We start from the raw sequence: 143,297 nt of genomic DNA, 5'->3' as shown, positions 1-143,297 counted from the left end.
ACAGAAAGAGCGCGCCCCTTCAACCTGTTCACTATACCAGGGGCGGCGAGCGCTTTCCATGGAGGCCAAACACTTTCGTGTGCTAGTTAAAGAACCTCAAGGAGTGTAAAATAAAGTGGAGCCCTCCGCAAGGGTGCTTTTTTTCGTCATCCGCGGCGGCTCACTGGTTAGAGTGCTCGGTTACTGAGCCGGAGTTCCCGGCTTCGGATTCGTCCGCGGTGTCCGCGCTTCGATGTAGGCGAAACTCTAAAGGCGCCCTAGTGCTGTGCGATGTCAGTGCACGTTAAATATCCCCAGCTGGTCCAAATCATTCCACAGCCCTCCACAACGGACCTCTTTCTCTCTTTTTTCTCTCACTCTCTGGCTGCGCTTCGATGGAGGAGAAACGCTAAAGGCGCCTTTGGGCTGTTCGATGTCAGTGCACGGTAAAGATCCCCAGGTGTTCGAAATTATTCCGCAGCCCTCCAGAACGGACCTCTTTCTCTCTTTCTTCTTTCATTCCCTGGCTGTGCTTCGATGGAGGAGAAACGCTATAGGCGCCCTTGTGCTGTTCGACGTCAGTGCACGTTAAAGGTCCCCAGGTGTTCGAAATTATTCTGGAGCCCTCCACTACGGACCTCTTTCTCTCTTTCTTCTTTCACTCCCTGGCTGCGCTTCGATGGAGGAGAAACGCTAAAGGCGTCTTTGGGCTGTTCGATGTCAGTGCACTGTAAAGGTCCCCAGGTGTTTGAAATTATTCCGGAGCCCTCCACAACGGACCTCTTTCTCTCTTTCTTCTTTCATTCCCTTGCTGCGCTTCGATGGAGGAGAAACGCTATAGGCGCCCTTGTGCTGTTCGACGTCAGTGCACGTTAAAGATCCCCAGGTGTTCAAAATTATTCTGGAGCCCTCCACTACGGACCTCTTTCTCTCTTTCTTCTTTCACTCCCTGGCTGCGCTTCGATGGAGGAGAAACGCTAAAGGCGTCTTTGGGCTGTTTGATGTCAGTGCACTGTAAAGGTCCCCATGTGTTCGAAATTATTCTGGAGCCCTCCACAACGGACCTCTTTCTCTCTTTCTTCTTTCATTCCCTGGCTGCGCTTCGATGGAGGAGAAACGCTATAGGCGCCCTTGTGCTGTTCGACGTCAGTGCACGTAAAGATCCCCAGGTGTTCAAAATTATTCTGGAGCCCTCCACTACGGATCTCTTTCTCTCTTTCTTCTTTCACTTCCTTCCCTCATGGCGTCTGTAGCAGACGCCACTTTACCTCCTCGCTTTTGTCGAGCTTCGCGTCTGGTGGCAGATAGATTCTCCTTTCCAGTTTAAACTAATTGGTGTAGTCCTGAAAGGATATAAATTCGTATGTCGTAGTCGTGAAAGGATATAAATCTATATATCGTGAAATTTCGGGACTCAACCCGGCTCACTGTTCGGCTGACATAAACACGAGCTATACTGTGAGCCAACTGGTTTTCCCTGTTCCCTTAGTGTACCGGCACCCATAATAATTGCACCTCACTTTGGTTCTATCTCGATGTCTTAGGATTCGTTTTGTCTCCTTGGAAATCCTACTCCGCGCGAAATTGTTTACAGCGACCTTGGAGTCCTTTAGCTGCCTCCTCCGCAGTCCCTGAGTTCTTCGTTTTGACCGAACCGGCAGTTAATGTTTTACCCAAGTCGTTGACGCCCATGGCCACAAAGGTGTCGCCTCTTTCGTATTGCGCCGCATCTGCATAGGTTGTGTATTCCGAGCCTTCTAGCTTGGCTTTAAGGGCCTTTGGTTTTGCTCTTCTCTTGCCTTTGTGATAAGCAGGGTGCATGTTTTTTTGGAATAGGTTTAAAAGTCACTAACATTCTCACTTCGGTTAGTAACTTTGCCCGCGCGTTTCTGTCCGGGATTCTGTCATGTAGTCTTACGTTGCTCAGGATCTTCCACCCCACGGGTGTGGTTGCGAACCTCCTTATTTGTGCAAATCTATGTACCTCGCATAGTTCCGTAATGATGTTGTAGACCCTCAGTTTAAGAAGTCTTTCCGCCGGGGTGCATTGGGGCAGTCCCATGCCTGCTTTACCTTCCGTCCTTATGATCCCCTCTATTTTAGATAGCCGGATACGATACCATTCTATGGAGCTGCAAAAAGGCGCCGCCACCTACATACTTAGCACAAGTCCCTCCTCTATAGCGGTGGGAGGCTATAATGGCCAGCTCAGATCCGTTCACGCAATCCTGGCCACTGAGTGGGCTCACAAGGTGGCCAAGAGCCAGGCCCACTGAAGTTTAGTGCTAACAAAAAATGTTTTCCCGTCCAATACAACCCCTCATGGCGCAGTTCGGGACAGTTACTGCACCATTTCCTTTCCACAAAAACTGTTTTCAGTTTCATCTCTTCCCCTTCATCCGTTCACTCTCCCCGCCGTTGAGGTGTCCAGCAACAAGCAAGAGTGAGAAAGTTACTGCCCCTTATTTTTTTCCATATTGAATTTTTAATCTCCACAAATTATTCGGAGCATAACTGGTGTGATGTGGCAATGATGTGGTTCTTGGGGGAACCCTTCAAGAATTCATACCCATGAAAGAAAAAATAGTTTTAAAAATGGTTTTCGAGGAAAGTAAATGCACAGTAATTGTCTCACATCTCTGTGGACATTCGAGCCTCGTTTTTCCTGCATCGAAACGTCGCCGCCGCGACCGGGCTCCAACTCGGGAACGCCGGCTCAGTAGCCGAGCGCTCTAGCCAGTTTCTTAAAACTAGTTTTCAGAAAAGGAAAGGCATCGCTTTCCAAGGACGCCTCAACCACGCCCTAAAGGAACCGATACGAAGGGAGTGAAATAAGAGAGAAAGAGTAAGCAATAAAGAAAAGGCTGGAGTAGTGAGCTGAAGAAAGTAAAGATCAGCGTTTATCGAACCGTAGCAATCAAACCTCTAACTTGCCCTAATAGATGCTGTCACTTCGCGTTCGTAGCTTACAGTTCGCTGCAAGAAGTATCGTGGTGGAGTAAAGGTATTTCATTCATTGACGTTCAGATCGCGTCAGTAAGGTCCAAGTTTGTACTCAGTTTAAAATCAGGCAGCCAACTTTCACCGTAATGCACAACGCCATGCTCGACAAGGCCGTCACAACGCCAGTGTAATTCCACTGAAGGACAGAAGTCTGTCTCACTGACATCTAATTAGCGATGTTTGCGAGAGCCGCAGTCACACTTGATCAGCAAACGCTTATTTCGCCTCTCTATCTGAACCTACGCCACTGCGAGCTGCGTCGGCTGTTCTTGCTCTTATCTTTGTAAAGTTGACATAACATCTTTGAACCTTTACTACAGTTTAGTTATAACGCGTATATATATTTATTCTTTCTTTTCCAGTCTTGAAGCGGAAACCTATCCTCCGCTGAAATCCCCACATTGAATCGAAGCAGAAGAGCACTCCGCTAAACGTGCCATGACGACTGCAAAGCCATCTGTGTCAGAAAAACGCACGCTATTAACCCTGCCCTGCCCCAGAAGTGAAGCGGCACCAGTGTGTCAGCTGGTTCGTCGTGTCGCCGAGTATAACAAGATTCTCTGGAACGTAGGCCTTGAGATAAGAGAGGAAAATGGCCTGGGGGAATTGGGCATCGCTATTGCCCCGAAGGCCCTGCTCATGAACCCTTGGGAAGTCCCAAGGATTGACTGTGAAACCCTCGCCAGGATTCTGCTGCGCAACGTCCTCGCCCATCATCGCTACATTGCGGCTGTAGAGATAACTTTCTTTGTAGCGAGGAGCCCTGTCCTCCTCAGCATTCTTCAAGACAAGTACAGCGTCAGGAAGCTGACCATCTCAGATGTAACGTGCTGTGAAGCGAAAGTCTTTGAAGCCCTGGAGAAGCTTGCCATCCCCACAGACCAAAATTATGCAGACGAAGGGGAAAATACTTCTGCTTCTCTGTCAGACTGCCACTGTTTGTAATCCCTAAGGAGCAGGGCAGCATCACCCTTACTTCGCTGGATGTCGCCGATCTTGAATTAAGCACCGACTGCGCACGACAGTTGATAGACATACTCTTGCAGAATAACACCATAAGTGACTTAACCGTCGGCTCCTGCGTGTTCACTTATGTCTGCGTCGACCTCCTTCATGGCTTCGTCCTCTACCTGCAGAAACACCGCTCGCCGCTCAAGAAGCTGACAGTGCGAACACCCGAGGTTAGCAAGCGTGCACTGGAGACTCTGGTCAAGGCCCTTTGCCCCGAGGACGACGCTAGAAGAGTTAGTCATCGATATAGATATCTACGATGTCGAAGAGAAAGCCCTCTTTGCCGAAGTAATCGCCCGGAACCGCAATCTGCGTAAGCCAAGTGTTACGTGGCCGAGAAACTGCGTCGTGTCCGTCAACAGCTGCGGCTTCAAACTTCTCGCCGGAGACGCAGAAACAATGATCGAGCCGTGGCTGTTTGCCCTGCCAGAAAACGCTACACTTTTGGCGCTGCACGTAGACCTCTTGGGTTTCTCAGAAGAGGAGTGCTGCGCGTTCTTTCGCGCCCTGGCACTCAACAAAGCCCTCCAAAACATCAACATAAGCCATCTTCAAGCCAGATATGCCATCAAAGAGATATGCCAAATAATTCGTGGTTCCCGCTTGCCGAAGGCCATTCACATTGAAGATCACCCCCTGAGCATCGGTAGCCTTCCCATGCTTCCCGAATTCCCGAAGTGACGCCCCTCACGGTCAGCTCTTTGCACCTCGAAAATTCGGAGATCTTGCGCAGAACCTTCGAAATCCTCGTCTCCTCCAATCACGTCACTTCACTTAGCGTGTGCGTGCAGGGCTGCTTCCTTCATAAAATCCAAGCTGCCATGGCGGCCTATATAATGGAAGCACGCACACTGAAGGACTTAGAAGTGCACTCCTACGTCAATGAACCCGAACTCGAAGACCAGCAGCATGACCCTGACGCCGGAAAGCTTCTCGTGAACGCGCTGGCATTCAACCTCAGCCTCACCCGAATCACAGTCAGAGAGCTGCCTCTAAGCGAAGACAACTGTGAGGTCCTCGCGAACGGCTTTGCCAACAGCCAAAATCTATCCGAGCTCTCGATCGCGGTGCTCAGCCGCGAGAGCTACAATTCCTTTTTGCAGACGCTGGTGTCGGGCATCGAAAGCAATTACCGCCTGCTCCGCGTTGGTCTTCCAATTTGCAAAGGCCGTAACACAGAGCTCGTTGTCATTCGCAGCATCACGAGGCGCAACGCCAGCCTCGTCACCAGAGCAGCCCGCTTCGTGATTGGTGACCACGATCCTTTCAACGCACGCGCGGTCGAGCTCGTCTCGGGACATGAAAGGGTCCTCAGCATCCTTCAAGAAAATGCTGCCGTCGATGCCAGGGAAGCGGCGACGATGTTCAATTGCGCCTTGGGGCTTCGATGTTTGACGGGTCTCGACGACTACATGAGACTGGCTGGCGTGGTCAAGCGACGGGTTCAGTGCATCGGCGGACGCGATAGCTCAGTGCAACTGGACGAGCTCAGCTACGAGTGCTGGATTCACATCCGCAAATTCCTGACTGTGGCCAACGTTTTGGGAGCTGACTGCTTGTGAAGCTGTGATCAGACATATTTTGGAGGTAAGCTTGCAACGTTGTACTTTACCTCGTTATTATAAAGCTAATAACGACTATTTTAATTAGTGAACATTTGTCTCGATTACATGTGCACCACACTTAACACTCAGGGTTATGCATGAAATGAAGGCCTCGAATAGGGTTATGCCAACGCATGGGTGGTTGTGTGCACTAGACTAACCCTTCCCTCAACAGATTTAAAAATACAGCGTCTGGTGTTTAAAGCAAGGGAAAAACAATTGCTGGTCCTTATCGAACCGGTGAACCGTATCAATTGCAGTTTGAAACGGCTGCACACAGACACACTAGTACGGTGGGCTCATCGGACCTTTAATTCCATGTCACTAATGCTGAAGACAAAGAAAAGGCAAAGTGAACACTTCGTATAAGGCTTGGGTAATCATCGACGGCCCTTCCTGGTTTCTTCGATTATGTAAAAGCACTGCTTGTTAAAATTGTGATACCACACTGATGTTCCCCCATTCTCTCGAACAATTTACCTTAGCACACCTCATAGTCGCCTTCAAGGATATTTTGTGCGACATTTTGTAATTTGGTTAATTTAAATATATCAGCGTAATGTAAATTAAATTTCGGTAAGTGTTATGTATGGCAGCTTACGCTTTGCATTACACGCTGAAGTGTAGGACTATACGGATAATGCAAACAGCTTACATCATCAAGGAAATCGAAGGCAGGATGCCGCAGTATTGAGGGTACTGTATAGCTGCTGACGAAAATACAATAGTGGCGTTATTTTTTTTCTTCGGACATCAGACAAGATCGCAATTTAATCAGCTTTTCTCATCACGAACAAAAGCCAAATTTAACCTCTCAAACTGCTCCAATTAGTTTTAAAAGCATAATTAGTTGCTTGTTTTTCCACTCGTTGCTAAGGCTGCGCCCAACCAGATCGTGCCCTCTCTGCTGAGATACAGGTACAGAAGGTCCAGGTACATAACTACGCACCGAGGCCCTAGCTCGAAAATATGCCTGCCGAGCAGGGCACACTGACTATACCCTCTCTCAGCCACCTCGCCCGGACATCCCTCACAAGGCACCCTTCTAACGCCCGCTCCGCTCAGCCCATCTTAGCATCCCCTTTAAGGAAACGCACACGCGGCCTCATTCCCCCGCGAAGTTTCCCCTTCCCTTATGACTGCTCCAATTAATCCACACCGGCTGGAGAGGCGGAAATTCGCCACCTGCTGTGGACCAGTAGACACAGTCAACAGGGCACTAGATGTCAATCCGGCATCTGTCTTCCCAGCATGCGTCGGGCGTCCATGGTGGATGAAGTGAAAAGGCGCCAGCTTACCCTCAAGGCTCCACTAAGGAACTATTAGGTAGCAAGTACACGGGAGCAGCGGCCGGCGCCGGAGACCGCAGCGCCGCCACTCGGCTGCGAGCCCGCTCCCTCCGCGGCTGGTCGTTTACTTTCGGCGAAGATGCTACACGACATGCGTGCAGCCAGCATAGCCTCCTGACAGGCAGCACTCATTAATCTGTGCTTGTATAATATGGTAGATAAGCGCAACATTAAGGAGTATAGACACCTTATTTTGGTGTCATGTTTTCTTCTCTATATTGATGAGGGAGGCACTACTACGCATGAATCACCATGTGATATTCGATTACGCCCGCTAAAAAGTTTATAGTCGACTTTTTTCCGTTGTCCTATTTCGGTTTGAACAGCCGAATGATGGCTGTGACGTCAGAGTGTATATTTGTGTCTCGTGCGCCATGAAAAAACGTCCTTAAAATCTTTGCTTCATCGCTTTAATTCACTGCAGTGCTTTTTTGTGTCTCACATGACTAGCGTAGTACAATTTGATGTCACAGTCCTCATTCGATTGTTGAAGTCGAAGCGGCACGCAGAAGAAATGAGAGTATAAATTATTTGGCTGTCGTACGTGATTACCAGGTGGTAATCCGTGTATAATAATCCTTAAGCATCTTTTAAAATAATAAAATGCGCAACGAAAATTTAAGTATCTCTACTGAGGATTTAAACTTCTTCGTAGACAAAGTCAGCTGCGTACGTCAGAAAGTTCTAGTGCCATTGGGCTTATCTCCATCAACACTATCACCAGCGCAGATTTATGAGTCACGAGGAAGAAGATTCGTTGTCTGGTGGTCTTTTGGGAAGGCAGGCGCCCTTAGCCATTCAACGACGAAGCATTGCTACTGACAAGATGTCAGAAAGCGAAGAAGAACCTATGTACGCCGAGCCGCAGCCGTGCGTACTGACGCCGGCTGACAAGACCCGCTGGACCGAGAGCGAAGCGTACACGGAGTATGTCGGCTTCGTCCTCGCCCTCAACGAGCGTGTCAAGGGCAAGAAGCTGACCGATACCTTTATCGTATCAGATTTCACTTCGGATCTGCTGTCGGTGCTGGGTTCAAGAAACGCCTCCAGTCAGCCAATTAGCAGTGGCTTAGCTCGAATATGCCAAGATATACGTAGCGTGAGCTACGCTGAGCCCCTGACCATTAATTGCCGCTGAGTAGCAATTTCGCTATCCTTATTCATGATTAAATAGTTTTTAGGCGCAAAAATTGACAAGACGCATAGGGTAGGTGACAGGACGAAGCGCCAACTTCCAACTGATTTTATTGCATGCGTGTACTGTCACATATCCTATGTGTCTTGTCCTTTTTTGCGCCTAAAAACTATTTAAATATGAACCAAAACCAACTAGCCCAGCAGCAAGTGCTCTTAGACCATATTTTTAGTACAGTGCGCTCTTCCTTTTGTGTGTCATCTCCACGTTTCATTGATGATTGTATCACATGTGTCGTCGCCAACAGCTGTCGTGCAAGGACAGTCGCCTTTTGCATCAAGAACGGCTTGGTCCCCGTTGAAGTAAGTGCGCTATTTCGCCCTGTGCTTCCTTCATGGGGTCACGTAAAGCGAATTAGCAAGATCCTCAGGTCGAAGTTTTGGCGCCAGAATCGCCTTTTTTATGACCTTCTGCGTGCAGCCTGCTTCGCACAAAGTCCTGCATGTGTAGCTGAGACCGCTTTTCGATCCATCACCAAGTTGGCCTCAAGGATGACTGAGCAACAGTGGACGTGCATGCTCAACTGTTTGCTGAGTGAAGTAAGAAAGGACAAGAAGATGAAAGGTGGAGAAGGATTGGTGATAATGGGTGATGTACATCTGCCAGAGAAGATGAAATCTGTTTTGGAAAAAGGACCGAAGTACGCAGTGGAGCCAAAAGTGCCGTCTCAAAATCTATTAGCCATCAACCGACAAATTGCAAGAAAAGCCACAGCAGACGTGCGAGAAAAATGCCTGCTGGAAGGCGTTGAATCCCTTCTAATGTCGGGTATTCCGGACACCACAAGAAACAAGGGAATGTCGACGGAAGCCATTGTGTCGTACTGCAGAAGAAATCAACTGCGTCTACTACAAGCTGATAAGGAGGGTGGATTTGTAGTTATCTCGGACGATGACTACTCAGCGAGAGCAACTCAAGCGGTTAGAAAGAATTTCGTTCCAATATCTAAAAAATCTACAAAAGTGAAATCAGCCGCGATGGCCTTGTGTGATGATCTGGGGTTGAGCACCCTTACCAACCAGATTAGAGATAGCAAAAAGAGCGCGCTCAAAGTTTTCTTTTCTGTCAAAACTCACAATCAAAGCATGCCGTTTAGAACTATCGTAACCGAAAAAGGCACGTGGCAGAAAAATCTTAGCATGTATTTGACTAAGCACCTGTCCAAGCTGCATGTAAATGATCCTTTTTTGACAAAACGGTCAAATGATATTTGTGAATTTTTTGAACCCAACCCTGATGTTGGGAGTGCTTTTTCAGTGGATGTTGTAGATGTGTTCTATTCAGTCCCTCATGACCCCTTGTTCTCCGCTGTTAGGGAATGTATGGAGGAAAATGACCCGATTTCTTTTCAGAACTCAGTAGCACAAAAATGACGTGGCGAAAGGACGCAGTGCTGCTAACGCTCTGGCCGAACACGTGCAAGAGACTGGACATGTCATCAATTGGGACGGGGCACGTGTGCTTGCCAGAGAACGAATCACTTCTAGACGCCTGTATCTAGAGTCCTTGATGATACAAACCACTCCCGGTACACTAAATCGGACGCAAGGAAATCTGCCTGCTGACTACGCAAGATCATTACGACGCATTTTTGAATAAGATATAAACGCATGCTTTTGCCTGGTTTCACCCATTGTGAACAAGGAAGCCGTAGGGCTTCCGAAACGTCAATACGTTTCTTTAAAAATTTTGACTTGGTTAGTGACCCTATGTTTTTATTATTAAGCCGGTATTTCAATAGATGACTTTTTAACCTTATTACAGTTTTACCTGGAATCTACATTTATCACTTTTGACCAGCAGTTTTTTCTGCAGAAATCAGGCATATGCATTGGGTGCTGTGTGGCACCGGTGCTATGCCACATCTTTTTATCTCATACTGACCAAGCTCTGGAGCAAGTTTTACCCATTGACAAGGTTTTTAAAGTATTTAGGTATGTTGATGATTTTATGATTGTTTTAACTAAAGAAGGTCTTTACAACCTTAAGAAAACGGTGGACAGTGTTTTATCTGCCTTTAGAGAGCATGGAAAAGGTCTGGAGTTCACACACGAACTACCTGCTCATGATTCATTACAGTTTTTAGACTTGAAAATTGAGTTCTGTGGTGATCGGGTCTGTTGGTCTTACTTTCCGCGTGCAAAGAAGCAGCTGCTACCTTTTGACTCCTGCCATTCCAAACTTGTTAAACGCGGGATTGCTTCGCTTTGCCTTGAATCCGCTCTCAAAAAGTCATGCCCTCACAAAATGCGGGACAGTTTTTATAACCAATTGGCTAGACTTTTTGCAGCCGGCCAGAGGTCCCTCGAGAAGAGGTAAGACCAGTGGTGGTGTCATACGTGCATCGTGTGGCCCATAATTTTAAAAAAAGTTGCCAGCCGCCATGCAGTACGGCTCGCCTTTTCGGCACCGAGAAAGCTAGGTGGCCTTTGCTCCCGTACTGATAAAGAGAACAGCAAGGAACGAGGCTGCGGAACAAAGCACAGGAGACCGTTCGTAAAATGTGCTGAAGGGGTGGTCTACGATATCCCCCTGTCTTGCGGGCACTCCTACATAGGCCAGACTGGCAGGTGCCTGAATGAGCGAACGAGGGAACATGAGAGAAACGTAGAGCAGAAAAAGGAAGGCACACATCTAACTAAGCACATTAGTAAGTGCCCGTCCCGCAGCAATTGTGAGCCTTGCTTCACTGATGTGCGCATTCTGGGCAAAAAGCTGGAATACTAATACTAGGGAGTTGATAGAAGCGTTTTTTATCAAAAAGAAAGGCGACCTGTGCGTAAGTGACACATCGATAGTATTGTACGACTTTGAAAAGAAATTCCTGGAGCGTGCCTAATCAAGTCGTTCTTGAGCTTTAGGTGACCCATCTGCACATGTGACGACAAGCTATTTAAGTACGTTTCACGCATGCAATAAAATCAGTTGGACGTTGGCGCTTCGTCCTGTCACCTACCCTATGTGTCGTCCTTTTTTGCGCCTAAAAACTATTTAATTATGAACCAAAACCAACTAGCCCAGCAGCAAGTGCTCTTAGACCTTATTCATGGCTATACCACGCGGGCAAACGCTCTGCTATATGTACACTCCCACTGACACCTCTGCGCATGCGCACAAAATGAGAGGCGCCATCAAGCGGCTCCGGCGCAGCGTCAGAGGGCTACTGTGCAACGGAGGCGCACAGCTCTCCAGGAACCACGCGAAACTGCTTAACCTCGGCCAGTGTAGCTCACGCTACAAAATTCAAAGCCGGAAACACAAATGCCATCTTCAGAACCTCCTTGTTAAAAAAAACTGTAATGAGCAGAAAAAACAATTAGACAAAATACAAATATGACATTCAAGAAAACAGTGCCTTCATGTACTATTTCGTGGCTTTTTTAAGTGATTCTGCCTTTGTAAACGCCATCGACGGAACAACTTATAGAGATCGTATCGAAACAAAGTGGCAACAAACGAGAAGTGGCAGCTTGTTCTACACTGCCAGCGGCACCATTTCTTCCACGCACCCTCGCAACGCGTCAAGAGCAGTGATGGCCGAGCAATTCCGCCAGAACGCGACTTTCTTAGAGATGTAGCGCACTTAGTGCTTCCACATTGGTTGCGCCGCGGTCAGCCCTGCAACGAGCTCATAAATGTCGTAGCATTTCAGGGATATTAAGCGGATTGATTTGGGCAGCAATTTTTTCCTTATAGAAAATAAACAATGATCGGATAATTTGAGCTCTTAGTTTTAGCAGGTGCTTAGGATTCCTCATGAAGCTTTTCATAAGTATTTTAACAGTTCATAAAAGGGGCGTTCCTAAACCAAGCCATTCTAAGCGTGATTTCACTACAGCACCAGACAGAGCTGACGGCCGCTAGGGAAGACTAGCGGTGGCGCTCACCACGGCAGATATTTCACAAGTGCCTCTCTCTGAACCCGACCCCGAATCTCTCGTAATGCCGCCTGTTTTCTAGGCGCTCTCGCTGGCAAACGCGTATGTGAAGCTCTTGCTGCTGCATTCTGGTGGTTATGTTCAGTTCATCAACAGAGCGATATAGCACCCAGGAGACATACCAGCGTAGAAGTATACCGGTTTAACGTACAGCCCCCGTCAAAAGTATACAGCCCAAAGCGTTTGCTTGCGAGGCCTGCAGCGTGCTTAATTATACATCCGCAGCGGCCGTAACATCTCGAAAGAGGAATTTCTTCATGCTCTCAATCCTCCCAAGCTTTGGACTGCTAAATGTTCTAGGGAGCCGCGTTAAGCAGCTTAGAAGCAAACTTCTTGGTATGTACATTTTTGACGAAGGCTGTATGCCTGCTGCGCACGCGCAGTAGTCCTATCCGGCCACGCATTTGCAACCGTGCATGCGAAGTTATCAGTTATAGAATGCTCAGTAATTTGTGCAGCAGACACAATTTACGTCAGAACTGAAAGATCGGATCAATGCAAATGAAGTTAGGACACACACATCCCTGTGTGCCAACAGGTGAAGTCAATGTGATCACGGGAATTTCCAGATACGCAATCTAATGGTAAACACGTTACGGAGGTTTCTGCTTTTATGGTGGTGTCTACTGTCCCAGGGGGTACAATGCTACTTAGCAACCATGCACGCAGTAAACATTACACCAATCTTGTTACATGCTACATTACATGACACAGCAACAAGCTGATCCCATGGTGTGCCTCAGAACCTGCATTTCTTATCCTGGTGGCACTCGGATGCTGTGTCCCCCCCCCCCCCCCGCCCAAAGCGAAGGGAAGAGGGGGTCAGGAATCCCTGCCCCCTCCCCCCACCCCGATTTACGCCACGTCTGCAGGATCAGCAGTGCTCTGGTCAGTGGCTTGAAGATTTACACATCGATGTGCCGCGCCTAAATTAAAACCCTCCTAGATGAAAGAGTCATTTTCGAGCAAGCGAACATGGCAGTCTGGATTCGCAATTAAAAAAAATGTGAAAGAAAGGGTTGTACCATTCGCTGAAAAATATCTGTGAATGGTTTCAAGCATAGGCATTGCCATGAAACATAAGAGAAAGAGCAAGGTTGCTTCACGATCTTTTCGAGACTGTATCTTTGTGGCAATCGTCGGACCCTTGTGAACGAAGTCCAAAATCTGAATCACTTGAATACTTCCTCCTTTGCTTCCGCAGGTTTTCTTCTCGGAGAAGAACTTATTTGGCGATCCCCTCGCTCGATCAGGGCTTCATCCTTGTATTCATGTTCTCCTCTCCTTTGGTGGAAACGTCCTGCAGGAGTCACGTTCTGAAAGCAGTGTGCGTATCTGTACATTATTAAATCATTGCGTAATGTAGGTTCATATTGTTCGTTATGCATTTCTATATTGAACTATTTTTGAGTCCAAAAAAGTTTACCGATGCTTACCTAACAGAAGTGAGTAAACATATACCTCCTGTTTCAGTTTATCATGATCATCAGCATGAATACGCCCACTTCAGCAGGGCAAAGGTGTGGCACTCCATGTCTCTCCAATTAACCCTGTTATATGCCAGCTTTGCCCACCGTATTCCCACAAATGTTTTAATATCGTCCGCCCAACTAACTTTCTGCCGCCCCCTGCTACAATTGCCTTCTCTTGGCATCCACTCCGTTAACCTTAAGGACCAGCGGTTATCTTGCCTTCGCATTACATGCCTTGTCAAAGCCCATTTCTTCCTTTTGATTAGTATGTCATTAACCCGCGTTTGTTCCCTCGCCCACTCCGCCCGCTTCCGGTTTCTTATCGTCACACCAACATATTTCTTTCCATAGTTCATTTACCGTGCAAATTTTCCACCGGCGGTATGTGCCATTCCAACAGAGGCCAACAACAACAATGAAGAATAGGAAAGAGGCTGAGTGGGTGTGCGAGCGGCGCTAAGCGACGAGTGCCAGAGAAAGTGCATAAGACTCTAGTGCCCCCCTCCCTGCCGTCATCTGCTCAAAATTCGCTGCCGTATGTAGCCGTACCATCTGGACTCAAGGAACACAAGCATGAGCGTGCCAGTCATGAGCGACATGTGTCAGGGAGGGTCGTCACATTCTTCCACGCCTTGTATGGAAGTGGGTGTCACTGAAAGCCTGGGTGCGCTACAGACTGTCTTCGACGGAAATTACGAGGACTGCGATGAAGGGCGTGGTCTTGTCCCGAAAGCAGTCATCTTCTGCACGCAGACTCGTTAGGAGGGGTTGTCTGGAGCTGACAGCAAGAAGGAGGTTGCGTTGTGGGTTCTGCAGAAGCGCTGCTGTATGGTCCGGGATGAAAGGAGTAATCGCACCGAAGGATGCTCTGGTAACATGGTGCGCCTGGGCGGAAAGATGTCCTTGCATTTCGACGGGGCCGTCACGCCAATAGTCCTGGCATCCGCCATCGCCTTCGTGGTGAGTTCATTCTGGCATGGAAAGCGCACCACTATTACCAACTCGCGTTAACACATGTGGACGCTACGCTAGATTATGACGCAGTGGAATTAAGTGCTTCACCGCCTTGATATCCTGATAAGAGTACACACGGTTTTTAGTGCAGTGTTCTCACTTTTTCATCTTTGACTTTGATTAACTATTTCGCCTTTAGTTTCTGGCCTATCAATGCGACCTAATGTGTACAGGTATACCATGAACCCTTCTGTGTGTCATGTTGTTCGCAACCTTAGACTTGCCGCTCCCCTAGCTGCGTCACCAATACCGTGTTGAAATTTCTGTAATTTATATCGTTCTCATCTCCTGAAAAAAAAGACTGCAAAAGAGAGAAAAAATACACCACAAAGAAGGCTTCTCTGAAGATATCGAAGAAGCCTTGAGTAAAGATACCGAATTGTTTGCCCTAGTCAACACACTGACGTGGCTAGAAGATAGCGCAGCCTAGCAGCAAAGAATTTTTTTCTTGCATATCTTGTCCGCAAATATAATCTGGTTCAATCTTAGGTTTGCTGTGGTTCACTTTTACTCATTCACGTCTTAAAAGGCGCCTGTGTTTCACAGAATAAGAGCCACGTACGACGACGATTTGTAATGCTAGCATGCAAGCTAAATATTCTGTGGTTTAGGTGACACTTAGGTATGGTGAGTTTCTGCCTTCAGTTGTTCTCATTGAACTCTACGCAGTCCGTCACTTTCTTTTAGGATTTGCACTCAGAACATCGGTTTCGTTTGACGCCCTGCATGTATCCTCATTGGGAACTTCAGTTCCCTGGAACAGCGCTGCACATCTGCCACGCCTATTGCGACTTCTACAGGGCCTGCCTCTTCTGGTGTTCCTGGGCGTGATGATGCGCCACCGGCAGTCCGCCTTACCGCTGCTCACCGACCTTAAGGTGCCAGCGCTGATTGTGATCGAGTCTTTAATCTTCGCTGGCACCGAAGTTGTGCTGCACCTATGTCCCGAGGCGCTACACAAAGGGAGGCACAGTGCATCCTTCGCCGTCTTGGTCCTGACCAGGCTGCTCTACACGGTGTGGCTGGCCGTCTCGTTCAGGGCGAGTGGTCCCCTGCTGGCCTCGGGATTAGCGGTGATAGTTGCAAAACTGGCTCGCATTGCACTTCTAGACCTAACTTGCATGCAAAGGCTTGAGGAAACACTCGAGCTCTGCCTTGGGGATATGACGCGATAGCGTTAATGAGCCCCTTCAGTGGCTTGGTGTCTTCTTTGCGTATCGCTTCGCAGACGTGGTCATTATGTGCTTTAGATTTATATAAAGCAGGAAGTCCTCATATATCTCTCCTGGCACATAGTTGCAGGAGTTAAGTGACGCGCAACCTGACATGGCCTGGTAGCTGTTTCACACACAGCCATCTCTCACGACCAGTCATTAATGTAGCTGCCACCTGACAAGTCGAGCACGTTGTGATGACATCACAATGTCTCGTGACCTATGTGGCAAGTGGGGCATCTGCTTTTTCGCTCACAACGCCGACAACGTTGCCGCCGGGTTTAATGCAGAGCGGAAGCCTTGACTTAAGCGCTTTAAAATAATCTCATTCAAGCGTGCAACGTGTCATATAGCTGCACGGCTACAATTGGATGGCTATTTACAGCAGCTTAGAACTTTTTGCGAGTTGTAAATAATTTTCGCTTTTACGGGTGGTTCCGAACTCTCAACAGCATAAAACGACAGCTTCTAGTTAGGGCTAATAGCTCGTCTTGCATCTCTCTAAATGGTATTGTTAGCTCACGCATCCAAAATTCCTATCTAAAAGACAACACGAACCCAAGAGCGATCTTAAATAATTTGCTTCCAAGCTATTTTGAGCATAAAAAAGAAAATGAAAGAATGTGAGCTTGAAAAGCGGACTTGAAAAAGCTTGAAAAGGTCCGTTCGACGTCCAGCAACAAGGAAATTAATCGTTACGCAGAGCATGACTGTGCAATGTGTTGTTATCGGTTTTTTATGAAGCTCCCCTTTTGCCCTTTGGGGAGGCTGCTTAAATGAAAGTTTTAGGGTGCCTGATTGCGCACGCCCCCTCGGAAGTGCGGTGTCGTTCTGTGAAGTGGTCAACGCTGCCTCCCAAGCGGCGATGGCCATTGGGCTCCGCACGCTTCATCGCTGCGGGTGGGAGAGACGTGTGCGCGGCGTTCTTGGTCAAAACGCTCAGGGCTGTGTGGCCCTGTTCACGAAACGCTCGCCACATGGCTGAGGATTGTCTGTTTTTCCGAGAGAAGCCAAACGTCTACTGCTCCCTCTGGCAAAAAATCTATCGAGACACAGCCCAAGGCCAGTTGATGTGTTTTGTGCGAGTAATACCATTTCTGCGAGGTTCACAGTTCATTGGCGCGTACATAGCCACTGAGTTTATCGCTTAGTTGTTCTTGGTTTTTGTGTATGTGTGCGTGCACAGCTAGTTTAATTTCTGGATAAGCAATGCTCCGCTTTGAGGTGCCTGTGTTGACGCAAATACAACTTATAGGATGCTTATGTTATGTTTTACACTGCCGATGGTTAATTATATTTTTCTTATCTTAGGCCAAAGGGCCAACCATGCACAACAAACGTTATCATCATCTTCTCAGCTCGGCATGCCTTTCTTCGCCTCGAACTCGACATGCAGTTGCGCTCTGCCCATGTGCTGCCTACGCGTCGGGCTCCATGATGGCGGGCGCCGCAAGGGAACTCGCTAACGGGGTAACGACGCGGTTGTCTCCACCCTAAGCGACGGCGCTCCAGGAGACACGACGTCGACAGATCGGAATCCCGCCTCCTGGGCTCTATTCTGGAACCACCGCCATGTACTTTACAAGCCTCTCTCTACCAAATGGGTTGAGAACGTAGGATAGGAAAGAACAAGGGTAGGCTTATCACAGGGACAGGGCGAAATGCGAAGAAGGATCGCAGACTAAGACCGAAGGAAATGGAGACGGACGAATAGCCCCGTATAGTCTATCCACTGTACCCTCTTTCAAATAAGAAAAGGGTTTCATTTCTATGTACGGCCCTGTTGTTCCTTCAAATGCAGACGAATACTGGCGGTTCTACGGTCTCCTTTTGGTCAGTTGTGCCTTCATGTAAGAATGCAGTATAGAACTGAAATGATAATTAATTGCCAACTGGCCCAAAACGTTGCTTTTGTACTTGTCCTGTTACCTGGAAGCTATCCTGGTGAGATTATCTTTACAGAGACTGTTGTGATATCGCGTTTGCCCTGGGACCTGGCTTTGGAAGTAGCTGAATTTTAAATTATTAAGGAAGGGTTGAACAAAATGTGTGAGCCAATCTGTTTGGAATATCCTGCTGCTTTCTTTTATGCTTAAGTTTTACGGACAGTCAAATCTCTCAGCAAAACTACTAAGTTTTGCTGAGAGATATAAACTTTGCGGTCCTCTGAATAAGTGGTGCTCTTTTTGGCATTACCTAATGAAGCCTTGCTGTGCTGGTTGCTTCTTCAGATGATGCGAGACCGTTTTGCTATGGCGGTGTTCTTGTACGCGTACGACGGCTGCAGCAAGTACCTCGTTTGTCTGCCCAGCACGCTGTCGTACCTGTACGGCTCGGAGTCCTGTACACTTCCCACGTGGTGCCGGACGCCGTCGGGTCGGTCGAAGGAAGACATCTTCGAGGCGTGCGCATATCTCTAAGAGATGTTGGCCATGTCAGAGCACGCCGAGCTTATCCAGGTATATTATATATATGCACCACTGTGGTCGGAGAATGTTTTCTTGCGCAATGCATGCTAGGTTACCGGGTTAGCGAATCTCTGCGCTAACAGCTTAAGCTGCAGACAGTAAAAATTCGGGCTTACGCTAATCTCCTCTTAAGCACAAAGTGAAACTAACGGAGTTTAAGCGAGGATTGAATTCTTTGACGCGCCTACCGACGACCAAATTTTCACTTTCAGTGCTAAGAAATAAAAAATGTCACGGTAGTTCTTGCGCTTGAGTAAAACCGAGGTGGCAGGGAACAATTGCTTTTAACTCAAGGAGCATCGGGGGATGCGGATGCTGACATACTGAGCTTCACACACTGCACGCACTGTGTACATATTTGCTTACAAGCTGAGGGTTAATGGTTGCTCTTTTGCGGTATTTGACACGCACACCATGCTTTAAAGGCTGCGTGGTTGTGCTAAGCACAACGATCATTGTTGTTTACACCTTTATAGATCCTAATCGGGAGGCATGATGCTTGTCCAGGCAGGTATAAGACCCACATACCCAGTCATTTTGTCTACCTTAGAGAATCAAGTCATTTGCACAATAACGTTCCTGTAACCAATGAACAGAAGAAAGGTGACAGTTCAAAAATATCACGTTGTATGGTGTTGCAAATGGGTTGCAAGCCCCAAGGGTAGCGTTGGCCTGGCGGCCTGGGGCAAAGCTGGAAACATCCGAAGGTCCCGGCAAAGGATGAGTCGACTGGCAACAGAACAACTTGTTTATTCTGGCATCGCAAAAGAGCAGCCGGTCAGGGCGACCACGTTACTCGAAGCAAGGAATCGAAGTCTCTCTCTTGCGTCCGGCGCAGCTGTCTTTTTTTATACCCTCGGAGTCGAGGGCAAGAGGGAACGGCTTGGGAAGAGGCGCCCGATACGGCGTCGCTTCAACATGTCCAGACGTGACGGGCGCGTCCGCCAGGCCGGCGCCGGTCAGACCTCCTCGCCTCCCAGTTGGGGAGCTCCTCTCCCCGGCTGCCGCGCTTTGACAAGCGTGGGCACCAGCATGCACACACACACACACGCACGCACGACGACACGTGGCACTGAAACATGCCTGGACGCGCTTGGCGGGAGGCGTTGCGGCCGCGATGAACGAAGCCGCGGCGTCCGTTGCATCCGCGCCGGCTATACCGCGCGTCGTAGGCGAGACGTAACAGACCGCCCCGCCGGGAAAAGGAGATCCCGATGGTCAGGGGACTGCATCCGCTGTCCAGAGGGATGTCGCTCGATGATGCTCGTAATCGAAACCGATCGTCCCTCGACGTTGCTTGAGCGCAGCGCACAGAGAAGGCCTCGTTCTCGGGTTCAGGATCACATAGGACACTGCAAAGTCACTTCGGGAGAGTTGCCATTTTTGTGCTCGTTCCCAGCAAGCGTTAGAACTACGCCGAAACGCAACCGCTCAGTCAGCAAGCACGAGACAACCCTCACTAAGCTCTGCCAGGCTCTTTCCCCTTTTATACTACTGCCTAGTTCCTTACAGTAGTCAAGCAGCACTCAGAACGCGTCCACAAATTGGAAAATTGCACTAGAAAGCACATAATCACTTTGAAACACTAAACAAAAGCAATATGTTAAAAATCCTCCCTCAGGAAGAAAACATCAGTAACAAACAACTTTGAGGCGGATTCCTACGTTAGGGGCTTCGACTTAAGCCATCGGCGTTACCGTTGAGACTCCCCTTTTTGTAACGCACCTCAAAGGAATATTGTTGCAAAGCGAGGCTCCAGCGCAGGAGGCGGCCATTTTTGGGAGAGATGTTCTGCAGCCATTGCAGAGGGCAGTGATCCGTCTCAATGATAAACCTCGAGCCGGCTAGGTAGCATGACAATTTCTGAACGGCCCACACGAGACACGCACACTCTTTCTCGGTGGCGCTGTACGCCTGCTCACGACAGGTCAGCTTACGACTAGCATACAGGACGGGGTGTTCGACTTCTCCATTTTCCCGTTGGCACAGTACAACGCCCATGCCTCGCTCACTAGCATCGCACTGAACAACGAACCCTTTTGTGTAGTCTGGCGATCGTAGCACAGGCTGGCTTGTTAGGGCGCTCTTTAGGGCGCTAAAAGCTCTTTCCTTTGTCTCGATCCAGACGACTGTTTGGGGCTCTGTTTTTCTTAGAGCATCCGTCAGGGGAGCCGCGATATCGGAGTACCTGGGGATGTACCTCTGATAGTACCCGGCGACACCTAAGAACGACCGAATATCGGTCTTCGTGCGCGGTTGCGGGAAGTCTCGCACAGCGGCCACCTTTATTTCAGAGGGGCGGCGACGACCCTGTCCAATCACGTGACCGAGGTATACAACCTCGGCCTGTGCTAATTGACACTTGGGAGCTTTGACTGTCAAGCCCGCTTCGCGCAGGCGGGTTAGCACTGCCCGCAAGTGTGCCATATGCTCAGACCAGGATGCGGAGAATATCGCTACGTCGTCTAAATACGGTAAAGCGAATTCTTCCTGTCCTCGCAACACTTTGTCCATGAGGCTTGAAAAGCAGTATGGCGCGTTCTTCAAACCAAAACTCAAAACTTTAGGACGGAATGTTCCCATTGGTGAAATGAACGCCGCATACCTACTAGCCTCTTCTGTAAGTGGAACCTGCCAATAACCCCTGACAAGATCTAGGGTGGAAATAAACTGAGCGCTACTAACTTTCTCAAGGCGCTCCTCGATGTTAGGGATCGGATAAATTTGATCCTTAGTAATGGAATTAAGCCTGCGGTAGTCGACGCAAGGACGAGGTTCCTTGCCCGGTACCTCAACTAAAATCAAAGGGGAGGTATAATCACTCTCACCCGCCTCAATAACACCGAGCTGTAGCATTTTCTTTACCTCAGCCTCCATAATATCGCGCTGGCGGGGTGACACCCGGTACGCCTTGGATCGTACTGGCTCTGGGGAGGTAAGTTCTATATCATGAGTAAGGACAGAAGTCCTACCAGGCCTCTCAGAGAACTGACCTTGAAACTCTTGCAAGAGTTGGTGTAGTTCGGTTTTCTGCTCAGGCGACAGCGGTGCTTTACTGAGTAAGTCACTAATGACCTGATCAGTGTCTTCCCTGTTCGTCACTGAGCCTAGTCCCGGAAGCTCGACCGGAAGCTCTTCTAACTTTCCCTTGTCGGGCATTTCCTCTCCAGTACCTGGTGCCTTCAACGCTACAGGCTCAATTTTATTCAGTTCGGACGTGCTCTGAATATCAGCTTGCTGGGCCTCCGACCCTTTTTCATTGTTCGACAACGTCGGCCCCGCAACTACCGCCTTTGCAGCGAGCTCCCGAACTCTCGATCTGGTTAAGGCCTGAACGCTAGCCTCACCAAACAAAAGCCCCTTCTCGCGCAGGAGGTGATCGGACCTGTTCGAAAATAGGTACGGGTACTGGGGGGGCAGCATAGATGACACTACGGCCTCCGTCTCAAGTGCTCCGAAAGGTCCTTCAATAAGCACCTTTGCTATGGGCAGACACACGCTATGAGCTTCCACGGCTTGCTTGATCCATGCGCACTCGCCCGTGAACATATCGGGTTCTACGTAAGAGGGGTGAACTACATCCATTGTAGCTGCGGAATCACGAAGCACTCGGCACTCTTTCCCGTTCACGAGGAAGTCTCGCATGTAAGGCTCGAGAAGCTTCATGTTCTCGTCAGTGCTACATAATGACAAACACACGACTTCTCTTTTTGTTTCTGGACACTGCGCCGAAAAGTGACCCGGCTTCTGGCACGTATAACACACGCGCGCTTGCCTCGCCTCGAACCGCTTTCTGCGTTCGGCTTCGGCTGCCGCCGTCTCCTTACGTTCGGTCGGACTGCTTTCACTCGCATCCGCACTACGTGTGTCCCCCCTTGCTCTCATGGGTGTGAACTTCGGCCTCTCAGACTTGGAGCCAAATTCACCCTTTTGACCGTCCTTAGCTCCGCGAGCCCGACGCGTCACAAACTCCTCGGCTAGCTCGGCGGCTTTAGCCACTGTACTAACGTCTGGCCTATCCAAGACCCAGTACCGCACGTTCTCAGGTAACCGACTGTAAAGCTGTTCCAGCCCGAAACACTGCAGAATTTTCTCGTGGTCACCAAACGCTTTCTCTTCTTTGAGCCACTCCTGCATGTTTGACATAAGCCTGTAGGCAAACTCTGTATATGACTCATTTCTGCCTTTTTCATTTTCCCGAAACTTCTGACGGAACGCCTCCGCTGACAGCCTGTACTTTTTTAGCAGACTCGATTTCACTTGGTCGAAATCCTCTGCCTCCTCTCTCTTCAAGCGAGCGACTACGTCGGCCGCCTCGCCGGGTAACAAAGTGAGCAAGCGCTGTGGCCACGTTTCCCGAGAGAACTCCTGGTTCTCGCACGTTCGCTCAAAGTTAACCAGGAACAAACCAATGTCCTCTCCAAGCTTAAACGGCCGCATCAGGTCAGTCATTTTGAACGATACCCGTTCTCCTGCACCGTGTGCCTGACTTCCATTACGAGCGCGTTCCATCTCTACCTCGAGACGCTTCATTTCCAAAGCGCGCTCTTCTTTCTCTTTTTGCTCTTTACGTTCGCGCTCCTCTTTCTCTTTTTGTTCTTTACGTTCGCGCTCCTCTTTCTCTTTTTGTTCTTTACGTTCGCGCTCGTCTTTTTCTTTTTGTTCCCTCTCCTCAATGGTCTCAAGGCATTCCGACAGCTCGTCATCCTCAGCCTCCAACTCAAGAATCGCCCTTAGCAGTTCTGGTTTTCTGAGTTTGTCTGAGACATCAAGACCCAACTCTCTTGCAAGCTCCAGCAATTTCGGTTTGCGCAACGACTTCAAATCCATGGCTGCTCCGAATGCTGCTTTCTCTACTGCCTACTATTGTCTTGCCGCAAACTAACCCGGCAGCAACGACAACCACAATTACCAGCTCTGTTTCTGACACTAACAAAAGCCTGGCAAAACTCAGAAGAATAAAGTCCCGCACTCACCAAACCTCGCAGCCAAGAATTCAGCGCAGTCGTTCCGCTGCAGGCAACCAGTCATCACACAGGGCTCGTTGCACTGCTCCCGGATGGTCGTTGTGCTGCTCAGCATACAGTTGAACGCATATCTTCGCTGCTGGCCTCCGTTGTCGGGATCTCACCGCTGGCAACCAGTTGTTGCAAATGGGTTGCAAGCCCCAAGGGTAGCGTTGGCCTGGCGGCCTGGGGCAAAGCTGGAAACATCCGAAGGTCCCGGCAAAGGATGAGTCGACTGGCAACAGAACAACTTGTTTATTCTGGCATCGCAAAAGAGCAGCCGGTCAGGGCGACCACGTTACTCGAAGGAAGGAATCGAAGTCTCTCTCTTGCGTCCGGCGCAGCTGTCTTTTTTATACCCTCGGAGTCGAGGGCAAGAGGGAACGGCTTGGGAAGAGGCGCCCGATACGGCGTCGCTTCAACATGTCCAGACGTGACGGGCGCGTCCGCCAGGCCGGCGCCGGTCAGACCTCCTCGCCTCCCAGTTGGGGAGCTCCTCTCCCCGGCTGCCGCGCTTTGACAAGCGTGGGCACCAGCATGCACACACACACACACGCACGCACGACGACACGTGGCACTGAAACATGCCTGGACGCGCTTGGCGGGAGGCGTTGCGGCCGCGATGAACGAAGCCGCGGCGTCCGTTGCATCCGCGCCGGCTATACCGCGCGTCGTAGGCGAGACGTAACAATGGTCATTGCACCAAGGATCGACAATTTGCATCGGCTTGTGCGCCATCTCTTTTTTGCAGATCCACCACGAGAAGTACGGACCACACATGCGGAACTTCGTGCGTGACAACACTCTCGGGGCCTGCGTATAGGTCTGCGATCTGAGCTTGGCAGTGCTCGTGATCTTGCGCATGTTAAAGATGATCTGGGGCGACATCGCCGCTGTGGTCCATCTCTACAAGCGCTACACGGCAGAGCGGCGCAAAGGAGTCACTCAGAACGGCGCCTTTCACGCAGTGGCGCTAGCATTGCTTGCTACTGACACGTCACCCATGGAGCCACTCCTTGCTGGTGGGTCTTCTGTTGTAGGATTAATTTGAAAAAGGGTCATCTGACATCGAATCATATCAGATATCCAATTTTTTCGTGCTAGTTCTTTTGTGGGGAAGGGTTATTGCGAGGGCGATGCTGTATCTCCCTTAGATTCTGTATCTCGGTACAGTACACAATTTTAGCTTACTCTCCGCCGATATGCGAAACAGATACTGAGCTATTTTCTTTCCGCAAAAACCAATTTTCATTTTTTTCAACCCAATTTACAAGATCAGGTTTAAATAGATGCCCTTTGTAAAAAAAAACAAAAAAGAAGTGCTTACAATAAGGGCTGTATCATACGCCTTGAAAAGGTAGCTGCCCGAAGCGCGAACAACGGATGAAGGACAGAAGGAAGATAATTTCATAGTGATAAAATAATGCGAGCACCACTGATCACACAGGCGGAACATTTGACACTGGCGTTCACAACCTACAGTGTTGCTGACAATTTCCCAGTACACATGGAAGTGAAGAGTAACGTTCAATAATGAGAAGGTACTTCCATCTGGCACAAGGAAGCGTTCATTTGCACTGAGCAGAAACTGCTGTATCTTGAAGACAGGGATGTCTTAGCAAGAGTGGAAATAGTTTCATTGGTGGCTTACTGACAAATTCTGTTCGCAAGTTTTTTCTTTTTATTTTAGTGTGATTTTATCTCACTGTTTTCAGTATGCTGCGCTGTTGGAATTTTAGAATAGGGTATGCTGCGAGTTGGCACCCTACTTAGCGTCGTGCGAACTCCTCGAAAGCGTTCTGGTTGAAAATTGCCGTCAAGAAGAGACCAGCATTAGCATGACATATTTTCTAAGCAGCCGACATAGCTATTAAAGTGCGCCAGCGCCAAAACTGCTTCCTAACTCTCATTTCGCAGAGTCACCGCACGTTGATTGATGCCAAATTTTGATGTACGAACCATTCAGTTCGCAGTTCCGGTCACATGAGTTGGAAGTGCTGTTGTTGGTAAAATACGCTAGGCTTGATGGGCGATGCTTTCGTTCCCAATATTCCGGCCATAGGCAACAAGATATACTCATACTTCGAAACGAAGCTGCTCTGGTGATGGAGCTAAAAAACGACATTAAAAAGAGGACCACGAAGGTTTTTCGCGCAATCTCTTGATACACTGATCTAAACAGGTCTGTGGTGCGACATATTCGTTGATATCATAGCAGTCGCCCATGACACATATGAACGAGGTTCTGCTTGGTTGTGAGTGTTTTTAACTAGAAACTTCTTATAGATTTAATTATTCCATGTATACAATTTCCAGTGATGTCTTCTGAATAGGGCACTGAAGGTCTCCACATATTATTGTGAACAGATAAATGCCTGAAAAATTAATTACTAATTCTGTGAGATGTATAGTTGTGGCTGTCTAAGTCATCAAGTCTTACTCGCCCGAAGATGTCAGAAATTAAGAAATACACGTTATTCGAAAGTTATTTGCAGGTTACGCGAATAGCGGTGTATTTGCCACTGCATATGATCAGATAAATCGACCTTTATGCAACCATTAAGCGTGGTCCTTTCCCTGCCTGGATGCCACGCACCTTTAGGGTTGCGAGATTTTGAGCATTGCGGGCTATCACTATATTTATTTTATTGACTATTTGCTATTCAAAATTTGTCCGCATTTTTTGCACGTTACCTATATCTCTTTAAATGTGGGAAGGTGCGCTGCCGGTCTAATTCCTCTCGAGGTGCAGTCAGTCCTCACTGGTATTACCACCTGCGGGTCAGGATGCATTTCGATCTCGTTCTAGGTGTAGTGCCGCAATGTCATGCTTTTCGTAACCTAGTTGTACACTATGATCACTTTATATATCTGAGAGCAATTATGTCTAGTGCGCACAATCACACATGCGTGGGAATTAGCCCGATTCGAGGCCTTCATTTCATACATAACACCCAAGTGTTAAGTGTGGCGCACATGCAAGCGAGACAAATGTTTACTAATTAAAATCATGTTTATTTTTTCATACAAACCAGGTAAAGAACAACGTTGCAAGGTGATCTCCATACTAGGTCCGATCACAGCTTCACGAGCAGTCAGCGCCCACAACGTCGTCCACAATCAGAAATGTCCGAAAGTGAATCCAGCAGTGGCTCTTGAGGTCGTCGATTTGCACGGAGCTCCAGAGTCCTCTGATGCACTGCACCCGTCGCTTGACAACGCCAGCCAGTCTCATGTACTCGTCGAGTTCCGTCAAACATTGAAGCCCCAAGGCGCGCCTCAGCATTGTCGCCGCTTCACTGGCTTCGACGCCAACATTTTCTTGAACGATGCGGAGGATCCTTTCATGTCCCGACACCAGATCGCCCGCGCGTGCGTTGTAAAGATCGTGTCACCCGTCACGAAGCGGGCTGCTCTGGCGACGAGGCTGGCGTTGCGCCTCGTGATGTTCCGGATGACGACGAGCTCTGCATCACGGCCTTTGCAACTTTGAAGATCGACGCGGAGCAGGTGGTGATTGCTTTCGATGCCCGACACCAGCGTCTGCAAGAAGACAGTGTTGCTATCGCGGCTGGGCACCGCGAACAAGAGCGCGGAGAGATTTTGGCTGTTGACAAAAGCGTTCGCAAGGAACTCACAGTGGTCTTCGCTCAGACGCAGCTCTCTGAGTGTGATTCTGGTGGGGTTGACGTTGGAAGCCAGCGCTTTCGCCAGAAGCTTTTCGTTATCAGGGTCATGCTGCTGGTCTTCGACCTCAGGTACATTGACGTAGACGCACACTTCGCACTTCTAACTCCTTCAGTGTGCTTGCTTCCATTATATAGGCCGCCATGGCAGACTGGATCTTATCAAGGAAGCAGTATTGCACGCACACGCGAAGGGAACTCAAGTGATTGCAGGAGGCGAGGATTTCGAAGGTTATGCGCAAAATCTCCGAATTGTTGAGGTGGAAAGAGATGACCGTGAGGGACGTCGCCTCGGGGCATTCGGGAAGCATGGAAAGGCTACCGATGCTCAGGTGGTGATCTTCAATGTGAATGGCCTTCACCAAGCGGGAATCACGAATGATTTGGCATATCTCCCTGAGGTCAGCGCATGCTGGAAGATGGCTTATGTCGACATTTTGGAGAGCTTTGTTGAGTGCCAAGCCGAGAAAAAACGCGCAGCACTCCTCTTCTGAGAAACCAAAGAGGTCTACGGTCAGCGCCAAAGGTGTAGCGTTTTCTGGTAGCGCTAACAGCCACGGCTCGATCCTTGTGGCTGCGTCTCCGGAGAGATGGTCGAAGCCGTAGAAGATGGTGGACACGAGGCAGTTTCTCGTCCACGTAACACTTAGCGTACGCAGAGTACGGTTCCGGGCGATTACTTCGGATAAGAGGGCTTTGTCTTCGGCATCGTAGATATCTATATCAATGGCCAACTGTTCTAGCGTCGTCGTTTGTGCAATGGCCTTGACCAGAGACTCTAGTGCGTGCATGCTGGCCTCGGGTGTTCGCACATTCAGCTTCTTGAGCGGCGAGCGGTGTTTTTGCAGGTAGAGGACGAAGCCATGAAGGAGGTCGACGCAGTCATAAGTGAACACGCAGGAGCCGACGGTTAAGTCACTTATGGTGTTATTCTGCAAGAATATGTTTATCAACTGTCGTGCGCAGCTGGTGCTAAATTCCAGATCGGCGACATCCAGCGCTGTAAGGGTGACACTGCCCTGCTCCTTAGGGATTACAAACAGTGGCAGTCTGACAGAGAAGCAGAAGTATTTTTCCCCTTCGTCTGAATAATTTGGGTCCGAGGGGTTGGCAAGCTTCTCCAGGGCTTCAAAGACTTTTGTTTCACAGCACATTACATCTGAGATGGTCACCTTACGGACGCTGTACATGTCTTGAAGAAGGCTGAGGAGGAAAGAGTTGCTCGCTACAAAGAAAGTCAGCTCGACGGCCACAATGCAGTGATGATGGGCGAGGACGTCGACCTGCAAAATAATGGCGAAGTCTAGGCTTTCACAGTCAATACTTGGGTCTTCCCAAGGGTCCATGACTACGATTCCCGGGGCAATAGCGATGCCCAATTCACCCAGGCCATTTTCCACTCTTATCCCAAGGCGTACGTTCCAGAGAACCTTGTTATACTCGGCGACACGTCGAACCAGCTTACACAGTGGTGCCGCTTTACTTCTGGTGCAGCACAGGGTTAATGGCGTACGTTTTTCTAACACGGATGGCTTTGCAGTAGCCATGGCATGTTTAGCGGAAGGGACTTGTGCTTCGGTTCAATGTGGGGACTCCAGCGCACGACAAGCTTCAGCTTCAAGACTGGAAAAGAAATAAAAATTATATAAGAGTTATAAACTAAACAGTGGTGAAGGGTCATGGATGTTATGTCAAGTTTACAAAGATAACACCAGGAACAGAAAACGCAGTGGCCGAGGTTCAGCTATAGAGGCGAAATGAACGTTTGTTGAGCTAGCGTGACTGCGGCTGCCGCCGAACGTAGGTAATCAGATGCCAATGAAACACAGACTATTATCCTTCAGTGGAGTACACTCGCGTCGTGACGGCTTTGGGGAACACTGCGTTATGCATTACAGTGAAAGTTGGCTTCATAATTTTAAACTGAGCACAATCTTAGAATTACTGACGCGATCTGAACGTCAGTGAATGAAATATCCGTCCTCCACCTCGATACTTCTTGCAGAAGACTAAGCCACGAACGCGAAGTGACAGCAAATATTAGGGCAAGGTAGAGGTTTTGGTGCAACGGTTCGCTGAACGCTGTTCTTCACTTTCAGATGAATTTTCTGCAGCTCGCTATTGTAGCTCTTTTTTCCTTATTTAACTACCTTCGTCATCCATTTCTTTAGGGCATGGTTGAGGTGTCCTTGGAAAGCGATGCGTTTCCTAGTGACTAGGGCTATCAGGAACTGGGCCGGAGTTCCTGGGTTCGAACCCTGTCGCGGCTGCCGGGGTGGAGGCGAAACGAGGCTCGCATGTCCACAGGCATGTCCACAGGATATGTGAGACAATTACTGCTCATTTCCTTTCCTCAAAGGCAATTATTAAATATAATAAATTATTAAATCATAACAGTTGCGCTCCGAGTAAGCTGTGTAGTTTGCAAAATGGTTATGATAAAGGATAAATGCAGTAACTTTTCTCACTCTTGCTTGCTGCTCAACACCTCAACGGCGCCGAGGGTGAACAGATGAACGGATGAGATGAAACTGAAAATAGTTTTTTTTTGTAGAAAGGAAATGCGCAGTAACTGTCATACATCTGAGTAGACAACCGATCTGAGCCATGAGGGATTGTATTGTATAGACAGCATTTACTGTCAGCACTGAACCTTAGTGGTAATTGCTCTTGGCGGCCTTGTGAGCCCACTCAGTGGCCCGCACTTACGTCAACGAGTCTGAGCTGGCCACTATAGCTTCCCACCGCTCCAGAGAAGGAACTTGTGCTAAGCCAATAGGTGGCGGCGTATTTTTTCAGCTCCATAAAACATGATAATGTCCGGCTATCTAAAATAGAGGAGATCATAAGGCAGGCTTATAAAGCAGCCACGCGGATGCCCCACTGCACCTTTACGGAAAGACTTCTTAAACTGGGGGTCTACAACACCACCACGAGACTATGGGAGGTACATATATTTGCACAATTAAGGAGGCTCGCAACCACACCAGCGGAGTGGAAGATCTTGAGCAACCTAAGACTACATGACAGAATCCCGAATAGAAACGCGCGGGCAAAGTTACTAATCGAATTGAGAAAATTACTGACTTTTAAAACCATTCCAAAAAAACATGCACCCTGCTTATTACGAAGGCAAGAGGAGAGCAAAACCAAATGTCCTCGAAGGCAAGCTAGAAGGCTCGGAATACACAACCTTTTCAGATGCGGCGGAATACGAAGGAGGCGACTCCTTTGTCGCCGTGGGCGTGAACGACTCGGGTAAAACAATAACTGCCGGTTCGGTCAAAAGAAACAACTCAGGGACAGCGGAGATGAGATAGATGAGACGAAGTAACGTGGCCGGTATAGACAGGAAGTAAGCGCGAGCTTCGCGGACTCTCTCCTACAGTCCGGCCGTGGAAGTACAGAACACCATCCTGCTTGGCACCTTTGATACTTGCGAAAATCGCGGCATTTTTAAGGGTAACCCGCGGCAGATGCTTTCTCATGGACGCGGGTGTCCTCTGTCCTATACATTTTTCGGGAAGCCCGTGTCTACAATGTCACAGGATTCGCTACACTCTTCGCCCTCTACTGACAGCGACCGGCAAAAATCATGATTGGCAAGCTTTGACTGTGCTTGCCCTTGTCCTCTTGGCCAGCAGCTGGTGCTCCCTCTCACCGACCATATTTATGACTGTGACTGGCCTGGTTAGCGCGCAGGTGGCGTTCCTCTCCTAATGATTCGTAGCGATGGCTGCGTCCTCCTCACACACCCGTGGCGCAAGCTGTGTTAAGCGGTCGGCGCGTGTTGTGAAAAAGCGCGGGAGATAGAGCTATCGCTGCAAAAAAACAAAATTTAGAGAATATATCACCGCTTCCGCATACTCCGCCTGCGGCGCCGGCAGTGTTCTCTGAGTTAGCATTGCAGCGTGCATCCTGCCGTGTGTTGGTGATTTTCAATACCTATAAGCGGCGCCTGTACCGATTCAATATGTCGGCGTCATTGAGGTCTGCTCTCGTAGTCAGCTTATTTAAATCACGTTTGTTTTTAAATTTCACGATAAACTTGCGTTTATTTGCAGATGGAAGGTACCTCGCTTTAGTCGTGACCGTCTAAAGGAGTCTCGTTGCCTTGCGGCGGCGCTGTAGTCGCAAACAACCCCAGATACTTCTGTGGCGCAGTGGACCCAAGGGAAGCTGTCGCACCAGCCTATAAAGAGACGTGTCTCTTACTACTCGCATTCTAACGTTTCCTAACCGTTCGAGAATTCAAGATGGCGGACGGTCATGTGATCAAATTGCTGCAGCACCGTGCAAAATGTGACCCACATCACGTGACCGCACGCGCGCAGTCGTCAGGCCGCCGATATGCCGCCTTTGCTAGCGTTCCGATATATGCATATATACCTCCTGAGCGGGTGCCGAGAGCGGTGCCGAAATACAGCAGTTGAAAACCAATGTCTGCACAAACGTTTTGTTCTTTAATCAGTGACGTTGTGGTGAAAATATTAATGCGAAAGCATTACTAGGTCATGTGGACATGATCGTGTCCGCAGCAGTTGTGAGGAGCTTAGAAGTAGTGCCAAAGGGATGGATGTAATGGAAAGAGGATAATGTGAGGTTGATGTCGAATAAAGAATTGTGTCCAAAAGTTCATTAGTAAATTAAATACAGCCAAAAATGTCCAAAAAGTGAGCGGAGCCAGGGCAACTTTGGGCAGCAAGTTTGAAAACCCAAAATGGGCAATTCATGTAACTTCAATAAGTAAGACAATTAATTGTGGTAATTTAGACACGGCGTGAATTTAAATCCGTGCTCAATAGAGAAAATATGACGAGAAGGGACAAGTGAAGCAAAGAGAGGCAAATAAAAACGAGGAGGCGTCAATGCTTCCGCATTCCTGCAATGCATTTTACCGCAGTTGAAACAAAGTTAATGCTTTCGCATTAAAAATGGGTATTTTCAGGTACATGTCAAAGGGAAGTTTGGTTCAGGCACCGTGCGCCCGCCAGGCACCTGTCTGTCCAGCGCTCTGCCACGTTATTGGTTGCCACGTCATGCGCTGAACGAACAGCCAGCCTAGCCAAGAGAAGCATTTAACACGTTGCATTTAAAGGAGCAACCTTTGTTACTGTTAAAAGTTTGGGACAACGTACTTCCTAGAACAGGCTGTGAAAGTCTGAAACGTCATTTCAAAGGCACTCAATTTTTGAAACACGCAAAACATGCGCTTATAGTAGTCGCCCCCCCCCCCCCCCCCCTCTGCCTTTAGGCTGACATGTACAGTAGTGGAGCGCGACATTTAAAAACACACGTAAACACAACTTTCGGAAACGTTCTGCTCGCCTCGCACAGCACCCCTGGGAGCAGCCATTCGTTGCCAGTCGGTCACTGCTTTGAAAAAGACTGTGACAAAGTATGCAGTGTCATTTCGAAGCGATCTTTACACAACTTCACGATGAATATGTGTTGTGAACCCGGACATACCCCTAAAAACTGGTCTTTCGCCGAATCACACAACATTTTCGCGGAGTCCGACATGCAGTGACCTCCTGTATACCGTTCAAAAACCGCACAGCCTAGGAAGCTCTACACGAAAAGTCGTTCTCAAACGGCATGATAAGCGAACGAAAGCAAATCACGCATCATCGCAGATGACGGTGCAGAGGAGAGTTTCCTGTGTTTGTAGACGCACCAAGGTTTCGGCCGGCTAACACCCTGACGAGTTCTCCCAAGGTGAGAACTTCACTAAAGGCATTAAAGGTGTATAGACACCTTAATTTGGTGCCATGTTCTTTTCTCCACAATGATGCGGAAGACAATACTACGTATGAACCACCACCTGATATTCGCCTGTGACCGTTAATAATTTTTAATCGAATATTTTCTCTCGTGCTGTTTCGGTTTCAACAGCAGAACGGTGGCTGTGACCTCAGAGTGCGCTTTTGTGTCACGTGAGGCGTTGGAAAGCGTCCTTATAGTCGCTGAATAATCGTTTTAATTTACTGCAGGGTTGAAGCTAGCCTTCTTCAATACCCGGAATAACAGTGAATGTTGAAGTAGCGATTTTATTGCTGTTTTTTTATCTCTTACGTGACCTGTACGCGCACGTTGACGTCACAGTCCTCATTCGACTGTTAAAACCGAAAGAGCACGAGGCAGAAATGCGATTATCAATTATTTAGCCGTCCTAGGAGAATCCCAAGTAGTAATTCACGTATCATAATGCCTTACGCGTCATTACCAAGAAGAAAACGCACACCGAAAAGGTAGTTGTCCATCTCCTTTAAGCTTTCTCAATCCGGCCACGTCTATGAATTGAGAGAACCATTGACAAAATAGAAGGAAAGTAGTGACGCCGTCTTCCACATGCCGATGAAAAACGAAGCGCCGGAAAGGAAACAATGGGGGTATTCCCCGCATTATTCTTATTACATTGCATCGCTCCAAAAAGTACGTGAAACAGGCAGCCGGCCTTTTACAGCTTGTTTAAGACAACAATAAACGCATGAGTGAAGAAACTAACTCCGCAAAAAAAAGGGGAGGGGGGGTTATAAAAGAAGAGCGTCTTCCTGACTGCGAACGATTTAAATCCTACGTTTCCTCCGCTCCTGCTTCCAATTACACTTCGTCGGAAAACGGTACAAGTTCGTCCGTGCAAAATTCATATCAGTGCTGTGGCAGTACACAACACAGCGTTTAGCATTACTTTTTCTAGGGTGTATACGCGCGCAAAAGAAAACAGCGAACCTGAAAATGCTGCTCAACTAAGTGTCGCGCGCGCCGAGTTGCCGTCGCCATCCGGATCATTATGGATGGTCCCTCCAGAGTGAGTTAGGTTTGCACATTGCGAAGCTATCTGTGGCAATGAATACGGTAAATCTATTTAGCTCACTGGTGGAGTTAAATGTGCTTAAGGTGTACTGCTACACAGTGTCAGCGGTAGTTTACATTGGTAAGTAATATAAATTTAGGAAACTTAAACGGTAAGCAATGAAGAGAAGCCAAAGCAAACACGCCGCTGCGGTCGGTCTTTCGTGAGAGCTGACCATCAGTGAGAGACGTAAGGTCGTTTCGCACCGAAGGGAAGCCAAAACAGAAAGGCCCAGACATCTCGCCACTCGTATGAACACCAACATGCACGATGGCTAAAACTTACTACGAAGGAAAGATGCTGGCACGGCTCCATGTTTGCTTATGTTTATTCGCCCTGTTACTCTAGCGCTTGAGCGGTCGCTTCGATATTTAGGTTGCCATTATTCGTTGCCCTCGTAAGAAACGGACAGTAGGCCTTAACAACTGACGGATTAGAAAGAAGTCTCACCTGACGATGGCACTTTGTGGTCTGTTCCGTCGCAGGGCGCTTGGGAGTGTGGGAAGCCTGCTAGATTCCCGCCGTGGCGTCTGCGCGGCATCCCGCGTCGCCCTCTTTCCCTTTCTCCCGCCTCGGGCGGCGGAGAGATGGCTGGTGGCTAATCGCTGTCATTCGGCCGCAGCTCCGCCCCCGGCTTCCCAAGCGCCTTTGCCATTGGTGACTTCTGGCGGGAATTCGGGACCCGTTTGGGGTGGTCGCGCGGCGCGCGACCGTCCGAGCGGGGCCCAGAGAGAGAGAGAGAGACCCCTCCGAGACAGCGTGAGGTGCGTACGTTACTGTTCGTCCGGGCCGGCCTCTGCCGTTCGGACCAGTTCATACTCGAGCTCGCCAGCGTGGGTCCTTGATCCGCCGCGGCTCGAGCCTGTCCAGGGGTCCAACGACCTCTGACAGGCGCACCTTGCGTTGACTGCCCACTCTCTCTCGCAAACGGCCCAACGGCCGACACGAGAGAGATCACAGCACTGCCGCGGGGGCAATCTCCTGCCGCGGCGTGCTAGCGGCGCGCATTTCCCTTGTTGCCCCGAGCGCGCACCGGAGCCTTGCTCTGAGCGCGCCCCGGGACGGGGTGACTGTTGAGTGTGTGTGTGTACCGCTGGAGGACGGCGTCAATAAACGTCTCCTTTGTGAACTTGGAGGCCTGTTTCTTGCGGCGAGCCGCTCTCCTCTCTGCAGAGGTTGAACGCCGCCGCAGCGGTGCCCCAGGGTGCGTGTGGTGACGGCTGATCGGGGCCCTTGGCTCGCGCGAAGCTCGAACCCGCGGTGGGTAGTGGCCTGTGTCTACTGAGAAACCCACAACTGGCGCCCAACGTGCTAAGTCACTGGCTCTTAGCCTTTGATAGCACATTTGCCGAGCAGGTCGCCTTGACGATCACGCTTGCGCACCATGTCTGCCACCCCCATCGGGGCACTCGGCAGCTACGTGTCGGCTCCCTTAGGAGTCGTAGCGTCCTTTGATCCGTTGGCGGCTGTTTCTTCAAATAGCCAAACACCGTTGTTGGCCGCGGCCCCCATTGGGGCATACGGCGGTCAAACCTCCAACGTCGATCACGCAGCTCCCATTGGAGCTGTATCGGGAGCACCCTGCGGTGCACCCGTCAATCACATGCCTCCTGCTGTGCGTGCTTTGCACCCAGTGCGAAAGCGGTGCGTGCGACGCTGCCGCAACCGGCCGTCCTGCACAGCAGCAGCCGTGCCCCGCGAGCAGTCAATTCTGCTCTGGGAACGGTGAGGCGCTGGCCCGGCTCCCTGTGGAAACCGCGCCGCTCATCGAACTGGGCGCCTTGCCTCCTGCGTTCGTGGAGCCCGCCCAAGCCTCCTCTGAAGCCGGGGCGCAGTCGCTGCTAAGAAGTGCTGCCCAGATGATTCAGTCGCTGTCAGGGGCGGTTCAGACGCTTTTGGCCGCGCCGAAGGTGTCTCACCCCACTGTCAAGTTGCTCATGCCAACATACCGCGGGTATGATGACCTCCTCAGTGCCCGGGATTTCCTTGAGTCCCTCACCCATTACCAGAGAGCTATGGGTTTCACTGATCAGGCTGTACTTGCACACATCATCCCCGCAGCACTGACTGACACCGCAGCTAGGTCGCATCGGCTTTCCAGCCACCGGGCAGCGACTCTTGAGGAGTTCCGTGCAGCATTCTTGCGCGAATTCCTGCCCGCTGACTATGAGCGTAGGATGCGGCGAGAGTTGGAGCTCCGTACACAGGCTCCGGATGAGTCACTCCTGGAGTACGTACGTGCGATGGAGGACCTTTTCTCAATCGCCGAGTCCAGAGCCTCGAACGAGGAACGTGTGCAAAGACGATCAGGCAGGCACATCCGACTTTTTCGGCATACCTGCGCGGAGGCCGGTTCCGAGATTTTGAGGAACTGGCCGCCGAGGCAAAGCGCATTCAAGGCGACATTCTCGCCGCGCGCGCCTATCGTCCGCAACCGCCGGCAAGCGAGGCCCTCGAGCCACGCTGTGCATGGAGAGGGGCCATGACCCGACCCAATCGGCGACCACCCGTACTCGCTGCCTCTGCAGCCGTTAGCGGGCAAAACGAAGTATGGGAGTTGAGCGAACGAGTTCTCGATCCCTTCTCCAACAGGAGACGGACAGCCTGCGCTGCACCGTTTTCTGGAAAGCCTGCCCAGGGACGCCAAGTGCCCGTACGCACAGCGGAGGGGGAAACCCGAATCAGCCAGCCCTTTGGCCGTGCAACGGGCGGAACCAGGCAGGGAGAGGCGCCATTGTTCCTCGACCAAGCTCGCGGCGGTGTGCGCTGTTTCCGCTGTCAAGAGACGGGGCACATAGCGAGAGAATCCCCCGTAACCAGGTCTCCTTTGAGGCAGGGAAACGGCGGCGCGGGTCAGTCGTAAAGGGACGACCGGCCCAATCCTTGCTAATCCCCTCAGCGTACAGAGCAAGCTGCCTTGCTACTGCGCACGCGCCGTTTATTCCGGTCACCATTGCTGGCCTCGAATTTTTGGCGTTACTGGATACGGGAGCCACTGCCTCCTTGTTCGGTGAAGAGGTGTTGTCCCACTTGCAAAAGCACTTGGTGCGCTTGCGGGACTGCCGTACGACATTCAACCTTGCGAAAGGCGTAGCCCATTCGGCTGGCGCTGCGAGGCTGACTGTCAGGTGGGGAGAGCGGACGAGACGCACGCGTTTCATCCACCTCCCCGGCCTCAGTGTGCCCGTGATTCTCGGAAGGGACTTTCTCCTGAAAACCGGGATCGTGGTGGACATTGCGAATGGCGGCTATCGCGACGGACCATTTTCCCAGCTGAAGCTGTTCATCTGCCCACCGGCGTCAATAACTGCCTGCGCAGTGAAGGCGTTCGGAGAGTGCCACGCTCAGCCACCAGGGCCAAGCTCTTGTGTCGAGCGTTCCGTCGTTCACGCTCCCCTTTGGGACCGAGCGGCGCGGCACGACCAGGCACCACATCCGCTGTCCGCCTTTGCGGTAACGTTGGATAACACTCAGAAGGCTCGTTTGACAGCACTGTTGCGTCAGTACGATGAGCTCTTCACGGATCAACCTGGCTGTACTAATCTAGTGAGCCACAAGATCCACACCGGAGATGCGCTTCCTTTGAAGTGCAACCCCAGACCCGTCAGCCTTGCGAAAAGGCAGGTGGTCGATGGGTTGCTGGATGAGATGCTGTCGGCGGACATTATCCGCCGCTCGTCCAGCGCTTGGGCGTCTCCGGTTGTGTTGGTGTCTAAGAAAGATGGCGCCACCGGTTGTGTGTGGATTATCGCCGTCTGAATGCGCTGACTCGAAAGGATGCCTATCCGCTCCCGACGATCAGCTTTAATCGTAGGAAACCTGGGCAGTGCGCGGTACTTTTCCACGCTAGATGCCTCCAAAGGTTACCTACAGGTCCAGATGGCGGACGCTGACCGGTCTAAGACCGCGTTCACGTGCCACAGAGGGCTGTTTGAGTTCACTCGCATGCCCTTCGGTCTCTGCAATGGTCCTGCGACTTTTCAGAGGCTCATGGACCGCGTCCTAGGGGAAGCTAAATGGTCTCATGCCATGTGCTACCTGGACGATATCGTGAATTATTCACGAACCTTCGATGAGCACTTAGGCCACATTGCCGACGTGCTCGCGAGGGTACGGGCTGCTGGGATGACTTTGAATCCTGCGAAAGCCCAAATAGCGCGGACCCGAGTTCAGTTGGTAGGGTTCACGCTGGGCGAGGGCTCCATTGAGCCCGATGCGGACAAACTCCGAGCCATACTCGAGTTTCCCGCGCCCAAAGACGTACGCGGCCTCCGCTGTTTTCTGGGAATAGCCAATTTCTATCGGTCGTTCATCCCGTCCTGTGCCCGCGTGCAGGTACCCTTGACCAAGCTCTTGGGAAAGACTGCCGCGTGGCGATGGGGCCCCGAACAAGAGCGATCCTTTCGCCTCCTGCCTAGTGCCATTTTCGAGACAGCGCAGCTCTGGCTACCCGACCTGACCAGACAGTTCGTAGTCCAGACTGACGCGAGCGATCTGGGTTTAGGAGCAGTTCTCCTACAGGATTTCGATGGCGTGCTGCAGCCGCTGGCCTTTGCCAGCCGTTCCTTGCTGCCCTCGGAGAGGAATTGCTCCGTGACCGAGAAGGAGTGCCTCGCCATCGTGTTTGCACTGCGGAAATTCGACGTCTACCTTGACGGAACGCAATTCGTGGTGCAGACAGACCACAGTGCGCTCATTTGGCTGATGCGGCTCCGCGAGCCTGCGGGTCGGCTGGCGCGCTAGGCTCTCCTGATACAGCATTACGACTTTTCGGTGCAGTATCGAAAGGGGAGCTCGAACGTGGTAGCTGACGCGCTATCCCGTGCCCCACTCGCCAGCGGCGCCTTGACGCCAGCAGGCAGAGCGGGCGAAAAAGCGGACGAGCCGCCGGGCGGCAAGGAGGGGGAGCCCGCAAACGGGCTAACCCATTCCGCTAACCAGGCAAGCAGCGCTTCGCAAAGCGGGCGAGAGGCAAAGCTCCGCGTGAGCGCCTCGGAGACGCCGTCGCGAGCAGAAATTTTGGCTGCAAACCTGAAGGGGGACGAGACCAGGCCCCCCTCTGGGGTAACTGGAATCGTTTTCAGCCGGAAAGAGCTGCTGAAAGCCCAGCAAAACGACCCCATGTGTCGCGAGATGAGCGACGGTCTCAGCGAGACGGAGCGCCGGGACGCTACTTGTATTGTAGCGGGCGCAGGGGGTGAAAGCCAGCGTGTGTCGCGGCGAGCCGCGGGGGATTCATATTTGCTGGACCATGACGGGCTCGTGCTGAAATACATAGCCACCGGTGATGAGTCCATTGACCCGTTGAAGGTGGTTATGCCCAAAAGTCTGAGAGGCGCACTGTTGCGATTTTCTCATGACGAACCACTGGCCGGTCACCTGAGTGGCTCCAAAGTTTTTACAAAACTGAGTCAATCGGTGACGTGGCCCGGCATGAAGCGTGACATTTTCCGCTATTGCCGTTCCTGCCATGTCTGTCAAGCGGTGAAGTCAAGGGGCGGCAAGCCGCCCAGAATGATGAAACCAATTGACAGTGTGCGTCCGTGGCAGATGGCCACCTGCGATCTGATGGGGCCTTTCCCCAGGAGTAAGCAGGGGTTCATTCACCTGATGGTAGTAGCTGACCATTTTTCCAAATGGGTCGAGTTGTACCCGCTTCGGATAGTGTCAGCACGAGCGGTGCTGGATAAACTCCAGGAAGTGTTCTGTCGGTTCGGCTTTCCGGAAAGACTGATCACGGACAATGCGTCCTATTTCACCGCTCGGGTGTTCGGTAACACGTGCCGTTCCCTCGGAATTGAGCACTACACCACTTCATTCTACCATCCCCAGTCCAACTTGACCGAGCGAGTCAACCGAACGCTCAAGCGAATGCTGGCGGCCTTTGCCGGGTGTCAAAAGGAATGGGCAGACCATTTGAGCGAATTTGCGTTCGCCATTCGAACAGCTGAGAATCGCTCAACTGGTTTCTCTCCCGCCTTCCTCAATTTCGGGAGGGAGCTGGCGAATTCGATGTCAAATGTCGTGCAGAGCCAGCTCGGGGATGAGCAGACGCGGGCAGACTGCTCTGCTTATGCGTCGACGCTTCGGGACCAGCTTGGTCGGGCTCTCAACAGAGCAAGGCAGAGTTTGGCGGCAGCCAGAGCCCAACAGAAGGCTCAGTATGACCGCAAGCACCGCAGCCTGACTTTTCAGGCTGGCGATCTTGTCCTGAAGCGCAACCACGTTCTTAGTGATGCGAGCAAGGGGTTCTCAGCTTCGCTCGCTCCTAAGTGGCTTGGTCCGTACCGAGTGGTCAGTCTGGTCGCCGCTCGCGTACCTGCTGGAGGATCCCCTTACGGGAAAATCCAGCCGTGCCCACATCGCAGACCTGAAGGCCTATGCGTCACGTTCTGACGAGCTTGCGTCGGTACCCATTGGTATCACAAGCGAGCGCAAAGGCACAACTGGTGCTGCGGAACGCAACCGTACCGAGCACCGGTACAATCTGTGGCGACGGTCACCGATGTGATTGATGCCGGATGGCGGACTCTTCCGCAACCGAAGGCACGCAGCCTCAGCTAGCGGGCGAGCTTTCACGCCGGGCCCTACCCCAGGTGAAGCACGGCGGCTTCTTTTTTTTTGTTTGCCGCATGCTCAGTTCCAGCCTTGTGCAGTTATTTAGTCCTTTGTTTGTTTTAGTCAGTCTGTGGCATGTTTTTGTTTCCAGTTTATTCGTTGTTTCTTCTAACGTTCCGAGATCTGTACAATGTAATATACGTTTGCGTTGGCGTTCAGTTTTTTTTAAACCAGACTTGTAAATATGTAAACTTCAGCCTACTCGCGATTGCACTTTTCTTGTAGCGCAGAGATGGCCTTCTTTTGTACAGCGCGCCTTCTTTTCATTTACGTTCTGACCCCACGGGTGCGGCCTTCCTCGCGAACACGGGACCGGCTGGTTCGCGGAGGTGTCGGCGAAAGTCTCCCCTTCCGGCTGGGGAGTGGTTTGCTCGTTAAGGAGCCAGTGTCTCGCGGCATGGTTTTTTGTGTGGCTATGGGAAGCGTGAAGAGTGCGTCTGTGTGTCCTTTGACCCCTTCCACGGCGCCTCGGTACGATTCCGACAAGCGGGTCGTTGTCACTGAACAATGTCCGCTTCTGTGCCGGTGCGTGCCTGGGATTATGTGCGTGTTCCCAAGATCAAAGGCAACGCCGAGAGGGGGGCAGGAAGGACAGCACCTTTTCCCGTGCGGCTCTTCGGGATCGTCGAGCGTCGTCAACGTCCTCATGCTCAACTTTGATGACCTGGTGGAGGACATGGGACCGCCGTCAATAAATCGTCCACCGGGACCCTGAAGGCAGCAAAAGCGTGAGTTGGCCGCCGACAGGCCCAATGGGCCGCGCCACCGAACATTATGAGGCTGCAGGCCACCTGTTAGCTGGCCTTATGTACAGTGTACAGTGTAGTTAGATTTGTCTCTTTAAACGTATGCAAGTGTTTGTTTTCTGTTCTTATTTGTTTGTCGTTTGAGTTTATGGCTGGAACTGAAGTGTGGTAGTTTTATATGGATTAATTCTTTTTATTATTATTTTGCAGCATGCAATCGCCGATGGGTTGGAGGGCATTTAAGGAGAGGAGGATGTGGGAAGCCTGCTAGATTCCCGCCGTGGCGTCTGCGCGGCATCCCGCGTCGCCCTCTTTCCCTTTCTCCCGCCTCGGGCGGCGGAGAGACGGCTGGTGGCTAATCGCTGTCATTCGGCCGCAGCACCGCCCCCGGCTTCCCAAGGGCCTTTGCCATTGGTGACTTTTGGCGGGAATTCGGGACCCGTTTGGGGTGGTCGCGCGGCGCGCGACCGTCCGAGCGGGGCCCAGAGAGAGAGAGAGAGACCCCTCCGAGACAGCGTAAGGTGCGTACGTTACTGTTCGTCCGGGCCGGCCTCTGCCGTTCGGACCAGTTCATACTCGAGCTCGCCAGCGTGGGTCCTTGATCCGCCGCGGCTCGATCCTGTCCAGGGTTCCAACGACCTCTGACAGGTGCACCTTGCGTTGACTGCCCACTCTCTCTCGCAAACGGCCCAACGGCCGACACGAGAGAGATCACAGCACTGCCGCGGGGACAATCTCCTGCAGCGGCGTTCTAGCGGCGCGCATTTCTCTTGTTGCCCCGAGCGCGCACCGGAGCCTTGCTCTGAGCGCGCCCCGGGACGGGGTGACTGTTGAGCGTGTGTGCGTGCCGCTGGAGGACGGCGTCAATAAACGTCTCCTTTGTGAGCTTGGAGGCCTGTTTCTTGCGGCGAGCCGCTCTCCTCTCTGCAGAGGTTGAACGCCGCCGCAGCGGTGCCCCAGGGTGCGTGAGGTGACGGCTGATCGGGGCCCTTGGCTCGCGCGAAGCTCGAACCCGCGGTGGGTAGTGGCCTGTGTCTACTGAGAAACCCACAGGAGAAACAACGAGCTCGAGGAACGATGTCTCTTGAATGACGCCACTGACTGAGTCCACGGTTGCAATCTCAGCAGCACTATGCTAAAAAATCAGAAATAACCGCACAGCTGGCCGCTGACGTGGAAGGTTCGGCGCACTCTCGTGGAGTCCAGGTCTTGTGGAGAACTGCTGTTACTGAGTGGACACCTTCGCTGGAAGTACTCTAAACAACCGTAGAGGATGTACCTGGAACGTCGATGAAGAGACGCACTGTGCTTAGCCAGTTTTAGACTCTGTCCTTTATACCTGGCGATACCAGTTCACTACGCCTGGAGGGAGTGAGAAGGGGGGAGGAGAGGGGGTTGGCGGGAACTTAGGGCCCAATAAGGCGACTCCTAGGAATTGGTTGGTACTGCCCTGCGACAAAAGCACTCCAGCGAGCAGTATAGGGACCATTAGCGGAAATGAGTCAGCATTTTAGAGATTTGCTTTCCAAAAGAAAAAGATGTGGTTTCTCAGACGACCGTCAAACATTCTTTGCTGAAACGAAAAATGTCAAGCTCCCCTTCAGAGTAAACTAAGGAGTGCCGCGGCAATTGACTTCATGATGGTTCGGAGGAAGGTGTGGAAAGAGTACAAGTGCACAACAAACCATAGAGGGTATTCCTGGAGCGGCACAGTAGGGGCTAGGCAGGAAATGGGCCTTGGTTCTCGTGTTGGCAGTAGTGGGCTTCCTCGCACTAATCTTTCTTAACTTTCAAAATTTCAGGAAAGACGTCTTACGTTTTCCAACCGAAAACGCTACGTCAAAGATGGCAATCTCGCATCCTTGTTGGGAAAGGAAAGGGGGAGGTGCCCCTTTTCCTGTGGGCCATTTCATGGGAAACGTTACAGGGTCCAAAAAAGACCGTGACTGATTTTGTCGAAAAAAATTCGGTTAATTGTCGAGTATGTGAATGCCTTTTTTTATAGTCTTTTCGAGGAAAAAAATATCTCACGTAAGCGCCTTTCGAAGTTTTTGCGAACACGCGAAAGTTGCTCGCAGGTGAATATTTTTGAATCAGGCGTGAAAGCAGATTAAAGAACAAATTCATTATATTATCGCGTACGCATCGTTCTTTGATGCAACGTCATTATTTCCCCCATATAAGACATTGCTGCTTTTTCTCGGTACAATAAAGCAGCAAAAAATTGTGCATTTCCAGAATTTGTTATTATAAACGTTGTTCATATTTCAATCACAATAAAATTTTTACCGTCCACTTAATAGTAGTCGTCTGCCAAAAATATATTGATCTTTCTTTAAAGAGTATTTTTTTAGAAAATCAGTCCCAAAGTTGGCAAAAAGTGATGCTTTTCTTAGATTGAGACCAAAATTAAGCATAAAGGCCATCGAGATAAAAGACTTGAGATTACTCTTTAAACATACAGACTTATTAGCTTGCAATCCACAGTCTTTTGTTCGAATAAATTTTGTGTGCCGCAAAAAAATTTTTTTTTGAAAGTTCACTACCAGTGTCATGGGGTTTGCACTACCGAAATGCGCTTTCACCGCATCACACGTGCGCTGCACCGACCTTTTTTTTTTTTTGGTACGCATGTTTTCTTTAGGCCTTTGCCAAGCGAGGACGTTCTCAGTCAGTTGATGCCAGTAAGTATCCATCTTGAACGAGGTCCTTTCCTCGCCTTAACACTCATTTTTGGCCACAGCGTGGCCATGGAAACGAATAAAACATAGATGTGACGATTATTGTGTGGAAGGTATTTGTAAACCATTTTGAATTATTTAGCGGCCGTATGAGAATATCACATAGAGATTCATGCATAGTAGTGTCTTCCGCATAATTGTAGTCAAGGAAAACATGCCACCAAAATTGTGTGTGTATTCCTTTAAAAAAATTATACGTGTAACGTTAAGAGACCGGAAGCGGGCAGAGTGGGGGAGGGAATAAACGCGGGTTAATGATATGCTAGTCGAAATCAAGAGGAAGAAATGGGCTTGGGCAAGGCATGTAATATGAAGGCAAGATAACCGCTTGCCTTTAAGGGTAACGGAGTGGATTCCAAGAGAAAGCAAGTTTAGCAGGGCGCTACAGAAGGTTAGTTAGGCGGATGAGATAAAGAAGTTCGCAGGCATAGGGCGTGCGCAGCTGACAAGACTGGGTTAATTGGAGAGACATGGGAGAGGCCTTTGCCCTGCAGTGGGTGTAGTCAGGCTGATGATGATGATGACTCCTTTAAAGGGACACTGAGGAGAACTCTAGCATTTTTTTTGTTAGCAAAATCTGATAGTTCGACATTTCATGGTTTTCTTGCCGCTTGTCCGGGCGCGAAAGATGCATTTATTTCAAGGAAATTTGGATTCAAAGTTGAAAAAGTTTTTCCCGCTCCTCTGACTCAAACTCAGGGAACTCTTATGACGCCACGGCAACTCTTATGACGTCACAGAACGGCGTGACGTGAATCGTGACGTAAACTCAACTGCGTGATTTCTGCCGGCTAGCGGTGCGGTGTGCAACCTTCCTTTGCAAGCGTCAGAGGTTCGTGACGTCCATGAAGTAAGGATAATTCCTCCAAGGTGGTGCCTCTTGTCCTAGGAAGTCATCACGCTTGTACTTGCGAGATTGGCCTGTGGCGGCGATACCTGTATTTTGGTTCGTGCTATTTTCTACATTACAAGAGCTTTGTTTTCAGGAAGAGTGGCGTTTTTGTGATCAGGAGCTGGTATTCTATGGATACAAGCCAACTTCAATTTCTCCTCAGTGTCCCTTTAAAAACCCGGTTCGACACCTTCCCTTGACTCTCCTACGCCACAGAAGTACCTTGGGTTCTCTGCTACTAATGCGCCGCCACAAGGCAACGAGACTTTTTTAGACCAGCACGGCCGCAAGCTCCGGATGCCTTCACGGGGGCTGGTATCACAAACTGGAAGGAGGATAAGGAGAAATTTTCCAATCACGAAAAGTCAGGAGGGCATAGAAACGCTGTCTACCAGCGCAGCAGCCTGCAGTCGACGTCGGTTCGTAACCAAGTCAACACTCAAGCTCTAAGGCAGCAGGAGATAGCGAAGCGCTCTCTGAAGCTTAATTTTCAGGCATCCGAGTGCCTATTGCGCCAGGGTCTCCCATTCCGTGGTCACACAGACAAGGAAGGGAACTTCAATCAGTACCTCATGTTACGCGCACAAGATAGTGATGAATTCACAACTGGTATGAAACGGAACACGACGTACACTTCTGCACTGCTGCCAAATAAGATAATAAACCATTTTGTAGAGACCATGCAAGAAACACTGTGCAGCGTCATTCCGGCAACCGACTACGCCATAATTGTAGATTGGACGCGCGGGACGTCGCCGGTGTTGAGCAGGAAAGCACATCTGTGCAATACGTCGATGACACAATGACTGACAAACTTTTATAGCTTGCTTTAACTACGTTACCTCTTACTCATCACGTCTGTTGATTTCTTGGGGTCTGCTGCCACCTTCTTTCGGCGTCAAGTCCGAGGAATTCCAGATTGTGACTCCCGTAGTAAATCGATATAGCAACGAAATTGGTGATTGATTGGTGACTTCACTATTGTATCCAATTGGGGATTGATTGAGGACTTAACTGATAAATCCAAGATGTCGGCCAATAATGATAATTAATTGAGAACATTAAATAATAAATCCAAGATGGCGGCAGCTAACGCTCGTTACTTGTACTAGTTCCAGACGCTGGCGGCATCTTTTTTTATAGAAGTAGGATAATAATAATATTAATTGGATTTGGGGAAAGGAAATGGCGCAGTATCTGTCTCATATATCGTTGGACACCTGAACCGCGCCGTAAGGGAAGGGATAAAGGAGGGAGTCAAAGAAGAAAGGAAGGAGAGGTGCCGTAGTGGAGGGCTCCGGAATAATTTCGACCACCTGGGGATCTTTAACGTGCACTGACATCGCACAGCACACGGGCGCCTTAGCGTTTTTCCTCCATAAAAACGCAGCCGCCGCGGTCGGGTTCGAACCCGGGAACTCCGGATCAGTAGTCGAGCGCCCTAACCACTGAGCCACCGCGAAGTAGGATGGCAAATGGAATATCGCGGGATATTCCTTACCTGACCTCCTGGTCTTTGTAGTTCACCTACTGTAGGAAACTCTTCATCGTCAATGCTAATGATAATAAGATATGTACAAAGAGCGCGTGGGCCATCAACCACTCCAGTTTAACGCCGGCCAAATGTTTTCGAACACCAGACATGCGGCAATTCCTCAGTTGTTTCTCGTCCATTCGTTTAAACCGTCGTGAACAGAGGCTGTCCGACTAACGCGAGATGCCATCTACTGGGAAACAAAGGTGAGTTTATCGTGAAACTAAAAAAAAAACCCGATTTCACATAGGCTGACTCCCAGAGCAGCCTTCAGTGGCACCGCCATATTGAATCGATTCAGGCACTCCCTCTAGGTAGTGAAAATAACCAATACGCTGCAACATGCACGCAGGCTGTGATATTTTTGTAGAGAGAGCTACACTGGGCTACCAGCAGTGCATTTCGCAGTGGCTGGGACAGGCCAGTTGTGCGCATGCGCAGTTACTATGGAAACCGGAGATTTGCAGCAGGTGCGGCGTGCGCTCTACCGTCGGAGGAAAGCGCAGCGCGCGCTTCATCGCCGCACGCCGCTCTATCAGCCGAACCGCGCGTCGCATGCGCAGGATTGCGTATAAAAGACGGAGATATAATAGGCGTCTTTATCACAACGTTTGACATGGAATCACAGAAGGAGAGTCCAGGCGCTGCTAAGCGCCAGTATGGACAAGAGAAGAGAAACTCTTCCGATCCTGAGGTCGTCGCCTGGCTTACTCAACAAAGATAGAATGTCCGTGAGAAGGCGAAGAGTGCAGCGGAGACGCCCGAACAGAGAGAGTAACGGCTTGCCAAACGGAGATGCCAGACTGCCGACCGTATTAGACGGCGCATAGCCGCCGAGATGGAGCCCAATGTCTATCATTGCTAACAATACAGTGACCACAACAAGCTCAGCCAGGGAAATGTACCTCTCGCCACGTATATGCTGGCATAGCCGAGCTAAGCCACTGCCATTTTTTTTTGCAGCGATAGCTGTATCCGCCGCACCTTTACAAACGCGCCTTAACACAGATTGCACCGCGGATGTGTGAGGAGGAGCAGAGCCGTCGCTACGAATGGCGAGGGGAGAGGAACGCCAGCTGCGCGCTAACCAGGCCGGTCACAGTCATAGATACGGTAGGTGAGAAGGAGCACCAGCTGCTGGCCAAGCGGACGAGGGGAAGCGCAGCCAAAGCTACGCATACAAAGCCACAAAGTATATAACCACGATTAATGTCGGCGTTGTAAGTAGTGGGCGAAGAGTGCAGCGAATCCTGTGACATTGGGTGCGTTCCAATACTCCCAAGTAGACGGCTACTTAGACCTCTAGCCAGAGAGCCGCCATCTTGGGACGCGTTCCATTTCTCACGAAGCAATAAGACTGCTTCGCCGAAGTCCACATCGATGCAGGCTAACTTGCTGTCTAAGGATGGCGCAGCTCATGTACGCGGATGAGCGAGTCGTGCTCTAGCGGGCGTCGGACTGTGCACGGAGTATAGGAAAAGAAAAATGTGAGTCATTACATTATGTTATTTGCTGCGCAAAATGGTGTCTAATTAATCTTCGGGGACGTGCGATTCCTAGCAGTGAATCACGCAGGAGAAAATCGTTCACTTGAGAGCTCTGCTACAGCAGCGGACGCTGTAGGTCTGTTTACGTGGTCTGTTTACGTGATCCGGCATCTGACGATGCCGGATCTTAATTAGTACCTTGATTTTAGAGATTAATACTCGTCGCAGTCGTTGGGTTCTTCGACGGGCGTTAAGACGGCTGGCGTGACGGTTAACAAATGTGTTCTTCTGTTGCTGTAATTGTTGCATCAACTCTTTGGCGTACATTCTTTTTTATCTCTACACTCTCATAACAAGCACACCGGCATGTTGCGAATTGATTTTAGACTTTGCAGGATTAAAGCTCGCTGCTTTCTTTAGGTTTCTCGCCGTCTCCGAGTGCCATGTACGGCAGACAGCGGGTTTAATGGCACGCATGTGTTTTCCTGTTGCAGTGTATATTAGCCGTATCGCATTTCGCGCATATTCATTACAGTCTTTCGTATTCTTTATTATGTTTACAGCGCCGTCTGGACGAGCACTTTCGAGGAGCATGTACAGTTTAGCATCAATAATAAAAGAATAATCGCATATCTCTTTAGCGTTGTCTTCGGAGAGAGGCCCCGTCTGCTACATGTAGACTGACCGATAGGCACATCCACCAGTCCGGTTTACGCGCAATGTCATTCCAGAAAAAAATGTTAAAACTTGTTGAAAACACGTTTTTAATGATCGTTATTGCTCAGTTTGAGAAAAATTGTAGTACAACTGTTCATAAGCTTTATTTTTACCTTATTATGCCGCGAGACGGCGTGAGCAGTAGAAAAGTTCAAATACATGGGCTTCTAGACGTATGCCACTCTCACTAGACGGCTTCCTAAACGTCACACTAGACGTCTTGTTAGACGTCTAGAGTGTTGGAACGCAGCCATTGTGGACATTGGTCTTCAGAAAAAAGCAAACGACTCCCCGGACTTTTCCACATTTGGCGTGCTAGAAAGTGTAGAGCATGTTTTAGTGGCGTGCCCAGCATATGCACGAGAAAGAGTCATGCTAGCACCTACTTGAAGTCTTTGGACGCTATGCCCTTCGCGCAGGATTTCACCCTCGGCGCTTGGCCAGATAGTTCGAAAACTCTACAGGTAACGCGAGCGTTCTCACGTTCTTAAGCGACACGGGCTTTGACTGGCTTTTGTAATGTTTGAAAGTGTACCTTGTTTTTTTTTCATCTGCTTCGTCCCATCATCATCATCATCCCCCATCGTGACAGTCTTTTTTCTCCTCTTCCCGTTCCCCAGTGCAGATAGCAGACCAGTGTACATATATTTTTCAGGCCAATCTAACTGCTTTAACCTAAACCCCCCCTCTCTCTCTCCGCCGCGGAATCTCCCTCATAAATGACGTGACTGTCTCAAGTATCAAAGGTGTCACAGCAGGAGATGTTCTTTAATTACATGGTCGGGCTGGAGGAGGGATTCGGCGAGGCTCGCGCTTGCTCAATTCGCGTCTATACTGGCCACGTAACTTCGTCTAATCTCGATGATGATGAGTTCCCTGAAGTGTTTTCTTCATTTCTCTTTCTACTTGCCATTCTTATTTTCTCACGCATCATATCTGAGCGCTGGTTGTGAAAAAAACGACGCGTTACCTCGCGCGGGTGCTGCGCGAGCTATTTGGAAGCGCGCGCAACCCGAGCTGCTGTTGGCCGACCCTCAGCCGAAGGACTTCGTCCCTGCGATGCTGCAACGTGTGAGTTCCCCGTATTTCGCTGCAACATCTTCGTCTGTCCGTCGACAAAGATCGCCGGCGCGCAGGCTCAGCGCTCGGATCAACAGAAAGAGGGCACGGCTTCAATCTGTTCAATACGAGGGGCGGCGACCGCCTTTCGATGGAGGCCAAAGATAAGACTCCCGTGTGCTAGTTAAAGAACCTCAAACAGTTTAAATTAAATTAGAGCCCTCCAGAAGGGTGCTTTTTTTTCTTCATCCACGGTGGCTCAGTGGTTAAGCGCTCGGTTATTGAGCTGGAGTACCCAGCCGCGGCGGCTGCGTTTCGATGGAGGCGAAACGCTAAATGCACCCTTGTGCTGTGTGATGTCAGTGCACGTAAACATCCCCAGCTGGTCGAAATTATTCCGGAGCCCTCCACTACGGACATCATTCTCTTTCTTCTTTCACTCCCCTCCTTCATGGCGTCTGGAGCCGACGCCACGTTACCTCCTGGATTTTGTCACGCTTTCTTTCTGGTGGCAATTAGATCCCTTTATTCAGATTAAACTGATTGGAGTAGGTGTGAAAGGATATGAATGCATCTCTCGGGAAATTTGGGGACTCAACCCGGCTCACTACTCGGCTGACATAACCTTGAGCTAAACTGTGAGCCAACTCGTTTCCCCTGTTCCCCGAGTGTGCCGGAGCACCCATATTATTTCCACTTCTCTTTGGTTCCATTCTTGATGTCTTAAAATTCGTTTTGTCTCCTTGGAGATCCTTCCTTGCGGCAAATTGTTTACAGCGACCTTAGAGTCACTAATTATGGTGACTGCTTTGGTGCTGACCATTGCCATGGCGATAGCCTCATCTCCACTGTCCCTGAGTTCTTTGTTTTGACCGAACCAACCGTTAATGTTTCACCCGAGTCGTTCACGCCGACGATCACAAAGGGGTCGCCTCCTTCGTATTCCACCACATCTGCATAGGTTGTGTATTCCGAGCCTTCTAACTTGGCTTCAAGGGCCTTAGCTCTTGCTCGCCTCCTGCCTTCGTGAAAAACAGGGCGCATGTTTTTTTTTTGGAATAGGTTTAAAAGTCAGTAATTTTCCCACTTCGGTTAGGAACTTTGCCCGCGCGTTTCTATCCGGGATTCTGTCATGTGTAAGATCCCCCTTTCCAGTTTAAACTAATTGGCGTAGTTGTGAAAGGATATAAATTCATATATCGTGAAATTTGGGGACTCAACCGGCTCACTGTTCGGCTGACATAACCACGAGCTATGGGGAAATTGCGCTGAAGTATGCTGTGCCTATTGCAGCGCCATAAAACACTGCCCAGCGAGAAGACCAATCAGTTTTGGTTAGTACTATTAGTACTTTTGCGCGCCACCTTCCGGCGCTTATTGGTGTGAGCCTCTGCGCTCTGTCGAAGGCGCACGTGCCGTGCGTCAGCTATCTGGGCTACGCCGAGAGAAGCTAGGCAATGAATACTGTCAGCCAAACGCGGTTATCTAATCGCGTAGAATGTGTTCTCGCGTTTTCAGCGACCCAAGCGGCTAAAAAAAAGCAGTTTTGAGTCACCGAATGGAACAATTGCAGTGCCACCTTGGCAGGGCAGGTTCCCCATACTGTGAGCCAACTCGTTTCCCCTGTTCCCTTAGTGTACCGGCACCCATAATAGTTCCACCTCACTTTGGTTCTAGTCTCGATGTCTTAGGATTCGTTTTGTCTCCTTAGAGATAGTACCACGCGCGGAATTGTTTATCGCGACTGTGGAGTCCCTAATTATGGTAACTGCTTTGGCGTGACCATTGCCATAGTGATAGCCGCCTTCTCCGCTGTGTCTGAGTTCTTTGCTTTGACCGAACCGACCGTTAATGTTTCTCCCGAGTCGTTCACGCCGACGATCACAAAGGAGTCGCCTCTTTCGTATTCCACCGCATCTGTATAGGCTGTGCATTCCGAGCCTTCTAACTTAGCTTCAAGGGCATTTGCTCTTGCTTGCCTCCTGCCTTCGTGAAAAACAGGGTGCATGTTTTTGGAATAGGTTTAAATGTCAGTAATTTTTTCACTTCGCTTAGTAACTTTGCCCGCGCGCTTCTATCCGGAATTCTGTCATGTAGTCCTACGTTGCTCAGGATCTTCCACCCCACGGGTGTGGTTGCGAGCCTCCTTAATTGTGCAAATATATCTGCGTAGCATAGTTCCGTGATGGTGTTGTAGACCCCCAGTTTAAGAAGTCTTTGCGCAGGTGTGCAGTGGGGCAGCCCCATGAGTGTTTTATATGCCTGCCTTATGATCCCCTCTATTTTAGATAGCCGAATACGATCACATCCTATGGAGCTTCAAAAATGTGCCGCCACACACATACTTAGTACAAGTCCCTTCTCTAGAGCGGTGGGAGGATATAATGGCCAGCTCAGATCCGTTCACGCAATCCTGGCCGCTGGGTGGGCTCACAAGGTGGCCAACAGCCATGCCCACTAAAGTTTAGTGCTACCAATACAACCCCTCATGGCGCAGTTCGGGACAGTTACTGTGCCATTTCGTTTCCATAAAAACTGTTTTCAGTTTCATCTCTTCCCCTTCATCTGTTCACTCTCGCCACCCTTGAGGTGTCCAGCAACAAGCAAGAATGAGAGAGAAAGCTACTGCCCTTTATTTATCTGATAATGAATTTTTAAACTCAACAACTTATTCGGAGCGTAACTGGTGTGATGTGGCGATGATGCGGTTCTTGGAGGAACCCTTCAAATATTCATACCCATGAAAAAAAGTTAGTTTTAAATATGGTTTTTGAGGAATGTAAATGCACGGTAATTGTCTCAAATCTCTGTGCACATTCGGGCCTCGTTTTTTCTGCATCAAAACGTTGCCGCCGCGATCGGGTTCGAACACGGGAACACCGGCTCAGTAGCCGAACGCGCTAGCCAGTTTCTTAAAACTAGTTTACAGAAAAGGAAAGGCATCGCTTTCCAAGGACACCTCAACCACGCCCTAAAGGCACGGATTACGAAGGGAGTGAAATAAGAGAGAAAGAGTAAGCAATAAAGAAAAGGCAAGAGTAGTGAGCTGAAGAAAGTGAAGAGAAGCGTTCACCGAACCGTAGCACCCAAACCTCTAACTTGCTCTACTATATGGTGTCACTTCGCGTTCGTAGCTTACAGTCCGCTGCAAGAAGTATCGAGGTTGAGTAAAGCTATTTAATTCATTGGCGTTCAGATCGCGTCAGTAAGGTCCAAGTTTGTACTCAGTTTAAAATCAGGCAGCCAACTTTCGCCGTAATGCACAACACAGTGTTCGACAAGGCCGTCACAACGCGAGTGTAATTCCACTGAAGGACAAAAGTCTGTCTCACTGACGTCTGTTTAGTCATGTATGCGAGAGCCGCATTCAAACTTCCTCAGCAAACGCTAATTTCGCCTCTCTATCTGAACGTAGGCCACTGCGAGCTGCGTCTGCCGTTCTTGCTGTTATCTTTGTAAAGTTAGCATAACATCTTTGACCCTTCTCTACAGTTTAGTTATAATAGCGTTTATATATATATATATATATATATATATATATATATATATATATATATATATATATATATATATATATATATATATATATATATATATATATATACTCATTCTTTCTTCCAGTCTTGAAGTGGAAACCTGTAATGTGCTGGAATCCCCATATTGAATAGAAGCACAAGAGCGCTCCGCTAAACGTGCCATGACTACTGCAAAGCCATCCGTGTCAGACAAACGCACGCAACTAACCCTGCCCTGCACCAGAAGTGAAGCGGCACCAGTGTGTCAGCTGGATCGATGTGTCGCCGAGTATAAGAAGGTTCTCTGGAGCGTAGGCCTTGAGATAAGAGTGGAAAATGGCCTGGGTGAATTGGGCATCGCTATTGCCCCGAAGGCCGTGCTCATGGACCCTTTGGAAGACCCACGGATTGACTGTGAAACCATCGCCAGGATTCTGCTGCGCAACGTCCTCGCCCATCATCGCTGCATTGTGGCTGTAGAGATAACTTTCTTTGTATCGAGGAGCCCTGTCCTCCTCAGCATTCTTCAAGACAAGTACAGAGTCAGGAAGCTGACCATCTCAGATGTAACGTGCTGTGAAACAAAAGTCTTTGAAGCCCTGGAGAAGCTTGCCAACCCCTCGGACCAAAGTTATTCAGACGAAGGGGAAAAATACTTCTGCTTCTCTGTCAGACTGCCACTGTTTGTAATCCCTAAGGAGCAGGGCAGCATCACCCTTACTGCGCTGGATGTCGCCGATCTGGAATTTTGCACCGGCTGCGCACGACAGTTGATAAACACACTCTTGCAGAATAACACAATAAGTGACTTAACCGTCGGCTCCTGCGTGTTCACTTATGACTGCGTCGACCTCCTTTTATGGCTTCGTCCTCTACCTGCAAATACACCGCTCGCCGCTCAAGAAGCTGAATGTGCGAACACCCGAGGCCAGTCAGCTTGCACTGGAGTCTCTGGTCAGGGCCATTGCACCAAGGACGACGCTAGAAGAGTTGCTAATCGATATAGATATCTACGATGTCGAAGCGAAAGGGCTCTTTGCCGAATTAATCGCCCGGAGCCGCAATCTGCGTAAGCTAAGTGTTACGTGGCCGAGGAACTGCGTCGTGTCCGTAATCAGCTACGGCTTCAAACTTCTCGCCGGAGACGCAGCCACAAGGATCGAGCCGTGGCTGTTAGCGCTCCCAGAAAACGCTACACTTTTGACGCTGAACGTAGACCTCTTGGGTTTCTCAGCGGAGGAGTGCTGCGCGTTCTTTCGCGCCCTGGCACTCAACAAAGCCCTCCAAGACATCAACATAAGCCATCTTCCAGCATGCGCTGACCTCAAAGAGATATGCCAAATAATTCGTGGTTCCCGCTTGGCGAAGGCCATTCATAATGAAGATCACCTCCTGAGCATCACTAGCCTTCCCCTGCTTCCCGAATGCCCCGAGGTGACGTCCCTCACGGTCAGCTCTTTCCACCTCAATTCGGAGATCTTGCGCAGAACATTCGAAATCCTCCCCTCCTGCAATCACGTCACTTCACTCCGCGTGTGCGTGCAGGACTGCTTCCTTGATAAGATCCAAGCTGCCATGGCGGCCTATATAATGGAAGCACGCACACTGAAGGACTTAGAAGTGCACGTCTACGTCGATGAACCCGAACTCGAAGACCAGGAGCATGACCCTGACGCCAAAAAGCTTCTGGTGAACGCGCTGGCATCCACCCTCAGCCTCACCAGAATCGCACTCATAGGGCTGCCTCTGACCGAAGATAACTGTGAGTTCCTCGCGAACGCATTTGCCAACAGCCAAAATCTCTCCGAGCTGTCGTTCGCGGTGCTCAGCCGCGATAGCTACAAGGCCTTCTTGCAGACGCTGGTGTCGGGCATCGAAAGCAATTACCGCCTGCTCCGCGTTGGTCTTCCAAGTTGCAAAGGCCGTAACACAGAGCTCCTTGTCATTCGCAGCATCACCAGGCGCGACGTCAGCCTCGTCACCAGAGCAGCCCGCTTCGTGATGGGTGACCACGATCCTTTCAACGCACGCGCGGTCGAGCTCGTCTCGGGACATGAAAGGGTCCTCAGCATCATTCAATAAAATGCTGGCGTCGATGCCAGGGAAGCGGCGACGATGGTCAGTCGCGTCTTGGGGCTTCGATGTTTGACGGGTCTCGAAGAGTACATGAGACTGGCTGGCGTGGTCAAGCGACGGGTTCAGTGCATCGGAGGACGCGATAGCCCAGTGCAACTCGACGAGCTCAGCTACGACTGCTGGATTCACATCCGCAAATTCCTGACTGTGGCCGACGTTGTGAGAGCTGATTGCTTGTGAAGCTGTGATCGGACATATTTTTGAGATAAGCTTGCAAAGTTGTTCTTTATCTCGTTATTATGAAGTGAATAAAGACTGTTTGAATTAGTGAACATTTGTCTCACTTAGATGTGCAGCACACTTAACACTGAGGGTTATGCATGAAATGATGGCCTCGAATAGGGCTAATGCCAACCCATGGGTGGTTGTGTGCACTAGAATAACCCTTTCCTAAACAGATTTAAAAATACAGCGTCCGGTCTTTAAAGCGCGGGAAAAACAAATACTGGTCGTTATCGAACCGGTGAACCGTTTCAATTCCAGTTCGAAACGCACGCATTATGTTAGGCTACACACAGGCACACTTGTATAGTGCGCTCATCCGACCTTTAATTGGATGTCACGAAAGCTGAAGACAAAGAAAAAACAAAGTAAACACTTCGTCTAAGCCTTGCGTAATCGTCTTCGGCCCTTACTGGTATCTTCGATTGTGTAAAAGCACTGCTTATTAAAATCGTGATACCACACTGATGTTCCCCCATTCGGTCGAGACAAATTGCCTTAGCACACCTCATGATCGCCTTCAAGGATATTCTGTGCGACAGTTTGTAATTCGGTTAATTTACGTATATCAGCGTAATGTAAATTAAATTTTTTTAAGTTAATTACCTGATGTCTTGCGGCTTACGCTATACATTCCACGCTAAATGCAGGACTATGCGGATAATGTAAACAGCTCTCATCATAAAAGAAAACGAACTCAGCATACCGTAGTGTAGAGAGTATTGTATAGGTTCTGAAGACAATACAATAGTGGCGTTGTTTTTTTCTGAAATTAGAGAAGTTTGAAATTTAATTGGTTTTTCTCATCGGGAACAAAAGCCAAATGTAACCGCTCAACCGTCCCCAATTAGTTTTAAATGCCTAATTATTTGCTTGTTTTTCCACTCGTTGCTAAGGCAGCGCCCTACCAGTTCGTGCCCTCTCTGGTGAGATACAGGTACAGAATATCCAGGTGCATAACCACGTACCGACGCCCTAGGTCGAGAATATGCCTGCCGAGCAGGGCACACGGACTCTACCCTCTATCGGCCACCTCGGCCAGACACCCCCCACCAGGCTCCATTCTGACGCCTGCTCCGCTCACCCCATCTTAGCAACCCCTTTATGGAAAAGTACACGCGCCCTCATTCCCCCGCGTAGTTTCCCCTTCCCTCATAACTTATCGAGACTGGAGGAGGTGTTCCTTAGAGAAGACGAAGGCTTGGGCGGCCCTTACCCCGTCAGTCGCGTGCCGATGGGCCTCTGAAGAAGATGCAGGTCCCACTACCTGCCCGAATGAATCAACACCGGCTGGAGAGGAGGAAATTCGATACCTGCTGTGGACCAGTAGACACAGTCAACTGGGCGCTAGATGTCAATCCGGCTTCTGTCTTCCCAGCATGCGTCGGGCGTCCATGGTGGATGAAGTGAAAAGCCGCCAGCTTACCCTCAAGGCTGCACTAAGGAACTCTCTGCGCACAACTACACGGGAGCAGCGGCCGGCACCGGAGACCGCAGCGCAGCCACTCGGCTGCGAGCCCACTCCCGCCGCGGCTGCTCGCTTACTTTTGGCGAAGACGCTACACGAGATGCGTGCAGCCAGCATAGCCTCCTGGCAGGCAGCACTCATTAATCTGTACTTGTATAATATGGCAGATAAAGCAACATTAAAGGAGTATCGACACCTAATTTTGGTGTCATGTTGTCTTCTCTATATTGATGCGGAAGACACGACTACGCATGAATCACCATGTGATATTCGATTACGACCGCTAAAAATTTATTGTCGAATTTTTTTCTGCCGTGCTGTTTCGATTTCAACAGCTGAATGATGGCTGTTACGTCAGAGTGTGTATGTTTGTCTCGTGCGTCATGAAAAATCGCCTTAAAATCGTTGCTTCATCGTTTAATTCACTGCAGTGTTGAAGCCAGCCTCCTTCAAGAGCCGGAATGACAACGATTGAGGAAGCATCAGATGGCTTGATAATTGTTTTTTTTGGGGAGAGGGGAGGAAGGGGGGCAAAGAAAATGGCGCAGTATCTGTCTCACATCTCGCCGGACACCTGAGCCATGGAGTAAGGGAAGGGATAAAAGAGGGAGTGAAACAAGAAAGGAAGAAAGCGGTGTCCGAGTCTCCGGTATAATTTGGACCACCTGAGGATCTTTAACGTGCATTGACATCGCACAGCACAGGGGCGCCTTTGCGTTTCGCCTCCATCGAAACGCTGCCAGTTCGGTTGGGTTCGAACCCGTATACTCCGGATCAGCAGCCCAATGCCTTAACCACTAAGCCATCGCGGCTGATTATATCGAAATTTTTTATGTCTCACGTGACCAGTAAGTACGCTTTGATGTCACAGTCCACATTCGATTGTTGAAGTCGAAACGGCACTTAGAAGAAACGTGATTATAAATTATTTAGCTGTCGTACGAGATTACCAGGTGGTAATCGATGTATAATAATGCCTTACGCATAATTAGAAATACCAAAATGAGCACCAAAAATTTAGGTTTCTATACTCCTTTAAAGCTATTCCTAAACAAAGTCTTCTTCGTACGTCAAAAAGTTCTAGCGCCATTGGGCTTATCGCCATCAACACTATCACCAGCGCAGATTTATGAGGGACGAGGAAGACGGTTCGTGGTCTGCTGGTCGCTTGCGAAGCCAGACGCGCTCAGCCATTCAACATCGAGGCATTCCTACTGACAGGATGTCAGAAAGCGAAGAAGAACCTGTGTACGCCGAGCCGCAGCCGTGCGTGCTGACGGTGGCTGACATGACCCGCTGGACCGAGAGCGAAGTGTACATGGAGTATGTCGGCTTCGTCCTCGCCCTCAACGAGCGTGTCAAGGGCAAGAAGCTGACCGATAACTTCATCATATCGGATGTAACTTCGAATCTTCTTTCGGTGCTGGAGACGCTGGGTTCAAGAAGCGCCTCCACTCAGCCAATTAGGAGTGGCTTAGCTTGGCTATGCCAGGATATACATAGCGTGAGCTACGCTGAGCCCCTGAGCATCAATTGGCGCTGAGCAGCAATTTCGCTCTCCTTCTTCATGGCTATACCACACTGACAAACGCCCCGCTATATGTACACTCCCACTGAGACCTTTGCGCGACCGCACAAAATGTGAGGCGCCATCAAGCGGCTCCTGCGCAGCGTCAGACGGCTACTGTGCTACGGAGGCGCACAGCTGGGCTCGCGCCGGCGCCAGTGCGTCTGCCGCGGCTATGACCGGCGAGGCACGTGCGGCGGTGGCTCCGCCGCGCCGTGTGACGTCACTGCTCCTCGCGCATGCGCAGCACGGCTCTCCAGGAACCATGCGAAACTGCTCAACGTCGGCCAGTGTAGCTCACGCTACAAAATTCAAAGCCGGAAACACAAATGCCACCTTTAGAACCCTCCTTGTTAAAAAACCTATAATGAGCAATCAAAACAATTAGGCAATGCCAATATGACATTCATGAAAACAAGGCCTCCATGTACAAATTATTGTCTTTTTGACTGATTCTGGCTTTGTCAATGCCATCGACGGAGCAACTTAGAGATCGTATCGAAACAAAGTGGCAACAAACGAGAAGTGGCAACTTGTTCTACAATGCCAGCGGCACCATTCCTTCCAAGCACCCTCGCAACGTGTCAATAGCAGTGCTGGCCGAGCCATTACGCCAAAACGCGGCTTTCTTAGAGATGTAGCGCACTTAGTGCTTCCGCATTGGTTCATCCACGGTCACCCCTGCAACGAGCTCATAAATGTCGAAGCATTTCAGGGATAATAAGCGGAGTGATTTGGGCAGCAATTTTTTCCTGATAGCACATGAACAATGATCGGGTAATTTGAGCTGTTAGCTTTAGCAGAGACTTAGGATTCCGCATGTGGCTTTTCATAAGTATTTTAATAGTTCATAAATGTGGCGTTCGCACCTCAAGACATTCTAAGCGTGCTTTCACTAAAGCACCATATAAAGCTGACGGCCGCTAGGGAAGATTAGTGGTGGCGCTCACGACGACAGAAATTTGACAAGAGCTTCCCTCTGAACCCGACCCCGAATCTCTCGTAATGCGGCCTGTTTTCTAGGCCCTCTCGCTGGCAACCGCGTATGTGAAGCTCTTGCTGCTGCATTCTGGTGGTTATGTTCAGTTCATCCGCAGAGCGATGTAGCACCCAGGAGACATACCAGCGTAGAAGTATACCAGTTTAACGTACAGCCCCCGTCAAAAGTATACAGCCCAAAGGGTTTGTTTGCGAGGCCTGCAGCGTGCCTAGTTATACATCTTCAGCGACCGTAACCTCTCGAATGAGGAATGGCTTCTCTTCCTCAATCCTCCCAAGCATTGAACTGCTAAATAAGCTGGGGAGCTTCGTTAAGAAGCTTAGAAGCAAACTTCTTGGGATGTACATTTTGGACGAAGGCTGTATGCCTGTTGCGCACGCGCAGTAGTCCTATCCGGCCACGCATTTGCAACAGTGCATGCGAATTTATCAGTTAAAGAATGTTGTTATTTGTACAGCAGACACAATTTACGTCAGAAGTGAAAGATCGGATCAATGCAAGTGAAGTTAGGACACACACATCAATGTGTGCCAACAGGTGAAGACAATGTGATCACAGGAATTTCCAGATACGCAATCTAATGGTAAACACGTTACGGAGGTTTCTGCTGCTGTGGAGGTGTCTACTGTCCCATGGGGTGCAATGCTGTTTAGCAACCAAGCACGCAGTAAGCATTACATAAATCTTGTTACATGTTACATTACATGACACAGCAACAAGCTGATTCCATGTTGTGTCTCAGAACCTGCATTTCTTACCCTGGTGGCACTCGGATGCTGCGTCCCCCCCGCCCTGATCGAAGGGAAGAGGGGGGGGGTCAGGAACCCCTGCCTCCCCCCCCCCCGATTTACGCCACTGCTGCAGGGTCAGCAGTGCTCTGGTTAGGGGCTCGAAGAATGACACATCGATGTGCCGCGCCCACATATAACCCTCCTAGATAAAAGTGTTTTCCAGCAAGCGAACATGGCAGTCTGGATTCTCAATTTAAAAAAAAGGAAAAGAAAGTGGTGTACCATTAGCTCAGAAATATCCGTGAATTGTTTCAAGCGTAGGCATTGCCGTGAAACATAAGAGAAAGAGCAAGGTTACTTCACGATCTTTTCGGGTCTGTATCTTTATGCCAGTCGTCGAACTTTTGTGAACGAAGCCCAAAAGCTGAATGACTTGAACACTTCCTCCTTTGCTTCCACAGGTTTTCTTCTCGGAGAAGAACTTATTTGGTGATCCCCTCGCTCGAGCAGGGCTTCATCCTTGTATTCATGTTCTCCTGTCCTTTGGTGGAAGCGCCCTGCAGGAGTCACGTTCTTAAACCAGTGTGCGTAACTGTACATTAATAAATCATTGCGTAATGTAGGTTCATTTGTCCGTTATGTATTTCTAGATTCTATTATTTTTGAATCCAAAAAGTTAACCAAGGCCTACCCAACAGAAGTTGGTAAATATATACCTCCTCTTTGAGTTTATCATCATCATCATCATCCTGACTACGCCCACTGCAGGGCAAATGCCTCTCCCATGTCTCTCCAATTAACCCTGTCATTTGGCTGCTTTGCCCACCGTATTCCCGCAAATTTCTTAATATCATCCGCCCAACTAACTTTCTGTCGCCCTATGCTACAATTGCTTTCTCTTGGGATCCACTCCGTTACCCTTAAGGACCAGCCGTTATTTTGCCTTCGCATTACATGCCTTGCCCAGCGTACGCAGCGAAAATCCCAAAAAGAGTGCTCTGTAGATCGGGGACAATGACTGGTAACAAATATGGCGCAAGAAAACCGGGAAGCGTGCCCTCAGCATGCCGAAACAGGCTCACCGAATGAGGATAGTAATATTTGTTTTCGGGGACAATGACTGGTAACAAATATTATTAGCCTCATTCGGTGAGCCTGTTTCGGCATGCTGAGGGCACGCTGCCCGGTTTTCTTGCGCCATAGAACACTTAGCGTGCGCAGAGTGCGGTTCCGGGCGATTATTTCGGTGAAGTGGGCTTTGTCTTCGACGTCGTAAATATCTATATCGATGACCAACTCTTCTAGCGTCGTCGTCGGTGTAATGCCCTTGACCAGAGACTCCAGCGCGCGCCTTCTGGCCTCGGGTGTTCGCACTGTCAGCTTCTTGAGCGGCGAGCGTTCTTTCTCAAGGTAGCCGACGAAGCCTTGTAGGAGGTAGACGCCGCCATAAGTTAACACGCAGGCGCCGACGGTCAAGTCACTGATGGTGTTATTCTGCAAGAGTGTGTCTATCAACTGTCCTGCGCCTCCGGCGCTCATGTAAATATTGGCGACATCCAGCGTGGTAAGAGTGACGCTGCCCTGCTCTTGAGCGAATAGAGACAGTGACAGTCTGACAGAGAAGCAGAAGTATTCTTTCCGTGCGTGTGCATAATTTTGCTCCGAGGGGTTGGCAAGCTTCTGCAGGGCTTCAAGGACGTTCGCTTCACAGTACGGTACATCTGAGATGGTAAGCTTCCGGATGCCGTACTTTTCTTGAAGCAGGTTGAGGAGGAAATGGTTCCTCGCTACAAAGGATGTCAGCTCGACCACCACAATGGAGTGATGATGGGCGAGGACGTCGACCAGCCGAATCGTGGCGAGGGTTTCACAGTAAATTCGTGGGTCTTCCCAAGGGTTCATGAGCACTTTTCCCGGGGCAATAGCGGTGTCAAATTCACCGAGGCCATTTTCCTCTCTTATCTCAAGGCCTACATTCCAGAGAACCTTGTTATACACGGCGACACGTCGAACCAGCTGACACACTGGTGCCACTTCACTTCTGGTTCAGGGCAGGGTTAACGGTTTGCGTTTTTCTGACACGGATGGCTTTGAAGTGGCCATGGCGTGTTTGGCAGAGGGGACTTGTGGTTCGCTTCCGTGCGGGGATCCCAGCGCCGGACAGGCTTCCGCTTCAAGACTGGACAGGAAAGAAAAATTATATATAAGTGGTATAAACTAAACAGTGGTGAAGAGTCAAAGATGTTATGTCAAGTCTACAAAGATAAGAGCAAGAACAGCAGACGCAGCTCGCAGTGCCGTTGGTTCAGGTAGAGAGGGGAAGTAAACTTTTGCTGAGCTAGTGTGACTGCGGCTCTCGTAAACATTGCTAATCAGATGTCAATGAGACATAGTTCTGTCTTTCAGCGGAGTTACACTGGCATTGTGACGGCCATGTCGAACACTGCGTTATGTATTACGGTGAAAGATGGCAGCCTAATTTTAAACCGAGAACAATTTTGGTCCTTACTGACGCCATCTCAACGTCAATGAATGAAATACCTTTACTCCACCTCGATATTTCTTGCAGCGGACTGTAAGCCACGAACGCGAAGTGAGAGCATCTAGTAGGGCAAGGTAGAGGTTTGGGTACTACGGTTCGGTGAACGCTGCTCTTCACTTTCTAATGAATTTTCATCAGCTCACTACTCTACCTCTTTGTCTCCTATTCCACTCTCTCTGTGATCCGTTCCTTCAGGACATGGTTGAGGTGTCTTTGAAAGCGATGCCCCCTTTACTGAAAACTAGTTTTAAGAAAGTGGATAGGGCGCTCGGCTACTGAGCCAAAGTTCCCGGGTTCGAAACCGGTCGCGGCGGCCGTGTTTAGATGAAGGCAAAACGAGGCTCAAATGTCCACAGACATGTGAGAAAATTAATGAGCATTCCCTTTCATCAAAAACCAATTTTTAAAACTAGTTTTTTTCAAGCGTGGCATGAATATTGGAAGGGTTACGCCAAGAATCACATCATTGCCACATCACACCAGTTACGCTGGGAGTACGTTGTGCAGTTTAAAAATTGGTTGTGAGAAAAGATAAAGGGCAGTAACTTTCTCACTCTTGCTTATTGCTGGACACCTCAACGGCGGCGAGAGTGAACAGATAAAGGGGAATGGATGAAACTGATTATAGTTTTAGTAAAAATAAAATCGCGCAGTAACTGTCAAGTATATGAGTAGACACCCGAAATGCGATATGAAGGTTTGTTTTGGATGGGCAGACATTTATTTTCAGCAATACTTGTTGGGGAGCTAGTTGGTGCATGTTTCCAGAAAAGGGTTGTATCGCTGAAAAAGACGACACATAGCAAGCGAGACGGGACAGGCGCAACCCGTTTCGCTTGCTATGTGGGGTCGTTTTCGGCGCTACAACCCTTTTCTGGAAATTTATTGTCAGCACTAAACCTTAGTGGACATCGCTCTTGGCGACCTTGTGAGCCCACTCAATGGCCCGAAGTTGCGTCACCGGGTCTGAGCTGGCCATTATAGCCTCCCACCACTCTGGAGAAGGCACTGGTTTTAAGTCAGTAGGTGGCGGCGAAATTTTGCAGCTCCATAAAATATGATCGTATCCGCCTATTTAAAATAGAGCGGATCATACGGCAGGCATATAAAGCTGCCATGTGGCTGCCCCACTCGACCCCTCCTGAAAGACTTCTTAAACAGGGGGTCTACAACACAACCACTGGAAAGGAGGATATATGCGGCACCAGACAAAAAGCTCGACAAAAGGCAGGAGGTAACGTGGCATCGGCTCCACGCCATGAAGGAAGGGAGTGAAAGAAGAAAGAGAAAGAGGTCCATGGTGAAGGGCTCCGGAATAATTTCTACTAACTGGGGATGTTTAACGTGCACTGACATCGCGCAGCACACGGGCGCCTTTTACGTTTCTCCTCCATCGAAACGCAGCCGCCGAAGCCGGGCCGAACCCGGGAACTCCGGCTCAGTAACCGAGCGCTTAACCCCTGAACCACCGCGGATGAAGAAAAAACCACCCATCTGGAGGGCTCTACTTTAATTTAAACTCCTTGTGGTTCTTTAACTAGCACACGGGAGTCTTTGGCCTCCATCGAAAGGCGGTCGCCGCCCCTCGTATTGAACAGATTGAAGCTGCGTCTTCAAGCTGTTGAACTTGGCGCTGAGACACCACGCCGACCATCTCTGTCGACGGACAGAAGAAGGCGTTGCAGCGAAATACGGGGAACTCACATATATCAGCACCGCAGAGACGAAGTCTTTGGGTGAGGGTCGGTCGGCAGCAGCTCTGGCTCTGCACGCTTCCAAATAGCTCTCGGAGCACCCGCGGGAGATAGCGCGTCGTTTTTTTCATAATCAGCGCACAGATACGATGGGTGAAGAAAAGAAAGAAAAGTAGAGAGGAAAGAAAACCCTGCTTCCGGCACACAGCATCACAAAGATGAGAAGAAGGGATGTAGCCGGTATAGACGCGAAGCGAGCGCGAGCTTCGCGGACTGTCTGCTCCAGTCCGGCCGTGGAAGCACAGAATATCTTCCTGCTTGGCACCTTTGATACTTGCGAAAATCGCGGCATTTTTAAGGCGACCCCGCGGCAGATGCTTTCTCAAGGACGCGGGTGTCCTCTGTCCTGTACAATTTCGGGAAACCCGTGCCTATAATGTCACTAGATTCGCAACACTCTTCGCCCTCTACTCAGGGCGACCGGCAAAAAACATGCTTATCTACTTTGTGCCCTTGTCTCCGTAGCTTTGACTGTGCTTCCCCTCGTCCGCTTAGCCAGCAGCTGGTGCTCCCTCTCACCGACCGTGTCTATGACTGTGACTGGCCTGGTTAGCGCGCAGCTGGCGTTCCTCTCCCCTCGCCATTCATAGCGATGGCTGCGCTCCTCCTCACACATCCGCGACGCAAGCTGTGTTAAGCGGACGGCGCGTGTTGTGAAAAAGCGCGGGAGATAGAGCTATAGCTGCAAAAAACAATATTTAGAGAATATATCACCTCTTCCGCATACCCCGCCTGCGGCGCCGGCAGTGTTCTCTGACTTAGCATTGAAGCGTTCATGCTGCAGTGTATTGGTGATTTTCATCACCTAGAGAGGGCGCCTGTATCGATTCAATATCGCGGCATCACTAAGGGCTGCTCTCGGGGTCAACATATGTGAAATCGCGTTTGTTTCTAAATTTCACGATAAACTCGCCTTTGGTTTCCGATGGAAGCTATCTCGCTTTAGTCGTGACCGTCTAAAGGAGTCTCGTTGCCTTGCGGCGGCGCTGTAGTCGCAAACAACCCCAGATACTTCTGTGGCGCAGTGGACCCAAGGGAAGCTGTCGCAGCAGCCTTTTAAGAGACGTGTCTCTTGCTACTCACATTCGAACGTTTCTTGTGCCTCCGTGATTTTAAGGTGGCGGACGGTCATGTGACCAAAGTGCTGCAGCACCGTGCAAAATGTGACCCCCCATCATGTGACCGCACGCGCGCAGTCGTCGGGCCGCCACGGCCGCCGATTTGCCGCCCATGCTGGCGTTCCGATATATGCATATATACCGTCTGAGCGGGTGCCGAGAATGGTGCCCAATGACAGCAGTTTAAAACAAATGTCTGCACAAATGTTTTGTTCTTTTATCAGTGACATTGTGCGAAAATATTATTAATGCGAAAGCATTACTAGGTAATGTGGACATGGTCGTGTCCGCAGCAGTTGAGGAGCTTAGAAGTAGCGCCAAAGGAATGGTTGTAATGGAAAGAGGATAATGTGAGGTTGATGTCGAATAAAGAATTGTCCAAAAGTTCATTAGTAAATTAAATAGAGCCAAAAATGTCCACAAAGTGACAGGAGCCAGGGAAACGTGGTGCGGCAAGTTTGAAAACTCAAAATGGGAAATTCATGGAACTTGATTAAGTAAGACAATTAATTGTGGTAATTTGGACACTGCGTGAATTTACATCAGTGCTTAATGGAGCAAATGGGACGAAAAGGGACAATTGATGCAAATAGAGGGGAAGAGAGGCAAATAAAAATGAGGAGGCGTCAATGCTTCCGCATTCCTCCAATGAATTTTACCACAGTGACCTCAAACGTTTTCCAGTGTGCAGATCGTTGCGCTGGCTAGGTGCGTCGTGATACGTGCTCAGCTGCCTGAAGGCGTACATTTGTTATTTTTTCTGGCTGACCACATTCGTTGAAACAGAGTTAATGCTTTCGCATTAAAAATGTGTAGCTTCAGGTACATGCCAAATGGAAGTTTTGGTTCAGGCACCGTGCGCCCGCCATGCAAATGTCTGGCATGCTTTCTGCCACGTTATTGGTTGCCACGTCATGCTTTGAACGAACAACCCGCCTAGCCGAGAGAAGCATTTAACACGTTGCATTTAAAGGAGCAACCTTTGTTACTGTTAAAAGTTTGGGACAACGTACTTCCTAGAACAGGCTGCGAAAGTCTGAAACGTCATTTCAAAGGCACTCAATTTTTGAAACACGCAAAACATGCGCGTATAGTAGTCGCCCCCCCCCCCCCCTCCTCCTTTAGGCTGCGTTATACCGTAGTGGAGCGCGACCCTTGGAAACACGCGTAAACACAACTTTCGGAAACGTTCTGCTCGTCTCGCACAGCACCCCTGGGAGCAGCCAATCGTTGCCTGTCGGTCACTGCTTTGAAGAAGAGTGTGACAAAGTATGCAGTGCCAATTCGAAGCTATCTTTTTAGAACTTGGCGATAAATATGCGTCTTGAGCGCGGAAATACCCCTAACAGCTGGTCTTGCGCCGAATCACACAACAGTCTCGCGGAGTCAGACATGCAGCGACCTGCTGTATACCGTTCAAAACCGCACAGCCTCGGAAGCTATACACGAAAAGCCGTTCTCAAACGGCATGATAAGCGAACGAAAGCAAATCACGCATCATCGCAGACGCCGGTGCAGAGGAGACCCTCCTGTGTTTGTAGACGCACCGAGGTTTCGGCCGGTTAACACACTGACGAGATCTTCCAAGGTGCAAACTTCAATAAAGACATTAAAGGAGTATAGACACCTTTTTTTTGGTGGCATGTTTTTTCCCCACAATGATGCGGAAGACACTACTACGCATGAACCACCACGTGATATTCGCTTGTGACCGCTAAATAATTTATAATAGAATATTTTCTGTCGTGCTCTTTTTTTTTCAACAGCAGAACGATGGCTGTGACCTCAAAGTGCGCTTTTATGTCACGTGAGGCGTTGGAAAAACGCCCGTATAATCGCTGGTTCATCGTTTTAATTTACTGCAAGGTTGAAGCTAGCCTTCTTTAAGACCCGGAATAACAGTGAATGTTGAAGTAGCGATTTTATTGCTGTTTTTTTATCTCTTACGTGACCTGTACTCACACGTTGACGTCACAGTCCTCATTCGACTGTTGAAACCGAAAGCCAAACAGCACGAGACAGAAATTCAATTATAAATTATTTAGCGGTCGAAAGGAGAATACCAGGTGGTAGCTGACGTATCAAAATGCCTTACGCGTCATTACCAACAAGAAAACGCGCACCGAAAAGTTAGGTGTCCATACTCCTTTAAGGTTTCTCAATCCGGCCACGTCTATGAATTGAGGTAACCATTGACAAAATGGAAGGAAAGTAGTGACGCCGTCTTCCACATGCCGATGAAAAACGAAGTGCCGGAAAGGAAACAACGGGGGTATTCCCCGCATTATTCTTATTACATTGCATCGCTCCAAAAAGTACGTGAAACAGGCAGGCAGCCTTTTACAGCTTGTTTAAGACAACAAAAAACGCATGAGTAAAGAAAATAATTCCGCAAAAAGGGGGAGGGGGGGTTATAAAAGAAGAGCGTCTTCCTGACTTCGAACAATTAAAATCCCACGTTTCCTCCGCTCCTGATTCCAATTACACGTCGTCGGAAAACGGTACAAGTTCGTCCGTGCAAAATTCCGATCAGTGCTATGGGAGTAAACGACACAGCGTGTAGCATTACTCTCTTTAGGGTGTATAGGCGCGCGAAAGAAAACAACGAACCTGAAAATGCTGCTCAACTAAGTGTTGTGCGCGCCGAGTTGCCGTCGCCACCAGGTGATTATGGACGGTCCCTCCAGAGTGATTTAGATGCGCACGGTGCGAAGCTATCTGTGCCAATCAACACGTTAAATCTATTTAACTCATCGGTGGAGTTAAATATGCTTTAGGTATGCTGCTACACAGTGACAGGAGTGGTATAAGTTGATAAGTAATATAACTTTGGAAAACTCAAAACGGAAAGCAATAAAGCGGTGCCCAAGCCATCACGTTGCTGCAGTCGGTCATTCGTGAGAGCTGACCAACAGTGATAGACCTAAGGTGGGAGCGTATTTAAAGGAAGCCAAAACAGAAAGGCCCAGACATCTCGCCGCTCGTATGAACACGAACATGCACGATGGCTAAAAACTTACTACAAAGGAAAGATGCCAGCACGGTGCCATGTTTGATTACGTATATTCGCCCTTTTACTCCAGCGCTGGAGCGGTCGCTTCGATATTTATATTGCCATTATTCGTTGTCCTCGGAACAAACAGACACCACGCCTTAACAACTAAAATATTAGAAAAAAGTCTCACTAGATGATGACACTTTGCGGTCTGTTCCGCAGCAGCGCGCTTGGGTCTTGGGAGAAAGAACGAGCTCAAGGAACGTGATCTCTTGAGTGACGTCAATGACTGAGTCCACGGTGGCAGCCGCAGCAGTACTACGCTCAAAAGTCCGAAATAACCGCACAGATGACTGCTGACATTAAAATTTCGACACACTCTCATGCAGTCCAGGTCCTGTAGAGAACTGCTGTTACTGAGTGGACATCTTCGCTGGCAGGACAGAAAACTACCATAGAGGATGCACCTCGAACGTCGACAAAGAGACGCAGTGTGCTGAGGCAGTTCCAGACTGCTTCTTTTATACCTGGCGATACCAATCCACTAGCCCTGCAGGGAGTAAGAAGTGGAGAGGGGAGGGAGGTTGGCGGGAACTTAGGGACCAATAAGGCGACTCCTAGGAACCGGTTGGTACTGCCCTGCGACAAAAGCATTCCAGCGAGCAGTATAGGGACCATTCGTTGAAATCTGAGTCAGCATCTTCGGCAGGCTTGGTTTCCAAAAAAAAAAGTGCGGTTTCTCAGTAGACCCTCAAACATTCTTTGTTGAAACTAAAAGAGTCCAGCTCCCCTTCTGAGTAAACTAAGGAGTGCCATGGCACATGCCTTCAAGATGGTTGGGCGAAAGCTTTCCAAATAGTAATAGTTCAGGGGTAGAAAAAATATAAGGGATCGCCTCAGCACGACTCTAGGGGCTGGGCAGGAAATGGGCTTTTGTTCTCATGCTGACAGAAGTGTCGTTCTTGGCACTAATCTTCCTTAGCATTCAAAATTTCTGGAAAGACGTCTGCCAGGATAATCTTTTCCAGCTGAAAAACCTAGTTCAAAGAGGGCAATCCCGGATCCTTGTTCGAAAAGGGAAGGAGTAGATGTCCCTTTCCCTTTGGGTCATTTCATGAGAAACGTCCCAGGGCCCAAACGCGACCGTCACTGATGGTGTTGAAAAAAAAAATCAGGAAATTCTTGATTATATGAATACTGGTTTTCTGAAGTATTTTCGCGGAAAAAAAATTTCACGCGTAAGCGCCTTCCGAAGTTTTTGCGAACACGCGAAAGTTGCTCGCAGGCAATTATTTTTGTATCAGGTGTGAAAGCATATTAATTAACAAATACTATTTTATATTATCGCATATGCATCGTTCTTCGACGCAACATCACTAGTGCCCCTGTACAACACATTGCTGCGTTTTCTCGGTACAATAAAGAACCAAAATATGGTGCGTTTTCAGAATTTTTTATTATAAACGTCGTTCATATTCAGTCGCAATAAAATTTTTTACCGTTCACTTGGTGGTAGAGGTCTGCCAAAAATATTTTGAACTTTCAAGAGTATTTTTTAGAAAATCATTCCCAAAGTTGGCAAAAAGCGATGCTTTTTTAGATTGAGAACCAAATTAAGCATAAAGGCCCTCTAGATAAAAATACTCGGGATTACTCAGTAAACACATTCACTTATTAGATTTCAATCCACAATCTTTTGATCGTGTAAATTTTGTCTGACGCGAGAAAAAATTTTGAAATTTCACTACCAGTGTCATGGGGACGGCACTACAAAAATGCGCTTTCACTGCATCACACGTGCGCTGCACCGACCCTTTTTTTTTTTGGCATTCATGTATACATTAGGCCTTTGCCAATCAAACACGTTCTCAGTTGATACGAGTTCAAATCCTTCTTGAACGAGGTACTTTCCTCAGTTTAACACTGAATTTTGGCCACAGCGTGGCCAGGTAAACGAATAAAACATCGATGTGACGCCTATTGTGTGGCAGTTAATCGTAACCTTTGCAGGGGCATAAGAACGACATGATCATTTCTTCCCTCTTTTCTTACATCAGAACGAAAATATGGCTTGAACGGGCCCCTGGACACTTATAGCAGGAGGCTATACGCCGCTAATAAAAAATTTCTCTGCATCCTTGTTCTTTCCTTTTGTTTTCTCACCCACTCATCTCATCAACATTTGAATCTTTCTTTTCAATATGAGGCGACCCGATATGTTCTCGTCTCCTTCTTGACTTGAATTTCTTGGACGTTTAAGATTTATGTGATGCTAACATGAAGTTTTGAAGACGTCGCTGGCCTGAAGTAGTGTAACTGTCGCGTTCCTGTCACCGTGAGTGTCATGGCGAATCGGGAAGCCAGTTCTATTCTTTTTTCTTGTATTTCTGTGTTGGGTACCCAGATTACTGTAGCTACTTTGACATTATTTTTTGTCCAGGTAAAAAGGTCCTCTGTTGATGTAATTTTTGTCCTGAATGGCCTCTGCAAGCTTGTTCTTGCGGCGAGACGTTTCAGTATACAGCCGACACCATCCCATGCACTTTCTCCGAGTGATTGTAGTGAAGAAATTCCACTCTGCCAAAAGACTGTGATCTTTTCCCTGGTATCAGAGATGGAGAAAGTACTTTTTATTCTTATACTGTGATGCCACACCATCTAAAAAATTGCAAATTTTTTTTACACAAATGTACTTTTACAGTAAAACCAAAACACGGCAATAGCACCAACGGTTATTTTACTACCGTTTACGCTGAAAAATAGCATTGACCCACATATACTGAATCCAGAGTTTACAGGCGCACCCAAATTGAGCTGCGGTGCGTACCTCTCCCTCAGTGAAAGCACAGTTGGGCAGTGCTGCCCAATGACACTGGTTGTGAAATTCAAAAATTTTTTTTTCGCGTCAAACAAAATTTACTCGAACAAAACATTGTGTATTGTAACCTATTAAGTGTATGTGTTTGCTTAGTTATCTCAACTATGTTAATCTCGAGGACCTTTATGCTTAATTTAGGTCTCAATCTAACAAAAAGAATCACTTTTTGCCAACTTCGGGACTGATTTTCTTAAAAGCACTCTTTAAAGAAAGAAAAAAAACATTTTTCAGCGAAAATACTTCGGAAAAACAGTATTCACATACTCGAAAATTACCTGACCTTTTTTTTTTCAACAAAATCGGTGATCGTCGCTTTTGCGGCCTGGGACGTTTCCCATGGAATGATCCACAGGCAAAATCACATCTCCCTCTCTCTTTTTCGAAACAGGATGCCAGATTGCCGTCTTGAAACAAGGGTTCTCGGTTGGAAAAGATTATCCTGGAAGATGTCTTGCGTTACATTTTGAAAGTTAAGAAAATTAAGTGCGAGCAAGGCCACTCCTGCCGGCAGGAGAGCAAAGGCCCATTTCCTGCCTAGCCCTTACTGCCATGCCGCCGCGATCCCTTCTACACTTTGTTGTACCATTGTACTCTTTCCTCAGCTTTCAGGGAACCATCTTGAGGCCAACTGTTGCGGCACATCTTAGTTTACTCTGAAGGGGAGCTTGACTCTTTTCGTTTCAGCAAAAAATGGGAGAGGGTCGTCAAAGATACCAAACATTCTTTTTTAGAAACCAGGCCTTGCGAAAATGCTGACTCAGAGATTTCCGCGAATGGTCCATAGTGCTGGCTGGAATGCTTTTGTGACAGGGCAGTACCACCCGGTTCCTAGGCTTCGCCTTACTGCTCCCTAGCGCTATCGTTCCCTAAGGAAACGACCATATACACCTGCGTAATGTCGCAGGGGAGGCATAGCAAGCTCGCAATAATGGAAATTGACGATGAGGGGAAGTACAGCCCCGGAAGTGATCATAAGCTTATTAGTCTACAGTTGGGAGCCCTGCTGAAAAGAGGAATGCAGGGAAGTCAAAAAGAGTACGCAAAATTAAATCACGAATTAAATCCGCCCTACGCGACTATAAAATCTCCCTTCTAGTAAACTGCATGTTAACAACTAACTCTCCACTCCCGATGAGCTTATTCACTTTGCCTGTTCGCAACACAAGACATGCTGCTAATGGTAATTTTAATCTTCCGATCCATCACAACACATACGGTGAGAGATTAATCGAGTTCATTGGGACGAAAGTCTGGAATACATTGCCATTGGAAATAAAGCTTGCCAGAAATTTTAAACTATCTTCTAAATTATATTTCTTGCATAATCAAGTAATCATGTGATTTCCTTTTTGTGTTTCTGTGTTTCTTAAAATGCCGGTGTATACCTTCCTTGTACGTTTGCCAAAATGCCTTGTTTTTGCATGCGATCGGACACTGGATGCTTTTGCTGTGTTAATTCGCTGTTTTCATTTTTTTTTTCACTTTACATATTTATGTGGTTGCCTGAATGCCTAAATGACTTGATTTGTATTGGACCGGACACTAGCCATGTAGGCTATCGGTCCAAATATTTTGTACAATTTTTTTGTGAATTATGAAATAAAGCTTCCTTTGATTGATAGCGCAAACAGCGGCCTGCATAGAGTAAGCAATAGAGAAACATCCCATGGAAAAGTGGGATTATAGTCAGTCAGACCTACTCATTAGCACAAAAATAAAACAAGTAAAAGGAGTAAACCGCTGGAGAGAAAACAAGAAGCCACGAAGTTGGTGGAAGAAGGAAATTGGAGAGGCCATCGAAAAACGACGGTTGGCAACACGGACACACAGAGAAGCAAAGAGGGCGCAGTTATCTGAAGAGGAAATAGGCCGAAAATGGGAATCTTATCGACAAAGGAAACAACAAGTGCAGGTCCTCGTCCAGGCTAAAATAAAGCAGTCCTCTGATCGTTGGCGGCCTGCAGTTTGTGCTCCCTAACGAAACTGAACACGTACCACGAGGCACCTAGCCAGGGCAACTACAGTCGTACAGCGCCGCTGATTAAAGAACAAAACTTTTGTGCAGACATTTGTTTTAAACTGCAGACATTAGGCAACAGTCTCGGCACACATATATATCGGAACGCCTGCACAGGCGGTAAATCGGCGGCCCTGCAGGCCCGACGACTGCGCGCCTGCGGTCACGTGAGCGGGGGGGGGGGGGGAGATTTGGACAGTGCTGCAGAAATGCAGAAATCTGATCACATGACCGGCCGCCATCGTGATATCTCCGATGGACAAGAAACGTTCGAGTGCGAGAATTAAGAGCTAGCGTTCTTAAAGGAGTAGAGACGCCTAACGTTTGGTTTTGTGTTTTCTTGTTTGTAATGATGCGTTAGGTATTATTATACGTGGATCACCAGCTGTTATTCTCCTACGAACGCTAAAAAATTTATAATCGCATTTCTGTGCCATGCTCTTTCGGTTTCAACACCCGAATGAAGACTGTGACGTCAACGTGTGCTTACAGGTCACGTGAAGTAGGAAAAAACTGCAATACAATCGCTGCTTCCGCATTTGTTGTCGTTGTGGCTCTTGAGGAAGGCTGCCTCCAGCATAGCAGCGACTTAAAACTTTGAAGCAGCGATTTTATGGACGTTTTTTCATGCCTCACGTGACACGAAAGCACACTTTGACGCCGTGGTCGGCTGTTGAAACCGAAACGTAACAGCTTGTGAGGAAAAAAATCGATTATGGTTAGGTTTATGGTTCGGTTTATGGTTCATGGGGGCTTAACGTCCCAAAGCGACTCTGGCTATGAGAGACACCACAGTGAAGGGCTCCGGAACTTTCGACCACCTCGGGTTCCTTGACATCGCACAATACACGGGCCTCTAGAATTTCAAGACCATCAAAATTCGACCGCGCGGCCCTGATCACACCCGCGTCTTTCGGGCCAGCAGCCGAGCGCCATAACCACTCAACCACCGCGTCGGCAAAATTCGATTTTCAATTATTTAGCGGCCGTATGCGAATATCACATAGTGATTCATGCGTAGTAGTGTCTTCCGCATCATTGTAGTCAAGGAAAACATGCCAGTAGAATTAGGTGTCTATATTCCTTTAAAAAAATGATAGATGTAACGTTAAGAGACCGGAAGCGGGCAGAATGGGGGAGGGAACAAACGCGGGTTAATGATATGCTAGTCGAAATCAAGAGGGAGAAATGGGCTTGGGCAAGGCATGTAATACGAAGGCAAGATAACCGCTGGTCTTCAAGGGTAACGGAGTGGATTCCAAGAGAAGGCAAGTTTAGCAGGGCGCGACAGAAGGTTAGGTGGGCGGATGAGATAAGGAAGTTCGCAGGCATAGGGTGGGCGCAGCTGACAAAAGTCAGGGTTAATTGGAGAGACTTGGGAGAGACCCTTGACCTTCAGTGGGTGTAGTCAGGCTGATGAAGATGATGACTCCTTGAAAAACCCGGTTCGACACCTTCCCTTGACTCTCCTACGCCACAGAAGTACCTGGGATTTTCTGCTACTAATGCGCCACCGCAAGGCAACGAGACGTTTTTTAGACCAGCACGGCCGCAAGCTCCGGATGTCTTCACGGCGGCTGGTATCACGAACTGGAAGGAGGCTAAGGAAAAATTTGCCAATCACGACAAGTCAGGAGGGCATAAAAACGCTGTCTACAAGCGCAGCAGCCTTCAGTCGACGTCGGTTCGTAACCAAGTCAGCACGTAAACAAGTCAGCATGCAGGCGTCCCAGTACCTACTGCGCCAGGGTCTGCCATTCCGTGGTCACACAGACAAGGAAGGGAACTTCCACCACTACCTGATGTCAGCGCAGAAGATAATGAAGAATTCACAACTGATATGAAACGGAATACGACGTACACGTCTCCACTGCTGCCAAATAAGATAATAATCATTTTGTGGAGACCGTGCAAGAAACAGTGTGCGGCGTCATTCCGACAACCGCCCACGCCATAACTGTAGATTGGACGCGCGGGACGTCGCCGGTGTTGAGCACGAAAGGACATATGTGCACTACGTCCATGCCACAATGACTGACAGACTTTTATAGCTTGTTAACAACGTTAGCTATTACTCATCACGTTTCTTGATTTCTTGGGGTCTGCTACCACCTTCCTTCGGCGTCAAGTCCGAGGAATTCAAAATGGTGACTCCCGTGGTAAATCGGTACAGCAACCCAATTGGTAATTCATTGGTGACTTCACTATTATATTCAATCGGTGATTGATTGAAGACTTCACTTATAAATCCAAGATGTCGGCCAATAATGTTAATTAATTGATGATATTATTAATACATCCAAGATGGCGGTAGCTAATGCTCGTTACTTGAACTACTTCAAGACGCTGGCGGCATTTTTTTATGGAAGCAGGGTGATAATAATAATACTTGGTTTTAGGGGAAAGGAAATGGCGCAGTATCTGTCTCATATATCGTTGGACACCTGAACCGCGCCGTAAGGGAAGGGACTAAGGAGGGCGTGAAAAAAGAAAGGAAGAAAGAGGTGCCGTGGTGGAGGGCTCCGGGTTAATTTCGACCACCTGGGGATATTTAACTTGCACTCACATTGCACAGCACACAGGCGTCTTAGCGTTTTTCCTCCATAAAAACGAAGCCGCCGCGGACGGGTTCAAATTGACAATCGCTGGATATTCCTTACCTGACCTCCCGGTGTTTGTAGGCCACGCACTGTAGGCAATTCTTCACCGTCGATGTCAGTGATAATAAGATATGTACAAAGAGCGCGTGGGCCATCAACCACTCCAGTTTAACGCCGGCCAAATGTTTTCAAACACCAGACATGCAGCAATTCCTCAGTTGTTTCTCGTCCATTCCTTTAAACCCTCGTGAACAGAGACTGTCCGACTAACGCGAGATGCCATCTACTGGGAAACAAAGGGGGGTTTATCGCGAAATTACAAAAAAAACGAGCCCGATTTCACATAGGCCCAGAGCAGCCTTCAGTGACACCACCATATTTAATCCTTTCAGGCCCTCCCTCTAGGTAGCGAAAATCACCAATACACTGCAGCATGCACGCAGGCGGTGATATTTTTTGTAGCGAGAGCTACACTTTCCATTTCGCGGTGGCTGGGAGAGACCAGTAGTGCGCATGCGCCGTTACTATGGAAACCGCAGATTAGCAGCAGGTGCGGCGTGCGCTCTACCGTCGGAACAAAGCGCGGCGCGCGCATCATCGCCGCCTCGCCTCACGCCTCTGCCACCCGAACTGCGCGTCGTATGCACAGCATTGCGTATAAAAGGCGGAAATGTAAAGGGCGGCCGTATCACAACGTGTGGCATGTATGTCCAGAAGGAGAGTCCGGCCGTTGCTTAGCGGCGGTATAGAAAAAGAGAAGATTAACTCTTCCGATCTTGACGTCGCCGCCTGGCTTGCTCAGCAAAGAGAGAAAGAGGGTAAGAACGCGAAGAGTGCAGCGGAGACGCCCGAACAGAGAGAGGAACGGCTTGTCAAACGGAGATGCCAACTGCCGAGCGTAACAGACGGCGCATAGCCGCCGAGATGCAGCCCACTGTCTCTCAATGCTAACAATACAGTGACCACAACAAGCTCAGCCAAGGAAACGTACCTCTCGCCACGTATATCCTGGCGTAGCCGAGCTAAGCCACTGCCAATTTTTTTTTAAAACGATAGCCGTATCCGCTGCACCTTTACAAGCACGCGCCGTAACACAGCTTGCGCCGGGGATGTGTGAGGAGGAACGCAGCCATCGCTACGAATGGCGAGGGGAGAGGAACGCCAGCTGCGCGCTAACCAGGCCAGTCACAGTCATAGACACGGTCGGTGAGAGGGAGCACCAGCTGCTGGCCGAGCGGACGAGGGGAAGCACAGTCAAAGCTACTGAGACAAAGGCACAAAGTAGATAAGCATGATTTTTGCACGATTAATGTCGGCTTTGTCGGTAGTGGGCGAAGAGTGCAGCGAATCCTAGGACATTGTGGACGTGGGTCTCCCGAAAAAAGCACACGACTCCGCGAATGTTCCACATATGGCTAGCTAGAGACAGTAGAGCATGTTTTAGTGGTGTGCCCAGCATATGCACGAGAAAGACTCATGCTAGCATCTATTTGAAGTCTTTGGACACTAGGCCCCTCTCAGAGGATTCCATCCTCGGCGCTTCGCCGGATAGTTCGAAAACTCTACAGGCAACGCGAACGCTGGGATGCTTTTTAAGCGACACAGGCATTGACTCCCGTTTGTAATGTTAGAAAGTGTGCCTTGTCTTTTTTCTTCTGCCTCCTCCCATCATCATCATTCCCCATCGTGACCTTCTTTTTTCTAGTCTTCCCGTTCCGCAGTGCAAAGAAGCAGGTCAGTTATACTTTTTTCCGGCCGACCTATCTAATTTTTCCGTCAGTAAACCCTCTCTCTCTCTCTCTGTGCAGCGGGGTCTCCCTCAAAAATGCCGTGATTGTCGCAAGTGTCAAATGTGTCACAGAAGGAGGTGTTCTGTACTTATACGACCGGACTGGAGGAGAGATTCGGTGAGGCTTGCTTAATTCGCGTCTATACTGGCCACGTAACCTCGTCTAATCGCGGTGATTATGAGTGCCCGGAAGCGCTTTTTTCTTTCTGTGTCTACTTTGCTTTCTTTTTTTCGCACACATCACATCCGAGCGCTGGTTGTGAAAAAAAATGACGCGTTAACTCGCGCGGGTGCTCCACGAGCTATTTGGAATCGCGCGCATCCCGAGCTGCTGTTGGCCGACCCTCAGCCGAAGGAGTTCATCTCTGCGATGCTGAAACAGGTGAGTTCCCCGTCTTTCGCTGCCATATCTTCGTCTGTCCGTCGACTGAGATGGCCGGCGCCGTGGCTCAGAGCTTGGTCCAACAGAAAGAGGGCGCCCCTTCAACCTGTTCACTATACCAGGGGCGGCGAGCGCTTTCCATGGAGGCCAAAGACTTTCGTGTGCTAGTTAAAGAACCTCAAGGAGTGTAAAATAAAGTGGAGCCCTCCGCAAGGGTGCTTTTTTTCGTCATCCGCGGCGGCTCACTGGTTAGAGTGCTCGGTTACTGAGCCGGAGTTCCCGGCTTCGGATTCGTCCGCGGCGTCCGCGCTTCGATGTAGGCGAAACTCTAAAGGCGCCCTTGCGCTGTGCGATGTCAGTGCACGTTAAATATCCCCAGCTGGTCCAAATCATTCCACAGCCCTCCACAACGGACCTCTTTCTCTCTTTTTTCTTTCACTTCCTGGCTACGCTTGAATGAAGGAGAAAAGCTAAAGGCGCCCTTGTGCTGTTCGATGTCAGTGCACGGTAAAGATCCCCAGGTGTTCGAAATTATTCCGCAGCCCTCCACAACGGACCTCTTTCTCTCTTTCTTCTTTCATTCCCTGGCTGTGCTTCGATGGAGGAGAAACGCTATAGGCGCCCTTGTGCTGGTCGACGTCAGTGCACGTTAAAGATCCCCAGGTGTTCGAAATTATTCTGGAGCCCTCCACTACGGACCTCTTTCTCTCTTTCTTCTTTCACTCCCTGGCTGCGCTTCGATGGAGGAGAAACGCTAAAGGCGCCTTTGGGCTGTTCGATGTCAGTGCACTGTAAAGGTCCCCAGGTGTTCGAAATTATTCCGGAGCCCTCCACAACGGACCTCTTTCTCTCTTTCTTCTTTCATTCCCTTGCTGCGCTTTGATGGAGGAGAAACGCTATAGGCGCCCTTGTGCTGTTCGACGTCAGTGCACGTTAAAGATCCCCAGGTGTTCAAAATTATTCTGGAGCCCTCCACTACGGACCTCTTTCTCTCTTTCTTATTTCACTCCCTGGCTGCGCTTCGATGGAGGAGAAACGCTAAAGGCGTCTTTGGGCTGTTCGATGTCAGTGCACTGTAAAGGTCCCCAGGTGTTCGAAATTATTCTGGAGCCCTCCACAACGGACCTCTTTCTCTCTTTCTTCATTCATTCCCTGGCTGCGCTTCGATGGAGGAGAAACGCTATAGGCGCCCTTGTGCTGTTCGACGTCAGTGCACGTTAAAGATCCCCAGGTGTTCAAAATTATTCTGGAGCCCTCCACTATGGATCTCTTTCTCTCTTTCTTCTTTCACTTCCTTCCCTCATGGTGTCTGTAGCAGACGCCACTTTACCTCCTCGCTTTTGTCGAGCTTCGCGTCTGGTGGCAGATAGATTCTCCTTTCCAGTTTAAACTAATTGGTGTAGTCGTGAAAGGATATAAATTCGTATGTCGTAGTCGTGAAAGGATATAAATCTATATATCGTGAAATTTCGGGACTCAACCCGGCTCACTGTTCGGCTGACATAAACACGAGCTATACTGTGAGCCAACTGGTTTCCCCTGTTCCCTTAGTATACCGGCACTCATAATAATTGCACCTCACTTTGGTTCTATCTCGATGTCTTAGGATTCGTTTTGTCTCCTTGGAAATCCTACCCCGCGCGAAGTTGTTTACAGCGACCTTGGAGTCCTTTAGCTGCCTCCTCCGCAGTCCCTGAGTTCTTCGTTTTGACCGAACCGGCAGTTAATGTTTTACCCAAGTCGTTGACGCCCACGGCCACAAAGGTGTCGCCTCTTTCGTATTGCGCCGCATCTGCATAGGTTGTGTATTCCGAGCCTTCTAGCTTGGCTTCAAGGGCCTTTGGTTTTGCTATCCTCTTGCCTTTGTAATAAGCAGGGTGCATGTTTTTTTGGAATATTTTTAAAAGTCACTAACTTTCTCACTTCGGTTAGTAACTTTGCCCGCGCGTTTCTGTCCGGGATTCTGTCATGTAGTCTTACGTTGCTCAGCATCTTCCACCCCACGGGTGTGGTGCGAGCCTCCTTATTTGTGCAAATCTATGTACCTCGCATAGTTCCGTAATGATGTTGTAGACCCTCAGTTTAAGAAGTCTTTCCGCCGGGATGCATTGGGGCAGTCCCATGCCTGCTTTACCTGCCGTCCTTATGATCCCCTCTATTTTAGATAGCCGGATACGATACCATTCTATGGAGCTGCAAAAAGGCGCCGCCACCTACATACTTAGCACAAGTCCCTCCTCTATAGCGGTGGGAGGATATAATGGCCAGCTCAGATCCGTTCACGCAATCCTGGCCACTGAGTGGGCTCACAAGGTGGCCAAGAGCCAGGCCCACTGAAGTTTAGTGCTAACAAAAAATGTTTTCCGGTCCAATACAACCCCTCATGGCGCAGTTCGGGACAGTTACTGCACCATTTCCTTTCCACAAAAACTGTTTTCAGTTTCATCTCTTCCCCTTCATCCGTTCACTCTCCCCGCCGTTGAGGTGTCCAGCAACAAGCAATAGTGAGAAAGTTACTGCCCCTTATTTTTCTCCATAATGAATTTTTAATCTCCACAAATTATTCGGAGCATAACTGGTGTGATGTGGCAATGATGTGGTTCTTGGGGGAACCCGTCAAGAATTCATGCCCATGAAAGAAAAAATAGTTTTAAAAATGGTTTTTGAGGAAAGTAAATGCACAGTAATTGTCTCACATCTCTGTGGACATTCGAGCCTCGTTTTTCCTGCATCGAAACGTCGCCGCCGCGACCTGGCTCCAACTCGGGAACACCGGCTCAGTAGCCGAGCGCTCTAGCCAGTTTCTTAAAACTAGTTTTCAGAAAAGGAAAGGCATCGCTTTCCAAGGACGCCTCAACCACACCCTAAAGGAACGAATTACGAAGGGAGTGAAATAAGAGAGAAAGAGTAAGCAATAAAGAAAAGGCTGGAGTAGTGAGCTGAAGAAAGTAAAGATCAGCGTTTATCGAACCGTAGCAACCAAACCTCTAACTTGCCCTAATAGATGCTGTCACTTCGCGTTCGTAGCTTACAGTTCGCTGCAAGAAGTATCGTGGTGGAGTAAAGGTATTTCATTCATTGACGTTCAGATCGCGTCAGTAAGGTCCAAGTTTGTACTCAGTTTAAAATCAGGCAGCCAACTTTCACCGTAATGCACAACGCCATGCTCGACAAGGCCGTCACAACGCCAGTGTAATTCCACTGAAGGACAGAAGTCTGTCTCACTGACATCTAATTAGCGATGTTTGCGAGAGCCGCAGTCACACTTGATCAGCAAACGCTTATTTCGCCTCTCTATCTGAACCTACGCCACTGCGAGCTGCGTCTGCTGTTCTTGCTCTTATCTTTGGAAAGTTGACATAACATCTTTGAACCTTTACTACAGTTTAGTTATAACGCGTATATATATTTATTCTTTCTTTTCCAGTCTTGAAGCGGAAACCTATCCTGCGCTGAAATCCCCACATTGAATCGAAGCAGAAGAGCACTCCGCTAAACGTGCCATGACGACTGCAAAGCCATCTGTGTCAGAAAAACGGACGCTATTAACCCTGCCCTGCCCCAGAAGTGAACCGGCACCAGTGTGTCAGCTGGTTCGTCGTGTCGCCGAGTATAACAAGATTCTCTGGAACGTAGGCCTTGAGATAAGAGAGGAAAATGGCCTGGGGGAATTGGGCATCGCTATTGCCCCGAAGGCCCTGCTCATGAACCCTTGGGAAGTCCCAAGGATTGACTGTGAAACCCTCGCCAGGATTCTGCTGCGCAACGTCCTCGACCATCATCGCTACATTGCGGCTGTAGAGATAACTTTCTTTGTAGCGAGGAGCCCTGTCCTTCTCAGCATTCTTCAAGACAAGTACAGCGTCAGGAAGCTGACCATCTCAGATGAAACGTGCTGTGAAGCGAAAGTCTTTGAAGCCCTGGAGAAGCTTGCCATCCCCACAGACCAAAATTATGCAGACGAAGGGGAAACATACTTCTGCTTCTCTGTCAGACTGCCGCTGTTTGTAATCCCTAAGCAGCAGGGCAGCATCGCCCGTTACTTCGCTGGATGTCGAGGATCTTGAATTAAGCACCGACTGCGCACGACAGTTGATAGACATACTCTTGCAGAATAACACCATAAGTGACTTAACCGTCGGCTCCTGCGTGTTCACTTATGACTGCGTCGACCTCCTTCATGGCTTCGTCCTCTACCTGCAGAAACACCGCTCGCCGCTCAAGAAGCTGTCAGTGCGAACACCCGAGGTTAGCAAGCGTGCACTGGAGACTCTGGTCAAGGCCATTGCACCGAGGACGACGCTAGAAGAGTTAGTCATCGATATAGATATCTACGATGTCGAAGAGAAAGCCCTCTTTGCCGAAGTAATCGCCCGGAACCGCAATCTGCCTAAGCTAAGTGTTACGTGGCCGAGAAACTGCGTCGTGTCCGTCAACAGCTGCGGCTTCGAACTTCTCGCCGGAGACGCAGCCACAATGATCGAGCCGTGGCTGTTAGCCCTGCCAGAAAACGCTACACTTTTGGCGCTGAACGTAGACCTCTTGGGTTTCTCAGAAGAGGAGTGTTGCGCGTTCTTTCGCGCCCTGGCACTCAACAAAGCCCTCCAAAACATCAACATAAGCCATCTTCCAGCATGCGCTGACCTCAAAGAGATATGCCAAATAATTCGTGGTTCCCGCTTGCCGAACGCCATTCACATTGAAGATCACCCCCTGGGCATCGGTAGCCTTCCCATGCTTCCCGTATTCCCGAAGTGACGCCCCTCACGGTCAGCTCTTTGCACCTCGAAAATTCGGAGATCTTGCGCAGAACCTTCGAAATCCTCGTCTCCTCCAATCACGTCACTTCACTTCGCGTGTGCGTGCAGGACTGCTTCCTTCATAAAATCCAAGCTGCCATGGCGGCCTATATAATGGAAGCACGCACACTGAAGGACTTAGAAGTGCACTCCTACGTCAATGAACCCGAACTCGAAGACCAGCAGCATGACCCTGACGCCGGAAAGCTTCTCGTGAACGCGCTGGCATCCAACCTCAGCCTCACCCGAATCACAGTCAGAGAGCTGCCTCTAAGCGAAGACAACTGTGAGGTCCTCGCGAACGGCTTTGCCAACAGCCAAAATCTATCCGAGCTCTCGATCGCGGTGCTCAGCCGCGATAGCTACAAGGCCTTCTTGCAGACGCTGGTGTCAAGCATCGAAAGCAATTACCGCCTGCTCCGCGTTGGTCTTCCAATTTGCAAAGGCCGTAACACAGAGCTCGTTGTCATTCGCAACATCACGAGGCGCAACGCCAGCCTCGTCACCAGAGCAGCCCGCTTCGTGATGGGTGACCACGATTCTTTCAACGCACGCGCGGTCGAGCTCGTCTCGGGACATGAAAGGGTCCTCAGCATCGTTCAAGAAAATGCTGCCGTCGATGCCAGGGAAGCGGCGACGATGTTCAATTGCGCCTTGGGGCTTCGATGTTTGACGGGTCTCGACGACTACATGAGACTGGCTGGCGTGGTCAAGCGACGGGTTCAGTGCATCGGCGGACGCGATAGCTCAGTGCAACTGGACGAGCTCAGCTACGAGTGCTGGATTCACATCCGCAAATTCCTGACTGTGGCCGACGTTTTGGGAGCTGACTGCTTGTGAAGCTGTGATCAGACATATTTTGGAGGTAAGCTTGCAACGTTGTTCTTTACCTCGTTATTATGAAGCTAATAACGACTATTTTAATTAGTGAACATTTGTCTCGCTTACATGTGCACCACACTTAACACTGAGGGTTATGCATGAAATGAAGGCCTCGAATAGGGTTATGCCAACGCATGGGTGGTTGTGTGCACTAGAATAACCCTTCCCTCAACAGATTTAAAAATACAGCGTCTGGTGTTTAAAGCAAGGGAAAAACAATTGCTGGTCCTTATCGAACCGATGAACCGTATCAATTGCAGTTTGAAACGGCTGCACACAGACACACTAGTACGGTGGGCTCATCGGACCTTTAATTCCATGTCACTAGTGCTGAAGACAAAGAAAAGGCAAAGTGAACACTTCGTCTAAGCCTTGGGTAATCGTCGACGGCCCTTCCTGGTTTCTTCGATTATGTAAAAGCACTGCTTGTTAAAATTGTGATACCACACTGATGTTCCCCCATTCTCTCGAACAATTTACCTTAGCACACCTCATAGTCGCCTTCAAGGATATTTTGTGCGACATTTTGTAATTTGGTTAATTTAAATATATCAGCGTAATGTAAATTAAATTTCGGTTAGTGTTATGTATGGCACCTTACGCTTTGCATTACACGCTGAAGTGTAGGACTATACGGATTATGCAAACAGCTTACATCATCAAGGAAATCGAAGGCAGGATGCCGCAGTATTGAGAGTACGGTATAGCTGCTGACGAAAATACAATAGTGGCGTTGTTTTCTTTCTTCGGACTTCAGACAAGATCGCAATTTAATCAGCTTTTCTCATCACGAACAAAAGCCAAATTTAACCTCTCAAACGGCTCCAATTAGTTTTAAAAGCCTAATTAGTTGCTTGTTTTTCCACTCGTTGCTAAGGCGGCGCCCCACCAGATCGTGCCCTCTCTGCTGAGATACAGGTACAGAAGGTCCAGGTACATAACTACGCACCGACGCCCTAGCTCGAAAATATGCCTGCCGAGCAGGGCACACTGACTATACCCTCTCTCAGCCACCTCGTCCGGACATCCCTCACAAGGCACCCTTCTAACGCCCGCTCCGCCCAGCCCATCTTAGCATCCCCTTTAAGGAAACGCACACGCGGCCTCATTCCCCCGCGAAGTTTCCCCTTCCCTCATGACTGCTCGAATTAATCCACACCGGCTGGAGAGGCGGAAATTCGCCACCTGCTGTGGACCAGTAGACACAGTCAACAGGGCACTAGATGTCAATCCGGCATCTGTCTTCCCAGCATGCTTCGGGCGTCCATGGTGGATGAAGTGAAAAGGCGCCAGCTTACCCTCAAGGCTTCACTAAGGAACTATATGGTTGCAAGTACACGGGAGCAGCGGCCGGCGCCGGAGACCGCAGCGCCGCCACTCGGCTGCGAGCCCGCTCCCGCCGCGGCTGGTCGTTTACTTTCGGCGAAGACGCTACACGATATGCGTGCAGCCAGCATAGCCTCCTGACAGGCAGCACTCATTAATCTGTGCTTGTATAATATGGTAGATAAGCGCAACATTAAGGAGTATAGACACCTTATTTTGGTGTCATGTTTTCTTCTCTATATTGATGCGGGAGGCACTACTACGCATGAATCACCATGTGATATTTGATTACGCCCTCTAAAAAGTTTATAGTCGACTTTTTTCCGTTGTCCTATTTCGGTTTGAACAGCCGAATGATGGCTGTGACGTCAGAGTGTATATTTGTGTCTCGTGCGCCATGACAAAACGTCCTTAATATCTTTGCTTCATCGCTTTAATTCACTGCAGTGCTGAATAGAGCCTCCTCCAAGAGCCGGAATGACAACGATTGAGGAAGCATCAGATGGTTTGAAAACTTTTTTTTTTGTGGGGGAGGGGGCAAAGGAAGCGGTGCAGTACCTGTCTATTTGTTTATTTGTTTATTTTAATACCCACAGCGCCACGAGTGGCATTACAGTGGGGGGGAATAACACATCATACAAAAGAAAAGAAAGGTAACAAAGTGCAGCACATGCAATGCAACCATGATGAAACAGTAATACAGCCTAAAAACAGCATTCACAGAGATGAGAATAAATCACCTGACGTAATTATTACCCCCTCTTCAGAGAGCCGGTTCCAATCTCTTATAGACCTAGGGAAAAAAGCATATTTGTACATCTCTGATTTACAGTTAATTTCCTTAACTTTTAATCGATGGTCACGACGTTGCGAAATATAGTTTGGTGAAGGAATGTACAGGTCACGGTTTATGCCAGTATTGGAATAGTAAATACTATGAAAAAATGTTAACCTCAAACAATATCTACGTTTTTCAAGCGTCTTCCATCCCATCTCGTTCGACACCTGAACCGTGCATTAAGGGAAGGAATAGAGGAGGGAGTGAAAGAAGAAAGGAAGGAGGTGCCCTAGTCTCCGGAATAATTTGGACCACCTGGGGATGTTTAACGTGCACCGACATCACACAGCACAAGGGCGCCTTGTGCGTTTCGTCTCTATCGAAACGCTCCCACATCGGTGGAGTTCGAAACCGGGTACTCCGGTTCAGTAGCTGAGCGCCCTAAACACTGAGCCGTCGCGACTGGTTATATCGGAAACTTTTTTGTGTCTCACATGACTAGCGTAGTACAATTTGATGTCACAGTCCTCATTCGATTGTTGAAGTCGAAGCGGCACGCAAAAGAAATGAGAGTATAAATTATTTGGCTGTCGTACGTGATTACCAGGTGGTAATCCGTGTATAATAATGCCTTAAGCATCTTTACAAATAATAAAATGCGCAACGAAAATTTAAGTATCTCTACTGAGGATTTAAAATTGCCATTTTAAAGTGCCATTGGGCTTATCTCCATCAACACTATCACCAGCGCAGATTTATGAGTCACGAGGAAGAAGATTCGTTGTCTGGTGGTCTTTTGGGAAGGCAGGCGCCCTTAGCCATTCAACGACGAAGCATTGCTACTGACAAGATGTCAGAAAGCGAAGAAGAACCTATGTACGCCGAGCCGCAGCCGTGCGTACTGACGCCGGCTGACAAGACCCGCTGGACCGAGAGCGAAGCGTACACGGAGTATGTCGGCTTCGTCCTCGCCCTCAACGAGCGTGTCAAGGGCAAGAAGCTGACCGATACCTTTATCGTATCAGATTTCACTTCGGATCTGCTGTCGGTGCTGGGTTCAGGAAACGCCTCCAGTCAGCCAATTAGCAGTGGCTTAGCTCGAATATGCCAAGATATACGTAGCGTGAGCTACGCTGAGCCCCTGACCATTAATTGCCGCTGAGTAGCAATTTCGCTATCCTTATTCATGATTAAATAGTTTTTAGGCGCAAAAAAGGACAAGACGCGTAGGGTAGGTGACAGGACGAAGCGCCAACTTCCAACTGATTTTATTGCATGCGTGTCCTGTCACATATCCTATGTGTCTTGTCCTTTTTTGCGCCTAAAAACTATTTAAATATGAACCAAAACCAACTAGCCCAGCAGCAAGTGCTCTTAGACCATATTTCTAGTACAGTGGGCTCTTCCTTTTGTGTGTCATCTCCACGTTTCATTGATGATTGTATCACATGTGTCGTCGCCAACAGCTGTCGTGCAAGGACAGTCGCCTTTTGCATCAAGAACGGCTTGGTCCCCGTTGAAGTAAGTGCGCTATTTCGCCCTGTGCTTCCTTCATGGGTTCACGTAAAGCGAATTAGCAAGATCCTCAGGTCGAAGTTTTGGCGCCAGAATCGCCTTTTTTATGACCTTCTGCGTGCAGCCTGCTTCGCACAAAGTCCTGCATGTGTAGCTGAGACCGCTTTTCGATCCATCACCAAGTTGGCCTCAAGGATGACTGAGCAACAGTGGACGTGCATGCTCAACTGTTTGCTGAGGGAAGTAAGAAAGGACAAGAAGATGAAAGGTGGAGAAGGATTGGTGATAATGGGTGATGTACATCTGCCAGAGAAGATGAAATCTGTTTTGGAAAAAGGACCGAAGTACGCAGTGGAGCCAAAAGTGCCGTCTCAAAATCTGTTAGCCATTAACCGACAAATTGCAAGAAAAGCCACAGCAGAGGTGCGAGAAAAATGCCTGCTGGAAGGCGTTGAATACCTTCTAAAGTCGGGTATTCCGGACACCACAAGAAACAAGGGAATGTCGACGGAAGCCATTGTGTCGTACTGCAGAAGAAATCAACTGCGTCTACTACAAGCTGATAAGGAGGGCGGATTTGTAGTCATCTCGGACGATGACTACTCAGCGAGAGCAACTCAAGCGGTTAGAAAGAATTTCGTTCCAATATCTAAAAAATCTACAAAAGTGAAATCGGCCGCGATGGCCTTGTGTGATGGTCTGGGGTTGAGCACCCTTACCAACCAGATTAGAGATAGCAAAAAGAGCGCGCTCAAAGTTTTCTTTTCTGTCAAAACTCACAAGCAAAGCCTGCCTTTTAGAACTATCGTAACCGAAAAAGGCACGTGGCAGAAAAATCTTAGCATGTATTTGACTAAGCACCTGTCCAAGCTGCATGTAAATGATCCTTTTTTGACAAAACGGTCAAATGATATTTGTGAATTTTTTGAACCCAACCCTGATGTTGGGAGTGCTTTTTCAGTGGATGTTGTAGATTTGTTCTATTCAGTCCCTCATGGCCCCTTGTTCTCCGCTGTTAGGGAGTGTATGGAGGAAAATGACCCGATTTCTTTTCAGAACTCAGCCGGTATTTCCATATTTTATTTTATTTTTTTTTTATTTTCCAGGTACTGCCAGCCTTATTATCAGGCCTTAGGCAGGAGTGGACAACACAAATCAACAAATTCAGAAACAGCAAAATCAGCAAACAAGATACAGGACGCTGAATGATAAATCAGAACAAAAACAAAAACACAAGATAGTATTTACAACATGAGTGTCATTTTGATGAGGGGGAGCCACATGTCACTCAGGACTTACGCGCAAGTGCGCAGAGGAATGAGGAAACCGTTGGGCAGTCAACTGTGTCGGCGGATAATGCATTCCAATCGCAAATAGTGCGCGGAAAATAGGAATTTTTAAATGCGTCCGTCCTGCACGAAAAATCCAGGACTTTTTTGGTGTGATATGAGCGCGTAGATCGGCGGTTAGCTGGCAGAATGTATGAACTTTTGTCTATTCCCAGTTGGTTATGATAGAGTAAATAGAAAAATTTCATCCTATCCCGGTAACGTCTGAATGTGAGACTTTCCAGTTCTGCAGCTTCTAGAAGTAATGATGGGGACGTGCGCCAGCTGTATGAGTTAAAGATGAACCTAGCTGATTTTCTTTGAACTTTCTCAAGTTTGGTAATATTAGACTGTGTATGTGGATCCCATACAATCGCGGCATACTCTAGGACGGGTCGGATAAATGTTTTGTAGGCTAGGATTTTAATTTCAGGTGAAGCGTTCCCTAACGTACGCCTTAAAAAGCCAAGTTTCTTCATTGCTCTATTGTAGGTGTGTGTTACATGTTCATTCCACCTAAGATCTGATGAAATTATTACTCCCAAGTATTTGTAACTGGAAACGACATAAGCACTGGTTGTTAATGTTATAAGCAAATGATAACGGGTTCTTTTTGCGTGTAACGGTCATTGCCACAGTCTTTTTAAGATTAATAGTCATTTGCCATTTCGTGCACCAAGTTTGTATTTTAGATAGGGAAGTGTTTAAAACTGCCTGGTCGTTCGCACTACGTATTTCATGATATAGGACGCAGTCGTCTGCGAAAAGTCTGATCTTGACGTGAATGTCACTGACGATATCATTTATGAAGATCAGAAAGAATAGCGGACCTAAAACTGAGCCTTGTGGAATGCCTGAGTTTACGTTTGCGGAAGAAGAAGCTGCATCTTTAACTTGAACACATTGCTTTCGTAAGGACAGGTATTCCCCAATCCAGTTAATTAAGGTGTTGTTCTTTAGTATGGGTCTTAGTTTCAGCAGTAATTTGGAGTGAGAGACGCGGTCAAATGCTTTTTCGAAATCGAGGAAAATTATGTCGACTTGGCTTTGCTTATCTAAAGCTGCTGCTAAATCATGAACTGTTTCTACGAGCTGAGTTGCGGTAGAAAACCCTAGCCTAAACCCATGTTGTCTGGTATCAATTAATGCGTTGTCATTCAGAAAGACGGATATGTGTTTGAATATTATATGTTCGAGCAATTTAGCACAAGTGCAAAGTAAAGAAATTGGCCTGTATGACGTGACGAGGGACGGATTTTCTGCTTTTGGTATGGGAACGATCTTTGCGTGCTTCCATTCGGTTGGGAGTTTCGCGCTTGTTAATGACTTCTTGAATATTAAAGTTAGATATCTTGAACACCACTCGGCGTAACGGAAAAGAAATGCATTCGGAATCCCATCAGGTCCAGGCGATTTTTTGGTGTCTAGATTGAGCAAAAGCGCCAACACCCCTTCCTGAGTAATAGTGACGTCAGCAATTGGCAGAATGTGTTCATAAACAGGAAAGTGTGGGCTGATACCATCGTCATGCGTGAACACCGAGCAGAAGTACTGGTTAAGCGCATCTGCGACATTTGCACTGTCAGAGATAAAAGTATCACCGATGCAGAGTTTGGGTGCAACTTTCGTTTTCGGCGATAAGTGCTGCCAGAACTTCTCCGGGGAAGAGAGCAGAAAGTTTTTGAGCGTTATTTTCTGGAAATGATCTTTTGCGTTTTTTATTTTTTCAGCTAAAGATAAACGTAAGCCAAGCAATCTGTTACAAGTGGAAATAGTGGGGCGTAGTTTGTGTTGTTTTCTTGCCTTTTTTAGCTTACGTTCTAACCGCACGATTTCTTTTGTTACCCAGGGATTCCGTTTCTGCAGCACTTTTCGCTTCACCGGAACAAACTTTTGCACACATTCTAATACAAGGCATTTGAAGGAACACCACAGGTCATCAATTGAATGTTCATTTGATCCACACATAACTTGAAATGTAGAAAACGAGCTCTCCAGTGCATCAAGTACATCAGTATCATTGGCACGCGAGAAAATAGGGACGGTTCTTTCTAGTTTTTCAATATGTGAATCGAAGTTTACTTCCAAAGTTAGGTAAACCATTTTGTGGTCTGATATGCCTTCGAACACCTGAACCTGTGGGTTTCTGCGAATAACAGCGGCATTTGAAAGGTAAAGGTCCAAAATTGACAATGTGTTATTGTGAACACGGGTAGGTTCTTTGACAAGCTGAGTAAGGTTGTGGAGAACAACTATATCAACGAAAGGCTCAGAAGCACTTGAAAGGGGCTCGGGAAAATCATTCCAATTGACAGATGGAACGTTAAAGTCTCCCGTAAGGAGCATAGCACAGCGCTTTTTCCTGCAGGCACACAAGAACTCATTAAGGTTTTCGAAGAAAACGTTCTCGCAGTTGGGTGGACGATAGAACCCTCCTACAATTAAATTACATTCAATGAGAAAAAGTTTTACTACAACACATTCAATTCCTGTAATGTCAGGCAGCCTAGTAGCCTTCAGCGTTTCTTTGAGAAGAATAGCAACGCCACCGCCACGGGAGTCTCTGTCATGTCTGTAAATTTTGTACCCATTGGGTGTTACTTCCGAGTCGGCGACGCCACTATGTAGCCAGGTTTCGGTGATTACTAGGATATGGGGTTTGTGTGCGGTTATAATGCTTTCCAATTCGGCAGTTTTGTTTAGTATGCTTCGGGCGTTAATGTTTAAACACCGAAGTTCAGATTTTTCTTTAACACAGTCATTAAGTCACTGCTGATTGGGGCTTTCAGGACGCGAACTGACTGGCACTCTTGCCATCTGAATGCTGTCCCACCGATATATTTGTTTGTCAACCTTAATTTTGTCGTACTGAAGCTTTACTTTTATACCTGCTTTCCTTTCTTCAGCCGTGCTGTCCCAAAGGTTTTTCCTAATCTGCCGAGTCACTGCTGAAAAATCTTCTGAAACTGAAATACGTTGCCCTTTGAGCTTGTGGCAGTTGCGCAGCACGTTCGTTTTTTCTCTGTGATCTATCAACCTCATAATGATAGGCCGGTGCTTGTTTGCCTGCCTACGGCCCATCCTATGCAGTCTCTCAACGGAAGTTACTTGCACGCCTAGGTATTTAGAAAACACTTTATCATTTAGAGTAGTCATCAGCGACTCGGTTGTTTCGTCCGCCTCTTCTTTAATGCCAAAAAAGATAAGGTTGTTTCGTCTGCTTCTGTCCTCTAAATCAACTAGCTTCTTTTCAAGACATTGTATTGTTCGTTCCATGTTCTCGAAGTGCTCTGTTAGAACGGAATATTTGGCTGCTATGGCTTCCACGGTTTCAAGCTTAGACTCTATAGCATTTAATCGCTTTTCTATGTTTTTTTGACCGTCAAGAAGTTGTCTCAGCAACTGTTCAGTATTGGGGCCAGGATTAGTTTCAACATCGCCGCTAAGCAGTAGCAAAGAAAGCAAGAACTGTTTTACGTAAGCGCCGAAAGCACAAAAGCTGCGAGGGCACGCCAGCTGGACAAAACAGCGGTCAGAGGATTTGACAGTGGAATTTTTGTTACTAACCTGCGTGAACAACATGAAGGGGTTCGTCATAGCTCTGCCGGACGACCAGCTGACATGCCCACTGAAAGAATTCCGGGGCAGGTGGCTGCCCAAGTAGTCAGGCGGGACGGAAGTCGAGTGCGGTGGTTTCCGGTGTGGTTTTTTCCAAAGACAGCAGTGCGGAAGAAGCCTGCTTGCGCAGTCTCCGTACGGGTAGAGAGGGGGGAGTGCCAGGGTGACGAAACAGGTCGTATCTTGCTGGGTGCTGGCCATCGTAGTCACAGCCGACAGCAGAATCTGCGTGAACCACATGAAGGGGTTCGTCATAGCTCTGCCGGACGACCAGCTGACATGATGACTTTTTAACCCTATTACAGTTTTACCTGGAATCTACTTTTATCACTTTTGACCAGCAGTTTTTTCTGCAAAAATCAGGCATATGCATTGGGTCCTGTGTGGCACCGGTGCTATGTCACATCTTTTCATCTCATACTGACCAAGCTCTGGAGCAAGTTTTACCCATTGACAAGGTTTTTAAAGTATTTAGGTATGTTGATGCTTTTATGATTGTTTTAACTAAAGAAGGTCTTTACAACCTTAAGAAAACGGTGGACGGTGTTTTATCTGCCTGTTTTATCTGCATGGAAAAGGTCTGGAGTTCACACACGAACTACCTGCTCATGATTCATTACAGTTTTTAGACTTTAAAATTGAGTTCTATGGTGATCGGGTCTGTTGGTCTTACTTTTTGCGTGCAAAGAAGCAGCTGCTACCTTTTGACTCCTGCCATTCCAAACTTGTTAAACGCGGGATTGCTTCGCTTTGCCTTGAATCCGCTCTCAAAAAGTCATGCCCTCACAAAATGCGGGACAGTTTTTATAACCAATTGGCTAGGCTTTTTGCAGCAGGGTTCCCCCGTTCGCTCGTGACGGCGGTGGTTGAATGTCTCCTAAACAAGACAAAGAATGGTACTGGTAGAGCTAGGCCAGAGGTCCCTCGAGAAGAGGTAAGACCAGTGGTGCTGTCATACGTGCATCGTGTGGCCCATAATTTGAAAAAAGTTGCCAGCCGCCATGCTGTACGGTTCGCCTTTTCGGCACCGAGAAAGCTAGGTGGCCTTTGCTCCCGTACTGATAAAGAGAACAGCAAGGAACGAGGCTGCGGAACAAAGCACAGGAGACCGTTCGTAAAATGTGCTGAAGGGGTTGTCTACGATATCCCCCTGTCTTGCGGGCACTCCTACATAGGCCAGACTGGCAGGTGCCTGAATGAGCGAACGAGGGAACATGAGAGAAACGTAGAGCAGAAAAAGGAAGGCACACATCTAACTAAGCACATTAGTAAGTGCCCGTCCCGCAGCAATTGTGAGCCTTGCTTCACTGATGTGCGCATTCTTGGCAAAAGCTGGAATACTAATACTAGGGAGTTGATAGGAGCGTTTTTTATCAAAAAGAGAGGCGACCTGTGCGTAAGTGACACATCGATAGTATTGTACGTCTTTGAAAAGAAATTCCTGGAGCGTGCCTAATCAAGTCGTTCTTGAGCTTTAGGTGACCCATCTGCACATGTGACGACAAGCTATTTAAGTACGTTTCACGCATGCAATAAAATCAGTTGGAAGTTGGCGCTTCGTCCTGTCACCTACCCTATGTGTCTTGTCCTTTTATGCGCCTAAAAACTATTTAATTATGAACCAAAACCAACTAGCCCAGCAGCAAGTCCTCTTAGACCTTATTCATGGCTATACCACGCGGGCAAACGCTCTGCTATATGTACACTCCCACTGACACCTCTGCGCATGCGCACAAAATGAGAGGCGCCATCAAGCGGCTCCGGCGTAGCGTCAGAGGGCTACTGTGCAACGGAGGCGCACAGCTGGGCTCGCGCCGGTGCCAGTGCCTCTGCATCGGATATTGCGGGCGAGGCGCGCGCGGTGGCCGCTCCGGCGCGCCAGCTGTGCGCCGTGTGACGTCACTGCTCCTCGCGCATGCGCAGCACGGCTCTCCAGGAACCACGCGAAACTGCTTAACCTCGGCCAGTGTAGCTCAGGCTACAAAATTCAAAGCCGGAAACACAAATGCCATCTTCAGAACCCCCTTGTTGAAAAAAACTGTAATGAGCAGAAAAAACAATTAGACAAAATGCAAATATGACATTCAAGAAAACAGTGCCTTCATGTACTATTTCGTGGCTTTTTTAGTGATTCTGCCTTTGTAAACGCCATCGACGGAACAACTTATAGAGATCGTATCGAAACAAAGTGGCAACAAACGAGAAGTGGCAGCTTGTTCTACACTGCCAGCGGCACCATTTCTTCCACGCACCCTCGCAACGCGTCAAGAGCAGTGCTGGCCGAGCAATTCCGCCAGAACGCGGCTTTCGTAGAGATGTAGCGCACTTAGTGCTTCCACATTGGTTGCGCCACGGTCAGCCCTGCAACGAGCTCATAAATGTCGTAGCATTTCAGGGATATTAAGCGGATTGATTTGGGCAGCAATTTTTTCCTTATAGAAAATAAACAATGATCGGATAATTTGAGCTCTTAGTTTTAGCAGGTGCTTAGGATTCCTCATGAAGCTTTTCATAAGTATTTTAACAGTTCATAAAAGGGGCGTTCCTAAACCAAGCCATTCTAAGCGTGATTTCACTACAGCACCAGACAGAGCTGACGGCCGCTAGGGAAGACTAGCGGTGGCGCTCACCACGGCAGATATTTCACAAGTGCCTCTCTCTGAACCCGACCCCGAATCTCTCGTAATGCCGCCTGTTTTCTAGGCGCTCTCGCTGGCAAACGCATATGTGAAGCTCTTGCTGCTGCATTCTGGTGGTTATGTTCAGTTCATCAACAGAGCGATATAGCACCCAGGAGACATACCAGTGTAGAAGTATACCGGTTTAACGTACAGCCCCCGTCAAAAGTATACAGCCCAAAGCGTTTGCTTGGGAGGCCTGCAGCGTGCTTAATTATACATCCGCAGCGGCCGTAATATCTCGAAAGAGGAATGGCTTCATGCTCTCAATCCTCCCAAGCTTTGGACTGCTAAATGTTCTAGGGAGCCGCGTTAAGCAGCTTAGAAGCAAACTTCTTGGTATGTACATTTTTGACGAAGGCTGTATGCCTGCTGCGCACGCGCAGTAGTCCTATCCGGCCACGCATTTGCAACCGTGCATGCGAAGTTATCAGTTATAGAATGCTCACTAATTTGTGCAGCAGACACAATTTACGTCAGAACTGAAAGATCGGATCAATGCAAATGAAGTTAGGACACACACATCCCTGTGTGCCAACAGGTGAAGTCAATGTGATCACGGGAATTTCCAGATACGCAATCTAATGGTAAACACGTTACGGAGGTTTCTGCTGTTATGGTGGTGTCTACTGTCCCAGGGGGTACAATGCTACTTAGCAACCATGCACGCAGTAAACATTACACCAATCTTGTTACATGTTACATTACATGACACAGCAACAAGCTGATCCCATGGTGTGCCTCAGAACCTGCATTTCTTATCCTGGTGGCACTCGGATGCTGTGTCCCCCCCCCCTCCCGCCCAAAGCGAAGGGAAGAGGGGGTCAGGAGCCCCTGCCCCCTCCCCCCACCCCGATTTACGCCACGTCTGCAGGATCAGCAGTGCTCTGGTCAGTGGCTTGAAGATTTACACATCGATGTGCCGCGCCTAAATTAAAACCCTCCTAGATGAGAGAGTCATTTTCGAGCAAGCGAACATGGCAGTCTGGATTCGCAATTAAAAAAAATGTGAAAGAAAGGGGTGTACCATTCGCTGAAAAATATCTGTGAATGGTTTCAAGCATAGGCATTGCCATGAAACATAAGAGAAAGAGCAAGGTTGCTTCACGATCTTTTCGAGACTATCTTTGTGGCAATCGTCGGACCCTTGTGAACGAAGTCCAAAATCTGAATCACTTGAATACTTCCTCCTTTGCTTCCGCAGGTTTTCTTCTCGGAGAAGAACTTATTTGGCGATCCCCTCTCTCGATCAGGGCTTCATCCTTGTATTCATGTTCTCCTCTCCTTTGGTGGAAACGTCTTGCAGGAGTCACGTTCTGAAAGCAGTGTGCGTACCTGTACATTATTAAATCATTGCGTAATGTAGGTTCATTTGTTCGTTATGCATTTCTATATTGAACTATTTTTGAATCCAAAAAAGTTTACCGATGCTTACCTAACAAAAGTGAGTAAACATATACCTCCTGTTTGAGGTTATCATCATCATCAGCATGAATACGCCCACTTCAGCAGGGCACAGGCGTGGCACTCCATGTCTCCCCAATTAACCCTGTTATATGCCAGCTTTGCCCACCGTATTCCCACAAATGTTTTAGTATCGTCCGCCCAACTAACTTTCTGCCGCCCCCTGCTACAATTGCCTTCTCCTGGCATCCACTCCGTTAACCTTAAGGACCAGCGGTTATCTTGCCTTCGCATTACATGCCTTGTCAAAGCCCATTTCTTCCTTTTGATTAGTATGTCATTAACCCGCGTTTGTTCCCTCGCCCACTCCGCCCGCTTCCGGTTTCTTATCGTCACACCAACATATTTCTTTCCATAGTTAATTTACCCCGCAAATTTTCCACCGCCGGTATGTGCCATTCCAACAGAGGCCAACAACAACAATGAAGAATAGGAAAGAGGCTGAGTGGGTGTGCGAGCGGCGCTAAGCGACTAGTGCCAGAGAAAGTGCATAAGACTCTAGTGCCCCCCTCCCTGCCGTCGTCTGCTCAAAATTCGCTGCCGTATGTAGCCGTACAATCTGGACTCAAGGAACACAAGCATGAGCGTGCCAGTCATGACCGACATGTGTCAGGGAGGGTCGTCACATGCTTCCACGCCTTGTATGGAAGTGGGTGTCACTGAAAGCCTGGGTGCGCTACAGACTGGCTTCGGCGGAAATTACGAGGACTGCGATGAAGGGCGTGGTCTTGTCCCGAAAGCAGTCATCTTCTGCACGCAGACTCGTTAGGAGGGGTTGTCTGGAGCTGACAGCAAGAAGGAGGTTGCGTTGTGGGCTCTGCAGAAGCGCTGCTGTATGGTCCGGGATGAAAGGAGTAATCGCACCGAAGGATGCTCTGGTAACATGGTGCGCCTGGGCGTTAAGATGTCCTTGCATTTCGACGGGGCCGTCACGCCAATAGTCCTGGCATCCACCATCGCCTTCGTGGTTAGTTCATTCTGGCATGGAAAGCGCACCACTATTACCAACTCGCGTTAACACATGTGGACGCTACGCTAGATTATGACGCAGTGGAATTAAGTGCTTCACCGCCTTGATATCCTGATAAGAGTACACACGGTTTTTTAGTGACTTTGACTTTGATTAATTATTTCGCCTTTAGTTTCTGGCCTATCAATGCGACCTGAAGTGTACACGTATACCATGAACCCTTCCTTGTGTGTGTCATGTTTTTCGCAACCTTAGACTTGCCGCTCCTCTAGCTGCGTCACCAATACCGTGTTCAAATTTCTGTAATTTTTATCCTTCTCATCTCCTGAAAAAAAAAAGACTGCAAAAGAGAGAAAAAATACACCACAAAGAAGGCTTCTCTGAAGATATCGAAGAAGCCTTGTGTAAAGATACCGAATTGTTTGCCCTAGTCAACACACTGACGTGGCTAGAAGAGCGCGCAGGCTGGCAGCAAAGAATTTTTTTTCTTGCACACCTTGTCCGAAAACATAATCTGGATCAATCTTAGGTTTGCAGTGGTTCATTTTTACTCATTCACGTCTTAAAAGGCGCCTGTGTTTCACAGAATAACAGCCACGTACGACGACGATTGAAATGCTAGCATGCAAGCTAAATATTCTGTGGTTTAGGTGACACTTAGGTATGGTGAGTTTCTGCCTTGCAGTTGTTCTCATTGAACTCTACGCAGTCCGTCACTTTCTTTTAGGATTTGCACTCAGAACATCGGTTTCGTTTGACGCCCTGCATGTATCCTCATTGGGAACTTCAGTTCCCTGGAACAGCGCTGCACATCTGCCACGCCTATTGCGACTTTACAGGGCCTGCCTCTTCTGGTGTTCCTGGGCGTGATGATGCGCCACCGGCAGTCCGCCTTACCGCTGCTCACCGACCTTAAGGTGCCAGCGCTGATTGTGATCGAGTCTTTAATCTTCGCTGGCACCGAAGTTGTGCTGGACCTATGTCTCGAGGCGCTACACAAAGGGAGGCACAGTGCATCCTTCGCCGTCTTGGTCCTGACCAGGCTGCTCTACACGGTGTGGCTGGCCGTCTTGTTCAGGGCGAGTGATCCCCTGCTGGCCTCGGGATTAGCGGTGAGAGTTGCAAAACTGGCTCGCATTGCACTTCTAGACCTAACTTGCATGCAAAGGCTTGAGGAAACACTCGAGCTCTGCCTTGGGGATATGACGCGATAGCGTTAATGAGCCCCTTCAGCGGCTTGGTGTCTTCTTTGCGTATCGCTTCACAGACGTGGTCATTATGTGCTTTAGATTTATATAAAGCGGGAAGTCCTCATATATCTCTCCTGGCACATAGTTGCAGGAGTTAAGTGACGCGCAACCTGACATGGCCTGGTAGCTGTTTCACACACAGCCATCTCTCACGACCAGTCATTAATGTAGCTGCCACCTGACAAGTCGAGCACGTTGTGATGACATCACAATGTCTCGTGACCTATGTGGCAAGTGGGGCATCTGCTTTTTCGCTCACAACGGCGACAACGTTGCCGCCGGGTTTAGTGCAGAGCGGAAGGCTTCACTTAAGCGCTTTAAAATAATCTCATTCAAGCGTGCAACGTGTCATATAGCTGCACGGCTACAATTGGATGGCTATTTACAGCAGCTTAGAACTTTTTGCGAGTTGTAAATAATTTTCGCTTTTACGGGTGGTTCCGAACTCTCAACGGCATAAAACGACAGCTTCTAGTTAGGGCTAATACCTCGTCTTGCATCTCTCTAAATGGTATTGTTAGCTCACGCATCCAAAATTCCTATCTAAAAGACAACACGAACCCACGAGCGATCATAAATAATTTGCTTCCAAGCTATTTTGAGCATAAAAAAGAAAATGAAAGAATGTGAGCTTGAAAAGCGGACTTGAAAAAGCTTGAAAAGGTCCGTTCGACGTCCAGCAACAAGGAAATTAATCGTTACGCAGAGCATGACTGTGCAATGTGTTATCAGTTTTTTATGAAGCTCCCCTTTTGCCCTTTTGGCGAGGCTGCTTAAATAAAAGTTTTAGGGTGCCTGATTGCGCACGCCCCCTCGGAAGTGCGGTGTCGTTCTGTGAAGTGGTCAACGCTGCCTCCCCAGCGGCGATGGCCATTGGGCTCCGCACGCTTCATCGCTGCGGTTGGGAGAGACGTGTGCGCGGCGTTCTTGGGCAAAACGCTCAGGGCTGTGTGGCCCTGTTCACGAAACGCTCGCCACATGGCTGAGGATTGTTTGTTTTTCCGAGAGAAGCCAAACGTCTACTGCTCCCTCTGGCAAAAAATCTATCCAGACACAGCCCAAGGCCAGTTGATGTGTTTGGTGCGAGTAATACCATATTTGTGAGGTTCACAGTTCATTGGCGCGTACATAGCCACTGAGTTTATCGCTTACTTGTTCTGGGTCTTTGTGTATATGTGTGCGTGCACAGCTAGTTTAATTTCTAAGTAAGCAATGCTCCGCTTTGAGGTGCCTGTGTTGACGGAAATACAAATTATAGGATGCTTATGTTATGTTTTACACTGCCGATGGTTAATTATATTTTTCTTATCTTAGGCCAAAGGGCCAACTGTGCACAACAAACGTTATCATCATCTTCTCAGCGCGGCATGCCTTTCTTCGCCTCGAACTCGACATGCAGTTGCGCTCTGCCCATGTGCTGCCTGCGAGTAGGGTTCCATGATGGCGGGCGCCGCAAGGGAACTCGCTAAAGGGGTAACGACGCGGTTGTCTCCACCCTAAGCGACGGCGCTCCCGGAGACACGACGTCGACAGATAGGAATCCCGCCTCCTGGGCTCTATTCTGGAACCACCGCCATGTACTTTACAAGCCTCTCTCTACCAAATGGGTTGAGAACGTAGGATAGGAAAGAACAAGGGTAGGCTTATCACAGGGACAAGGCGAAATGCGAAGAAGGATCGCAGACTAAGACCGAAGGAAATGGAGACGGACGAATAGCCCCGTATAGTCTATCCACTGTACCCTCTTGCAAATAAGAAAAGGGTTTCATTTCTATGTACGGCCCTGTTGTTCCTTCAAATGCAGACGAATACTGGCGGTTCTACGGTCTCCTTTTTGTCAGTTGTGCCTTCATGTAAGAATGCAGTATAGAACTGAAATGATAATTAATTGCCAACTGGCCCAAAACGTTGCTTTTGAACTTGTCCTGTTACCTGGAAGCTATCCTGGTGAGATTATCTTTACAGAGACTGTTGTGATATCGCGTTTGCCCTGGGACCTGGCTTTGGAAGTAGCTGAATTTTAAATTATTAAGGAAGGGTTGAACAAAATGTGTGAGCCAATCTGTTTGGAATATCCTGCTGCTTTCTTTTATGCTTAAGTTTTACGGAGAGTCAAATCTCTCAGCAAAACTACTAAGTTTTGCTGAGAGATGTAACCTTTGCGGCCCTCTGAATAAGTGGTGCTCTTTTGGCATTACCTAATGAAGCCATGCTGCGCTGGTTGCTTCTTCAGATGATGCGAGACCGTTTTGCTATGGCGGCGTTCTTGTACGCGTACGACGGCTACAGCAAGTACCTCGTGTGCCTGCCCCGCACGCTGTCGTACCTATACGGCTCGGAGACCTGTACACTTCCCACGTGGTGCCGGAAGCCGTCGGGTCGGTAGAAGGAAGACATCTTCGAGGCGTGCGCATATCTCTATGATATGTTGGCCATGTCAGAGCACGCCGAGGTTATCCAGGTATATTATATATATGCACCACTGTGGTCGGAGAATGTTTTCTTGCGCAATGCATGCTAGGTTACCGGGTTAGCGAATCTCTGCGCTAACAGCTTAAGCTGCAGACGGTAAAAATTTGGCCCTACGCCAATCTCCTCTTAAGCACAAAGTGAAACTAACGGAGTTTAAGCGAGGATTGAATTCTTTGACGCGCCTACCGACGACCAAATTTTCACTTTCAGTGCTAAGAAATAAAAAATGTCACGGTAGTTCTTGCGCTTGAGTAAAACCGAGGTGGCAGGGAACAATTGCTTTTAACTCAAGGAGCATCGGGGGATGCGGATGCTGACATACTGAGCTTCACACACTGCACGCACTGTGTACATATTTGCTTACAAGCTGAGGGTTAATGGTTGCTCTTTTGCGGTATTTGACACGCACACCATGCTTTAAAGGCTCCGTGGTTGTGCTAAGCACAACGATCATTGTTGTTTACAGCGTTATAGGTCCTAATCGGGAGGCATGATGCTTGTCCAGGCAGGTATAAGACCCACATACTCAGTCATTTTGTCTACCTTAGAGAATCAAGTTATTTGCACAATAACGTTCCTGTAACCAATGAACAGAAGAAAGGTGACAGTTCAAAAATATCACGTTGTGTGGTCATTGCACCAAGGATCGACAATTTGCATCGGCTTGTGCGCCATCTCTTTTTTGCAGATCCACCACGAGAAGTACGGACCACACATGCGGAACTTCGTGCGTGACAACACTGTCGGGGCCTGCGTATGGGTCTTCGCTTTGAGCTTGGCAGTGCTCGTGATCTTGTGCATGTTAAAGATGATCTGGGGCGAGATCGCCGCAGTGGTCCATCTCTACAAGCGCTACACGGCAGAGCGGCGCAAAGGAGTCACTCGGAACGACGCCTTCCACGCAGTGGCGCTAGCATTGCTTGCTACTGACACGTCACCCATGGAGCCACTCCTTGCTGGTGGGTCTTCTGTTGTAGGATTAATTTGAAAAGGGTCATCTGACATCGAATCTTATCAGATATCCAATTTTTTCATGCTAGTTCTTTTGTGGGGAAGGGTTAGTGCGAGGGCGATGCTGTATCTCCCTTAGATTCTGTATCTCGGTACAGTACACAATTTTAGCTTACTGCCCGCCGATATGCGAAACAGATACTGAGCTATTTTCTTTCCGCAAAAACCAATTTTCATTTTTTTCAACCCAATTTTCAAAATCAGGTTTAAATAGATGCCCTTTGTAAAAAAAAAACCAAAAAAGAAGTGCTTTCAATAAGGGCTGCTATCATACGCCTTGAAAAGGTAGCTGCCCGAAGCGCGAACAACGGATGAAGGACAGAAGGAAGATAATTTCATAGTGATAAAATAATGCGAGCACCACTGATCACACAGGCGGAACATTTGACACTGGCGTTCACAACCTACAGTGTTGCTGACAATTTCCCAGTGCACATGGAAGTGGAGAGTAACGTTCAATAATGAGAAGGTACTTCCATCTGGCACAAGGAAGCCTTCATTTGCACTGAGCAGAAACTGCTGTATCTTGAAGACAGGGATGTCTTAGCAAGAGTGGAAATAGTTTCACTGGTGGCTTACCGAATGAATTCTGTTCGCAAGTTTTTTCTTTTTATTTTAGTGTGATTTTATCTCACTGTTTTCAGTATGCTGCGCTGTTGGAATTTTAGAATAGGGTATGCGGCGAGTTGGCACCCTACTTAGCTTCGTGCGAACTCCTCGAAAGCGTTCTGGTTGAAAATTGCCGTCAAGAAGAGACCAGCATTAGCATGACATATTTTCTAAGCAGCCGACATAGCTATTAAAGTGCGCCAGCGCCAAAACTGCTTCCTAACTCTCATTTCGCAGAGTCACCGCACGTTGATTGATGCCAAATTTTGATGTACGAACCATTCAGTTCGCAGTTCCGGTCACATGAGTTGGAAGTGCTGTTGTTGGTAAAATACGCTAGGCTTGATGGGCGATGCTTTCGTTCCCAATATTCCGGCCATAGGCAACAAGATATACTCATACTTCGAAACGAAGCTGCTCTGGTGATGGAGCTAAAAAACGACATTCAAAAAGAGGACCACGAAGGTTTTTCGCGCAATCTCTTGATACACTGATCTAAACAGGTCTGTGGTGCGACATATTCGTTGATATCATGGCAGTCGCCCATGACACACATGAACGAGGTTCTGCTTGGTTGTGAGTGTTTTTAACTAGAAACTTCTTATTGATTTAATTAATCCATGTATACAATTTCCAGTGATGTCTACTGAATAGGGCACTGAAGGTCTCCACATATTATTGTGAACAGATAAATGCCTGAAAAAATAATTACTAATTCTGTGAGATGTATAGTTGTGGCTGTCTAAGTCATCAAGTATTACTCACCCGAAGATGTCAGAAATTAAGAAATACACGTTATTCGAATGTTATTTGCAGGTTACGCGAATAGCGGTGTATTTGCCACAGCATATGATCAGATAAATCCACCTTTATGCAACCATTAAGCGTGGTCCTTTCCCTGCCTGGATGCCACGCACCTTTAGGGTTGCGAGATTTTGAGCATTGCGGGCTATCACTATATTTATTTTATTGACTATTTGCTATTCAAAATTTGTCCGCATTTTTTGCACGTTACCTATATCTCTTTAAATGTGGGAAGGTGTGCTGCCGGTCTAATTCCTCTCGAGGTGCAGTCAGTCCTCACTGGTATTACCACCTGCGGGTCAGAATGCATTTCGATCTCGTTCTAGGTGTAGTGCGGCAATGTCATGCTTTTCGTAACCTAGTTGTACACAATGATCACTTTATATATCTGAGAGAAATTAAGTCTTGTGCGCACAACCACACATGCGTGGGAATTAGCCCGATTCGAGGCATTCATTTCATACATAACACCCAAGTGTTAAGTGTGGCGCACATGCAAGCGAGACAAATGTTTACTAATTAAAATCATGTTTATTTTTTTCATACAAACCAGGTAAAGAACAACGTTGCATGGTGATCTCCATACTAGGTCCGATCACAGCTTCACGAGCAGTCAGCGCCCACAACGTCGTCTACAATCAGAAATGTCCGGATGTGAATCCAGCAGTGGCTCCTGAGGTCGTCGATTTGCACGGAGCTCCAGAGTCCTCCGATGCACTGCACCCGTCGCTTGACAACGCCAGCCAGTCTGATGTACTCGTCGAGTTCCGTCAAACATTGAAGCCCCAAGGCGCGCCTCAGCATTGTCGCCGCTTCACTGGCTTCGACGCCAACATTTTCTTGAACGATGCAGAGGATCCTTTCATGTCCCGACACCAGATCGCCCGCGCGTGTGTTGTAAAGATCGTGTTACCCGTCACGAAGCGGGCTGCTCTGGCGACGAGGCTGGCGTTGCTCCTCGTGATGTTCCGGATGACGACGAGCTCTGCATCACGGCCTTTGCAACTTTGAAGATCGACGCGGAGCAGGTGGTGATTGCTTTCGATGCCCGACACCAGAGTCTGCTAGAAGACAGCGTTGCTATCGCGGCTGGGCACCGCGAACGAGAGCGCGGAGAGATTTTGGCTGTTGACAAAAGCGTTCGCAAGGAACTCACAGTGGTCTTCGCTCAGACGCAGCTCTCTGAGTGTGATTCTGGTGGGGTTGACGTTGGAAGCCAGCGCTTTCGCCAGAAGCTTTTCGGTGTCAGGGTCATGCTGCTGGTCTTCGACCTCGGGTACATCGACGTAGACGCACGCTTCGCACTTCTAACTCCTTCAGTGTGCTTGCTTCCATTATATAGGCCGCCATGGCAGACTGGATCTTATCAAGGAAGCAGTATTGCACGCACACGCGAAGTGAACTCAAGTGATTGCAGGAGGCGAGGATTTCAAAGGTTACGCGCAAAATCTCCGAATTGTTGAGGTGGAAAGAGATGATCGTGAGGGACGTCGCCTCGGGGCATTCGGGAAGCATGGAAAGGCTACCGATGCTCAGGTGGTGATCTTCAATGTGAATGGCCTTCACCAAGCGGGAATCACGAATGATTTGGCATATCTCCCTGAGGTCAGCGCATGCTGGAAGATGGCTTATGTCGACATTTTGGAGAGCTTTGTTGAGTGCCAGGCCGAGAAAAAACGCGCAGCACTCCTCTTCTGAGAAACCAAAGAGGTCTACGGTCAGCGCCAAAAGTGTAGCGTTTTCTGGCAGCGCTAAAAGCCACGGCTCGATCCTTGTGGCTGCGTCTCCGGAGAGATGGTCGAAGCTGTAGAAGATGGTGGACACGAGGCAGTTTCTCGTCCATGTAACACTTAGCGTACGCAGAGTACGGTTCCGGGCGATTACTTCGGATAAGAGGGCTTTGTCTTCGGCATCGTAGATATCTATATCAATGGCCAACTGTTCTAGCGTCGTCGTTTGTGCAATGGCCTTGACCAGAGACTCTAGTGCGTGCATGCTGGCCTCGGGTGTTCGCAAATTCAGCTTCTTGAGCGGCGAGCGGTGTTTTTGCAGGTAGAGGACGAAGCCTTGAAGGAGGTCGACGCAGTCATAAGTGAACACGCAGGAGCCGACGGTTAAGTCACTTATGGTGTTATTCTGCAAGAATATGTTTATCAACTGTCGTGCGCAGCTGGTGCTAAATTCCAGATCGGCGACATCCAGCGCTGTAAGAGTGATACTGCCCTGCTCCTTAGGGATTACAAACAGTGGCAGTCTGACAGAGAAGCAGAAGTATTTTTCCCCTTCGTCTGAATAATGTTGGTCCGAGGGGTTGGCAAGCTTCTCCAGGGCTTCAAAGACTTTTGTTTCACAGCACGTTACATCTGAGATGGTCACCTTACGGACGCTGTACATGTCTTGAAGAAGGCTGAGGAGGAAAGAGTTGCTCGCTACAAAGAAAGTCAGCTCGACGGCTACAATGCAGTGATGATGGGCGAGGACGTCGACCTGCAAAATAATGGCGAAGTCTAGGCTTTCACAGTCAATACTTGGGTCTTCCCAAGGGTCCACGACTACGATTCCCGGGGATAAGCGATGCCCAATTCACCCAGGCCATTTTCCACTCTTATCCCAAGGCCTACGTTCCAGAGAACCTTGTTATACTCGGCGACACGTCGAACCAGCTTACACAGTGGTGCCGCTTTACTTCTGGTGCAGCGCAGGGTTAATGGCGTACGTTCTTCTAACACGGATGGCTTTGCAGTAGCCATGGCGTGTTTAGCGGAAGTGACTTGTGCTTCGGTTCAATGTGGGGACTCCAGCGCAGGACAAGCTTCAGCTTCAAGACTGGAAAAGAAATAAAAATTATATAAGTGTTATAAACTAAACAGTGGTGAAGGGTCAAGGATGTTATGTCAAGTTTACAAAGATAACACCAGGAACAGAAAACGCAGTGGCCGAGGTTCAGCTGTAGAGGCGAAATGAACGTTTGTTGAGCTAGCGTGACTGCGGCTGCCGCCGAACGTAGCTAATAAGATGCCAATGAAACAGACTTTTATCCTTCAGTGGAGTACACTCGCGTCGTGACGGCTTTGGGGAACACTGCGTTATGCATTACAGTGAAAGTTGGCTTCATAATTTTAAACTGAGCACAATCTTAGAATTACTGACGCGATCTGAACGTCAGTGAATGAAATATCCGTCCTCCACCTCGATACTTCTTGCAGAAGACTAAGCCACGAACGCGAAGTGACAGCATTTAGTAGGGCAAGGTAGAGGTTTTGGTGCAACGGTTCGCTGAACGCTGTTCTTCACTTTCAGATGAATTTTCTGCAGCTTGCTACTGTAGCTCTTTTTTCCTTATTAAACTACCTCCGTCATCCATTTCTTTAGGGCATGGTTGAGGGGTCCTTGGAAAGCGATGCGTTTCCTAGTGACTAGGGTTATCAGGAACTGGGCCGGAGTTCCTGGGTTCGAACCCTGTCGCGGCTGCCGGGGTGGAGGCGAAACGAGGCTCGCATGTCCTCAGATATGTGAGACAATTACTGCTCATTTCCTTTCTTCAAAGGCAATTATTAAATATATTAAATTATTAAATCACAACAGTTGAGCTCCGAGTAAGCTGTGTAGTTTGCAAAATGGTTATGATAAAGGATAAATGCAGTAACTTTCCTCACTCTTGCTTGCTGCTCAACACCTCAACGGCGCCGAGGGTGAACAGATGAACGGATGAGATGAAACTGAAAATAGTTTTTTTTTAGAAAGGAAATGCGCAGTAACTGTCATACATCTGAGTAGACAACCGAACTGAGCCATGAGGGATTGTATTCTATAGACAGCATTTACTGTCAGCACTGAACCTTAGTGGTAATTGCTCTTGGCGGCCTTGTGAGCCCACTCAGTGGCCCGCACTTACGTCAACGCGTCTGAGCTGGCCATTATAGCCTCCCACCACTCTAGAGAAGGAACTTGTGCTAAGCCAGTAGGTGGCGGCGTATTTTTTCAGCTCCATAAAACGTGATAATGTCCGGCTATCTAAAATAGAGGAGATCATAAGGCAGGCTTAAAAAGCAGCCACGCGGATGCCCCACTGCACCTTTACGGAAAGACTTCTTAAACTGGGGGTCTACAACACCACCACGAGACTATGGGAGGTACATATATTTGCACAATTAAGGAGGCTCGCAACCACACCAGCGGAGTGGAAGATCTTGAGCAACCTAAGAATACATGACAGAATCCCGAATAGAAACGCGCGGGCAAAGTTACTAATCGAATTGAGAAAATTACTGACTTTTAAAACCATTCCAAAAAAACATGCACCCTGCTTATTACGAAGGCAAGAGGAGAGCAAAACCAAATGTCCTCGAAGGCAAGCTAGAAGGCTCGGAATACACAACCTTTGCAGATGCGGCGGAATACGAAGGAGGCGACTCCTTTGTCGCCGTGGGCGTGAACGACTCAAGTAAAACAATAACTGCCGGTTCGGTCAAAAGAAACAACTCAGGGACAGCGGAGATGAGATAGATGAGACGAAGTAACGTGGCCGGTATAGACGGGAAGTAAGCGCGAGCTTCGCGGACTCTCTCCTACAGTCCGGCCGTGGAAGTACAGAACACCATCCTGCTTGGCACCTTTGATACTTGCGAAAATCGCGGCATTTTTAAGGGTAACCCGCGGCAGATGCTTTCTCAAGGACGCGGGTGTCCTCTGTCCTATACATTTTTCCGGAAACCCGTGTCTACAATGTCACAGGATTCGCTACACTCTTCGCCCTCTACTGACAGCGAACGGCAAAAATCGTGATTATCTACTTTGTGCCTTTGTCTCCGCAGCTTTGACTGTGCTTGCCCTTGTCCTCTTGGCCAGCAGCTGGTGCTCCCTCTCACCGACCATATTTATGACTGTGACTGGCCTGGTTAGCGCGCAGGTGGCGTTCCTCTCCTACTGATTCGTAGCGATGGCTGCGCTCCTCCTCACACACCCGTGGCGCAAGCTGTGTTAAGCGGTCGGCGCGTGTTGTGAAAAAGCGCGGGAGATAGAGCTATCACTGCAAAAAACAAAATTTAGAGAATATATCACCGCTTCCGCATACTCCGCCTGCGGCGCCGGCAGTGTTCTCTGAGTTAGCATTGCAGCGTGCATCCTGCCGTGTGTTGGTGATTTTCAATACCTATAAGCGGCCCCTGTACCGATTCAATATGTCGGCGTCACTGAGGTCTGCTCTCGTAGTCAGCTTATTTAAATCACGTTTGTTTTTAAATTTCACGATAAACTTGCGTTTATTTGCAGATGGAAGGTACCTCGCTTTAGTCGTGACCGTCTAAAGGAGTCTCGTTGCCTTGCGGCGGCGCTGTAGTCGCAAACAACCCCAGATACTTCTGTGGCGCAGTGGACCCAAGGGAAGCTGTCGCACCAGCCTATTAAGAGACCTGTCTCTTACTACTCGCATTCTAACGTTTCCTAACCGTTCGAGATTTCAAGATGGCGGACGGTCATGTGATCAAATTGCTGCAGCACCGTGCAAAATGTGACCCACATCACGTGACCGCACGCGCGCAGTCGTCAGGCCGCCGATATGCCGCCTTTGCTAGCGTTCCGATATATGCATATATTCCTCCTGAGCGGGTGCCGAGAGCGGTGCCGAAATACAGCAGTTGAAAACAAATGCCTGCACAAACGTTTTGTTCTTTAATCAGTGACGTTGTGGTGAAAATATTATTAATGCGAAAGCATTACTAGGTCATGTGGACATGATCGTGTCCGCAGCAGTTGTGAGGAGCTTAGAAGTAGTGCCAAAGGGATGGATGTAATGGAAAGAGGATAATGTGAGGTTGATGTCGAATAAAGAATTGTGTCCAAAAGTTCATTAGTAAATTAAATAGAGCCAAAAATGTCCAAAAAGTGAGCGGAGCCAGGGCAACGTTGGGCAGCAAGTTTGAAAACCCAAAATGGGCAATTCATGTAACTTCGATAATTAAGACAATTAATTGTGGTAATTTAGACACGGCGTGAATTTAAATCCGTGCTTAATAGAGTATATATGACGAGAAGGGACAAGTGAAGCAAACAGAGGCAAATAAAAACGAGGAGGCGTCAATGCTTCCGCATTCCTGCAATGCATTTTACCGCAGTTGAAACAAAGTTAATGCTTCCGCATTAAAAATGGGTATTTTCAGGTACATGTCAAAGGGAAGTTTTGGTTCAGGCACCGTGCGCCCGCCAGGCACCTGTCTGTCCAGCGCTCTGCCACGTTATTGGTTGCCACGTCATGCGCTGAACGAACAACCAGCCTAGCCAAGAGAAGCATTTAACAAGTTGCATTTAAAGGAGCAACCTTTGTTACTGTTAAAAGTTTGGGACAACGTACTTCCTAGAACAGGCTGTGAAAGTCTGAAACGTCATTTCAAAGGCACTCAATTTTTGAAACACGCAAAACATGCGCGTATAGTAGTCGCCCCCCCCCCCCCCCCCCCTCTGCCTTTAGGCTGACATGTACCGTAGTGGAGCGCGACATTTAAAAACACACGCAAACACAACTTTCGGATACGTTCTGCTCGCCTCGCACAGCACCCCTGGGAGCAGCCATTCGTTGCCAGTCGGTCACTGCTTTGAAGAAGACTGTGACAAAGTATGCAGTGTCATTTCGAAGCGATCTTTACACAACTTCACGATGAATATGTGTTGTGAACCCGGACATACCCCTAAAAACTGGTCTTTCGCCGAATCACACAAATTTTCGCGGAGTCCGACATGCAGTGACCTCCTGTATACCGTTCAAAAACCGCACAGCCTAGGAAGCTCTACACGAAAAGCCGTTCTCAAACGGCATGATAAGCGAACGAAAGCAAATCACGCATCATCGCAGATGACGGTGCAGAGGAGAGCCTCCTGTGTTTGTAGACGCACCAAGGTTTCGGCCGGCTAACACCTTGACGAGTTCTCCCAAGGTGAGAACTTCACTAAAGGCATTAAAGGGGTATAGACACCTTAATTTAGTGGCATGTTCTTTTCTTCACAATGATGCGGAAGACAATACTACGCATGAACCACCGCCTGATATTCGCCTGTGACCGTTAATAATTTTTAATCGAATATTTTCTCTCGTGCTGTTTCGGTTTCAACAGCAGAACGGTGGCTGTGACCTCAGAATGCGCTTTTGTGTCAAGGGAGGCGTTGGAAAGCGTCCTTATAGTCGCTGAATAATCGTTTTAATTTACTGTAGGGTTGAAGCTAGCCTTCTTCAATACCCGGAATAAGAGTGAATGTTGAAGTAGCGATTTTATTGCTGTTTTTTATCTCTTACGTGACCTGTACGCGCACGTTGACGTCACAGTCCTCATTCGACTGTTAAACCCGAAAGAGCACGAGGCAGAAATGCGATTATCAATTATTTAGCCGTCCTAGGATAATCCCAAGTAGTAATTCACGTATCATAATGCCTTACGCGTCATTACCAAGAAGAAAACGCACACCGAAAAGGTTGGTGTCCATCTCCTTTAAGCTTTCTCAATCCGGCCACGTCTATGAATTGAGAGAACCATTGACAAAATGGAAGGAAAGTAGTGACGCCGTCTTCCACATGCCGATGAAAAACAAAGCGCCGGAAAGGAAACAATGGGGGTATTCCCCGCATTATTCTTATTACATTGCATCGCTCCAAAAAGTACGTGAAACAGGCAGGCAGCCTTTTACAGCTTGTTTAAGACAACAAAAAACGCATGAGTGAAGAAACTAACTCCGCCAAAAAAAAGGGGGGGGGGTATAAAAGAAGAGCGTCTTCCTGACTGCGAACGATTTAAATCCTACGTTTCCTCCGCTCCTGCTTCCAATTACACTTCGTCGGAAAACGGTACAAGTTCGTCCGTGCAAAATTCATATCAGTGCTGTGGCAGTACACAACGAAGCGTTTAGCATTACTTTTTCTAGGGTGTATACGCGCGCAAAAGAAAACAGCGAACCTGAAAATGCTGCTCAACTAAGTGGTCCCTCCAGAGTTGTCCCTGTGGTCCCTCCAGTGGTCCCTCCAGAGTGAGTTAGGTTTGCACATTGCGAAGCTATCTGTGGCAATGAATACGGTAAATCTATTTAGCTCACTGGTGGAGTTAAATGCGCTTAAGGTGTACTGCTACACAGTGTCAGCGGTAGTTCACATTGGTAAGTAATATAAATTTAGGAAACTTAAACGGCAAGCAATGAAGAGAAGCCAAAGCAAACACGCCGCTGCGGTCGGTCTTTCGTGAGAGCTGACCATCAGTGAGAGACGTAAGGTCGTTTCGCACCGAAGGGAAGCCAAAACAGAAAGGCCCAGACATCTCGCCACTCGTATGAACACCAACATGCACGATGGCTAAAACTTACTACGAAGGAAAGATGCTGGCACGGCTCCATGTTTGCTTATGTTTATTCGCCCTGTTACTCTAGCGCTTGAGCGGTCGCTTCGATATTTATGTTGCCATTATTCGTTGCCCTCGTAACAAACGGACAGTAGGCGTTAACAACTGACGGATTAGAAAGAAGTCTCACCTGACGGTGGCACTTTGTGGTCTGTTCCGTCGCAGGGCGCTTGGGAGTGTGGGAAGCCTGCTAGATTCCCGCCGTGGCGTCTGCGCGGCATCCCGCGTCGCCCTCTTTCCCTTTCTCCCGCCTCGGGCGGCGGAGAGATGGCTGGTGGCTAATCGCTGTCATTCGGCCGCAGCTCCGCCCCCGGCTTCCCAAGGGCCTTTGCCATTGGTGACTTCTGGCGGAAATTCGGGACCCGCTTGGGGTGGTCGCGCGGCGCGCGACCGTCCGAGCGGGGCCCAGAGAGAGAGAGAGACCCCTCCGAGACAGCGTAAGGTGCGTACGTTACTCTTCGTCCGGGCCGGCCTCTGCCGTTCGGACCAGTTCATACTCGAGCTCGCCAGCGTGGGTCCTTGATCCGCCGCGGCTCGAGCCTGTCCAGGGGTCCAACGACCTCTGACAGGCGCACCTTGCGTTGACTGCCCACTCTCTCTCGCAAACGGCCCAACGGCCGACACGAGAGAGATCACAGCACTGCCGCGGGGACAATCTCCTGCCGCGGCGTGTAGCGGCGCGCATTTCCCTTGTTGCCCCGAGCGCGCACCGGAGCCTTGCTCTGAGCGCGCCCCGGGACGGGGTGACTGTTGAGTGTGTGTGTGTACCGCTGGAGGACGGCGTCAATAAACGTCTCCTTTGCGCACTTGGAGGCCTGTTTCTTGCGGCGAGCCGCTCTCCTCTCTGCAGAGGTTGAACGCCGATGCAGCGGTGCCCCAGGGTGCGTGTGGTGACGGCTGATCGGGGCCCTTGGCTCGCGCGAAGCTCGAACCCGCGGTGGGTAGTGGCCTGTGTCTACTGAGAAACCCACAACTGGCGCCCAACGTGCTAAGTCACTGGCTCTTAGCCTTTGATAGCACATTTGCCGAGCAGGTCGCCTTGACGATCACGCTTGCGCACCATGTCTGCCACCCCCATCGGGGCACTCGGCAGCTACGTGTCGGCTCCCTTAGGAGTCGTAGCGTCCTTTGATCCGTTGGCGGCTGTTTCTTCAAATAGCCAAACACCGTTGTTGGCGCGGCCCCCATTGGGGCATACGGCGGTACAACCCCCAACGTCGATCACGCAGCTCCCATTGGAGCTGTATCGGGAGCACCCTGCGGTGCACCCGCCAATCACATGCCTCCGCTGTGCGTGCTTTGCACCCAGTGCGAAAGCGGTGCGTGCGACGCTGCCGCAACCGGCCGTCCTGCTCAGCAGCAGCCGTGCCCCGCGAGCAGTCAATTCTGCTCTGGGAACGGTGAGGCGCTGGCCCGGCTCCCTGTGGAAACCGCGCCGGTCATCGGACTGGGCGCTTTGCCTCCTACGTTCGTGGAGCCCGCCCAAGCCTCCTCTGAAGCCGGGGCGCAGTCGCTGCTAAGAAGTGCTGCCCAGATGATTCAGTCGCTGTCAGGGGCGGTTGAGACGCTTTTGGCCGCGCCGAAGGTGTCTCACCCCACTGTCAAGTTGCTCATGCCAACATACCGCGGGTATGATGACCTCCTCAGTGCCCGGGATTTCCTTGAGTCCCTCACCCATTACCAGAGAGCTATGGGTCTCACTGATCAGGTTGTGCTTGCACACATCATCCCCGCAGCACTGACTGACACCGCAGCTAGGTGGCATCGGCTTTCCGGCCACCGGGCAGCGACTCATGAGGAGTTCCGTGCAGCATTCTTGCGCGAATTCCTGCCCGCTGACTATGAGCGTAGGATGCGGCGAGAGTTGGAGCTCCGTACACAGGCTCCGGATGAGTCACTCCTGGAGTACGTACGTGCGATGGAGGACCTTTTCTCAATCGCCGAGCCCAGAGCCTCGAACGAGGAACGTGTGGAAAGACGATCAGGAAGGCACATCCGACTTTTCCGGCATACCTGCGCGGAGGCCGGTTCCGAGATTTTGAGGAACTGGCCGCCGAGGCAAAGCGCATTCAAGGCGACATTCTCGCCGCGCGCGCCTATCGTCCGCCACCGCCGGCAAGCGAGGCCCTCGAGCCACGCTGTGCATGGAGAGGGGCCATGCCCCGACCCAATCGGCGACCACCCGTACTCGCTGCCTCTGCAGCCGTTAGCGGGCAAAACGAAGTATGGGAGTTGAGCGAACGAGTTCTCGATCCCTACTCCTACAGGAGACGGACAGCCTGCGCTGCACCGTTTTCTGGACCGCCTGCCCAGGGACGCCAAGTGCCCGTACGCACAGCGGAGGGGGAAACCCGAATCAGCCAGCCCTTTGGCCGTGCAACGGGCGGAACCAGGCAAGGAGAGGCGCCATTGTTCCTCGACCAAGCTCGCGGCGGTGTGCGCTGTTTCCGCTGTCAAGAGACGGGGCACTTAGCGAGAGAATGCCCCGTAACCAGGTCTCCTTTGAGGCAGGGAAACGGCGGCGCGGGTCAGTCGTAAAGGGACGACCGGCCCAATCCTTGCTAATCCCCTCAGCGTACAGAGCAAGCTGCCTTGCTACTGCGCACGCGCCGTTTATTCCGGTCACCATTGCTGGCCTCAAATTTTTGGCGTTATTGGATACGGGAGCCACTGCCTCCTTGTTCGGTGAAGAGGTGTTGTCCCACTTGCAAAAGCACTTGGTGCGCTTGCGGGACTGCCGTACGACATTCAACCTTGCGAAAGGCGTAGCCCATTCGGCTGGCGCCGCGAGGCTGACTGTCAGGTGGGGAGAGCGGACGAGACGCACGCGTTTCATCCACCTCCCCGGCCTCAGTGTGCCCGTGATTCTCGGAAGGGACTTTCTCCTGAAAACCGGGATCGTGGTGGACATTGCGAATGGCGGCTATCGCGACGGACCATTTTCCCAGCTGAAGCTGTTCATCTGCCCACCGGCGTCAATAACCGCCTGCGCAGTGAAGGCGTTCGGAGAGTGCCACGCTCAGCGACCAGGGCCAAGCTCTTGTGTCGAGCGTTCCGTCGTTCACGCTCCCCTTTGGGACCGAGCGGCGCGGCACGACCAGGCACCACATCCGCTGGCCGCCTTTGCGGTAACGTTGGATGACACTCAGAAGGCTCGTTTGACAGCACTGTTGCGTCAGTACGATGAGCTCTTCACGGATCAACCTGGCTGTACTAATCTAGTGAGCCACAAGATCCACACCGGAGATGCGCTTCCTTTGAAGTGCAACCCCAGACCCGTCAGCCTTGCGAAAAGGCAGGTGGTCGATGGGTTGCTGGATGAGATGCTGTCGGCGGACATTATCCGTCGCTCGTCCAGCGCTTGGGCGTCTCCGGTTGTGTTGGTGTCTAAGAAAGATGGCGCCACCGGTTGTGTGTGGATTATCGCCGTCTGAATGCGCTGACTCGAAAGGATGCCTATCCGCTCCCGACGATCAGCTCAATCGTAGGAAACCTGGGCAGTGCGCGGTACTTTTCCACGCTAGATGCCTCCAAAGGTTACCTACAGGTCCAGATGGCGGACGCTGACCGGTCTAAGACCGCGTTCACGTGCCACAGAGGGCTGTTTGAGTTCACTCGCATGCCCTTCGGACTCTGCAATGGTCCTGCGACTTTTCAGAGGCTCATGGACCGCGTCCTAGGGGAAGCTAAATGGTCTCATGCCATGTGCTACCAGGACGATATCGTGATTTATTCACGAACCTTCGATGAGCACTTAGGCCACATTGCCGACGTGCTCGCGAGGGTACGGGCTGCTGGGATGACTTTGAATCCTGCGAAAGCCCAAATAGCGCGGACCCGAGTTCAGTTGCTAGGGTTCACGCTGGGCGAGGGCTCCATTGAGCCCGATGCGGACAAACTCCGAGCCATACTCGAGTTTCCCGCGCCCAAAGACGTACGCGGCCTCCGCCGTTTTCTGGGAATAGCCAATTTCTATCGGTCGTTCATCCCGTCCTGTGCCCGCGTGCAGGCACCCTTGACCAAGCTCTTGGGAAAGACTGCCGCGTGGCGATGGGGCCCCGAGCAAGAGCGATCCTTTCGCCTCCTGTCTAGGGCCATTTTCGAGAAAGCGCAGCTCAGGCTACCCGACCTGACCAAACAGTTCGTAGTCCAGACTGACGCGAGCGAGCTGGGTTTAGGAGCAGTTCCCCTACAGGATTTCGATGGCGTGCTGCAGCCGCTGGCCTTTGCCAGCCGCTCCTTGCTGTCCTGGGAGAGGAATTGCTCCGTGACCGAGAAGGAGTGTCTCGCCATCGTGTTTGCACTGCGGAAATTCGACGTCTACCTTGACGGAACGCAATTCGTGGTGCAGACAGACCACAGTGCGCTCAGTTGGCTGATGCGGCTCCGCGAGCCTGCGGGTCGGCTGGCGCGCTAGGCTCTCCTGATACAGCATTACGACTTTTCGGTGCAGTATCGAAAGGGGAGCTGGAACGTGGTAGCTGACGCGCTATCCCGTGCCCCACTCGCCAGCGGCGCCTTGACGCCAGCAGGCGGAGCGGGCGAAAAAGCGGACGAGCCGCCGGGCGGCAAGGAGGGGGAGCCCGCAAACGGGCTAACCCATTCCGCTAACCAGGCAAGCAGCGCTTCGCAAAGCGGGCGAGAGGCAAAGCTCCGCGTGAGCGCCTCGGAGACGCCGTCGCGAGCGGAAATTTTGGCTGCAAACCTGAAGGGGGATGAGACCAGGCCCCCCTGTGGGGTAACTGGAATCGTTTTCAGCCGGAAAGAGCTGCTGAAAGCCCAGCAAAATGACCCCATGTGTCGCGAGATGAGCGATGGTCTCAGGGAGACGGAGCGCCGGGACGCTACTTGTATTGTAGCGGGCGCAGGGGCTGAAAGCCAGCGTGTGTCGCGGCGAGCCGCGGGGGATTCATATTTGCTGGACCATGACGGGCTCGTGCTGAAATACATAGCCACCGATGATGAGTCCATTGACCCGCTGAAGGTGGTTATCCCCAAAAGTCTGAGAAGCGCACTGTTGCGATTTTCTCATGACGAACCACTGGCCGGTCACCTGAGTGGCTCCAAAGTTTTTGCAAAACTGAGTCAATCGGTGACGTGGCCCGGCATGAAGCGTGACATTTTCCGCTATTGCCGTTCCTGCCATGTCTGTCAAGCGGTGAAGTCAAGGGGCGGCAAGCCGCCCGGAATGATGAAACCAATTGACAGTGTGCGTCCGTGGCAGATGGCCACCTGTGATCTGATGGGGCCTTTCCCCAGGAGTAAGCAGGGGTTCATTCACCTGATGGTAGTAGCTGACCATTTTTCCAAATGGGTCGAGTTGTACCCGCTTCGGAAAGTGTCAGCACGAGCGGTGCTGGATAAACTCCAGGAAGTGTTTTGTCGGTTCGGCTTTCCGGAAAGACTGATCACGGACAATGCGTCCTATTTCACCGCTCGGGTGTTCGGTAACACGTGCCGTTCCCTCGGAATTGAGCACTACACCACTTCACTCTACCATCCCCAGTCCAACTTGACCGAGCGAGTCAACCGAACGCTCAAGCCAATGCTGGCGGCCTTTGCCGGTTGTCAAAAGGAATGGGCAGACCATTTGAGCGAATTTGCGTTCGCCATTCGAACAGCTGAGAATCGCTCAACTGGTTTCTCTCCCGCCTTCCTCAATTTCGGGAGGGAGCTGGGAATCCGATGTCAAACATCGTGCAGAGCCAGCTCGGGGATGAGCAGACGCGGGCAGACTGCTCTGCTTATGCGTCGACGCTTCGGGACCGGCTTGGTCGGGCTCTCAACAGAGCAAGGCAGAGTTTGGCGGCAGCCAGAGCCCAACAGAAGTCTCAGTATGACCGCAAGCACCGCAGCCTGACTTTTCAGGCTGGCGATCTTGTCCTGAAGCGCAACCACGTTCTTAGCGATGCGAGCAAGGGGTTCTCAGCTTCGCTCGCTCCTAAGTGGCTTGGTCCGTACCGAGTGGTCAGTCTGGTCGCCGCTCGCGTACATGCTGGAGGATCCCCTTACGGGAAAATCCAGCCGTGCCCACATCGCAGACCTGAAGGCCTATGCGTCACGGTCTGACGAGCTTGCGTCGGTACCCATTGGTATCACAAGCAAGCGCAAAGGCACAACTGGTGCTGCGGAACGCAACCCTACCGAGCACCGGTACAATCTGAGGCGACGGTCACCGATGTGATTGATGCCGGATGGCGGACTCTTCCGCAACCGAAGGCACGCAGCCTCAGCTAGCGGGCGAGCTTTCAGGCCGGGCCCTACCCCAGGTGAAGCACGGCGGCTTCTTTTTTTTTTTGTTTGCCGCATGCTCAGTTCCAGCCTTGTGCAGTTATTTAGTCGTTTGTTGGTTTTAGTCAGTCTGTGGCATGTTTTTGTTTCCAGTTTATTCGTTGTTTCTTCTAACGTTCCGAGATCTGTACATATGTAATATACGTTTGCGTTGGCGTTCAGTTTTTTTAAACCAGACTTGTACATAATAAACTTCAGCCTACTCGCGATTGCACTTTTCTTGTAGCGCAGAGATGGCCTTCTTTTGTACAGCGCGCCTTCTTTTCATTTACGTTCTGACCCCACGGGTGCGGCCTTCCTCGCGAACACGGGACGGGCTGGTTCGCGGAGGGGTCGGCGAAAGTCTCCCCTTCCGGCTGGGGAGTGGTTTGCTCGTTAAGGAGCGAGTGTCTCGCGGCATGGTTTTTTGTGTGGCTATGGGGAGCGTGAAGAGTGCGTCTGTGTGTCCTTTGACCCCTGCCACGGCGCCTCGGGACGATTCCGACAAGCGGGTCGTTGTCACTGAACAATGTCCGCTTCTGTGCCGGTGCGTGCCTGGGATTATGTGCGTGTTCCCAAGATCAAAGGCAACGCCGAGAGGGGGGCAGGAAGGACAGCACCTTTTCCCGTGCGGCTCTTCGGGATCGTCGAGCGTCGTCAACGTCCTCATGCTCAACTTTGATGACCTTGTGGAGGACATGGGACCGCCGTCAATAAATCGTCCACCGGGACCCTGAAGGCAGCAAAAGCGTGAGTTGGCCGCCGACAGGCCCAATCGGCCGCGCCACCGAACATTATGAGGCTGCAGGCCACCTGTTAGCTGGCCTTGTGTACAGTGTACAGTGTAGTTAGATTTGTCTCTTTGAAACGTATGCAAGTGTTGTTTGTTTTCTGTTCTTATTTGTTTGTCGTTTGAATTTATGGCTGCAACTGAAGTGTGGTAGTTTTATATGGATTAATTTTTTTATTATTATTTTGCAGCATGCAATCGCCGATGGGTAGGAGGGCATTTAAGGAGAGGAGGATGTGGGAAGCCTGCTAGATTCCCGCCGTGGCGTCTGCGCGGCATCCCGCGTCGCCCTCTTTCCCTTTCTCCCGCCTCGGGCGGCGGAGAGACGGCTGTTGGCTAATCGCTGTCATTCGGCCGCAGCTCCGCCCCCGGCTTCCCAAGGGCCTTTGCCATTGGTGACTTTTGGCGGGAATTCGGGACCCGTTTGGGGTGGTCCCGTCCGAGCGGGGCCCAGAGAGAGAGAGACCCCTCCGAGACAGCGTAAGGTGCGTACGTTACTGTTCGTCCGGGCCGGCCTCTGCCGTTCGGACCAGTTCATACTCGAGCTCGCCAGCGTGGGTCCTTGATCCGCCGCGGCTCGAACCTGTCCAGGGTTCCAACGACCTCTGACAGGCGCACCTTGCGTTGACTGCCCACTCTCTCTCGCAAACGGCCCAACGGCCGACACGAGAGAGATCACAGCACTGCCGCGGGGACAATCTCCTGCAGCGGCGTGCTAGCGGCGCGCATTTCTCTTGTTGCCCCGAGCGCGCACCGGAGCCTTGCTCTGAGCGCGCCCCGGGACGGGGTGACTGTTGAGCGTGTGTGTGTGCCGCTGGAGGACGGCGTCAATAAACGTCTCCTTTGTGAACTTGGAGGCCTGTTTCTTGCGGCGAGCCGCTCTCCTCTCTGCAGAGGTTGAACGCCGCCGCAGCGGTGCCCCAGGGTGCGTGAGGTGACGGCTGATCGGGGCCCTTGGCTCGCGCGAAGCTCGAACCCGCGGTGGGTAGTGGCCTGTGTCTACTGAGAAACCCACAGGAGAAACAACGAGCTCGAGGAACGATGTCTCTTGAATGACGCCACTGACTGAGTCCACGGTTGCAATCTCAGCAGCACGATGCTAAAAAGTCAGAAATAACCGCACAGCTGGCCGCTGACGTGGAAGGTTCGGCGCACTCTCGTGGAGTCCAGGTCTTGTGGAGAACTGCTGTTACTGAGTGGACACCTTCGCTGGCAGTACTCAAATCTACCGTAGAGGATGTACCTGGAACGTCGATGAATAGACGCACTGTGCTTAGCCAGTTCTAGACTCTGTCCTTTATACCTGGCGATACCAGTTCACTACGCCTGGAGGGAGTGAGAAGGGGGGAGGAGAGGGGGTTGGCGGGAACTTAGGGCCCAATAAGGCGACTCCTAGGAATTGGTTAGTACTGCCCTGCGACAAAAGCACTCCAGCGAGCAGTATAGGGACCATTAGCGGAAATGAGTCAGCATTTTAGAGATTTGCTTTCCAAAAGAAAAAGATGTGGTTTCTCAGACGACCGTCAAACATTCTTTGTTGAAACGAAAAATGTCAAGCTCCCCTTCAGAGTAAACTAAGGAGTGCCGCGGCAATTGAATTCAAGATGGTTCGGAGGAAGGTGTGGAAAGAGTACAAGGGCACAACAAACCATAGAGGGGATCCCTGGAGCGGGACAGTAGGGGCTAGGCAGGAAATGGGCCTTGGTTCTCGTGTTGGCAGTAGTGGGCTTCCTCGCACTAATCTTTCTTAACTTTCAAAATTTCAGGAAAGACGTCTTACGTTTTCCAACCGAAAACACTACGTCAAAGATGGCAATCTCGCATCCTTGTTGGAAAAGGAAAGGGGGAGGTGCCCCTTTTCCTGTGGGTCATTTCATGGGAAACGTTACAGGGTCCAAAAAAGACCGTGACTGATTTTGTCGAAAAAAATTCGGTTAATTGTCGAGTATGTGAATACCTTTTTTTTATAGTATTTTCGAGGAAAAAAATATCTCACGTAAGCGCCTTTCGAAGTTTTTGCGAACACGCGAAAGTTGCTCGCAGGTGAATATTTTGAATCAGGCGTGAAAGCAGATTAAAGAACAAATTCATTATATTATCGCGTACGCATCGTTCTTTGATGCAACGTCATTATTGCCCCCATATAAGACATTGCTGCTTTTTCTCGGTACAATAAAGCAGCAAAAAATTGTGCATTTCCAGAATTTGTTATTATAAACGTTGTTCATATTTCAGTCAAAATAAAACTTTTACCGTCCACTTAATAGTAGTCGTCTGCCAAAAATATATTGATCTTTCTTTAAAGAGTATTTTTTTAGAAAATCAGTCCCAAAGTTGGCAAAAAGTGATGCTTTTCTTAGATTGAGACCAAAATTAAGCATAAAGGCCATCGAGATAAAAGACTTGAGATTACTCTTTAAACATACAGACTTATTAGCTTGCAATCCACAGTCTTTTGTTCAAATAAATTTTGTGTGCCGCAAAAAAATTTTTTTTTGAAAGTTCACTACCAGTGTCATGGGGTTTGCACTACCGAAATGCGCTTTCACCGCATCACACGTGCGCTGCACCGACCTTTTTCTTTGGTACGCATGTTTTCTTTAGGCCTTTGCCAAGCGAGGACGTTCTCAGTCAGTTGATGCCAGTAAGTATCCATCTTGAACGAGGTCCTTTCCTCGCCTTAACACTCATTTTTTGGCCACAGCGTGGCCATGTAAACGAATAAAACATAGATGTGACGATTATTGTGTGAAAGGTATTCGTAAACGATTTTGAATTATTTAGCGGCCGTATGCGAATATCCCATAGTGATTCATGCATAGTAGTGTCTTCCGCATAATTGTAGTCAAGGAAAACATGCCACCAAAATTGTGTGTGTATTCCTTTAAAAAAATTATACGTGTAACGTTAAGAGACCGGAAGCGGGCAGAGTGGGGGAGGGAATAAACGCGGGTTAATGATATGCTAGTCGAAATCAAGAGGAAGAAATGGGCTTGGGCAAGGCATGTAATACGAAGGCAAGATAACCGCTTTCCTTTAAGGGTAACGGAGTGGATTCCAAGAGAAAGCAAGTTTAGCAGGGCGCTACAGAAGGTTAGTTAGGCGGATGAGATAAAGAAGTTCGCAGGCATAGGGCGTGCGCAGCTGACAAGACTGTGTTAATTGGAGAGACATGGGAGAGGCCTTTGCCCTGCAGTGGGTGTAGTCAGGCTGATGATGATGATGACTCCTTTAAAGGGACACTGAGGAGAACTCTAGCATTTTTTTTTTGTTAGCAAAATCTGATAGTTCGACATTTCATGGTTTTGTTGCCGCTTGTCCGGGCGCGAAAGATGCATTTATTTCAAGGAAATTTGGATTCAAAGTTGAAAAAGTTTTTCCCGCTCCTCTGATTCAAACTCAGGGAACTCTTATGACGCCACGGCAACTCTATTGACGTCACAGAACGGCGTGACGTGAATCGTGACGTAAACGCAACTGCGTGATTTCTGCCGGCTAGCGGTGCGGTGTGCAACCTTCCTTTGCAAGCCTCAGAGGTTCGTGACGTCCATGAAGTAAGGATAATTCCTCCAAGGTGGCGCCTCTTGTCCTAGGAAGTCATCACGCTTGTACTTGCTAGATTGGCCTGTGGCGGCGATACCTGTATTTTGGTTCGTGCTATTTTCTACATTACAAGAGCTTTGTTTTCAGGAAGAGTGGCGTTTTTGTGATCAGGAGCTGGTATTCTATGGATACAAGCCAACTTCAATTTCTCCTCAGTGTCCCTTTAAAAACCCGGTTCGACACCTTCCCTTGACTCTCCTACGCCACAGAAGTACCTTGGGTTCTCTGCTACTAATGCGCCGCCACAAGGCAACGAGACTTTTTTAGACCAGCACGGCCGCAAGCTCCGGATGCCTTCACGGGGGCTGGTATCACAAACTGGAAGGAGGATAAGGAGAAATTTTCCAATCAAGAAAAGTCAGGAGGGCATAGAAACGCTGTCTACCAGCGCAGCAGCCTGCAGTCGACGTCGGTTCGTAACCAAGTCAACACTCAAGCTCTAAGGCAGCAGGAGATAGCGAAGCGCTCTCTGAAGCTTAATTTTGAGGCATCCGAGTGCCTATTGCGCCAGGGTCTCCCATTCCGTGGTCACACAGACAAGGAAGGGAACTTCCATCAGTACCTCATGTTACGCGCACAAGATAGTGATGAATTCACAACTGGTATGAAACGGAACACGACGTACACTTCTGCACTGCTGCCAAATAAGATAATAAACCATTTTGTAGAGACCATGCAAGAAACACTGTGCAGCGTCATTCCGGCAACCGACTACGCCATAATTGTAGATTGGACGCGCGGGACGTCGCCGGTGTTGAGCAGGAAAGCACATCTGTGCAATACGTCGATGACACAATGACTGACAAACTTTTATAGCTTGCTTTAACTACGTTACCTCTTACTCATCACGTCTCTTGATTTCTTGGGGTCTGCTGCCACCTTCTTTCGGCGTCAAGTCCGAGGAATTCCAGATGGTGACTCCCGTAGTAAATCGATATAGCAACGAAATTGGTGATTGATTGGTGACTTCACTATTGTATCCAATTGGGGATTGATTGAGGACTTAACTGATAAATCCAAGATGTCGGCCAATAATGATAATTAATTGAGGACATTAAATAATAAATCCAAGATGGCGGCAGCTAACGCTCGTTACTTGAACTAGTTCCAGACGCTGGCGGCATCTTTTTTTATAGAAGTAGGATAATAATAATAATAATTGGTTCTTGGGGAAAGGAAATGGCGCAGTATCTGTCTCATATATCGTTGGACACCTGAAACGCGCTGTAAGGGAAGGGATAAAGGAGGGAGTCAAAGAAGAAAGGAAGGAGAGGTGCCGTAGTGGAGGGCTCCGGAATAATTTCGACCACCTGGGGATCTTTAACGTGTACTGACATCGCACAGCACACGGGAGCCTTAGCGTTTGTCCTCCATAAAAACGCAGCCGCCGCGGTCGGGTTCGAACCCGGGAACTCCGGATCAGTAGTCGAGCGCCCTAACCACTGAGCCACCGCGAAGTAGGATGGCAAATGGAATATCGCGGGATATTCCTTACCTGACCTCCTGGTCTTTGTAGTTCACCTACTGTAGGAAACTCTTCATCGTCAATGCTAATGATAATAAGATATGTACAAAGAGCGCGTCGGCCGTGAAGCACTCCGGTTTAACGGCGGCAAAATATTTTCGAACGCCAGACATGCAGCAATTCCTCAGTTGTTTCTCGTCCATTCGTTTAAACCGTCGTGAACAGAGGCTGTCCGACTAACGCGAGATGCCATCTACTGGGAAACAAAGGTGAGTTTATCGTGAAACTAAAAAAAAAAACCCGATTTCACATAGGCTGACTCCCAGAGCAGCCTTCAGTGGCACCGCCATATTGAATCGATTCAGGCGCTCCCTCTAGGTAGTGAAAATAACCAATACGCTGCAGCATGCACGCAGGCTGTGATATTTTTGTAGAGAGAGCTACACTGGGCTACCAGCAGTGCATTCCGCAGTGGCTGGGACAGGCCAGTTGTGCGCATGCGCAATTACTATGGAAACCGTAGATATGCAGCAGGTGCGGCGTGCGCTCTACCGTCGGAGGAAAGCGCAGCGCGCATAGCCGCCGAGATGGAGCCCAATGTCTATCATTGCTAACAATACAGTGACCACAACAAGCTCAGCCAGGGAAATGTACCTCTCGCCACGTATATGCTGGCATAGCCGAGCTAAGCCACTGCCATTTTTTTTTTTGCAGCGATAGCTGTATCCGCCGCACCTTTACAAACGCGCCTTAACACAGATTGCACCGCGGATGTGTGAGGAGGAGCGGAGCCATCGCTACGAATGGCGAGGGGAGAGGAACGCCAGCTGCGCGCTAACCACGCCGGTCACAGTCATAGATACGGTCGGTGAGAAGGAGCACCAGCTGCTGGCCAAGCGGACGAGGGGAAGCGCAGCCAAAGCTACGCATACAAAGCCACAAAGTAGATAACCACGATTAATGTCGGCGTTGTCAGTAGTGGGCGAAGAGTGCAGCGAATCCTGTGACATTGGGTGCGTTCCAATGCTCGCAAGTAGACGGCTACTTAGACCTCTAGCCAGAGAGCCGCCATCTTGGGACGCGTTCCATATCTCACGAAGCAATAAGACCGCTTCACTGAAGTCCACATCGATGCAGGCTAACTTGCTGTCTAAGGACGGCGGAGCTCCTGTACGCGGATGAGCGAGTCGTGCTCTAGCGGGCGTCGGACTGTGCACGGAGTATAGGAAAGGAAAAATGTGAGTCATTACATTATGTTATTTGCTACGCAAAGTAGTGCCTAATTAATCTTCGCGGACGTGCGATTCCTAGCAGTGAATCACGCAGGAGAAAATCGTTCACTTGAGAGCTCTGCTACAGCAGCGGACTCTGTAGGTCTGTTTACGTGGTCTGTTTACGTGATCCGGCATCTGACGATGCCGGATCTTAATTAGCACCTTGGTTTTAGAGATTAATACTCGTCGCAGTCGTTGGGTTCTTCGACGGGCGTTAAGACGGCTGGCGTGACGGTTAACAAATGTGTTCTTCTGTTGCTGTATTAGTTGCATCAACTCTTTCGCGTACATTCTTTTTTATCTCTACACTCTCAGAACAAGCACACCGGCATGTTGCGAATTGATTTTAGACTTTGCAGGATTAAAGCTCGCTGCTTTCTTTAGGTTTCTCGCCGTCTCCGAGTGCCATGTACGGCAGACAGCGGGTTTAATGGCACGCATGTGTTTTCCTGTTGCAGTGTATATTAGCCGTATCGCATTTCGCGCATATTGATTACAGTCTTTCGTATTCTTTATTATGTTTACAGTGCCGTCTGGACGAGCACTTTCGAGGAGCATGTACAGTTTAGCATCAATAATAAAAGAATAATCGCATATCTCTTTAGCGTTGTCTTCGGAGAGAGGCCCCGTCTGCTACATGTAGACTGACCGATAGGCACATCCACCAGTCCGGTTTACGCGCAATGTCATTCCAGAAAAAAATGTTAAAACTTGTTGAAAACACGTTTTTAATGATCGTTATTGCTCAGTTTGAGAAAAATTGTAGTACAACTGTTCATAAGCTTTATTTTTACCTTATTATGCCGCGAGACGGCGTGAGCAGTAGAAAAGTTCAAATACATGGGCTTCTAGACGTATGCCACTCTCACTAGACGGCTTCCTAAACGTCACACTAGACGTCTTGTTAGACGTCTAGAGTGTTGGAACGCAGCCATTGTGGACATTGGTCTTCAGAAAAAAGCAAACGACTCCCCGGACTTTTCCACATTTGGCGTGCTAGAAAGTGTAGAGCATGTTTTAGTGGCGTGCCCAGCATATGCACGAGAAAGAGTCATGCTAGCACCTACTTGAAGTCTTTGGACGCTATGCCCTTCGCGCAGGATTTCACCCTCGGCGCTTGGCCAGATAGTTCGAAAACTCTACAGGTAACGCGAGCGTTCTCACGTTCTTAAGCGACACGGGCTTTGACTGGCTTTTGTAATGTTTGAAAGTGTACCTTGTTTTTTTTCATCTGCTTCGTCCCATCATCATCATCATCCCCCATCGTGACAGTCTTTTTTCTCCTCTTCTCGTTCCCCAGTGCAGATTAGCAGACCAGTGTACATATATTTTTCAGGCCAATCTAACTGCTTTAACCTAAACCCCCCCTCTCTCTCTCCGCCGCGGAATCTCCCTCATAAATGACGTGACTGTCTCAAGTATCAAAGGTGTCACAGCAGGAGATGTTCTTTAATTACATGGTCGGGCTGGAGGAGGGATTCGGCGAGGCTCGCGCTTGCTCAATTCGCGTCTATACTGGCCACGTAACTTCGTCTAATCTCGATGATGCTGAGTTCCCTGAAGTGTTTTCTTCATTTCTCTTTCTACTTGCCATTCTTATTTTCTCACGCATCATATCTGAGCGCTGGTTGTGAAAAAAACGACGCGTTACCTCGCGCGGGTGCTGCGCGAGCTATTTGGAAGCGCGCGCAACCCGAGCTGCTGTTGGCCGACCCTCAGCCGAAGGACTTCGTCCCTGCGATGCTGCAACGTGTGAGTTCCCCGTATTTCGCTGCAACATCTTCGTCTGTCCGTCGACAAAGATCGCCGGCGCGCAGGCTCAGCGCTCGGATCAACAGAAAGAGGGCACGGCTTCAATCTGTTCAATACGAGGGGCGGCGACCGCCTTTCGATGGAGGCCAAGGATAAGACTCCCATGTGCTAGTTAAAGAACCTCAAACAGTTTAAATTAAATTAGAGCCCTCAAGAAGGGTGTTTTTTTTTCTTTATCCACGGTGGCTCAGTGGTTAAGCGCTCGGTTATTGAGGTGGAGTACCCTGCCGCGGCGGCTGCGTTTCGATGGAGGCGAAACGGTAAATGCACCCTTGTGCTGTGTGATGTCAGTGCACGTAAACATCCCCAGCTGGTCGAAATTATTCCGGAGCCCTCCACTACGGACATCATTCTCTTTCTTTCACTCCCCTCCTTCATGGCGTCTGGAGCCGACGCCACGTTACCTCCTGGATTTTGTCACGCTTTCTTTCCGGTGGCAATTAGATCCTTTTTCCAGTTTAAACTGATTGGTGTAGGTGTGAAAGGATATGAATGCATCTCTCGGGAAATTTGGGGACTCAACCCGGCTCACTACTCGGCTGACATAACCTTGAGCTAAACTGTGAGCCAACTCGTTTCCCCTTTCCCCGAGTGTGCCGGAGCACCCATATTATTTCCACTTCTCTTTGGTTCCATACTTGATATCTTAAAATTCGTTTTGTCTCCTTGGAGATCCTGCCCTGCGGCAAATTGTTTACAGCGACCTTAGAGTCACTAATTATGGTGACTTCTTTGGTGCTGACCATTGCCATGGCGGTAGCCTCATCTCCGCTGTCCCTGAGTTCTTTGTTTTGACCGAACCAACCGTTAATGTTTCACCCGAGTCGTTCACGCCGACGATAACAAAGGGGTCGCCTCCTTTGTATTCCACCACATCTGCATAGGTTGTGTATTCCGAGCCTTCTAACTTGGCTTCAAGGGCCTTAGCTCTTGCTCGCCTCCTGCCTTCGTGAAAAACAGGGCGCATGTTTTTTTTTTGGAATAGGTTTAAAAGTCAGTAATTTTCCCACTTCGGTTAGGAACTTTGCCCGCGCGATTCTATCCGGGATTCTGTCATGTGTAAGATCCCCCTTTCCAGTTTAAACTAATTGGCGTAGTTGTGAAAGGATATAAATTCATATATCGTGAAATTTGGGGACTCAACCGGCTCACTGTTCGGCTGACATAACCACGAGCTATGGGGAAATTGCGCTGAAGTATGCTGTGCCTATTGCAGCGCCATAACACACTGCCCAGCGAGAAGACCAATCAGTTTTGGTTAGTAATATTAGTACTTTTGCGCGCCACCTTCAGGCGCTTATTGGTGTGAGCCTCTGCGCTCTGTCGAAGGCGCACGTGTCGTGCGTCAGCTATCTGGGCTACGCCGAGAGAAGCTAGGCAATGAATGCTGTCAGCCAAACGCGGTTATCTAATCGCGTAGAATGTGTTCTCGCGTTTTCAGCGACCCAAGCGGCTAAAAAAAGCAGTTTTGAGTCACCGAATGGAACAATTGCAGTGCCACCTTGGCAGGGCAGGTTCCCCATACTGTGAGCCAACTCGTTTCCCCTGTTCCCTTAGTGTACCGGCACCCATAATAGTTCCACCTCACTTTGGTTCTAGTCACGATGTCTTAGGATTCGTTTTGTCTCCTTAGAGATAATACCACGCGCGGAATTGTTTATCGCGACTTTGGAGTCCCTAATTATGGTAACTGCTTTGGCGGTGACCATTGCCATAGTGATAGCCGCCTTCTCCGCTGTCCCTGAGTTCTTTGCTTTGACCGAACCAACCGTTAATGTTTCTCCCGAGTCGTTCACGCCGACGATCACAAAGGAGTCGCCTCTTTCGTATTCCACCGCATCTGTAAAGGCTGTGCATTCCGAGCCTTCTAACTTAGCTTCAAGGGCATTTGCTCTTGCTTGCCTCCTGCCTTCGTGAAAAACAGGGTGCATGTTTTTGGAATAGGTTTAAATGTCAGTAATTTTTTCACTTCGTTTAGTAACTTTGCCCGCGCGTTTCTATCCGGGATTCTGTCATGTAGTCCTACGTTGCTCAGGATCTTCCACCCCACGGGTGTGGTTGCGAGCCTCCTTAATTGTGCAAATATATCTGCGTAGCATAGTTCCGTGATGGTGTTGTAGACCCCCAGTTTAAGAAGTCTTTGCGCAGGTGTGCAGTGGGGCAGCCCCATGACTGCTTTATATGCCTGCCTTATGATCCCCTCTATTTTAGATAGCCGGATACGATCACATCCTATGGAGCTTCAAAAATATGCCGCCACACACATACTTAGTACAAGTCCCTTCTCTAGAGCGGTGGGAGGATATAATGGCCAGCTCAGATCCGTTCACGCAATCCTGGCCACTGGGTGGGCTCACAAGGTGGCCAACAGCCATGCCCACTAAAGTTTAGTGCTACCAATACAACCCCTCATGGCGCAGTTCGGGACAGTTACTGTGCCATTTCCTTTCCATAAAAACTGTTTTCAGTTTCATCTCTTCCCCTTCATCTGTTCACTCTCGCCACCGTTGAGGTGTCCAGCAACAAGCAAGAATGAGAGAGAAAGCTACTGCCCTTTATTTATCTGATAATGAATTTTTAAACTCAACAACTTATTCGGAGCGTAACTGGTGTGATGTGGCAATGATGCGGTTCTTGGAGGAACCCTTCAAATATTCATACCCAAGAAAAAAAGTTAGTTTTAAATATGGTTTTTGAGGAATGTAAATGCACGGTAATTGTCTCAAATCTCTGTGGACATTCGGGCCTCGTTTTTTCTGCATCAAAACGTTGCCGCCGCGACCGGGTTCGAACCCGGGAACTCCGGCTCAGTAGCCGAACGCGCTATCCAGTTTCTTAAAACTAGTTTACAGAAAAGGAAAGGCATCGCTTTCCAAGGACACCTCAACCACGCCCTAAAGGAACGGATTACGAAGGGAGTGAAATAAGAGAGAAAGAGTAAGCAGTAAAGAAAAGGCTAGAGTAGTGAGCTGAAGAAAGTGAAGAGAAGCGTTCACCGAACCGTAGCACCCAAACCTCTAACTTCCTCTACTATATGGTGTCACTTCGCGTTCGTAGCTTACAGTCCACTGCAAGAAGTATCGAGGTTGAGTAAAGCTATTTAATTCATTGGCGTTCAGATCGCGTCAGTAAGGTCCAAGTAAGGTCCAGTAAGGTCCAAGCAGCCAGCTTTCGCCGTAATGCACAACGCAGTGTTCGACAAGGCCGTCACAACGCGAGTGTAATTCCACTGAAGGACAAAAGTCTGTCTCACTGACGTCTGTTTAGTCATGTATGCGAGAGCCGCATTCAAACTTCCTCAGCAAACGCTAATTTCGCCTCTCTATCTGAACGTAGGCCACTGCGAGCTGCGTCTGCCGTTCTTGCTGTTATCTTTGTAAAGTTGGCATAACATCTTTGACCCTTCTCTACAGTTTAGTTATAATAGCGTTTATATATATATATATATATATATATATATATATATATATATATATATATATATATATATATATTTATATTTATATACTCATTCTTTCTTCCAGTCTTGAAGTGGAAACCTGTCCTGTGCTGGAATCCCCACATTGAATAGAAGCACAAGAGCGCTCCGCTAAACGTGCCATGACGACTGCAAAGCCATCCGTGTCAGACAAACGCACGCAACTAACCCTGCCCTGCACCAGAAGTGAAGCGGCACCAGTGTGTCAGCTGGTTCGACGTGTCGCCGAGTATAAGAAGGTTCTCTGGAGCGTAGGCCCTGAGATAAGAGTGGAAAATGGCCTGGGTGAATTGGGCATCGCTATTGCCCCGAAGGCCGTGCTCATGGACCCTTTGGAAGACCCACGGATTGACTGTGAAACCATCGCCAGGATTCTGCTGCGCAACGTCCTCGCCCATCATCGCTGCATTGTGGCTGTAGAGATAACTTTCTTTGTATCGAGGAGCCCTGTCCTCCTCAGCATTCTTCAAGACAAGTACAGAGTCAGGAAGCTGACCATCTCAGTTGTAACGTGCTGTGAAACAAAAGTCTTTGAAGCCCTGGAGAAGCTTGCCAACCCCTCGGACCAAAATTATTCTGACGAAGGGGAAAAATACTTCTGCTTCTCTGTCAGACTGCCACTGTTTGTAATCCCTAAGGAGCAGGGCAGCATCACCCTTACTGCGCTGGATGTCGCCGATCTGGAATTTTGCACCGGCTGCGCACGACAGTTGATAAACATACTCTTGCAGAATAACACAATAAGTGACTTAACCGTCGGCTCCTGCGTGTTCACTTATGACTGCGTCGACCTCCTTCATAGCTTCGTCCTCTACCTGCAAATACACCGCTCGCCGCTCAAGAAGCTGAATGTGCGAACACCCGAGGCCAGTCAGCTTGCACTGGAGTCTCTGGTCAGGGCCATTGCACCAAGGACGACGCTAGAAGAGTTGGTAATCGATATAGATATCTACGATGTCGAAGCGAAAGCGCTCTTTGCCGAATTAATCGCCCGGAGCCGCAATCTGCGTACGCTAAGTGTTACGTGGCCGAGGAACTGCGTCGTGTCCGTAATCAGCTACGGCTTCGAACTTCTCGCCGGAGACGCAGCCACAAGGATCGAGCCGTGGCTGTTAGCGCTCCCAGAAAACGCTACACTTTTGACGCTGAACGTAGACCTCTTGGGTTTCTCAGCGGAGGAGTGCTGCGCGTTCTTTCGCGCCCTGGCACTCAACAAAGCCCTCCAAGACATCAACATAAGCCATCTTCCAGCATGCGCTGACCTCAAAGAGATATGCCAAATAATTCGTGGTTCCCGCTTGGCGAAGGCCATTCATAATGAAGATCACCCCCTGAGCATCACTAGCCTTCCCCTGCTTCCCGAATGCCGCGAGGTGACGTCCCTCACGGTCAGCTCTTTCCACCTCAACAATTCGGAGATCTTGCGCAGAACATTCGAAATCCTCCCCTCCTGCAATCACGTCACTTCACTCCGCGTGTGCGTGCAGGACTGCTTCCTTGATAAGATCCAAGCTGCCATGGCGGCCTATATAATGGAAGCACGCACACTGAAGGACTTAGAAGTGCACGTCTACGTCGATGAACCCGAACTCGAAGACCAGGAGCATGACCCTGACGCCAAAAAGCTTCTGGTGAACGCGCTGGCATCCAACCTCAGCCTCACCAGAATCGCACTCATAGGGCTGCCTCTGACCGAAGACAACTGTGAGTTCCTCGCGAACGCATTTGCCAACAGCCAAAATCTCTCCGAGCTGTCGTTCGTGGTGCTCAGCCGCGATAGCTACAAGGCCTTCTTGCAGACGCTGGTGTCGGGCATCGAAAGCAATTACCGCCTGCTACGCGTTGGTCTCCCAATTTGCAAAGGCCTTAACTCAGAGCTCGTTGCCATTCGCAACATCACCAGGTGCAACGCCAGCCTCGTCACAAGAGCAGCCCGCTTCGTGATGGGTGACCACGATCCTTATAACGCTCGCGCGGTCGAGCTGCTGTCGGGACATGAAAGGGTCCTCAGCATCGTTCAAAAAAATGCTGGCGTCGATGCCAGGGAAGCGGCGACGATGGTCAGTCGCGCCTTGGGGCTTCGATGTTTGACGGGTCTCGAAGAGTACATGAGACTGGCTGGCGTGGTCAAGCGACGGGTTCAATGCATCGGAGGACGCGAGAGCCCAGTGCAACTCGACGAGCTCAGCTACGACTGCTGGATTCACATCCGCAAATTCCTGACTGTGGCCCACGTTGTGAGAGCTGATTGCTTGTGAAGCTGTGATCGGACATATTTTTGAGATAAGCTTGCAAAGTTGTTCTTTATCTCGTTATTATGAAGTGAATAAAGACTGTTCGAATTAGTGAACATTTGTCTCACTTAGATGTGCAGCACACTTAACACTGAGGGTTATGCATGAAATGATGGCCTCGAATAGGGCTAATGCCTACGCATGGGTGGTTGTGTGCACTAGAATAACCCTTTCCTAAACAGATTTAAAAATACAGCGTCCAGTCTTTAAAGCGCGGGAAAAACAAATACTGGTCGTTATCGAGCCGGTGAACCGTTTCAATTCCAGTTCGAAACGCACGCATTATGTTAGGCTACACACAGGCACACTTGTATAGTGCGCTCATCCGACCTTTAATTGGATGTCACGAAAGCTGAAGACAAAGAAAAAACAAAGTAAACACTTCGTCTAAGCCTTGCGTAATCGTCTTCGGCCCTTACTAGTATCTTCGATTGTGTAAAAGCACTGCTTATTAAAATCGTGATACCACACTGATGTTCCCCCATTCTGTCGACACAAATTACCTTAGCACACCTCATGATCGCCTTCAAGGATATTCTGTGCGACAGTTTGTAATTCGGTTAATTTACGTATATCAGCGTAATGTAAATCAAATTTTTTTAGGTTAATTACCTGATGTCTTGCGGCTTACGCTATACATTCCACGCTAAGTGCAGGGCTATGCGGATAATGTAAACAGCTCTCATCATAAAAGAAAACGAACTCAGCATACCGTAGTCTTGAGAGTATTGTATAGGTTCTGAAGACAATACAATAGTGGCGTTGTTTTTTTCTGAAATTAGAGAAGTTTGAAATTTAATTGGTTTTTCTCATCGGGAACAAAAGCCAAATGTAACCGCTCAACCGTCCCCAATTAGTTTTAAATGCCTAATTATTTGCTTGTTTTTCCACTCGTTGCTAAGGCAGCGCCCTACCAGTTCGTGCCCTCTCTGGTGAGATACAGGTACAGAATATCCAGGTGCATAACCACGTACCGACGCCCTAGGTCGAGAATATGCCTGCCGAGCAGGGCACACGGACTCTACCCTCTATCGGCCACCTCGGCCAGACACCCCCCACCAGGCTCCCTTCTGACGCCTGCTCCGCTCACCCCATCTTAGCAACCCCTTTATGGAAAAGTACACGCGCCCTCATTCCCCCGCGTAGTTTCCCCTTCCCTCATAACTTATCGAGACTGGAGGAGGTGTTCCTTAGAGAAGACGAAGGCTTGGGCGGCCCTTACCCCGTCAGTCGCGTGCCGATGGGCCTCTGAAGAAGATGCAGGTCCCACTACCTGCCCGAATTAATCAACACCGGCTGGAGAGGAGGAAATTCGATACCTGCTGTGGACCAGTAGACACAGTCAACTGGGCGCTAGATGTCAATCTGGCTTCTGTCTTCCCAGCATGCGTCGGGCGTCCATGGTGGATGAAGTGAAAAGCCGCCAGCTTACCCTCAAGGCTGCACTAAGGAACTCTCTGCGCACAACTACACGGGAGCAGCGGCCGGCACCGGAGACAGCAGCGCAGCCACTCGGCTGCGAGCCCACTCCCGCCGCGGCTGCTCGCTTAGTTTTGGCGAAGACGCTACACGAGATGCGTGCAGCCAGCATAGCCTCCTGGCAGGCAGCACTCATTAATCTGTACTTGTATAATATGGCAGATAAAGCAACATTAAAGGAGTATCGACACCTAATTTTGGTGTCATGTTCTCTTCTCTATATTGATCCGGAAGACACGACTACGCATGAATCACCATGTGATATTCGATTACGACCGCTAAAAATTTATTGTCGAATTTTTTTCTGCCGTGCTGTTTCGATTTCAACAGCTGAATGATGGCTGTTACGTCAGAGTGTGTATGGTTTTCTCGTGCGTCATGAAAAATCGCCTTAAAATCGTTGCTTCATCGTTTAATTCACTGCAGTGTTGAGCCAGCCTCCTTCAAGAGCCGGAATGACAACGATTGAGGAAGCATCAGATGGCTTGAAAATTGTTTTTTTTTGGGGGGGGGGGGGGGAGGAAGGGGGGCAAAGGAAATGGCGCAGTATCTGTCTCACATCTCGCCGGACACCTGAGCCATGGAGTAAGGGAAGGGATAAAAGAGGGAGTGAAACAAGAAAGGAAGAAAGCGGTGTCCTAGTCTCCGGTATAATTTGGACCACCTGAGGATCTTTAACGTGCATTGACATCGCACAGCACAGGGGCGCCTTTGCGTTTCGCCTCCATCGAAACGCTGCCACTTCGCTTGGGTTCGAACCCGTATATTCCGGATCAGCAGCCCAATGCCTTAACCACTAAGCCATCGCGGCTGTTTATATCGAAATTTTTTGTCTCACGTGACCAGTAAGTTCGCTTTGATGTCACGGTCCTCATTCGATTGTTGAAGTCTAAACGGCACCAAGAAGAAACGTGATTATAAATTATTTAGCTGTCGTACGAGATTACCAGGTGGTAATCGATGTATAATAATGCCTTACGCATAATTAGAAATAACAAAATGAGCACCAAAAATTTAGGTTTCTATACTCCTTTAAAGCTATTCCTAAACAAAGTCTTCTTCGTACGTCAAAAAGTTCTAGCGCCATTGGGCTTATCGCCATCAACACTATCACCAGCGCAGATTTATGAGGGACGAGGAAGACGGTTCGTGGTCTGCTGGTCGCTTGCGAAGCCAGACGCGCTCAGCCATTCAACGTCGAGGCATTCCTACTGACGGGATGTCAGAAAGCGAAGAAGAACCTGTGTACGCCGAGCCGCAGCCGTGCGTGCTGACGGTGGCTGACAAAACCCGCTGGACCGAGAGCGAAGTGTACATGGAGTATGTCGGCTTCGTCCTCGCCCTCAACGAGCGTGTCAAGGGCAAGAAGCTGACCGATAACTTCCTCATATCGGATGTAACTTCGAATCTTCTTTCGGTGCTGGAGACGCTGGGTTCAAGAAGCGCCTCCACTCAGCCAATTAGGAGTGGCTTAGCTTGGCTATGCCAGGATATACATAGCGTGAGCTACGCTGAGCCCCTGAGCATCAATTGGCGCTGAGCAGCAATTTCGCTCTCCTTCTTCATGGCTATACCACACTGACAAACGCCCCGCTATATGTACACTCCCGCTGAGACCTCTGCGCGACCGCACAAAATGTGAGGCGCTATCAAGCGGCTCCTGCGCAGCGTCAGACGGCTACTGTGCTACGGAGGCGCACAGCTGGGCTCGCGCCGGCGCCAGTGCGTCTGCCGCGGCTATGACCGGCGAGGCACGTGCGGCGGTGGCTCCGGCTCGTTGTGTGACGTCACTGCTCCTCGCGCATGCGCAGCACGGCTCTCCAGGAACCACGCGAAACTGCTCAACCTCGGCCAGTGTAGCTCACGCTACAAAATTCAAAGCCGTAAACACGAATGCCACCTTTAGAACCCTCCTTGTTAAAAAAACTATAATGAGCAAACAAAACAATTAGGCAATGCCAATATGACATTCATGAAAACAAGGCCTCCATGTACAAATTATTGTCTTTTTGAGTGATTCTGGCTTTGTCAATGCCATCGACGGAGCAACTTAGAGATCGTATCGAAACAAAGTGGCAACAAACGAGAAGTGGCAGCTTGTTCTACAATGCCAGCGGCACCATTCCTTCCACGCACACTCGCAACGCGTCAATAGCAGTGCTGGCCGAGCCATTCCGCCAAAACGCGGCTTTCTTAGAGATGTAGCGCACTTAGTGCTTCCGCATTGGTTCCCCCACGGTCAGCCCTGCAACGAGCTCATAAATGTCGAAGCATTTCAGGGATAATAAGCGGAGTGATTTGGGCAGCAATTTTTTCCTGATAGCACATAAACAATGATCGGGTAATTTGAGCTGTTAGCTTTAGCAGAGACTTAGGATTCCGCATGTGGCTTTTCATAAGTATTTTAATAGTTCATAAATGTGGCGTTCGCACCTCAAGACATTCTAAGCGTGCTTTCACTAAAGCACCATATAGAGCTGACGGCCGCTAGGGAAGATTAGTGGTGGCGCTCACGACGACAGAAATTTGGAAAGAGCTTCCCTCTGAACCCGACCCCGAATCTCTCGTAATGCGGCCTGTTTTCTATGCCCTCTCGCTGGCAACCGCGTATGTGAAGCTCTTGCTGCTGCATTCTGGTGGTTATGTTCAGTTCATCCGCAGAGCGATGTAGCACCCAGGAGACATACCAGCGTAAAAGTATACCAGTTTAACGTACAGCCCCCGTCAAAAGTATACAGCCCAAAGGGTTTGTTTGCGAGGCCTGCAGCGTGCCTAGTTATACATCTTCAGCGACCGTAACCTCTCGAATGAGGAATGGCTTCTCTTCCTCAATCCTCCCAAGCATTGAACTGCTAAATGTGCTAGGGAGCCGCGTTAAGCAGCTTAGAAGCAAACTTCTTGGGATGTACAGCCGCGGTCAAAAATACGCGGCCCACGGCTCCGGTGCAAGGAGCGGCTGCGGGGCCGCACCGCGGCGCTGCTACCTCCGTCGGGCTACGTCGGTCGCTGGCTGCGAGGGTGCACAGAGTGACGACAAAGCTTCGCCCTCACTCTCTCCTGGGAACGCAACACGACTGGTAATTGTCAAGTGCGGCGTTCTGCTGAAGGGGAGTGCGCGCGGTTCGCCGTTGCCGCCTCGATTCTGCTTCGCTCTCGTATGTCCCGCGCGCCCATGCGTGGTGAGCCTTCGTGCAAGGGCATTACAGTGCTCAAGAAATAGCGCAGAACAAGTTATTGTCGCGTCAGGACCCCGGTCTGTGAACTCTGTGAAGGCCTGTTTTGTTTCTGGTGGTGTGTTACTCGTAATTGCGTTGCAGCAGGAACGTGCTTAGATTTTTTCTAGCTTTGAATTAACAATTTTAAAGGAGCGAGCTCCAGCTACTAATTAGAGTTAACCCGACCAAGCACCGGGCGCTGGAGTGCGGCGTACACGAACGCGTATGGAATGGAATGCGAACTGAACTGAAGTATGGAATGCGAACTGAACTCGGACGCGTCGCAGGCAGACGCGCTTAGTCGAACTGCAGAACGCGCGCCTGCCGTAGCCATTCTGTGCATAGGGAATACGAGATATCCGAGTTGGCGATGAAAGTCACACGCAGCACGCATTGCAGAGCTCTCTTTCGTACGGACCGCCAGCCGCGAAACGGTTGAACGCTGCACTTAACATTCATCAGCCGTGTGGCGTGCTCAGGGAAGAGTGAGGGCGAAGCTTTGTCGTCACTCTCTACACCCTCGCACTGAGCGCCCGACGCAGGTAGCAGCGCCGCGGTGCGGCCCCGCAGCCGCTCCTTGCGCCGGAGCCGTGGGCCGCGTATTTTTGACCGCGGCTGTACATTTTGGACGAAGGCTGTATGCCTGTTGCGCACGCGCAGTAGTCCTATCCGGCCACGCATTTGCAACAGTGCATGCGAATTTATCAGTTAAAGAATGTTGTTATTTGTACAGCAGACACAATTTACGTCAGAAGTGAAAGATCGGATAAATACAAGTGAAGTTAGGACGCACACATCAATGTGTGCCAACAGGTGAAGACAATGTGATCACAGGAATTTCCAGATACGCAATCTAATGTTAAACACGTTACGGAGGTTTCTGCTGCTGTGGAGGTGTCTACTGTCCCATGGGGTGCAATGCTGTTTAGCAACCAAGCACGCAGTAAGCATTACATAAATCTTGTTACATGTTACATTACATGACACAGCAACAAGCTGATCCAATGTTGTGTCTCAGAACCTGCATTTCGTACCCTGGTGGCACTCAGATGCTGCGTCCCCCCCGCCCTGATCGAAGGGAAGAGGGAGGGGGGTCAGGAACCCCTGCCTCCCCCCCCCCCCGCGATTTACGCCACTGCTGCAGGGTCAGCAGTGCTCTGGTTAGGGGCTCGAAGAATGACACATCGATGTGCCGCGCCCACAGAAAACCCTCCTAGATAAAAGTGTTTTCCAGCAAGCGAACATGGCAGTCTGGATTCGCAATTTAAAAAAAAGGAAAAGAAAGTGGTGTACCATTAGCTCAGAAATATCCGTGAATTGTTTCAAGCGTAGGCATTGCCGTGAAACATAAGAGAAAGAGCAAGGTTGCTTCACGATCTTTTCGGGTCTGTATCTTTATGCCAGTCGTCGAACTTTTGTGAACGAAGCCCAAAAGCTGAATGACGTGAACACTTCCTCCTTTGCTTCCACAGGTTTTCTTCTCGGAGAAGAACTTATTTGGTGATCCCCTCGCTCGATCAGGGCTTCATCCTTGTATTCATGTTCTCCTGTCCTTTGGTGGAAGCGCCCTGCAGGAGTCACGTTCTTAAACCAGTGTGCGTAACTGTACATTAATAAATCATTGCGTAATGTAGGTTCCTTTGTCCCTTATGTATTTCTAGATTCCATTATTTTTGAATCCAAAAAGTTAACCAAGGCCTACCCAACAGAAGTTGGTAAATATATACCTCCTCTTTGAGTTTATCATCATCATCATCCTGACTACGCCCACTGCAGGGCAAATGCCTCTCCCATGTCTCTCCAATTAACCCTGTCATTTGGCTGCTTTGCCCACCGTATTCCCGCAAATTTCTTAATATCATCCGCCCAACTAACTTTCTGCCGCCCTATGCTACAATTGCTTTCTCTTGGGATCCACTCCGTTACCCTTAAGGACCAGCCGTTATTTTGCCTTCGCATTACATGCCTTGCCCAGCGTACGCAGCAAAAATCCCAAAAAGGGTGCTCTGTAGATCGGGGACAATGACTGGTAGCAAATATGGCGCAAGAAAACCGGGAAGCGTGCCCTCAGCATGCCGAAACAGGCTCACCGAATGAGGATAGTAATATTTGTTTCCGGGGACAATGACTGGTAACAAATATTATTAGCCTCATTCGGTGAGCCTGTTTCGGCATGCTGAGGGCACGCTGCCGGGTTTTCTTGCGCCATAGAACACTTAGCGTACGCAGTGTGCGGTTCCGGGCGATTATTTCGGTGAAGTGGGCTTTGTCTTCGACGTCGTAGATATCTATATCGATGACCAACTCTTCTAGCGTCGTCGTCGGTGTAATGCCCTTGACCAGAGACTCCAGCGCGCGCCTTCTGGCCTCGGGTGTTCGCACTGTCAGCTTCTTGAGCGGCGAGCGTTCTTTCTCAAGGTATCCGACGAAGCCTTGTAGGAGGTAGACGCCGCCATAAGTTAACACGCAGGCGCCGACGGTCAAGTCACTGATGGTGTTATTCTGCAAGAGTGTGTCTATCAACTGTCCTGCGCCTCCGGCGCTCATGTAAATATTGGCGACATCCAGCGTGGTAAGAGTGAGGCTGCCCTGCTCTTGAGCGAATACAGACAGTGACAGTCTGACAGAGAAGCAGAAGTATTCTTTCCGTGCGTGTGCATAATTTTGCTCCGAGGGGTTTGCAAGCTTCTGCAGGGCTTCAAGGACGTTCGCTTCACAGTACGGTACATCTGAGATGGTAAGCTTCCGGATGCCGTACTTTTCTTGAAGCAGGTTGAGGAGGAAATGGTTCCTCGCTACAAAGGATGTCAGCTCGACCACCACAATGGAGTGATGATGGGCGAGGACGTCGACCAGCCGAATCGTGGCGAGGGTTTCACAGTAAATTCGTGGGTCTTCCCAAGGGTTCATGAGCACTTTTCCCGGGGCAATAGCGGTGTCAAATTCACCGAGGCCATTTTCCTCTCTTATCTCAAATCCTACATTCCAGAGAACCTTGTTATACACGGCGACACGTCGAACCAGCTGACACACTGGTGCCACTTCACTTCTGGTTCAGGGCAGGGTTAACGGTTTGCGTTTTTCTGACACGGATGGCTTTGAAGTGGCCATGGCGTGTTTGGCGGAGGGGGCTTGTGGTTCGCTTCCGTGCGGGGATCCCAGCGCCGGACAGGCTTCCGCTTCAAGACTGGACAGGAAAGAAAAATTATATATAAGTGGTATAAACTAAACAGTGGTGAAGAGTCAAAGATGTTATGTCGAGTCTACAAAGATAAGAGCAAGAACAGCAGACGCAGCTCGCAGTGCCGTTGGTTCAGGTAGAGAGGCGAAGTAAACTTTTGCTGAGCTAGTGTGACTGCGGCTCTCGTAAACATTGCTAATCAGATGTCAATGAGACAGAGTTCTGTCTTTCAGCGGAGTTACACTGGCGTTGTGACGGCCATGTCGAACACTGCGTTATGTATTACGGTGAAAGATGGCAGCCTAATTTTAAACCGAGAACAATTTTGGTCCTTACTGACGCCATCTCAACGTCAATGAATGAAATACCTTTACTCCACCTCGATATTTCTTGCAGCGGACTGTAAGCCACGAACGCGAAGTGAGAGCATCTAGTAGGGCAAGGTAGAGGTTTGGGTACTACGGTTCGGTGAACGCTGCTCTTCACTTTCTAATGAATTTTCATCAGCTCACTACTCTACCTCTTTGTCTCCTATTCCACTCTCTCTGTGATCCGTTCCTTCAGGACATGGTTGAGGTGTCTTTGAAAGCGATGCCCCCTTTACTGAAAACTATTTTTAAGAAAGTGGCTAGGGCGCTCGGCTACTGAGCCAAAGTTCCCGGGTTCGAAACCGGTCGCGGCGGCCGTGTTTAGATGAAGGCAAAACGAGGCTCAAATGTCCACAGACATGTGAGAAAATTAATGAGCATTCCCTTTCATCAAAAACCAATTTTTAAAACTAGTTTTTTTCAAGCGTGGCATGAATATTGGAAGGGTTACGCCAAGAATCACATCATTGCCACATCACACCAGTTACGCTGGGAGTACGTTGTGCAGTTTAAAAATTGGTTGTGAGAAAAGATAAAGGGCAGTAACTTTCTCACTCTTGCTTATTGCTGGACACCTCAACGGCGGCGAGAGTGAACAGATAAAGGGGAATGGATGAAACTGATTATAGTTTTAGTAAAAATAAAATCGCGCAGTAACTGTCAAGTATATGAGTAGACACCCGAAATGCGATATGAAGGTTTGTTTTGGATGGGCAGACATTTATTTTCAGCAATACTTGTTGGGGAGCTAGTTGGTGCATGTTTCCAGAAAAGGGTTGTAGCGCTGAAAAAGACGACACATAGCAAGCGAGACGGGACAGGCGCAACCCGTTTCGCTTGCTATGTGGGGTCGTTTTCGGCGCTACAACCCTTTTCTGGAAATTTATTGTCAGCACTAAACCTTAGTGGACATCGCTCTTGGCGACCTTGTGAGCCCACTCAATGGCCCGAAGTTGCGTCAGCGGGTCTGAGCTGGCCATTATAGCCTCAAACCACTCTGGAGAAGGCACTGGTTTTAAGTCAGTAGGTGGCGGCGAAATTTTGCAGCTCCATAAAATATGATCGTATCCGCCTATTTAAAATAGAGCGGATCATACGGCAGGCATATAAAGCTGCCATGTGGCTGCCCCACTCGACCCCTCCTGAAAGACTTCTTAAACTGGGGGTCTACAACACAACCACTGGAAAGGAGGATATATGCGGCACCAGACAAGAAGCTCGACAAAAGGCAGGAGGTAACGTGGCATCGGCTCCAGACGCCATGAAGGAGGGGAGTGAAAGAAGAAAGAGAAAGAGGTCCATGGTGAAGGGCTCCGGAATAATTTCTACTAACTGGGGATGTTTAACGTGCACTGACATCGCGCAGCACACGGGCGCCTTTTACGTTTCTTCTCCATCGAAACGCAGCCGCCGAAGCCGGGCCGAACCCGGGAACTCCGGCTCAGTAACCGAGCGCTTAACCGCTGAACCACCGCGGATGAAGAAAAAACCACCCATCTGGAGTGCTCTACTTTAATTTAAACTCCTTGAGGTTCTTTAACTAGCACACGGGAGTCTTTGGCCTCCATCGAAAGGCGGTCGTCGCCCCTCGTATTGAACAGATTGAAGCTGCGTCTTCAAGCTGTTGAACTTGGCGCTGAGACACCACGCCGACCATCTCTGTCGACGGACAGAAGAAGGCGTTGCAGCGAAATACGGGGAACTCACATATATCAGCATCGCAGAGACGAAGTCTTTGGGTGAGGGTCGGTCGGCAGCAGCTCGGGCTCTGCACGCTTCCAAATAGCTCTCGGAGCACCCGCGGGAGATAGCGCGTCGTTTTTTTTCATAATCAGCGCACAGATACGATGGGTGAAGAAAAGAAAGAAAAGTAGAGAGGAAAGAAA

At 49.3% G+C, this 143,297-nt stretch overlaps 4 protein-coding genes across 4 annotated transcripts; 3 read left to right on the top strand and 1 right to left on the bottom strand.

The window, feature by feature from the left end:
• The first annotated feature begins 18,098 nt into the window (after positions 1–18,098).
• LOC144130395 (uncharacterized) lies at positions 18,099–27,976 on the top strand. Its single transcript, XM_077664324.1, has 3 exons — positions 18,099–18,238; positions 24,005–24,275; positions 26,289–27,976. Exons 2-3 carry the CDS (start codon positions 24,116–24,118, stop codon positions 26,744–26,746), a joined length of 618 nt encoding a protein of 205 aa, XP_077520450.1. The 5' UTR covers positions 18,099–18,238; positions 24,005–24,115; the 3' UTR covers positions 26,747–27,976.
• Positions 27,977–60,612: 32,636 nt separating this feature from the next.
• Positions 60,613–92,822, bottom strand: LOC144114795 (uncharacterized). The gene is made up of 3 exons (XM_077648797.1): positions 92,499–92,822; positions 61,407–62,407; positions 60,613–60,785 (listed from the first exon to the last, which is right to left on the bottom strand). The coding sequence occupies exons 2-3, from the start codon at positions 62,128–62,130 to the stop codon at positions 60,613–60,615; spliced, it is 897 nt and encodes a 298-aa protein (XP_077504923.1). The 5' UTR covers positions 62,131–62,407; positions 92,499–92,822.
• On the top strand, positions 83,617–102,197 carry LOC144109418 (uncharacterized). Its single transcript, XM_077642208.1, has 4 exons — positions 83,617–83,967; positions 98,501–98,773; positions 101,145–101,372; positions 102,072–102,197. Exons 2-3 carry the CDS (start codon positions 98,531–98,533, stop codon positions 101,295–101,297), a joined length of 396 nt encoding a protein of 131 aa, XP_077498334.1. The 5' UTR covers positions 83,617–83,967; positions 98,501–98,530; the 3' UTR covers positions 101,298–101,372; positions 102,072–102,197.
• Positions 102,198–102,224: 27 nt separating this feature from the next.
• On the top strand, positions 102,225–106,674 carry LOC144109411 (uncharacterized). The gene is made up of 2 exons (XM_077642200.1): positions 102,225–102,342; positions 104,361–106,674. Exons 1-2 carry the CDS (start codon positions 102,324–102,326, stop codon positions 104,816–104,818), a joined length of 477 nt encoding a protein of 158 aa, XP_077498326.1. The 5' UTR covers positions 102,225–102,323; the 3' UTR covers positions 104,819–106,674.
• The last annotated feature ends 36,623 nt before the right edge of the window (positions 106,675–143,297 follow it).

The sequence above is a fragment of the Amblyomma americanum genome, chromosome 1 (genome assembly GCF_052857255.1).
Source record: "Amblyomma americanum isolate KBUSLIRL-KWMA chromosome 1, ASM5285725v1, whole genome shotgun sequence".
NCBI lineage: Eukaryota > Metazoa > Arthropoda > Arachnida > Ixodida > Ixodidae > Amblyomma > Amblyomma americanum.
The sequence above is the reverse complement of the archived record's forward strand: the minus strand, read 5'-3'. Positions and strand labels throughout refer to the sequence as shown.

Bases quoted from the DNA above. Each gene is read 5' to 3' on its own strand.
- LOC144130395 (XM_077664324.1), top strand. From the start codon at position 24,116: ATGTTAAAGATGATCTGGGGCGACATCGCCGCTGTGGTCCATCTCTAC. The intron at 24,276-26,288 runs GTGGGTCTTCTG...CATACAAACCAG, and splicing joins CATGGAGCCACTCCTTGCTG to GTAAAGAACAACGTTGCAAG.
- LOC144114795 (XM_077648797.1), bottom strand. From the start codon at position 62,130: ATGAACCCTTGGGAAGACCCACGAATTTACTGTGAAACCCTCGCCACG. The intron at 60,786-61,406 runs GTGCCCTCAGCA...TGACTCCTGCAG, and splicing joins GCGCAAGAAAACCGGGCAGC to GGCGCTTCCACCAAAGGACA.
- LOC144109418 (XM_077642208.1), top strand. From the start codon at position 98,531: ATGATGCGCCACCGGCAGTCCGCCTTACCGCTGCTCACCGACCTTAAG. The intron at 98,774-101,144 runs GTGAGAGTTGCA...TTGCTTCTTCAG, and splicing joins TGCTGGCCTCGGGATTAGCG to ATGATGCGAGACCGTTTTGC.